Raw genomic sequence first — 144,179 nt, forward strand, 5'->3', positions numbered from 1 at the left:
ATGAGTACAATATTTCCCTACCCACACTTTTGTAAAACACGTCCGTTTACGCACAATCACATTTCATTACAGCCAGAAACGTGGAGTTCACTGCCTTCCTCCATTTAATAAAGATTGCGCATGCGATTGCAGCGCTGCCTAATTTCCAGCGGATCGCATGGTTGTAAATTTGTACCGCTATGACCGGGAGTGGTCATGCTATACTTTCGCACGCCTGAAGTCGTGAATGAGAGAGGGAAGCCAAATGGCGAGGGTGCCCCTCGCCGGCTGACTTCGGCCAGGCCAGGCAAGGCCTGGTTGGCCTGGCAACCAGTCCTTCCTCACCGTCTCCAGCCCGTCTCCTTGTTTCCTACGGCGTGTCTTGCGCGCTCTTTTGCGTCTATTTTGATGCACGACGGCGCAGCGCCGTGGTTCAGTGCGGCAGGATCGACGAGAGCACGAAGGCAGCAGCCGCCGGGTCCGCATCGCCAGTCAGCTGAAACAGCTGAGAGACTAGTGCGACGTCGCCTACGTAAAATTGCTTACGTCGATAGAAGATTGGGGCTGCTTCGGCGATACATCTGTGATCACTGGGAGACTGCGGTTTCGACCGAGGTGAGAGATCTGAGCAGTCGTCAATCGCTGCGCTGATCACTGATCGGATGACTTGATCGCGGTTGCGAATTGCCTTCAATGCCGCGTCGGCCGCGTCCCTTTCAAAGTTCAAGTCGCCTTGATTGATTGGTCCCAACCGAAGCTATTTGCCGAACGCATCGACGAGTCGCATGTAGCGATCGAGAGAATTTCATTTTAATCGGGAGAAAAATGAAAGTGATCATCGCTTCAGTCGATGTGCTGAGTCGGTGAACCGTTCCACTTTTAAGGTATGTGCAGTTGCGGAATGTTCTCGGTATTGCGCGTTTTGTGATCACAAGAACAGGTCCACGTATGGACGAACTGGAAAGAAAAAACTGCGCCGAAAAATCATTTCCGTAGCAGTAAAAAAAAAAAAAAGAGTAAAATACTCGCGGCCGCGTTTCGCTGATTGATCCCTCGTGGTAGACCCTTTCCCCCTTTCATAGACGGATATTTCTAAGTGACAGCTTTTGTTCTGCGAACGACGCAGTTTCTGTCTTTCTAGCTGTGCGATCTTCACGCATCGGTCGTAATAAACCCGGTCAGGTAGCAACACCCTCCTGGAAGCTAGCGCGTCCGTGTATCTAGGTAACGGAATTCTCCCACGCGTTTAGTATTGATTCGGACGCTCTGCAGTGAAGGTTAGTACGTTTTTTTTGTACCCGCGATCGTTGCGCAAGGGACCCATTTTTAGAGACCGCTGCGCCAAGTACACAGCTGTAACAGTACACGATGATGCATCTTGCAGCTGTAGCTCGACTAAACTTCGAAGCTGTAGTTTCAGGTTCTCCGGGATCGTATTCGGTACGTACTTGTACGTCGCGCAGGTCGAAAGGTGCCTCCGGGCCTTCACGTACACCTTTCGGAGACGAGCGAAAATTAACCCGGTGACGTAGTAGAGACGTTGTGAAGTTCACGCCAAGAACGAAGCCAAGCGCGCGCGCTCGTACACCACGCTGGTATTGCGCAATGCCGGTTGCTGCGCTTCAAAGGAGCGCGATTGTTAGCAGAACGATTTTAGAAGAAAGGAGGGTGGGGGTCACATGGCGCAGCCGCAAAGTGAGCGTTGCGAAAGCTTTTTCTTTCTTTTTCTAAACGAGCAATGTCTTTCTAGCCGTGGCAGCGTGCCCACCTTGTAATGAAGAGCTGATAAAATTGTGTGTTAATTGCATCATTGCCTTATCTTTCACACAGGTGGGTTCAATGCTGAGAGCCGGATAATGATATGGGGCTCGATGACACGCTGGTATGGTATCAGAAAAAGGTGAGCATTAAAATTTTTTTGACAAATTAAAATTAAAATGCAGCAAACGATGTATTTTAGGAGACGTTATGAAGTAGACTAAGTATATTGGAGAAAATCTCTTAACAAGACAGCTGATAAACACCTGCACGAGCTAGATATATAACAGTAATTAACTGAGCCGTTTCACTTCACTTATCGCTGTTTAACTGGCCCAGTGTACATAACCGAACTGGTTCAATCTGTCCGGAACCAGAAAAAAAAATGTATCGTAATGTGATGAACGAGCTTGCCTAATCAATTCCTTAATTTTTCACCTAGTATTTCATTGCACATTTGTAAGACAACCTGCAAGCAGTTATCTTAACTTGCAGTTTGACTAGTTAGCAGCGCATCAAACCGTTTTACCTACTGCTGCATGCTTGGATGTCTACATTTTTATTTCAAGGAATACTTTCAAGAAACTCCAGTCAAAAGAAAACGAAAATAAATTGCATTGATATTACAGATGCAGAATTCGCAAAGTGATATTTTATCTCAATTAGCTCTGAGCCCTGTCGTTAATTGTGTGAAAAGCCGATGCTAGTGTGCTCAGTTTCACTGATTCAATTCTTTTATTCTGTGCAAGAAATATGTTTGCTTCACCAAAAAAGCTTGCCCAGGAATACTGTGCGTTCGTTGTGTTCGAACCAAAGGAGTTTGCAATTGGAACAGTGACATTTCGCCGGTTGTTATATTAGTGGAGCCGTTTATGATTGAAGCTATACAGAGCCACAAAACTCTTACTATTCTCAATGAATTGTCAGATTCACTTGCTAGCTCCAGTAAACTGCTTAAACAATGAATTACTCGAGCAAGCATAAGTGCCTCACACTGTTCCCATTCCATTGTTCTCGTCACCACATGTGTGCAGAAAGTATAGATGAGCAAAGTTAACGCTGCTGTCAACGATGCAGTAGTGCCCTTTTGAATTGAACAGGTGTTCTTGACAATCGAGCATTATTTGCATTGGTACTAGTTAGACTACTACTGTCTGCAGCAGCTGTCGACCTAATTCTGTCTCAACATTCTTGTTTCAGCAAGCTTCATTTAGAGGGTTCTGCACTGTATTTGCAAACACAGTGTTTGTGACCACCATGATGACAGTCCAGAGTAGTGTGTCACTGATGCACTGCGTGTTTGTTACATTAGAGAGTTCCATTTTGACTGCAAATTTCTTACCGTTTGCGGATTATGGGGCTACCAGATTCGCGGACGGCAGTGGCAAAGCTGGTAGCAGCATCTTGTGGCATTTTGTCCAACTACGATGCATCTGAAAAATGTTTTTCGTCACTTCAGTGTTTTTGTTAATGGAAAGCCATCAGAGTAATCCAAGCTAACAGTTGTCTTGCTACCAATGCTTTGTACTAGTAGTTATGTACAACGTATTACGCACCACCGAATTAGCTTTGCGTGTTTCTGGTTTGACTTGGCATCATCGGATGTTGCCAGTAGCGTGATTGTTGCTGTATATTTCTCTGTTAAAGGACCCCTGACACCAAAATTGAAGCCTCAAGATGTTTGTGTTGTTTGATTGTGCCTGACGCTGTAGCTTTAAGCTATTTTAATTTGGTTTTAAAGTAAGTGTGAGTGCTCCTGTGAGTTGGCAGCACGTCACGACATTGCCACTGGTGTGACGTAGCTCGAGGCTCCGTGTGAAGTTCCACGAGTAAAGCAAGTATTGTCGACATCAGAGAAGATGTGCGGGGCACGCACAATCCCACGACTGGCACCCGGCGAGGACTATTGTTCGTCACCCCTCTCGCTCTGTTGTCGGGTTGCTCTCAGCGTAGTTCGTCCAGGAATGCTTTTTTCTTTTTCCTGAGAGGAGGGGGGGTGGAGGGGACATGCGCTTAGTATACCGAAGCACTCGCATAATTTCATTCTTAACCATGCGCGGGGCCCTGATTTGAAAAATGCGCTTTCAACGGCACCAAATCTTGAGGGCACGTGATCTTGTGCGCTCCCCCGCTGTGGGGTGCTAGTTTCTTATGGTATTTAGGTGGGCGTTTGGAACTGACGCAAAATTGTTCTTACTTAACGACACTAGCATTAATTATACGATGCATTAGAGCATTTACGATTTAATTTCAGGATTACCAGACACAAAGCTACAATTTACAATAAAAAAGTCACAAACAAAACTTTCACTGTCAAAGGTCCTTTAACCTAACAAACCGCAAATGATTTCCTACAGACAAACTAATACTATCTATCAACTGCATTAAAGGCCAACTGCAACTAAATTTCAGATAGCACTAAGAGCCTACCTAGTTTCAGATGGCGTCTATATGGAAAACCACCCACGCGAAAATTGACGTCCAAGATGAAGATAGAAAGCGTTAGCAAAACTAGCTGTTTTTGATACTGAAACTAATGAATATTAAACACCACCACTGCTGCTCACTGGAAGTGACGCGTAACAAGCACGTAACCAGGGCCCTTCAATAATTTTTTTACGTGATACAAAACACGACTCCTCGGCATGACTTTCGAGATAATGTTGTGCTGAAACGTCAGAAGTGACATGCCTAAACATACATAATAGTGACCATCACCACGCGCATGTGTCATCTGCGCAGCAGGAGCGTCATCAGGGGGGGGGGATGGGGCAACATCCCCCCCCCCCAGATTCCTTCCCATCCCCCATGAGCAAGCATAGGTAGTCAAAACACAAAGCATAAGTTCCCTGCCTTCCTATCCCCCGGAAGAAACTCACTTGTTGGGGGGTGCCCCTACCCCGGTAAAAAAATCCTGGCACCACCTAGAGTCTGCTGAGTGCATCTTTTGAAAGCCGCTTATGAGAAAGCCATGCCATTACCAGCCCCTTGGCCTTGCCAAGATTTCTGTGGTGTACTGCACACTCATAACAAAATAATGGAGGCACCAAAGTGAAACAAACCCCATTGACATGGGATCGAACAAAAAATTTTTTTGGAGGCGGACACCAACACATGGCCACAGTGATTCAACCCCAAGAAAAGTTTTACTAACTGCTTTATAACAAAGTTAGCCAATGTGAAATTCCGTGCAGCTTGCCTGAATGACGTATTATTTTGTTAGTGCTGGCCGAATTCCGGTTAATACATTGACCGGAATAGATCTTACGCAGCTCGAATTGCTTTCTGGTTACACCACTGTGATTTTTCACCCAGATTGGTGCGTACGACAAGGACATATGGGGCAGAAATTTAGAGCAGCGCATCCTGAGAGTAAGTCTACTTCATCATTGGTTGTCATCGTTTGTATCGCCAGCAGTGAACGTTCACGCTTTTCAGTTCACTCTATATTATGCTTACATTTATCGTTGCCGTTTATATTGCCTTTACAGGGTGTCAATGCAATACCTAAAAAAACTGCCAGGATTAAGGCAGAGCTTATCGACATTGACTTAGTTCGAGGTAGGTACCCTTATCTTTTTTCTTTCCATTTCCGATTTTTTTTAATAAGTGCACACTTCCGAGTGGCCTCAGTGAAAGCGGAGAATGTTACTTGCGGTTTCTAGGATCAGGAGCGAAAAACTTGTCAATGAAAAACTACACTGGCGAAAGGGACACGAGACTGACAAGAACGACACTTTCCTCTCAGTCCCATGTCCCTTTCATAGGTGTAGTTTTTCATCGAAAAGTTTTTCGCTCTTGATTCTAGAACTGTCACACGAACTAGCCCAATGGTTCACGCTTCTACAGCATGTTACTTGCGGTGTCACTTGACTGCACTCTAGTTGATCAACCATTAATTTGTGGCCTCAGTGTTTAAAATCTCTGCAGCACTTTTTTAACAGCGAATCTGCTTAAGCTAGCCGTAATTGGTGTGTGCGGCCTATCAGAAAAGTATCATCATGAACGGTTATGTGCCACATAATTTGGGCAGATCTCACTACTCACCACTACGGCGTGGCTTGTAATAACCCTGAAAATGAGTACAGAGAGAAAGAGAGAAAGAAAGAGAGAAACAAGCAGGGAGATGGAAGGAAAGATATAAAGAAAGAGAAAAAATTGTGCCGAAAAAATTTCATCACAAGGCAGGATTCGAACCCGCATACCCTCGATCCGAAGGCAAGCGTCCTAACCAGTCGACTATCAAGTCACGCTAGCATAGCATAGCCTTGTATAGTGTAGTGTAGCAAGTGGGTGTGGATGGGATGCGAGTGTGAGGAGGAGGGAAAGGAGGAGAAAATCCCATTACTCACCACTGGTTCACTAAGAGAGAGAGAGAAAGCTATGGAAAGAAAGAGAGAGAAAAATAGTGAGAAGTAATGCGAATAACGACATAAAAACATAGAAAGACTTGGCACCACTAGTGCGAAGTTGCCATATTAGAAAACGGGAATGGCAATGGTGGCTGCGAGAAGAGCCCGAAGTGATTGAAGCCCTGCGCCAATGACGGCATGCCCGCAGATCTATGAGAGGTGCGAACACTTGGTTCTGGAGTTTGAACATTCGTGTCATGACTAACCTAGCTAAAGCCTAGCAACAACCTAGAAGCAACCAGACTAGACTTCAGAATCGCCCAGTTTCGCTGTGTCAAGCCTTGTGCGACTTGGTGCAAGCTTTGCCAATTTTTTTTTTTTTTTTTTAGAATGACATGAGCAGAAGCAACGAAAAATTCTTGCAACAGAAAATGTCGTGGTAGCTGATGTTTCAACAAGTGGGTCTGTCCTTGTGAGGGTAGCAGCTGCGTTTTTTAGCGTTATGTCTATGTATGCTTTTCTCACTCTCTTCCAACCTCAAGAGTGGAGGAGGAGAGGAGGAAACACAGTGCAAAGTAAGGAGAAAGAAAGAAAGAAGGGGAGAAGGGGCCATTGCAGATAGAGTAGATATTGATTGGATCATGTGTTGTAACAAAAATGCCTTTATCGGGTCATTAGTGGATTATGGATCGTGACCCCTTCAGGCATGAATTGTGATCGACCGTCTGCAAATGTGTCAAATTCGCGCAGCATAATTCCGAGGCACTCAATATTGCATTCCAAGAAAGAAAATTAAGTGGTGTGTTGTTTTGTGAGAGTTTTAGTAAGTAATGTTAACTAGCATGTAATTAAATATTTGATTTTTCTGCAGTCAGTCGCGTTTCATTTTTACGTAAAAAGAGTTGAATGCATGTGCAATTTGTTTTTGGTTGTATTCTTAAAGTGGCAAGAAGTATTACTTTTGAAATGGGTCTTCGAACGCTACGTGTCGATCGAGCCGTAGAACATCGAAGTGCCTTCACTAAAGTGGTCGGCCGTAGTCATATGCAGCACATTGAGGTTAAGTCAGGACACTGACTGTGAAGGAGATTCAATTCGTCCTTTGCGCAGTGTGTCTTGCTCTTTCTTCGCCATTAGTCCAAAGAACTGACAAAAATAAGCGTCCACATATGTGGGCGCTGCGCCTCGAGGGGACGATATCAATGGCGTTCGTGTGCCGTTCGATAATACAGTCGAACCCACTTATAACAATCCCACATATAACGATCTATCGGTTATAACGACCATATTTGGGTGCACTTACGATTTTCCTATGCTAACCATTGAAGCTGCGTCCACATATAGCGAACATTTTCCAAAGCCTCCTACTTTTACAACGAACACTTCAGACACGATCGCGGTAAAAAATATAATGCACACGAAGCGAAAAAAAGTTAAAACATTCCTTCTAAAGCGTGACAGGGGCGCGCGCTCGCGCGTGCCTCGCGCCAGTTTACTTGCGACTAAGATATCCTAGATCGGCAAGCACCGCACGCAGATTTCGGAAGCTGCGAGCGAGGTCGCTCACTTTCCAGCCTTTTTATTCAGTGGCAGAATGGCAGTGAGGAAGAAAAAATAGTAGACAGCATGAAGCCTTGCGGTCAGCTTTCGCACGGTAACCTTTCCCGACGCCGTTCTCTGCAGCTACGACCGCCTGCGATGAACCAAACAATGCCTTGGAACCCAAGAAGGCATAAATGCAAAAAGTGATAACCGCGATAACTTTCCATCGCAAAAAGGTTCACTGCGTCCCGAAACTCGTCGCAAAAGGTCGTCTGTCTTTACGGTAACAGCGAAGTCTGAGGAATGCAAGAATGGGGTTTCTTTGCGTCTCGCGGCTTTCACACGACAGCGATTTAAAATATCTCATGGATGTAAGTTTGACTTACATACGATGAGATCGACTTATATCCAAATGAGATTCTAAATACTGTCACTCCACCGGTGCTGATGCTAGATGCCGTAGAACAAGCACTTACGTATGTAACATAAGATATCTTGGTGTACTGTACCTTTGTTCTTCCTGCTAAATTATTCAAGCAGTTATTTTGATCATAATTTGATTGTCACCATGAGTGCTATTTTTTCTGTCCTCCGTTTGCATCACATCAAAAGAAAGCCCGCGAAACATGACCACGCGTGATTTCCCTCGTGCGCTGCCGTACTGCAGCGCTCTCAAATCCGCTTCGAGCGCAACAAGCGACGCGTGGACCATGGCGAAATAACCGGCCGTGGCTTTATGCATCGGTTTCACAGTGCGTCAACATTTCTGACGACCGCACACGGCAAGGAAACGCCGTCGTCCTCGATATGCTGACAGTTCGCGCGCCGGTTGTTATGCTCGAAGCACGCTTCAGAGCGCTGAAGTAGGGTAGCGCACGAGCGGCGGAGTCACGTGGTTTCATTTGCTATTTCGTGCGCTTTCCTTTAAAATCGGAAAAAAAATCACCACGCAGAATGTACGTCGCCACCAAAAATTGGACCGGTCGTTTTGGAATGCCCTATACGACGTGATGGCACCCACTTGGTCGTAAATGAATATTAAAAATCATTTTTTGACTTCAGTTAATCATAATTGACCTCAGTTAATCAGCCAGTTAAGCGAAATATAAAACATTATGAGGAGCGCCACATGACGATAAGCCATACTCCATTGGTTTCATTCAGTCGCGGGTAAAGGGACACTAAAGAGAAACAATGAATCGGTTTAGATTGATAAGTTGTACTTTCAGCACTATAATGCCGTTAATTTCACCATCATAGGTGTATCAATAAAGGGGAAAATGAAGTTCCAAGTTTCATTTTTAAATTTCGCGGTATAATCTCCACGCACGACGTCATGGATTTCAATGTGTACTTATCGTATTTTGGCGCCATTGGCTCAACAAAATTTCCTCGAACTTGGTATGTTAACTCTATGGCTCCCTCAGAGGACAGTGTACTTCATTTTTACCATTTAGGAACTACGTAGGCCCAAGTAGGCGCCGTCAAAATATGTGACGTCACGGCGAATGGTGTAGAAACTTCAAGGTGGCGTCGCCACCCACTTTCTGTTTTTGCGCGATTTCTCATTTACTAAGAGTCTTTTCGCAGCAAGCATGGTGTTCCTGATATCGTGAAAGAGTAGTTTACTAATACGAGAAAAATCGTTTTGCTCTTTAGTGTCCCTTTAACCACTTTTTTAGATATTTGATTCTATAGTTACGTGAAACGAACTGTAAACGTATTCACTGTGATTTATACGGAACCGCCTTGCTATTTGACTAAAATATATTGGTTTTCTTTTTTGAGGTCACCGTAAAGTTTTTCGCTGTTGCAAATCACGAGATAGTCGGAGCAATAATTAACAATAGCAGTAGTATTCTGCAACGCTTTGTGCCACTACAATACGCCTGAGACAATTCTCGACGGCACTAGTTCTCTCAGAGAAGAAATTTCAAAAGATTGCACGTTAGTCAATATGTTGCTAACGAAAGCTTTACGCCAGCAGATAAGTAGAATATACAAATCATTGCAGTTTTAAGCCCTCAATGTAAACATGATGCGTAACGAAAAAATATCGCTACCAGCGTTGTTGCTGCATTTTGGGTGATCCGGTATTGCGAAAACCGTAATACTCTTACGGGCAAGGTTGAAGTGCACAGCAGTATTTGCGCCATCGTGCGGAGGCTTCTTATTGACGTTCTTATATTCAGATAGCAACCCGCTAGCTGGTCGGCAAGTAGAGAAGCGGCCCCCATTAGTTACAAAAGTGTCAAACAAGAACCATTGACAGCGCAGCATATAAAGAGCTCTCATGTTAACCTGAATTGTTTCGGAAGGAAACGAATATATCTTGAGCAGTAAGACAGAAATCTGGGGATATTTTCTCAAAATTAAACAAAGTTGGTCGCAGTTAAGAAAATTCCGATTAAACATTTTTGTTCATAAGCGTTTCCTGCTTCGTTATATCGATATATAAGAGCAAATTTGCAAATGTAACGAAGTATCTTAAGATACGACTGGGAAGTATCGTATCGGATACAATTATTCCGGAAGTATCTTGTATCTGTATCTCAAATACTTCTTGCCTGAGTATCTTGTATCGTATCGCGATACAATTTCAATGTATCTTTGCCCAGCCCTGGTCGATGCACTGACAGCGAGCGTATACTGCGTGTTTGACTAGGTGACAACTGAAGTGCGCCGCGCATTGTCGTGCAGGGCCGCGAGAGCATCGCGGAAACGTCGAGTGCGCATTGCTCGCAAAATGCTTGTTTTCGCCGCGTTGAACGAACAGGCTACTTGCCGCACCCGTGCACGGTCCGGAGTGAAGCAAGCACGAGGAACGTACAAACGCGCGCATACGGCATACAGCAAGCGGCCCGGCAGTGACTCCGCGAGCAGAGTAGGCGACACGCTGCACGCAACTAGGCAGGGATGATCGGCTCCACGTCGCGGTACCGCGCTTCGGTGAAACGGTGTCAGCTCATTGCAAAGGCGGTTAATTCACTCGTGAGCACGCAGCGGGCGTCGCTTCACAACGCGAAAAGGCTTAGCTTGTCACCGAAGGGGTTGTTAGCACTTTAATAAAAGTGCACAAAGAAAAAAAACGGCTTGGCCGCTAAGCGCACGTTTTTAAGGGCGAGTCCATATACAACGAACTACTGATATAACGACCACTTTTCGCGACGCTTTTGAGTTCGTTATAAACGGGTTCAACTGTATAAGCGTTCGTGTATAAAACATTAGAATGAAGAGAGTATAACAATTGAATGCTAATGAAAACTAGGTCGTTTGCAGCGAGTCGGTGATTCTCTGCTGGTCATAGCAGCCTATTATTGACGAGTGCGTCACCTAACGCCGTGATTTCATTCGTTTTAGGTTCTACATTCAAGAAGTCGAAGCCGCAAAACAGTTGGCTCGCATTAGCAACCAATGGAGTCGTCCGAGTTTTATTATTTCCTCTCTACTACAGCTGGTAAGTGTGGGCTGCTGGAGATGCTGGCATTCGGTGGAGTTCTTCGCGCTTGCAGGCATCTCAACACCATCGAGTCAAATTCGTAATAATCGTAGTTTTTTAAAAAATATTGGCTCATCTGTCTACTAAAATAAACTTAAATATTCGCTCCATCTCCCTCTCGCGTTTGTCACAATATACACGTTTGTATATCCAGTCGAACCTGCATATATCGAACCCACATTGTACATATCGAACAGTCGTAAAATCCCCTTGAATATAGTTGTGATTATAAAAACTCACAGGGTCCCTCATACACACACCTAAGACAACTGGAAGGCGAAAGCCATCTTCTTTTTCTTCTCAGTCGATGTATTGTGCCCGCGCTGCCACCCTCCGAAAGCTTTCTGCACCTAATGTGGTTTTGCATTGCCTCCAGGATCAGAGGCACTTCACCTCGTTTTGCACTGTTTCCGTGATGAGCCCACTGTTGACCAAGCTGAGATGGTTGTGATGACGTCATCGTGTGACGTCACCATGATGTCACAAATTTTGCGTATCTGTGATGTCATATGGTGACGTCACAGGTATGATCACGTGATGATGATTTTTTGCATCACCCATGTGGATGCCGAAGGGAGACGCCAACGCGGGATGCCTGTCATTTTTCACGTTTGATGAGGCATCTAAGGCTTTTGCCTTAAAATATTTCAATATATCGAATCACCTATCTAGAGAACTCTTTTGTGATTCCCTTCAGATTCGATATGCCTGTGTTCGACTGTATAAAAGCACATAGGAGAAGCTACATACTTTGCTGATGTTTTGCCCCTCTTTCTAAGAGGAGGCAAAATCCAATCTCGTGGCCAAAATGTCAGTGAACCATGGTATGATTATGTTTAATTTATAGATCACCTGGGGTTCTTTAACATGCTCCTAAATCTACGTACATTCACAGCTGTTTTTGCACTTCGCCTTCATCAAAATCTGGCTACTTTGGCCGAGAATTTAACCTTAAATTCCTTGAGCTTAACAGGGCAGCACCCTAGCCATTAAGCTACTACCCTGAGTATATAGGAAATAATTCTTTATTAAACAGGGTCGGGAGCATAGTCAGGCTATTGGCTCATTGGCCACCTGCACCTCTAGAAATTTCTGTGTGCGGTAGGATACCAAGCTTGACGACGTGATACCGACACCACGTGACAACACTTGCCAGCCCAGCTCCTATTTTGGGTCAACAGTCTGCTCCCTCGCATAAAAAAAATTATTGGCTAAGCCACTGGTCAGGAGATAAACATTATACAGCACGCTGGTACGTTCCCAATAGTACGGTAGCTTTGTGACATCTGCGGCCTATTTTTTTACGGATTAATCTCAAGTGAGATTTCATCGTTGTCGACCTTGGAATGTGCCGTCTGATATTAGTACTCTTACACCAACAGTGTGCCTGCCAAGGGTACAGCTGCACCGCAGCACACAAGGCACCTTCCATTGTGTGGCCTTGTGGTTATCTGTTATCACATACTCGACAATGAGGAATGGCGAGCACGGACACGACTTACAGCAGCGTCATGCTGTGTCGACATTGATAGCACATTCTCTCTATGCACATGAGGTGCTTATCAGAACGGAAGTGTGAAGTGGCATGTTAACTCTTCCTTTTTCTTTTTTTTTTGTGAAGACGAGATTGTGCTGTCATGCCGTGGAGACAAACTGCTGTTATAAAGAACTGCAGTATATTGTTTTCCTTGAGAGAGTTCATTGCAGGGGCAATGCCAGGATTTTTCCCCCCGGAGTGTGGATTTAGTGAGAGAGGTCCTTCGGGGGAGGAGGGGGGGGTTAGAAGGGGATGGGAGGGCGAGGGTGCCCAGGGGTCATTCTTGAAAGATGTAGCTGTAGCTGAAACACTCGTGTAATGTCGATTGAACCTCCCCTCTCTCCAGGGGTGAGGCGTATGTTAAATTTTCAAGGGGGGGGGGAGTTGTCCCCCCTCCCCATGTGTGGCCACCCCTTGATCCATGCCACTCTTAGTCCAGTGCCTCGTGGGCTCCTACGTAAATACACTGGAGTAGATCAGTCATTTTTCTCGACATCTATAGCACTGATTTGAATGCACTTTGTCCCATTTAAAAGACAATACTGCAATCCACTTACTGCAAAAAAACAAATTTCTTTCTTTTGGGCTGTTAAATTATTTCCTTTTGGCAGAAATTGCTGCAAATCGGAAAATTAAAAAAAGAGTGACGTGCCAGCTTTACAATTATAAATCTACTATGAACGGGATCACAGTTCTGCAAGCAGCTCCCATGGAGGCAACTAGAGTGAGCAAAGTTAATCTTGTTATGACTATAAATACCATATGTATACCTTTAATTTGGGTGTTAATGTTTCTGAAACTCCTGTAAACATTGCGACCATTTGGCATGACCTGTAAGCTTACTGCATGCCACTGTACAACATGGGCTGGTTGCGCACCAGTCGTAAAATGTTCATGGTAAACTTAAAGTTAATGACTAAAACATGCTGCATTACCTTTGATGCTTTAAAGAGGAACATGAACACGACCAGACTCAATTAGTCTTCTTGATTCATGCGCTGGATAGTAAGATTTTTTGATGATACAGCTCATTTTATGGCTCCTCTTGGGATCGTATCAGTGTGATCTCGCTGTACCACAGAGCCTCACCAACTGTTCGTTTTGCATGTTACAGTCGAACCTGCATGTATCGAATGCACACATAAAGTATTACATATATTGAGCAGTTGCAATATCCCCTGTTATCTATATTATCTATATATAGAACTGTTTTGTGATCCCATTCAGATTTGATATATGAAAGTTAGACTGTATTTACAAAGCTGGATCACAACTGAATGTCTTGACAAGGTTGTTTGGGCCTTGTCTACTTGCAGGTGGAAACAGCAGACGAGCACCGGCATCTGCGTGTTTCTTCTCGTCCTTTATTTTTTACAACTGGGCTCTCTCTGCCTGCACTCATCGCAAGATGATGCTCTCATCGCGGTAAGCCTACGCTTCTCTGTTTGTCTAAAGCTTGGCTACACTTTCCACTATTGCTGCAATCTGGACATGCGCCATTGGGAGTAAAAGCTTTCAACGGCACCAGTCGGAAGATAACGACAAAGACGCAACGCCCTTTGCCAAGTGCTTCAAATGCTGCTGTAAACACTGAAATTGCTACTGTAAACACACGTGCTGTTTTAAAAGGGTTTGAACTTGAGCTTATTGGCATGGCTGCATGTCGGGAAAGAGCGCGAGCAAGCGGGACAAGAAAGACAGACAGAACTTGGCGCTGGATGGCAACATGAGTGTTTATTTCGTCGGTACAAATATATGCGCTTCTTTGGAAAGGGAAATAATTAAATGAGGGAGAAAGGCGAAGTCGTATGCATGCACCCCGACTAGTCCATGAATATGCAATGTTCAAATGTGGCGATAATATAATCTCTTTGTCAATTAGTACAATTAAGTGTAGGCGCACCATCAATCTTAGATATTCCTGTGATGCACAGCAATTCCAACGCTTGTCGCTGCCTGCTTGATTAGGAGTCGACATGCACATGTTGTGGATTGACACTGTCTGTCATGGTGCGAGACAGATTGTGCTTAGTGCAGCCTGTATTATCTTCACGCGATGCTGCTATCTGGTGGGCTAAGGTCAGTGAGGTCAGTGATGGGAATTACAGAAGTTAACTTGCATTGCTGGAATTCCAATGCGACTGGTAGAAATGAAGGGGGGGGGGTAGACGCAGCAGCTATCGCTGTAGGTTTGTCAGCGGAGCATTGCACTTGTAACGCCGAGCGTGGGGGTTTGACTCCCCGCAAATCGAGTTTTGTTTTTGTCTTCTGTCGTTTCGCTCAGTATTTCTGCGCTTCAGTAATAACAAAATTGTTAATTCCTCTCGCACTTTCCTCTGGTATATGTGAAGCCACTCACAATTTTGTGAAAATCTCGAACACACTGCACGTTGCAACCACAGTCTCTACCTGTAGAGATGCCGGCAGAACTTTCTGTTGCTTGGTACGGTGCTCTTCTGTCCCTCACTGTTGTTGTGTCGCCAAACGACCTTCTTGTGGTCATAAGTCTGCAAACTCACTCATGAGTCGACTTACTCAGACTCAGATTGAGCCATGAGTCTGAGTGAGTCAGGCTGAGTAATATTTTCGTGAGTCTGAGTCCGGGTGAGTAATATTTTCAGGAATATGAGTCCAGATGAGGAAAACTTTGGTGAGCCTGAGTCCGGTGAGCCCTGAGGGCAAAATATATTTTGTGAGTGAGTGAGTCTGAGTGAGCTCCACATTTTCTTGCCGACCTATGCTTCTATATACTCTACTTCAGCATTGCTATCAGCCTTATGACGACTCACGTTTATGCTCGCATCTACTCACGCATACTTCAAAGCACTAACGGTCATACGCCACCTCAATATTTATTGATCAGAGGCGTGAGTTACAAGGAGGGTGGGATGAGGGGGTTTGACCTCCCTCCGGCAGAATCTTTCACGGGAAGTTCTTGATAAAGATATCTTGTTGGAGTAATCGCTTTCGATAAAAATGTCCTTACTGGATTGTAACTGTTCATAATCGTATTTGAAGGTACGAGATCACAAGGCGAAATAGTGATGTTAAAAGGAGCCTTGACACTATGGTCAAAAAAAGTTAATTACAGGCTAATGGACTCATGAGTCGACTCACTCAGAGTTGCTCAGACTCGGATTGAGCCGTGAGTCTGTCTGACTGTGTCCGAGTGAGCAATGTTTTGGCGAGCTTGAGTCAGAGTGAGTCCGGTTAAGCAAAATTTCAGTGTTTGTGAATCCGAGTGACTCCAGATGAGGAAAATTTTGGTGAGTCTGAGTCCAAGTGAGCCTTAAAGGCAACATATATTGCATGAGTCTGATTGAGCTCCACACCTTTTGCCGACCTATGCTCATGGCACATGTTGACCTTGAATGTGTTCTGATTGGAAGATCAAGAGAACACACACACAAAAGTTGTTTACAGGATGAAGCGCAACTTTTAACAGATTTTATTTTCCCTGCGTTGTTTCCGTATATGAGGCATGGTAAATTTGCACGCAGGAGAACACGCTAACGGAGGTGCTGACGCCCATAGCCATGATGCTGGTGTTGGGGATCATGCATGCTCAAGTTGTGGCCACATACACCACCAATGGGCAGCTGAAACCCATGCAGAGGACCAAAGCGTACGTCTCTCTTGCTGTTCTGTATTTGTTTTACAGATGCTATCTACATTAGCAAATGAATTAATTAACTACAGGTTAATCACGGTGAGCAGCCTTGCCTTCACGGTGGACTTCCTAATTCGATTCTGGTAGCGCTCACCAATTTGGTGCTTGAGTACAATAGCAAAACTCACAGGGTCCCTTCTGCAGTTGCCCAAGATGACTCGAAGGCGAAAGCCATCTTCTTTTTCTTCCCTGTCATGGACTGATCCTCCCATGCCCCCCTCCGAAAGTTTTCTGCACCTCACCTTGTTTTGTACTTCCTCCGTAATTGGCCCACATTTGACCAAGCGACGAGGTCATCTGATGACATCATCATGTGACGTCATGATAATGTCACATGGTGACATTGTCACGTGATGATTTTTTGCATCACTCGTGTTGACACCATCAACAATCAATTTTCGTGTTTGGGGAGGCACCTAAGGCACCTAATGATTGTTATTGTACTCATGCCAGCGATTCCTTCTGTGCCAGTTGTTCTCCGCCCATTCAATACTGCCCTTCATTCCCCACCACACCATTTGTTTTAAAGTGCGCGCACGACATTGATTGAACATTGCAGAAGGAAGAGGCCAAAGCGTAAAGTCCGCTCACGGAGCAACTACGAAGGAAAGTCCTCTCCCGGGACGGCGTCGGAAGACAAACCCGACAGCTTGTGGTCCGAGTTCCAAGCCAACCGGACGTCCTGCGGCTCTGCCGCCGAAAACGTGACCCATCCAGTCAGAAACTCAAGCCGAATCTCCATTGTCGGTGGATCCAACATCCAGAACAACCAGGCCGACAGAGATGGTAAGTGGGAGGCATAGGCTGTCGGCTACATCTTTCTTTCTTTATTCAAAACTGCAAACCTTTTACAGGTCCAAGCAGGGTGAGGGCATAAACAAGGAACAAACAAACAAAGCAAATATAAACGAAGTTAATACAGTTTCAAAATGTCACAATGGGGTGGAAGGCAACAACGAATCATTCCAATCTGTTACAGTGCAAGGGAAAAAAAGAAAACTTGAATAAATCTGTTGGTGTAAAATATGGTGTCATTGAATTGGGATAATGGTGGCGAGTTTATCTTGATGTTGAAGACGAAGGATAGGGTGAAGGGTTAATTGCTAGTTCTAGAGAATTTTGTGGGGTGCATGATTAGATCGGTTTCCAATTGTTTGAGCATTCAGCTGAAGAGTAATTTTAAGTTTAACATTGTGAAAGTAATTTTGCAGCCTCTCCAGCTACATTTGTTGCACCATGTACCATGTGTATGCAGTGAAAGCTCGTTAATTAGACCCTCATTAAGTTTGATGATTAGGACTCATCTTCAGATCCCGGCAGGCACGTGTGTTATTTAATGGCGTCGGACACTTGTTAATTCTGATGTACTTGGCCTAAATCCGGTTAATCTGGCGAGCCTTGAAAAGAATCACTCTTTTGCTACGAAAAAGAGCGAGATGGTGCTAGTGTTCAACCGAAACGAAGCAGCACGATCCACATCAACACGGTCATCAGTGACAACTTTACATTAATGCAAGGCAAAGGTGGTAAAGGAAGAAAACCAGTGTCTTGGTGTGCGACCTCTTCCAACATGCCAAGTGTTGAATGATATGCAACGTGGCAAGCTTCAGTGGCACAAGGTAGTCAAGCTGTGAAAGGAGTGGCAGCACTGAACATCGCTCGTGATTCTTAATTTCTTTGACAACCTGCTTGTTTACATGATAAAGGCATGCCCACTAGCTCTTCCGAACTTGTCGTGAACTTAACGAATCTGGGCTCGTTTTATGAGTTAACGAACACTACATCAAACTTTGCAAATTGTGGCAGGATGTAAAAATAAAAGAACCATCGAAAGGGGAATTGTACTGGTACCTTGAACTGCCCTCTTCATGCTGGCCAAGAAGGAGCATAATGAGAAATGCATCATAAATGCAGTAAAAGCGTAACAATGCGACTGGAAATGTGGTCGGCAAATGAAAAAGAAACGCCTTTTTGAAAGATACCAGTGAATATTTTGAGCATCCATTTTCAGTGTTCACCCTATTTGCAGACTACCGAAAATCAGCTGTGACGAAATGGTTCCGACAACATAGAGCTTCTAACTTATTATCATCTAGAGTGTCCTTGCAGTTAGCGCTTATTATAATAACCTCAACACGTAATCGGTGTGATGTGACAGTCACTCGTGATGGGCCGAGGTTTAGAAGCTCGAATCTTAATTGTTTAAAATCAGTGCATGTACGAACTGTTGTGTGTCTTTCTCATCTGAATGGCAAGGCCAGTGAGTCATGAACAAACTATTCGAGGAGAGGAGTCTGTTAGGCCATTACAGCACATACAGGTGGCGCGATAGAGTCACGGCTGGGCTAAGATTCTCTGCAGCACGACGGATGGCCCATCCGTCATGTTCCCATCATTTACATGCCCCTATATATGCACACGAAGCACAAAAATTGCAATATCATTCTGCATGTTGTGTGCTTTCCCAAATTTAATTTAATAATGTGACGAAACAAAAGTAGCCAGCAATGTGTACATGAAAACCAGTCTGGGACCCGCCTCACTCGGCACTCTCTGAAACCGGAAATGCAAATGAGTGCTATAAAACTGTCTCCAAATAATTAACCGTCGCACACTCGAGCGAACGAGGTTTCCAGCTGTGATAAGTGGGTCGTTAGCTGCTTATTGTAGCAGAAGAAACAAGATGTAAAATTTTTATGTGAGACCTTCTTCAAGGGGGAACGTGGCAATGAAAACTATCTTGGTTATTTACGAAGATAAAGTGATGAAGTTTGGCATGAAGATGTGATATGTTGGTGCTGATATCATAACTGAAATAGGTTTTGAGCTATCTGTTGTAGTTTTTGAATTACAACACTTGATAGACTCTCATTGTCATCCTAAAATTAATTAATGAATTAGACATAAGTTCATCAAGACTTTTGCATAAGCATATTCACAAGGGCCGATTCTGTGCTGTAAAGCTAGTGTTTCATTTTTTAATATTCAAATAAGCGCACAAAAAATTTTTGAAATTTATTGTACTCATTGTCTTACTAACAACTTTTACAAAAACCCAATTATAGAAATCTGTATGGCATGCAGACAAATAAGGACAGCTTTACGGCACTCACCAATGTCTCAGGATCTAAGCACAGAAAACGGAATGGTTATATCTTTATTTGTTGTGAAATGGCACAGGGATAACGGACAGCAGCTGTTCAAAAAATGAAAGCTGAGAAAATGGAGCTCAAAAAAAATAGAGCTAAAAGCTAAGAAAATGGAATTCAGAAGGAAGCTGGTTTTATTTTTCACTGGAGAAATGCAGCTTTGTGGCTATCTTGAGCTCTATTTGTCTTCTTTATGATGATGCCAATATGGTGGCACTGTGTCAAGAGAAAACTGCAGATTTGCATTTTCTAAAGTCCAATTTTATCATCGTTTTTGATGACAGCACACTAGTAAAATGCTTTTTTTTTTCAACTTCTACTGATTATTTTGGTCTAATATTTCACCATGGCGAAAACATGGTCTCAGGATTGCAAAAAAAAATAAATTGAAAAATTGAACATTTTGACCAAATTTACCATTCCCATTGCCATGTCCCCCCTTAACTGGTGGGCCTTTTGCAGAGTGCTTTTGCATGCTTTACCATCTTTGCAAGCCGATATACACAAGGCATGGTACAGACTCTAGAGGAAAAGCTGGGCCAAAAGTGTGCCAACCACAAGAACACTGCCATTACCCTACCATTGTCACTGTTGCCTTTGCAATTATTTAGATCGGCTAAAATTAGTGCTATTCAATGTTAGTAATAGTACTGACAATATTAATCAAACACGGTCATTTTGACGAATTAGAAACATGCCGACAGTGTTTAATGGTTATTTAGAAGATTTCTATGAAAGATTCAAGGCCACTTAGGCAATTTACTGTGCGCGGAACTCTCGGTGTAGGAAGATGCATTTGCAGGCACTTTTGCTACATGGTACAGTCAAACCTCGTTAATACGTACCCGCTTTAAACGTACTAACGGTTAAAACGTAGTTGCGACGAATCCCCGACCGAGTCCCATAGAGCCCAATGCATTCGCTGACCGCTTAAGCCGTAGTGGTTCGCCCTATGCCTACCGGTTAGTGCGTACCCTGCGTACTGTGATAACTTTTTTGTGCCATAAAATTTTACTGCGCCACTCAACTTCCCGACGCCAGAATGTGCCGCCAAAGGTCTTCCGCCTTTTTGAGAAGTGCGCAGATCAGTCGATCTCCGATTCTGACTTCCGCGCGATTGCGGCGACGCCTTTGCGGGTAAGCATCGGGAAGAACGAAGGCGAGGTGGCGGCCACCGACGAACGCGCCGACATGACTTATCGCCGACAACCTTATCACAATAAGTATCTTCAGCTATCTGCTCGGGCACGCGTGCGGCGCAGCGCTACTTTTTAAGCCCACTGCACGGTTTTATTAGGCGACAACCTGAACGCGCTGGGCCGCCGATCGCTGCCGCTTCGTTGTGCGCGGCCGTCTTCAAGGCTGAAGTTGAATTGATAGCGCAAATGTCCGGACAGGGACGAAGAACTTCAGCCATGTACCAACTAGCCCGACAGCAAACGCTACTAAGCCGTCATTAGGCGCGCACCGCTTTGTAGAAGCGAAAGCAGATCGCCGTTGCGTAGTTGGCGTAGCGGGTCGCGGGCGCCGAGAAACCTCGCTGCATTGACGCTATCACAGTAAACGCACGTGTACAATACAGCAAGCGTAGCGCGGTTGTAACCATACTGCACGCTTTTATTAGGCGACCACCCAACGCGCCTCCGTCCGCTGCCAGGACCGCTAGAGCATCGCGGAGTGCGCATCGCTTGCATGAAGCTCGTCATCGCTGCGTTAACCGAACAAGCTACTCGCCGCATCTGTGCACGATCTGGAGCGAAGTGGGTACGAACAACATTCCCACGATAAATGCGCGCGTGCGGCACGGCAAGCGGCCTGGTAGTGACGGCGTGAGCCGAGTAGGCGACGCGCTGCACGCAACTAGCCGGGAGACGATCAGCTCCACGCGGCCGTACCGCGTACTGGAACTGTGTGAGTTTTCGTTTAGTAGCAGATCGCGGTTAGACGCACGCACATATACCGCGGAAAGCAGACACCGTCCGTTCTGTCGCTATGTCGGTCACTGCGTTGACCGCGTATCCCGGACCCTGCAATAGTTTCGAAATGCTCTTCGGCGTCGCCACTACGCGCTATCGGGCGGTCGTGCGAGTGTGCCAGGATCTTTTCTCCACTTTGGCGAAAAGAAAGAAAAGGCTTTGCGGTGGGTACTTTAGGCAATATTTGCTGTGGCACTCTATTTATTTGCTGGCGGCGATGGCGCACGCTAGGAGATGCAAATTTGTACTTGGTGTTTAATGCGTACTACCGTTTAGTGTGTAGTTATGTCGCGTTCCCCGCAGGTACGTATTAACGAGGTTTCACTGTACCATCGTATCGACTTGAGTTCGAGATCGCAGCCGATAGCGTGTCTTCTGACCGAGTTGTGAGTCGCAGTGGGTCGTCGTCTGCCCTGTCTGTTGACGCTTACTTACAACTCTACTTCACGTGAGCTCACTTTCATTAATTACGATGAAAACTGAATACCACCATCAAGTCTAGCACACGTCTCAGGGGCGAGTAACGCTCGCACGGTGGGGTAATGGCGGCAGTGGTGTGGCACCCTTGTGGTCGGAGATTCTAATGCATGGGCCCTATGGGAAGCTTTTCCTCGCCGAGTCTGTACTAACTCTATGGCACAAAGGAAGGTGCATCTGTGCCGCACCCAGTGCAGCAACTTTCTTCAGCCGCCTGAACAAGCGTTCATTTTGCCTCCTCCCGAATAATTCTAGCTCCACAGTCTCACCATTCTCGCACAGAGCTAGTAGTCGTCATTTTGACGACGTGAGGTAACGAGTTTCTCTTCCTGTTTTTCTTGCTCGCAGTGTTTCATCACATGGAAGACCGAAAGAACTCAGACGAGGAGAGCGGCCTCGAGAGTCTCTCCAACCACAATGGTCCCGAGGAACACTATGTGCCCCAGGAAGTCCAGGACAAGCTGTCCAGCTTCATCGAGCCGAGCAGCGGCTGCGGCCACTCCGCCGTCTTGGAAGTCAACGGCCAAGCCGTGTCCCCCAAGAGAGAGCCCAGCTCTGACGATGAAGAGTTCTTCGTCGCCAGAAAGCAGCGTTCCCGGAGCCACGATAGTAAGAGATGCTCTCACTGTTTTCTCACTTTAAGGGACGCTGAGCAAAAAAATTATGTAAACTTTAATTAGTATACAGTAAAAGCTCGTTAATTCGACTCTCGTTAATTCGGAAAATCGGTTAATTCGGACACGTCATCTGGTCCCTGTAAATATACGCATCACTCTATGAGACTGGGCGCTCGTTATTTCGGACAGATTTGACCGCAAATCGGATAATTCGGCGACTTTCGGGCCGCTGGCGAGGCTCGAAAACGAAAAAAGAACAATTTGGAACAGAAGTGAAGCTCAAACGCAGCATCGCCATGGACATTGGATTGAGACTGGTTGAACGCCTTTTTTTCGCATGTGGGTTTTGTTGATTTGTTCCCGTTGGTGTGCTGCATCGTTGATCTCCGATTTATCGAGGAAAGTTTCAGTACGGCTCCTTTAGCTTGATTGTTGCTGGTGCTTTTGTGCCGACTTCTCGTGCGACCGCACTCTCCGCCGATGGCAACGCCGGCGAAGCGGCCCAAGTACGAGGCCAAGGACTTCACCACCAAAGTAGAAATTTTGCGTGCTCTGAATAACGGGCTCTCCCGACAAGAAGTGATGAAGAGTGATGAAAGGGGATCCTTCAATCGGCGGCAAGAAGCAAGGAACGAGTAACCGTACTTTTATCCCCCAACGTGACGGGAACAGAGCGCTTGCCGCTTCTCGTTATCGGAAAGGTTCAAAAGCCACGCTGCTTTAAGAACAACAATCTTCCCGTGGATTACCGTGCCAACCGAAAAGCGTGGATGACGGGTGAAACTTTTGCGGTATGCAGACATCATGCGAGCTGCTGAGCACCTTGAAGGGCTCAGAAAAATTGTGTCCGCGCGAATTTCTGCTCGAAAACACAAGCATCCGCGATTACTTTGTTAAGTAAAGGTATGTTGAAAAAACTCGTGCATTTATTGTGTTTATTTCGACCATTCGATAATTCGGACATTCGGTTAATTCGGACATTTTTTCCGGTCCCGAGAAATCCGAATTAACGAGCTTTTACTGTATTAGTTTATTTCATTGCCTGAAAGACCGCTGTAGCTGCGAGAAGGTGCTTGGTAAGACAGAAAATGCTGTAGCCACGGTGTTTAAATGCAATGTTTTTCGTTTCGGTTTTAATTTCGTTCCAGCAAAAAAAAGTTGTGTTCTGTTTCTTTTCTGGAAACGAAAAAAAAGTTCTATAACGGTTCATAACGGTTTTTATTTGTTTACAGAAAGTTGAAATTAAGGTAACAATAAAAAAGAGTACATATAAACATTAATTACAAATTCTCTGACCAGGCTGAATACTTTGCGTTAAGGAAGTGAGCATGATCTCAAAAGCAGCATGTTGTCGAGTGTAGTCTCTGACATGCAAGACTGCTGTTCTGATGAAAAAAAATTCCAGCTCCAACAATGCCCTCTCCACGCTGGCCTGTGTGATTGGCACATCAAGGTCCACTTGCGTTAATACAAACAGCTCTGGTTGCCACTCTTTTCGTTTTTCGCAAAATTTCTTACGCATCTTTACTTTGGAATTGCTGCCTGAGATACATGCTAAGGCTGTCCCCTGAGATATGCATTATGCTGACGTTGCATGACATCAGTTGTTCCGGATTGCCAACTTTTCCCTTGAACCGAAAACGGATAAAAAATATTTCGGTTTCACTCCAGAACGAAAAATAATGTTTCGGTTACGTTCTCACTCCGGCCAAAATCATCACTTTTTTGGTTTTTGTTTCGTTGCAACACACTAGCTGTAGCCCTTAAGCAAAGTCAAACTTTCATTGCAGACGGCCATCAAGGTTTCACATTTTACCATAAAATTCTGAGCAAGCGCCCCCTCCAATTTCACTGGTAATTTCAAATTTCTGCACCGTTACGGTATATGCGGCATGCTGCCTCATAATCAATCCAATGTTTAGGGCGAGTCAAGGAAGTTTAAAAAAGACTTCTGGCTTGGAAGCCCTGAGCAGCAAATGTGAAGCCAGCATTTCCAGTGGTTTACCTCAGAAACATTAATACAACATAAGAATTCAATCAACCAAAGGACCAAGCAGGATTTCGTACAAGCTACTCGACAATAGACCACATCCACACTGTCAATCAGGTGACGGAGAAATGCGCGGAATATAACCAACCCCTATATATAGCCTTCATAGATTACGAGAACGCATTTGATTCGGTTGAGATATCAGCAGTCATGCAGGCACTGCGGAATCAGGGCGTCAACGAACCATATACAAACACACTGGAACAAATCTATAGCGGCTCCACAGCCATCATAGTCTTCCATGAAGGAAGCAACAGAATCCCAATAGAGAAGGGTGTAAGGTGGGGAGACACGATCTCCCCAATGCTATTCACCGTGTGCTTACGGGAGGTTTTCAGGGCCCTAGATTGGAAAGAGTTAGGGATACGAGTTAATGGAGAGTACCTTAGTAACCTACTATTCGCTGATGACATTGCATTGATGAGTAACTCAAGGGACGAATTGCAGCTCACGGTTACTGAATTGAACAAGGTAAGTAGAAGAGTAGGTCTGAAAATTAATATGCAGAAAACTAAAGCAATGTGTAACATTCTCAGAAGAGAACAGTGCTTTGCGATAGGTAGCTAGGCATTGGAATTTGTTAACTAGTTAGGACAGGTAGTAACCACGGAGCTGAACCTTGAGACTGAAGTAACTAGAAGAATAAGGATGGGATGGAACACATTCGGCAGGCATTCTCAAATCATGAATGGTAGTGTACGACTATCACTCAAGAGGAAGGTTATATAACATCTGCATCTTAGCGGTACTTACCTACGGAGCAGAAACCTGGAGGCTTACAAAGGATGTTCAACTTAAACTGAGGACGACACAGCGAGCGATGGAAAGGAAAATGACAGGTGTACCATAAAATCCCAAGCAAGCGCCCCGTTTTCCTCCCCTTCCGCCATCTTTTTTTTTTTTTTTTTTTTGAGCTACGGAATCCTGCAGCAGCGGTTCCTAGGAACCCAAGCTCTGATAGTCTTTAGATACTATTGTATAATTTCTTAGTACTTTTAGTGTTGTGCCTTGGGGTTGCATTCTGAGTAGTCACAAATTGTCGGAACATTTGAGGAACATCTTTTCCTTCTTGTCATGACACATGAAATTTCACACGAGGATCGCCTCCAGCTCAGTAAAAACAGTAAATGCATGCGTATTCAGTGAAGCATTTCATTAGAAGCACAGGGGTGCATTCTTCTTACGAGGCTTTTCCGCCGCCGTCTTGAATTTTGGTCCGCGACCGAGCAAGGGCCCCCTCCACAAGTCTTGTCCAGTTATTTCACTGAAGGGGGGGGGGGGGCTGGCGCTTGGTTGGGATATTATGGTAACCTTAAGGGACAAAATCTATTAAGGGACAAAATTCTTAATAAAAATTTCAGTTGTTAGTAGCGCGTCATTGATGCTACTATAGTGCAAACATCTTTCGTGGTTGTCTTTTCGCGCCTTTTCAAGTACAGTATATCTCCTTTGCAGTTTGCCAGGAGGCCAGTGATGCGTGCAGCTACCCAATGCAGTGGTGCTCGGCTACGGTGCCGATCGACGGCAGCCCACACCGCTGCGGCCTCGGCAAGGAAGCGATGGGCCCTGGCCTGCTCGGCCGGACGTGCGCGGAAGACGACGAGGAAGACGAGGACAAGCTGGCGCCACAGCGGCGCCGCTCGTCTCCGCCCGACCTCCCTCCCAAGAAGATGGCAAAGCCCAGCCTGCGGAACCGTCGCATGTCGGCGAGCGTCTTCCCCGCACTGCCGACAATCAGCCTGGCCCGGTGTGACTACAACAGCTCCTGTGACTCCGACAAAGACACCACCGTCCCCAACACTCCCACCAAGGTATGTGCTGATGCCAGTAAGGGTGGGTCAAGTTATCTCCAATTCTCTTGAATCAGTCCATAATTGCACTGCCAGATTCATTATTTCTGATTACTCTTATAAGACAATTGTATCTGCTCTAAAATTTCAGTTTTGTCTTCCCTCTCTCGCTCCTCGCCGCAAGAGTGCTTGTCTAATATTATTTTTCAGGCTTTTTCATTCGCTGTCTCTAGGAAACCAAATCGCCGTCCCAGCACATCGTTTTTCTCTCCACATGATCAAAATGCTGTGTAACTGCCACGTGCCCATTCTGTTACCTATTAGCGTTAATTTTTTCTGCATGCTGCGAGAGAATGGAATGCCCTTCCTTCTGATATTGGCCACATCACCAACATTACTCATTTCAAGGCTGCCATTGAAGACCATCTTCTTTCAAGTTACGACATCTAACCTGGCCCGCCATTTTTTCTGTTTGTCCACACCTCGTGTAATGTCTTGAAGTGTGATGAGGAAATAAATAAATAAAGAAATACGTGGACTTGTTAGTAGTCAGTCATTTCTTAAGCTTCATTGAAACGTGGTAAAGGACATGGACACCAGAAAGAAACTTACGATGACACACAGCATCAACTTTCAACAAACTCTTATTTTTGTTTTTCAGCAGTATTTGTACCACTCCCCATCACGTGGCATGTGTGCTTTTCATTGAAACCAAACAACCAAAAACCTGCAAACCATCTATATCTGTGTACAATGTGAGCTCCTTGTTTAAGGGATTTGGTCATCCTGAAAAGTACCTCATGGATATATAGTATTATGTACAATTTTTTTTATAACTTTACTGTGCACTTTTTGTATAAAAATTTATGCGTAGGTAGCTGACAAATAAACTCTTGTTCCCTTATGTAATTCAGAGGTTTTGGGTTCGATTCCCACTGGTGGCAAGTTTCCTCCATTTTTATTTCAATTTGCTTCATAATTACTGCACTTCAATTAAAAACTACAAGTCCCACATACTGTATTTACACGATTCCAACTTGACGCAAATGTAGGTCGACACGGCAGTGTCGGCAAGGCGGCTTCACGGCAGTGCTTCACAATTATGCACCTTTGCGGCAACTCGCGGGTATCATTTTTTGGAAACTTTTCCGGCGATTCTTGCTGAGGGTGTGAGTTATAGTATGTGAGAAAATACGGTATATATATGTTACAGGTAGAGCTGGAGCGCTAACGTGCCGAACGAATGATGCCACAACATAACTGATTGCTCGTTTGTGCCGCCGTAACTGGTGGTACTAGTAGTTTCGATTGTAATTTGACCCCCCCAACTTCGGATTTCAAATGAGATAAAATGCGTCAGCCTACAATCGTGCAAATACAGTACTTTCCTTGGCGTCATTATCTATTGGCTTCATACAGTCAAACAAAAATGGCCATCTCGATCAGTTCGATCCCTTTTCTTTCATTCTTTATCATAATTTAGTTTTGGTGCACAGAACCACAGAATTTATTTATTTGAAAACTGCAGCCTCCTGCATCGGATATTGAATGGCCCCTGCTTTCAAACACCGACTGCAACGGCTACACCTCAAGTTCCGAAGGGCTCGACGGGGACGAGGAAGATGTTCCTGAGGATCCATTTGGGTTGGACAATGCAGAGGTGAGTGAGCTTGATCAGTCAGATTTTGACGGTGTAAGACATTAAACTTTTTTGAAATGCATAAGCATTTTTATGTTGATTCAACCAGAAAACTGTCAGCATAATAAAAAGTTGGGCAAGTTGGTTTTGACTCATGATGTAGGGAGGCACGAATAACATGGCACACAAGAAAAGATGGACACAGGACGACACGCTACTAGCAACTCTAGAGTTGTTACAGTTGCGCTACTGGCAACTCTAGCTACTAGCGCTACTAGAGTTGCTAGCAGCACATCATCCTGTGTCCATCTTTTCGCGCCTCCCTACATCATGAAGAAACTGTCGCATATGACCATCAATGCTACAAATAAATAAACGAATAAAAGAAAAGCAAGTTTTCTTTTTGGTGCTTGGGTTTGAACCCGGGCCCTCACGCTCCAAATGCGAGCGTCTTAGCAGCTACGCCATGCATCCATGCTTGCAGAATAGGAACATATGTGACTTACGTGAGTGCATTGTACTCGCGGTGCAAAACAAATGTTCCAAGGCAACGCTCTCTAAGAAGACTTCATTGAATTTTGTGAAAGTAGAATAAAAGCCACCTGCAGGACAAGATGTAAAACCGGCAAGAAAAATTGTACAGATCAGGAAAATTCTAAATTTCTGAAATTTTGATGCGAAACACGTGCTTTGGTGGTTGCGGGTGCCGTGAGGTAGCGTTTGAGATGCTGTCGAGTGCTAGAAAAAGATGAAAGACGCCTAGTCAATGGCACCCGAAAACGGTGTTCCAGGGACGTTTGCTACCTACAATAAAATGGAATGCTTCCGCGTTACTTAGACAACTCCCAAAGCAGCTTCTGCGTCAATTCTTTTGCTAACCTGCAGAGCTCGTTCTTTGTAAATGCGATGTTTGGTGCACCTTGTAACATTAACCGATCATTCTGGCACGACTCCAGCATCGTTGTAGGAATTTTAACTCATGTTCATCTTTCTCTCTATTTTTCTTTAAAGAATTCCGGTCCATTAGCTGGGGGACAGGCCAGCCTTGACAAAGGTAAGCAGCTGTGCATGTTTCAACTGCCCTCTAATCGTAAAGTCAGTGAGAAAGCTTTGATGTGTGCCGTCTGAAAAATTGGCAAGTTACCGAGCTTAGCTCTTCTCTTTCTTGTATATAATCGTGTCTAGATTGAAGCTAGTTGACATCCTCCCAGGACCTGTAGACCCCTTGGGGATGTAATCGCTTTACTGATTGGTTTATCACTAACTGTTGCTTTGAGAATGCGCAAAAAGAATTTTCGATTGATTGCATTCTACTGTTCAATGCTATGAAAAACGGGAAATGTTCTCTGCAAAGCCTTTGTCACATGAAATCTCAGCAGTGCGCCACAGAAGTGGTCCTCTGCTAACACTATTGTCTCTGTTGGCAATCTTATCGGTGCTTCATTAAACCATTCGTTAAAAGACTGATTATTAGTAGTCACGTGTAGCTCTTAAACAGACCCATAGGTAAGCGGGGTGAAGCATGTAAACACCTCGGATGTATATTTTTTGCAGTGAGCTGCACGATATGGGAAAACGGAGAGTGCAAGAAGGTCGACCTGTCTGTGATGGACATTGCATCTGCCATAGTTCACAAGGTAACCATCCAAAGCCTGTGCCATGCCTCCACCCTTGTAGCAAATTATAAACGATGTCAGTGTGTTTGGGTGGGATGGCAAATGCTTGTTCGAAAAATTTATCATCTGTGCTTAATGCAACGCGTTACAAGTTAGGTCAGCTGGAAACTACGTCGTTATTAAGGGGCCCTGCAACACTTTTTCACCCTGGTCAGAAAGCGCTCCCGATCCGTAGTCGAGGCTCCTGAGAACACGCGAGCCAAACGTTATAACGGAGCACGTGGCCTGGAGAGAGAGAGAAGAAACTTTATTAGCACTTGGCCGGCAGTTTGGTCTTGGTGGCCTCAGATGGCGGCGCTGAGTCCCTGAACTCGGGCGGCATCTTCGGCCTGCCGGACGGCCCAGAGCTGGTCGTTGAGCTCCGAGCTTCTGAGCGCCTCTGGAATTTACAATTAATTCTCAGTCAGCCAGAAGTCGCTCCCTCTTCTCTCTACAAATGATGCCATATACCCAAACTACTGCGCCATATACCCAAAGTCCACGGCCATTGGGTGATTTGAGCATCGTGAACTGCATAGTTGCAGGATGCCGCCATGTGCCCATGCACTCGCTCACGATCAGTCTGAAAGCAAGCCACAAGTTCGAAGAAAAAATTAAAAGAAAGGGCTCAGTGTCATGACACGTGCTGATGAAAACATATCATCTTGCCCCTAGTCATGCCCCTCCCTGCGTAGCTTTCAGCGCGCTCACTGGTACGAAAGGAGAGAGAAAGTACTCGGAACGTGCGTCAAATCCCTGTAACTGCTCTTGTACTTGATGGATTCTAAAAATTTTTGTCGTAGTCGATTTGTGAGACAATATGCTCTTTTAATGAAGCCATTTGACGATTACTTGGAAAAGTGTTGTAGGGCCCCTTAAAAGGGATACTAAAGGCAACTACGTATTAAGTCGACGTAGGTTGTTTAAATAGTGTTTCAGAAACCTCATAGTGCTCGATTCATATCAAAGAAACACTTAGTTTGAAAGAAAATCAGGTTTTGTTGGTCCTCATAGCGCTAGTGCAATTGAAACGGCTCGCCTCATAGAACGGCCTTCTGACGTAGCATTTGCCATGCCCGCATGTCCGGCAGCCGGTGCTGCGGCATAGCGGAGCAAGAAGCTTTAGCGGGGCACAGCCCGGGGAAAACAGAACCTGCGTCATTCACTAGGGTGATGTCAAGTTCTTTTTTGTTTCCATCTGGCAATGGAACAAAATGATCTTACTTGTCATAGGTAGTTTGAACACTTGGGATTAATTGTACTGAGGTTCTCCTACGTCATCGGGCTTGTGTTGCAGAATGTCCCACTAGTGGCGCAAATCATGTCCTACATTTGCTGTAATTTCTCGATTACTAAAGTGCTGCTGTGTATAATATTGACATTTTAGGTGTTCTCAAGCATAGACTTTTTACTCTGGCAGAAAATGTTATTAATTACCTTTCGTGTCCCTTTAACACTTTCGTGACCGCGGAAAAATCGGTTGTTTTTGGCTAGTCTAGGAAATATTTTTTTCCTGCCACAGAATATACTTGATGCTAAAGTGTAGGGTATCAAACGATAGAGGAAGAATTGGTCTTTCCAAGAGTGTTATTTTCAAACAACGGATTTATTTCGACTATAATAAAAAAATTATCAAACAAAGAAAAATGCATCAAAAAGAAAGAAAGATTCATAAAAACATCAATGCTACTCTGCAAAGGTTAAACATTTAAAAAAATCGAAATATACATTTTGAACGCAAAGCCCTCATAGAATAATAGTTGAAATATAAGCTCTGTAAGTACAAAGATTATTTACATAAATGCAAGAATATAGGCACTAGTGCCTATCATGTCACCGCGCGATGCAAGTTCTCGACGCGGTGAAACAAAGGCTGGCTGCGCATGTTTCGGGAAAAAACAATTTTTTTCTGTTCAACTTTTCTAGCATAGTTTGCAGTTCTGGTATTTTTCAATTTTCCTGTGTATTTGTTGAAATGAACAGTGTAGCCTGTTCCAAATCTGCAAAAATCCATAATTGTACCCTCATTTGACCTCTTTCTCGCTCATATACTGCCTAATACCATACTGACCTTCACATTTCACCATTTTCTCATCCACTGAAAGGTTTCGACGGGGTTAAAAAATAGCGTAGAAAAATCGTTCATGTGTTGCAATAGAGAAGACACGTGGGGAAGATTTTTGTGGGATGCGACGGTCGTCTTCTTCAGATCAGACACTCAAGAAGCCTTGAACCTTTTCCGTGGCATCACTGACGGTGGACGAAGGCCTGGAAATATGTGTCGTCGACACCAACACCAATGCAAGTGCTGGACTTGAATGATTACCATGTACACATGGAGTGAGACGAACTTGCTCATCTTCTCTTCAGTAACCTCCCTCCATGGATTCGTCCCTCTCATTGTATGTTGGCTTTTCGAAAGTATGCACCCACGCATACTTATCTGTGTGGTTGCATATCTCTCTGACGACTTCTGCGGTAAAAAACAACGCGAAGACGCCGCCGCGCAGCACACCGGAGCATTGGGTCAAAGTCCGCTCCGCGCCGTCTTCGCGAAGAGAATTGCGCTCTTTCTGCAGCCGGCGCTAAATGCTCCCGCCCGAATGAAGTTAACACCTTGCAGATAGCAGCTGTTATTTTAAGAACGCACCGGATATGTTTACATCGATGCACGGCAGCGATAAAACGACCCGAGGAAAAGACGAAACTTACCGGCGGATAGCTGCTGATGTTCCAGGGAGGTTTGACGCACTTTCGCCGTCCGTACTGAAGCCTGGCGAATCGAAGTCATCTTCCGTGTCTGTGGTGCTACCATCATCCAGAGATTCCCGCTCATATTAATCGGAATTCACCAAAATTCGCCGTTTCTGTGAAGCACCCGCGAGCGGCGTCGACGCGAAGTCTGAAGCAACGATCGCTCACCTACCCGACTGCGAACGAGCTTTAAAAATCTCCCCGCAGTGGAAAAAACAAACTCGCAAACAAAACTGATAAAAAACATGTTATTTTATGCTTTGTATTGCGTTAGCTGTCCAGAACCGCTCAGAGAGTGCCAAAACTTGATCTTGAAGTCATCGATAACATACTATCGATGGGAATAGGTGCGGTCACGAAAATGTTAAATGCAGTCAACTTCTATTAACTTTGATAGCGACGGTACTGAAAAGTTACTCTAAAATTCTGGCAGGTTGAATTAATAGGAGAGGCTTAGAGAATGTGCATACACACCACCGCTTTGTTTCATAGTGTGTGACCAGTTTTCATGATCAAGAAATGCGCTTGCAGTCACAAGGGGCATTCGCGTTGGTATATCCCGGCCACACAAGCATCTTCAATCGCAATCGAGACTAAGCTTCCTGAATTTCTTAATTGAGATTAGCTCTCTTGCACAAGCCGCAGTCTCAAAATCAGGCTTGACCAGCTTTCTGCTTCTTTGCAACTCTGGCTACTATTACAATCTCGTTAGCACCTCACGTCTTTTTCCCTTTCTTTTTTTTTTTCTATAGGTGGATTGCATGATACATAGTGGAGAGTACGTCCTGCTAGGCCTGGTGCTGACCACAGTGACCGCCACGTTGCCACTGCTGTTCAGGCTGCAAAGTTCGTCGGCCTTAGAAAACGTACAGCTGGACGCAGATGGTCTCGTGTTGGGCCTTCCATTGGAAGTGCGCAAGATCCCAGAAGTGATACAAGATGTTCTCAACCAGTCCCGGTGGAGGTGAGTATGTGTGGTTGTCACTTTCGTCTTGTGCGTGTCGTCGTACCAGTTGCACACAAAGCTTTCGTTTGCCTGCTGAAACGTTTTTTTTCTACTCTCAGCGTAACAGTGGCTTGATTCGGACTCCAAAATGTACACTTGGGAGTACTGCATGCTCAGACACCGGCTACGCAGCAATCACACGTCGCACTCTTTTGTAAACATAGCTTGTGTTCTTATCAGTCATTGTTCAAAATTTTACCGCATGCTGATAGTATTTCAACATATGAAATTCCTGTCAGCCTTTGAAATACTGCATGCTTCTCAGAGAGGAAATATTTAAATAAAGATTACAACATGATTTCGCCAAAACAGTCCGTGAGGTGCCGGAAAGAGCTGACAGTTGGGGGAATTTCAAGAACTCAGAGGGCAGCACATTTGCATTTTGGATTACGCTTGAAGAGAGCACCAGTTCTGCATTTTTCTTTAGGCAGGTTAGCAAAGACATCGCATAATTGCGAAAGGTTGTTGCCGATGTCATGCCGACGATAATGGAGGGCCTCACATGAGTAAATACAGTGGAACCCCGCTGTTACGTTCCTCACTGCTGCGTTTTCCCGGCTGTTACGTCGTTTTCCGCCGGTCCCGGCATAGCTCCCATAGGATACAATGTATTGGGAACCCCGCTGTTACGTCGTAACTGTCGGACCGTTCCCGTATGATACGTCGCGAAGTGCGCTCGGAGCCGACCGAGTGACTACGAAAGAGAGCGGCCATGGTGCATTTTCACGCAGCTTGGCCTCGTTTGACCGTAATATTAGCCGCATAAGAGGCGCAAGCAACGGAATCTTTCAATTGATGCAAACAAAAGCATGGCCTCCGAGATTCAAATTGCAAAGATGGCGTCTATGACGTAATTGCTTGCGAAAGCAAGGCCTTCGAGATTGGCATTCACTTCTGCCATCGTGTTGGCGTAGACTCATCATCATCGTTATTTGTCGGAGAACGGGAGGAGTTCGAGCTGGTTGGAGCTCGCATGGTCGTGCGTGCGGTTCGCGGTCGGACTCGCCGCGCCGGTCGTGATTGCGTGTGCTTAGTTCTTTCATGCCTACACCTGTTGGTGTTAAAAAAATCACATACGAGTGCGCCAATTTTCGTGCTGCTCGTGAGAATTGAAATAAAATTCTGTACCACTAAATATTTTGCAGTTTTTCCTGTTTTTTGGCTCTTACGTTTCCCGTCTCTTACGTTTATTTCCTACGGTCCCTTCAAAAACGTATCAGCGGGGTTCTACTGTATTGTAGTATACCTATCCCTTTGCGACACGCATTTTGATAGACTCTCTATAAATGCATGATATTTACATAATTTGATGCCAACGTTTTAGAGAACAAGTTTAAAGCAAGTGGAAGTATTATAATAAATTACAGTGTATTTTGCAGCGATTAATTGTAGTGACAACTTAACGCTTTGAGGGTCAAAGACGTACGTGTACGTCATGCCTGTATGTTTAAAACGCGTGCCTTTTCCATTTCTTTTGCTTGGCATGTGCTGCCACGCTGCGGGAATACGTGGAATTTTTTCGTTGCGCTGATATCTCTTCGTTTTTTATGCTTTACTACAGCGGTGCGCTGGCTAGTTTCGGTTTCGTTCTTCGGTCGGTTCCTGCTTGTTGCACCAGCAAAATTGATCACTTTCCGGTTTAGAATCTCTCAAAGGGTGACCATTTTGTTACTCTCTCATTTATTTCTCCCCGGGGCGCGATTACGCTTGTTTCCGTGCAGGCGCTGACTGACAAACGATGCTGCTGTGGTTGTGTTTCTTGTTTCAGGGACTCACAAAAACTCTGCTTCCGTCTCCTTGGTGATAAGACGAAGGATTGTAGGTTTGGGTCTTGTTTTCACTTTCCGGGCGCACTCACAACTGCAGTTTTCTTCAGTGCGCTCATCCGTGCAGTTTGCTTTCGCTATGGAAGTGTGTGCCGGTTTCTCTGCCACAAGTGAGTCTAGCGGCGATTCCTCTGAGTCGCCGCTCGACTGCCGCATCAGAATCCGATTCGGCAGTCCAAACAACCCAAATGATATTTTTGTCACTTTACGGTCACCCCAAAAAATTTGACAGTTTTTTCTTAAATAAATTCGTCTCAAGAATTTAATTCAGCAATAAAGAAATACATATTTTTGGGATGCATTTCGCGAAAAAAAATCGACCCTCAAAGGGATAAATAATTGTTTAAATATTGTAGTCACTTCTGGTATATTTCTTTATCAATTGAGTTCAACAATGCACTCAAATCACATGCGATAGCTAACTGCTGGCAGCGCGCATTCCTAAAAAGGTAAACAAAATACCTATTCTGAAATTCCTACCGAAACGCCCCACATCCAACGTCTCGTTAAAGCACGTTACTACCTTTACCAAAGCGATCGTTTGTAGCAAGAGATTTCAACGAGAAGTGACATAAAGGAATATTAGACAACAAAAATGCTTACTTTACCATTAGATCAGTGTTTGTAGTATCTTCTTGGCCATTAGTGCACAGAAATGGCAAAAGTAAGTCGCGTCTCCAACTGGGGATGCCTTGTTGCAAAGGGTTATACATATGCTTCCACACGTAGTCTTGCTACCAAGCTAAACAGTTATCTTTATTTTCTCTCACTTTTCACAGTGTTTCGTCCACGCTTCTGACAATCTCTCTCATCGAGCGCTTCTTTCTCGGAGCCGTGTTTTTCTTCCTGCTGTCAGTCGCTGAGAGAACCTTTAAACAGGTACGACATCCACTTTTTTGGCAGCGCCTAATTTGATGTGTTGATTTCTCGATTCTCCTGGCATGTTTGATTAGTCTCGCTTGAGCGTTCACTAGTGCAGTTTCAATGTTACTGGTTGAAATTGAATGTTCGAAACTAGGCATGTGTGAATATTTGAGTGGTTCGAATGTTCGAACGAATATTACAGTATTCGAGTTCGCTTCGGCACGAATTTAAACTGTTCTAAATGACCAAATGGACCACATGTAACCCCCCTGTGAAGGTGGTTTCACTGCAGTTTGGGAGGCTGTGCAGTGGAACCAGCTATCCAGGGGAAATATGCACTGCATGCAATTGCACTTCAAGGTATGTGCATATTACCTTCAGCTTGATTAAATATTTAAGTTTAGAAGCTTGTTATACGGGTTTATATGCGCTAAGTACAGTAAATTTAAAATGTAACTTATTTTACTGCTTATAACTTGTACCCTACTGCTATTCAAATCCTGCTACTCTTCAAAGTTGCTTCCACTTCACTTCGAACCAACAAAGTGACATTCGCACGTGCCCGGTCCCAATATTTAGAAATATTGTGTAAGTTAGCTGGGTCATGACAAAAATGTTCATTTTTCTTTAGGATATATGATATATAGTATTTTAACTAATTGATTCAAAATTATTCAACCAAATCACTATTAGCTTCGAATTTGCTTCGAACCTCAAATTTGCTATTCGCCCATTCCTACTTGGAATGCATTGTATGCATTGTAGCATTGTATATTCCAAAATGTGTGTGCACACAAGCAGTAACTCTGGAACATTCAGCTAGACACGTAAATGGCAAATTCTTGCAAATTTAGATTCGATGATCATTGGCTGTGCTTGCCACTGTTATGATTTGATTGTTGCTCGAGTTCGCCAAATAAAAAGCCAGACTCATGATGCACACTTGTAACAGCGTTTATCACTAAAGCTCTTTGTCACTAAAGCGTGACAATTTAAAAAATTAACGTTTTGAGTAATAAGCAGTCTCGCATTAAAGGGACACTAAAGTGAAACAATGAATTGGTTTAGATTGATAAATTGTATTCTGAGAAATCTAATGTAGTTAATTCCGCCATCATAGATTTATTAATAGAGGAGAAAATCGAGGTCGAAGTTTGGTTTTTAAATTTCGTACCAAAATCTCCGCGCAAGACGCCGTGGATTTTAAATTGTATTTTTAGTATTTTGGCGACATTGGTTCAGCGAAATTTTCTTAAGCTTGGTATGTGAAGTCCATGCCTCCCTCAGAGGACAATGTACTTCATTTTTACTGATTAGGAACTACGTAGGACCTAGTAGATACCATCAAAATCTATGACGTCACAGCGTTTGGTGAGGGAATTTCAAGGTGGCATTGCCACCCGCATTTTCTTTTTGCGCATTTTCTTGTTTACCAAGCATCTTTTCACAGCAAGTGCAGTGACTTTGAAATTGTGAAAGAGTAATTTACTAATAATAGAAAAATTGTTTTTTGTCTTTAGTGAAATGGCAGCGTCTGATAATTTCTGGTAAAGTTATGTAATATAACGTACAGTCGCAATACGAACTGTTTTTCCAAATCGTTCTTCCCACAAACTGTACGAGACTGAAACTTGTTACTGGAAAAATACATTTCTGTATCTGATAACCATGATTTTTATTCCCATCTGTGTTTATGATAATGTATTATTGTCCTAGCTTTGTTCGAACTTTTCTTTGCCTTTGAGAATGTTAACCTATTAGTCTGTCTCACCTTGTTTACCTTTATGTATTTATGTATTTACCTTTATGTATTTAATTGTTTATTACTGTAAAAAATATGACATGTCATACTAAAGCTGTCTCCCCTGCGATAATGCCTTCAAAGCAGCAGAGGTAGTCTGTAAATAAATATTCTGTTTGTCTTTAGAATTATTTCAAGTGACATGTTCTTTAATTAACTTGCTGTTCTTAAAGTTGTTTTGATAATGCGTTCTTCTAATAGTAATGTACAAGTGCTGATCCTGTGTCATGTTACAAATGTATGGCTTGTCTCTTTTGAGTCATCTTCAGTGATAATCTCGTCCACAAATTTGTTGTTATTAAAATTGTCCTAATACTGTGTTCTTCTAATAGTAATGTATAATGTTAACCGTGTATGACTTTGTGTAAACAAGTAATGTTTTTCTTGTGCTTTCCGTGCTATAATCTCTGAGGAGGTTGGCAGTATTCTTAAATAAATAAGTGAATAAATGAAATGAATAACGTTTCAGTAACCTAAACACTTAGCACTTGCAACTTTAGCGCACTTGCGGCTGACTGTCACTATGGTTGTAATCGTTACTTCTTTTTCTCCCCCCTCATCTTGCAGAGGTTTCTCTATGCGAAGTATTTCTGCCATCTTACTTCAGCAAGAAGGGCACTGCGTTCAGATCTCCCACATTTCCGGCTGAACAAAGTGCGCAACATAAAGACCTGGTTGTCGGTGCGCTCCTACCTCAAGGTAAAGTCGTTTGGCCGGTAACACCGTTTAACATTTGTTTCTTTTCTGTGTCCACTCGTGTAGCATCGGCATTGATGGAAGTGCTGCTCCAATTACTCCAAACTGCTCCAAAAGAGAAATGCTGCTACAGGCTGCTCCAAACTGTGATCTTTGTTAGTAACTGCTCCAAACCTGCTTCGAAACAGCACCGCAAAAATTGAGACGAGGAACTTTAATTGTGTGACCAACCTGCAAGCCCTAACGAAAACGAAAACAATCTGTATGCTATTATCCTAGTATGCTACTAGTGCGCAGCTTTATCGACAATGATTTCATTTATGCAACAGGAACTGGCGTATCAAGCATGTAGCTCTCGTTTAGCTGTACTCTTTTTTTTTTTCCTTCTAGTTGACATGTAGGCTATTTTGGTGAAATGTGAAAATGACAGCGATTGCTTTGGTGTCACACAGTTTATCAATTGCTGCTTTGGCAACAATTATATGTGGCTGTGGTTACTTCTATAATGTGGCGCTCAGCTTTGCCAGTTTGATCTTTATTTTGCCGCAAGTACTGGTATTTTAAATACAGTAGAACCTGGCTATATCGAACTCGCCAAAAAACGTTTATTAGTTCGATATATGGCATAATTCGATATAGGCCCGCTATAGGATTTGATGACACAAAGGCACATACCAATAAGAAGAGCACTTTATTAATATGGTGGCTTACTTGCGTGCCCTACTTTGGAACAAAATAGTCCTGGATTTTCTTCTGTTTCAACGACTTTGCTGCCTGCAACAGCACGCACACCTCCACGTTGTCCAACGAGTCCGAGCAGCTGAGGCCGCAACCTTCCACATTCACGCAATAGCGCCGGACCAATGCGAGTGCACTAATCACTTCGGAGGATGTAGGCAATGGGCCATCGTCAATTTCCTTATTGCTGTCGCTTTGGCTCGTGGTTGGCACGACGTCTGCAACATAGTCCTCATCTTGTAGCTTGCCCATGATGGCGACATCATCGTCCGCACTGACGAACTCGTCGAATGTCGATCCGTCGATAGCACCCAAAAACTCTGCCAGCTCGCTCCAAACTTCGGCGGAAACACCTGCGGTGTCTTCAGTGCTGTCATCGGAATTTGGGGTGTCATCACCAGGCATGCGGAAGCCGGCATGCCTAAAGCAGTTCTGGATCGTCTCCTTCGTGACATCTGCCCACGATCTACTCAACATAGAAAGAGCTCGACCCGATTTATGATTTCGAGTTTCGCGGCGAACGGCAAATTCTGCCTCTTTGCACAAGCCATGACGACAGCGTGCCAATAAAGTTCACGGAGCACCAACAGGCAACACCACCAGCACGGACCACGCTGAATGAGGACTTGAGGAAAACAGGCAGCAGCAGGCACACAAGCATAAAGAAAGAAAAAATGGCGCTCACGTGTACCGCCTCCGCGCCTCGGAGAAAGCACGACGGCCTCTGATTGGCTGTAAGTGCTGCGAGCGGGCCAGGATCATTTTTTGCAGGGGGTTGTTTGCCCGTGCACAGCCGGGTCTAAACCACTTTTTCTAGGGTGGTGCCTGCTGGTTTCCCCGCTACCGCGAGGGAAAGCCAACTTGCTGGGGCACTTTTGAGGCACATGGAGTTTGGTATATCGGTTGTCGTTGCTATTTTCGTTCGATGTAACAGTAACTTTTGCTTTATATTCTCAATGTAAATTTACCGTGTTTAAAAATTGTTCGATATACGGGATAATTTGATGTAAGCGGGTTCGATATAGTTGGGCTCGACTGTATATAGCTCATTTCACGGTGCACTCGATAACCAACCATCTTTTTAATTGTCTTTTTCTTGCAATTTAGTGATGGTTATCTGTGAAATATTTTTTGTAATAAATATTAAGATTTATAAGACACTTCAGCCATGCTTTGAACGCTAGGACTTGTACGGCACATTTTGCCATCTGCTTTTTAAGACGCCAATAGCTGCCCAAAACTAGCATTTTTCCTGCTTCAAAAACGCTAATGGCTGCTCCAAAATCTGCCCCAAAAAGTAAAAAGTTACTTCCATCACTGCATCGGGTTACATGTCAAGGGAAGAAAATGGTACAGTCGACTTTTGCTAATGCAACCCTGACATGGCAGATTGAATTTGTCACATTGTGGGTAGCATTGAACAACGGGCTGAACAAACAGGGGAACAAGCCAGTGAGTTCAATTCAATTCAAATGTTTTCAAAGTGCCCATAATTGGCCTTGGTAACGATGCAGGAGTAAAAAGAAAGTGATGCACGAAATGTTAACAAACATCAATACAAGGTATGTAAAAAAAACGAAACGAAAGAAGAAAAGATTAAAAACGGGAACAGAAATCACTCAAAAATTGCGCATGGGAGATAATGGATAATTGAGGCAGCATTTGCCGTGATTCTAGCACATTCCTAAATGTAATGCGTGCCCGCTGTTTGTGGACTGTTGAAAAATAGGATATGAAAGGGAGAGGAAAGAGAAGTTGCTGCTTGACACATGAAGTCGGCAACAGTGGAGAAAGTGCGGCCATTCATGTGGAAACGTTTGAGATGATCAAGATCCGTTCCCTCACATGTTCAGTTTCTTAAGTTTGCATAATCGCAAATGGAAAGTGCACATTTCGATAGGCAACACTGCTGCGGGTGTGTGCAAGTAGTTTAGAGAAAATGTGACTTGTGGGGGAGCTTATGTAGGCCAGGTGAGTTGAGATGTCCAGGTGAGATGTTTTGGGTACACCTGTGCAACATGTCCAAAGCAGCATGTGGCCATTTGGATGTCCATTGGGGGGTGTGTGCTTGCCAGACTCAGTATGATTAGTGTGCTGGGCTGGCAAGACATAGTTCTAATCAGTGGGCAGGGAAAATAGTCAAAGCCCACGAAATAACAAGTGTAATGAAAAATATGTCGGTGCACCATCGGTAGTAGTTTTCAATAAGGAGCGTACTTATTTGTCTAAGAATTTATGACTAACATGCATGCTTGAATATACGGGAAATCTTCGCATCGTGAAAACCTTTGTTTGCATATCATTTTTACCTGTGATGACGCATTCTGGTATACTGTACACTTGTGTATCGTTTGAATAAAATGAGCTGTTGGTCGGTACACTGTGTCACATTTTTCAATGTGCCTAAATCTGTGTCTGTATCCATAGCACCATTGTCCATTGAACCGTGCACAACGAATTAGCCAATGTTTCCATATAACTTTGTAGGAAAGTGTCTTGCATCATTTCTCATCCTCAGTTCCCGCTTGCGTCTGCAGAGCACAGTTTTCGTCAACTCGTGTGTGTTATTGATCTTTCCAGAAACATGGACCCCAGAGATCGGTGGACGTGATTGTGTCCACGGCGTTCATCATCGGTGTTTGCATCCTGTCCTTCCTCTGCGTGCAGGTGCGTTTGAAAATGTTGCATCGCAGCAGCGTATTTTGATCACGCAGAAAAATTTTGGAGCTTTGTTTTCATCAGAAGAATGTCATTCGCATACCCCATCGACTGTACCACGTGCAGTGTCTTGTCTAATCTGATCAATTATTTAATCTGGTCTTTGCACATTTTATTCTTGCTACCAGAGTGAAGTGCTAAATTGTCCATCAGTTGGCTTTTCTGTGTAGACTTTTAACTGCTGGGAAGAAAAAAAAAAACAATTTTCTTCGTGACATGCAACAAATAGTTAGCAAGGTGCACATTTCAAAATATAGATGGCTTGTGGAATAAGAGTCTTATTGGCGCTCCTCAATGATGGATTTGCTTTGGTGAGCTTCACTGTAAGGCAGTTGTGTTATGCAGTGAAACACACTTATGCTTAGGTGAATTAATCGTTTTGCCCATTAAAGTGCAGATACACCAAACAGTTTTGTGAGCCTCTTCACATTCAAAGTATCTGGTTTCGAGTGTAGCTAAGCTGGTGAACCCTGCACCACTCGCTTCGTTAATCAGCTTGTGCACATGCAAAACTAGATCAGTTACTTAGTCAGCGCGCATATCGTGTCTTTCTTTCATTCTGTGTCAGTTTATCGCTACACTCCGAAACCATGAACAACTGCCACGTCGCCATGTTTACAGCTTGCCATTTTTGCCAACGTAGTTAAAAGTTTTAAAGCGTTATTCGAAACCAGATGCGTTGTTGTCGCTTGTGTTGCATTCTTCAACATCTTGTGACGAAGCCATGGATGCTTGACGAGGTAATGTTATTTCATTTTATGCTCAACCTGTGAAATCGTCGAAGCATACCATAGCAGTAAGGGAGGTAGTACTGGTATTAGCCAGCAGTCAGTCAGTCTGTTGGGAAGGGAGACTAGGTGTTTAGATGGCATGTAGTCATGACATGGGAACTTTGGGTCTTAGATTTAGTGTACTTTGTATCATAAAGTTTCATAACAGTATGTACTCTGGAGGAAAATCGGCACTTGTGTCTGTGGGAGCTGCAAAGCATGGCACTTCAGCGCCAGTATGGGAATGATGGGTAGGTCATGGCTTTGCTTATTAAGCTTCGTTCTTTCGGCTCCGTGTGGCCTGCAGCCGCTTTGTCGCACAGAGTAGTTCAGCAAAAGTTCAGCAGTGGCACTTCACCACCTTGGACCTTTATTTCATCAGAAACAAAAGCCAAAACACAACAATAAACAAAAGAAAAGGAATTATTTAAGGGCTCGTTTTTCTTTGTGAGACACAACATATACCTGATAAAGTGTATGGGAAGACGACTGCCGTCGTAGCTCATTTGGTAGCTCAGACAGGTTATTCGAAGGTCGCAGGTTCGGTCCCTGCCGGCGGCAAGTTATCTTTTCGTCCACTTTAATTTCTTCTCATTAATATCACAATTCCTACAAAATAACATCCCCTATACTTTGCTTGGCTTTATTGTCTGTTCTCATTAAGTGTTGTGTCTAACAATAAACAAAGCCACATGCACGTTTGAAGCCGCACGCAAAGACTAGGCAAATCCATGTACTGCCCATCATTCCCATGGTGGCGGAACGATCTCAGCATTGCAGCTCCCTCTAGTAAATATTGTAGGAAGCTTTACACCTCTTGTACTACTTGGTTTCTTCTGCAGACTTATATTACGTTACATTTCTTGCATAAAAGGCCAGCTGTTAGTCAGTGTTGGTGTGTTCATTCTTTCCTGTGTCCTTGTGTTGTTTTCGTGCTGTAATACAAGATGGATGTTCTCGTGTTCCTCTCTTCCCTTCAAAACAGTGGCTTAAGGAGAACGAGCAGTTTGCCGAGCGTCTCTACTGCTGGGAGATGGTCTGCTGGAGCATGGCACTCGGCATCTTCCTCATGCGCTTCATGATCCTCGGCTCCAAAATCAACAAGAAGTACCGCAACCTCTCGGTGCTCATCACCGAACAGGTCAGGCATTCACACTCTTCGTGCACAGAAGTGATCTGTGTTGCACAACAAAGAGTCGTCCGTAACTGCGTCTCGTGAATTTCTCCCAATGTATTATGGATTTGTACTCATTGCATGTTTCTATGAATTTTGCAGTAATTCTTTTCATAGGTTATGTCTGTGGGAAGCATACTTGCCAAGTCTCCCGAATTTCAACCATTTCTTACGTTTGTACGGTTGGCAGAAAAATCTCCTGGAAATCAAAATTTCTGTGCGTGATCTGGCCACATTGACAAAAATCCAACCCAATCCAATCCAGGCTTTTTGTGAACCCATCGTGTATAGCGTTATTTAAAACAATTTGGGGTGTCAATGTGCACGTGCAGTAGAATCTCGGTTGATGTAAACGTACAGTAGTAGCTCGGTGATACGAAACCACCTGATACGAATTCGTGAAATTCCCAGCCGAATTCCACTGTGTCCAATGGGCCGAAATTCGGCTGTTCTGAACTCTTTTCCACATCGTGGCGGATGATACGAACATTGCCATGGAAACTGTCGCGCGACGGCCGAGAGCAGCATTCTCGAAGCTTCGGAAGCGTGCATGCAGCCAGCAGTGGCAGATCCGGGTACCTACTTGGGGGGGAGAGGGGGTGTGGGGAACAAAGGCTGACGTCACAGCAAAACTTCTTTGCAGACTAGTTGGTTCATACTTGAAAACTCGCCCTTACTGCGCAACCAGCAGGAAAGAAGAAGGGAGACAGGAAAGAGCGCAGAGACGTCACAGCCTCAGCAGTGCAGTTTAGGAGGGTCACGCATATTTACAGCAGCCCAGAGCAGATTATGGTGGCGCATTAGAAGCCTTCATAGGAAATGTGCGTAGGGAAGCAGAAAAGGGCGGAGAGATGAGGAGAGAGGAAGATTCTCCTTCGCCCTTTTTGGGCAGTGGTAGCTGAGGCAACCTGACAAAGGAGGTGGATGACAAGCACTGAAGGGTGGGGGGGATGACATAGGCTTTGGGGGAGGGGGGAATCGCCCCTACCCCTCTGGATCCGCCACTGGCAGCCAGTGCACACACTGTCAGAACTGTGGCTATCGTTTGCCACAACCGCTGTGGATTAAACCGTGGTCGCTCTTGAGACGATCATGCATGGCGATGGCGAAACTGACGGAACTCTGAAAGTGCACACGCGTCCAACGCTCACATGTCAAAGCGACACTGCTTTCCGCAAACGCTGTAGACAAAACCGCGGCAGATGTGATCATAAATAGCAACAAATTACGTAGTTTTGAAGGCCTGTTTGCAACCAACGCGTGCAGATTGAAAACGGAACTACCGTTTGCTGCAGCCACTGCGCACGAAACCGCGGTTGCTGCGACGCGATGATCAATAGCGACTACGAGCTCCAAAGGTATGAAGCTAACGCAGCAGTAGATTAAAGGCAACAAAGTTGCAAAAAGGGCATGAAGTGTTTCGCAGTTCCTGTCGATCTTCGCTTGTGACTATGGTGGAGCGGGCTTAGACACTTAGTTTTCAATTGGCCTCAAGCGAAGCTTTGATGTGCGCTTTTGCCGCAGCCAGCTGCGCCGTCCCTTGTTGGTTCGTTCACGTGTGTCCCAGAAAGACATATGCGAGTTCTCTCAACGGAAATAAATGTTTTGTGCACATATTATTGTTTGAAAACTGATTTTGCTAGTTCGTTGAAGATACCAAATTTCGGGCGATATGAATATTTTCGCTCCCCCTTGAGATTCGTACTGCCAAGATTCTACTGTAGTTGGGAAACCCTACCTGCTTTGTTTGTTTGGCCACTTACATCATTATAATAGCACAACATCAATGTTTACGCTTATGGACTTACGGTGCTGTTCGGGATTCCCCCTCCTACCCCCTGTTTCGGAAATCTCCCAGATTCAGATTCCTTTTACTTGGCAGGTATGGGGAAGAATTTTGTCTGAAGCATGTACAACGTGTACGACATTTTGAGACATATTGAATCTTCAGGATGATGAAACGGCATCTGAGGAAAGCTAAGTGGAGGAAGATTACTTGTACGAGTTTCTATGTCTGGCAAAATTTGCAACCGTGAAACTGCTGAAACAGTTACAGTGATGTAAAATGGTGCGTTGCTTATCATTTTCTGCTGTTTCACACTTGCCCCAACTTAGCTTGCACTGTAGATTATTGTAAAAATATGTGTATCCTACAAGGAGCATGTGCTAAGTTAGGACAAATCTAAAAAAAAAATGCCGGCTAACCTCTTCTTCCTCTTCATATTCTTGTGTTCTGTCATGTAGGGTATATCTTTATGAATCGTGATGCTCGTATAACTGCGTGGCTCTGCTAACATTGTTGACCACTTCAAATGTCTGCCTTCCTGTGATTCTCTTGTCTGGCTTAGCTCAGGTGCAAAGTGCAGATTGTGGTAAAGACAGGAAGCTCAAGTGGATTGTTGGACGTAACCTGGTGTTCTCTTAAAACTAGCCTCAACATGAAGTTCATTGCATCGCTAGGTCGAAAATAATGACCTGCTTCTCAAGAATTGCTGCCGACTGTTGCTTGCACACAGTGGCCACTTCTGCTGAAGGGTGGCACTGCCTTCGACTTCTTCAAGTTGAGGTGGAGCGTTGAGTGGAAAGACATTCTAGAATACGGTGCTTAGTCGTAATTTTTGAAATCTCGCTGCTGCGCGTTCTAAATCATAGATGTAAAGATTTGGATGCTGTAGCTACAAATCCTATATAATTGGGAATGGTCAAGGTGCATGCTGGGGCGAGCGTGAGAAGACACTTTCTTTAATTGTTTGTGTGTGTACAGTTGTCAGTAATATTAGAGAGATCGCTGAATTCTTATTTAATCAATGATTGCGTGCAATGTACTGGTATGAATGTGACGTATTGATTTTCAAGAGATACCTTTCTGCTGGAGCATTATGAACACTTTTCCACTTGCCAGCTGCGCTTAGTCTCTATGATCTTTAAAGGGAAGCTGAAGCACTTTTTAAAAAAAATGACTTTGTAGTGTGTAATCATTAGAGACCGGATTTGAAAGTTTGTGCTTATACGGACACCATTTAGCCTCAAGTTTCGCTCCCGGGTGCAGTTTGACACCGTTATTCATATTACCACACAACATTGACTGTTCGGAACTATGGGGTTCAATCTAGTCCTCTAGTTAAAGGGGTACTGACACAAAAATTTTTGCCTCGCGTTTTTTTGCTGCAATGTGTTGCTGGGGGCCTGTTAGTCATAACACGGCACATCATTTGCTGCAGCGCGCGACAGATAATGAATTACAGGCTCCTCATTACCGACCAATGTCAGTTTCGGTTTCAAAAACGACAAGCCTCCGGGTGCAACTATCACCACCTAGCGGCAGCAGCGCTCGATCACGTCAGCACACAGAAGTGTGACGCACTTCCGCGCTGTTCGCATCGTCTCCTCGCATTCGCACGCTTGCCGCGCGTGCTGCGCGATGTCATCGCCATCATCGTCCTCGTTATCGTCGTCCTCCTCATCGTCATCTCTTGGCGACAATTTTCTTGAGACACCAACAGCGCAGAGGCGAGCGCGTCAAAACAGAAATGGCGGCTACGACGTCATCATAACTTGTTGTACCGGCTACAACGGTTACGTAGGGGAAGTAGGGGGGTCACTTCGGGTCACCTCCGAAGGTGTCAATGCAACAGGTGCGGCCTATAATGCTGCATCACGCACGCGAACTTCAAAATTCATATAAAATACCTTCCAAGCTTTATTCGCTGTCGATATTTTGCAGATGGTACACGCACGTACACGGAAATCGATCCAGCAGGCTATCTCAGCCGCGAAATTTTGTGTCAGTACCCCTTTAAACCAACTCCCGGAAACAACCGCTAACAGCAGTGAAGTGGGACACGCCGGCGAGCATTCACCACCACGCTGACATGGCGCGAGCGGTTGGCGAATGCGAACCCGCGGAGAGCTGTCAGCAGAAAGGAGAGTGAAGAGCAAAAAGAAAAGAAAGAAAAATTGTAATCTCCACGCAGCTTTTGTTTTGTTTGTAATTTACTTTTGAAGGTGTTCATTACAGTAGCATAGCCAGAAACTTTTTCCGGGAGGGGGAGTTTCAACCATACTTCATATATGTTCGTACGTGCGTTTGTATGTGTGCGTGTATATATACACATACAAAACTGAAAAGTTTCGAAGGGGGTAAGGTTGAACCCCCCACCCCGCCTGGCTACGCCAGTGGTTCACTGCCAGGGGAGGAAATGAGCCCTACGCGATTCGACCGAGCCAGTTGGCGGAATCTTTCCCTTCTGGTCTTTTTGCGGTCTGGCTATCTGCTCCTGTTCTGCCCTTCTCAGTCATGCCGAGAAGACCCAGGAGTGTGTTGATTCGGCAGTGGACACTTGACTCACCCTGCAGAACACGGGAGAGGCCGTGTTCTGCGAACCGTGTGGGCCAAAGCACAATTGCACGGCTATGTTCAACTGTTGGCGTCCTTGTGCCATCTTATTAATTAAGCAATACCATTTTGGTTTTTCTGTCGTAGAAAGAGGTTGCACACATCTTCGTTTGGAAGAGTCTTTGCATTTATGTGAAAGGTTATTGTGCCTATAGTTACGATATTGGAGGCCTAGAACGATGTTTTGCCTGCCTATTTCTGGCGCCTAAAACGAGCTTTTTGAATGCCTAAAAATCCAGCCTCTAGTAATCACGGTTTGTTCCCTTCTGAATTCGATAATCGATGCGAGAGTTCTCAAAAGTGAATGCAAATACATAGTCTTTTTTGGCAATAAACAGTGCCTGCGACCGCAGGGCTTCTTGAGATGCTGGGCGAATACGGTGATGTCACGTCTTTTCCAGATCAACCTCTACCTGCACATGGAGCAAAAGCCACACAAGAAGGAAGAGTTGATGCTTGCCAACAATGTGCTTAAACTGGCTGCCGACTTACTCAAGGTGAGGCTTTTCTTTTTTCTTTAGTTGACAGGCAAGGATGGCATTCTGCTTTTTGTTAGACTGGAGGCAGTTGTCTGTGTTGTTTTGCACAACAGTACGGAGTACGTCGAAAAGCGAGCATTGCCAAAAACCAGAAGCTCAGTAAGAACAAGCAAAAGACAAGCTGATATACAGTGATGCATCAGACCATGGGAGATGAGAATCGCAAACAATAGGCCGAAGGAAGTTGGAAGTTTCTCATTCTATTTAGCTGAAAATGCAGGGAAAGGATTACATGGTTTCCCAAAAATATTACTGGCAGTCTTGCACGAAGGGAAAGGCATTGGCATTGATATCAAAGTAGGCTTGCACTCCTCGGATGATGTTCAAACCACTACACATGGGTACGACATGTTGGCTTGATGTATAATATAGCGAGGCAACTCTTGCAGTGGGGAAGGAAGGGTGCTGTGGCAGCTGTGAAACCTCTTGTAACTCTAGTGTGACCAACAGATCACTCTGGATCTGGTGATGGTGCAGGTGCAAGATGAGACTGACGAGAAACCGTCGGCATTGTGAAAAATGCTTCATGTGCCTGAACGTGCTTGTTTGCCCGAAGGAATTTTTTAAAGGGGTCTTCTATTAAACCTGTTCAGGCATGCACTTGTGGCTTATCTATTTGAGCATCAGGCTCCACTGCTAGAGGCCCCAAGCTCAAATGCAGCCATCAAAGTATTTTATTTTATTTTATTCTGTTTTATTTATTTATTCAACAATACTGCCGATCCCATTCGAGATCATTACAGGAGGAACACGTATTAGGGTATCACATACAGTCGAACCCGTTTATAACGAACTCGAAAGTGTCGCGAAAAGTGGTCGTTATATCAGTAGTTCGTTGTATATGGACTCGCCCTTAAAAACGTGCGCTTAGCGGCCAAGCCGTTTTTTTTCTTTGTGTACTTTTATTAAAGTGCTAACAACCCCTTCGGTGACAAGCTGAGCCTTTTCGCGTCGTGAAGCGACGCCCGCTGCGTGCTCACGAGTGAATTAACCGCCTTTGCAATGAGCTGACATCGTTTCACCGAAGCGCGGTACCGCGACGTGGAGCCGATCATCCCTGGCTAGTTGCGTGCAGCGCGTCGCCTACTCGTGTCGCGGAGCCACTGCCGGGCCGCTTGCTGTATGCCGTATGCGCGCGTTTGTACGTTCTTCGTGTTTGCTCCAGACCGTGCACTCCAGACCGTGCACGGGTGCGGCGACTAGCCTCTTCGTTCAACGCGGCGAAAACAGGCAATTCCCAAGCAACGCGCACTCTACTATGTCTCCGCGATGCTCTCGCGGCCCTGCACAACGATGCGCGGCGCAGTTCAGTTAGACACTACTTCAGTTGTCACCTAGTCAAACACGCATTATACGCTCGCTGTCAGTGCATCGACATTTCTCGGTGCCCGCGCCGCTCAACAGCGAGCTACTTTCGTTTCTACAAAGCGACGCGCACTTTAAAAAAAAAAAAAAAGCGGTCTCGCACGACGCGGCAGCGGCGAACTTGCGAACGGCAGCATGGCCAAGCATGGCGCGCTCGTACCGCCGTCAATCCGCAGTGTACGGCGTACGCCACACGCACAGCTGAGGTTGTCGGCTATAAGGCATAATGGCACGTTCATCGACGGCCGCCACCTCGCCTTCGTTCTTTTCTGATGCTTATCCGCGAAGGCATCGCCGCAATCGCGCGGAAGTCGTAATCACCGATCGACCGGACCAGTCTCTGCCGTCACCGAAAAGACGGACGACGTTTCGCGGCACATTGTGGCGTCGACGAGTCTAGGGACGCAGTGAACCTTTTTGCGATGGAAAGTTATCGCGGTTATCACTTCTCGCGTTCCAAGCTGCAGAGAACGGCGTCAGGAAAGGTTACCGTGCGAAATCTGACAGCAAGGCTTCATGCTGCCTACTATTTTTTTTTTTCCCTCGCTGCCATTCTGCCACTGAAGAAACGCCTGGAAGGTGAGCAACCTCGCTCGCAGCGTCCGAAATCTGCGTGCGGTGCTCGCCGATCTGGGTATCTTAATCGCAAGTAAACTGGAGCGGGGCACGCGCGAGCGCGCGCCCCTTTCACGCTTTAGAAGGCATGTCTTAACTCTTTTTCGCTTCGTATGCGCCATATTTTTGCCGCGACCGTGTCCGAAGTGTTTGTTGTAAAAGTAGGAGGCTTTCAAAAATGTTCGCTATATCTGGACGCAGCTTCAATGGTTAGCATAGGAAAATCGTAAGTGCACCCAAATATGGTCGTTATAACCGATAGATCGTTATATGTGGGATCGTGGGATCATAAAAGAGAGAATAAAACAAAAATTGAATAGTACACTGGAAATTGGTTAGTGGCTGCTGTAATAACTATACAATAGTGTCCGTAGGACAGCAGCTTGAACAAAAAATAAAAGTATTTCACGTGATTATGCGCATTTTCAGATGCGTACACATAAGCATGAAGTAATATTTATTATACAGCTTAAGCTCTTATGAACGCAGAACAGCTCATTTTGGGGCTGTAGTTATCCGCTGCTGCCACTGCCAGTGTCTGTCGTAGCTATTGTGCTCAACGAGAAAAACAAAAAAAAACAGGGTTCGAGCCAGAGTCGAACCCTGGCATTCCGCGTAGAAGCCAAGTATCCTACCACAGTGCCGCACCAGTGCTTGAAAATTCCTGGGTAAAAGATCCAATTCACACGTCCTGCTGGGCGAGGAGTCATGTCAACAGATGCATGGCAGAAGCGTGAAAACGCACCAGACATCAAACCCTGTGAATTGCGAATGGGTGGTTTAAAGCTGCCTACCCATTACAAAGAGCTCAGCCACAACTGATTGTCACCATTAGCCACAGCATCAACAAAGTGTGCGGCTGTGTAGGTGCGCATATCACCTTACGCACGTCTAGAGGGTACTTTGCTACATTGCAAAATGATCATGAATTATGGTATAGTGGGTACTTCACAAGTGTACTCGCACTAGTTGCACTAATAGAACTTACTCAAAGGCCGCTCCTCCTGCTTACGCTGTGACTGTGCTGCGTGGTCTGCACAAACCTTGCATTTTTTAATGTTTACTTATTTATTGGCTTGTATAGTATTACATGTACTATATTGATATATGGAATGTCATAGCAATGGCAAGAAGTTTGTCAAAAGTGTCCCCGTAATTTCTATCTCACTAAAATGTCACCACGGTTTGGTAATACGCAAAGGCAGACATTTTAGAAAAACAAAGATGAAGAAACAACTTGCATATGTTCTTTTCGCAGGAGCTGGAGAGTCCGTTCAAGATTTCGGGCCTCTGCGCCAACCCCTACCTGTACAACATCACCAAAGTGGTCTGCCTCTCGGCGTTCTCGGCGGCACTCACCGAGCTGTTTGGCTTCAAGCTGAAGCTGCATAAAATCAAAATCAAGTGAACGCAGGAAAAAAAAAAAGCTCCGGTTGTTAGCTAGAATGCCTCCCCACTCAGGACTAAAGATAAAAAGAGCGAGATAAGGAAGTGAGAAAGAGATAAGAAACACGAGGCTAGTGAACGATTCGCGAGGAAGTGTTCGTAGATGCTCGGCCGTCGTTGCCTCGGTTGCGAAGCACCCTGTCTCCTCCTTGTCCGAGGCGGTGTGCAGTGAGGGGGAGGGAAGAGTTCAAAGTTGTAACCTCCTCCCTCTCCTTGAGCACCAGAACACTGGTCCTATAGCTAGTTCCTTCAGGGGCAGTGACTCCCCCCCCACCCCAGCGCCCACCCCCAAAGAACTTCTTTCATTGTAGCTGCCCACCCAGAGGAAAAAGTTCTGGTGCCTTTCCCGTCCTTGACAGTCATACCGTGGCGTAACGTACAAAAGACCAAGCCTCATTCACTTTGCTAGCACGCCTTCATGTCATTTCAACATGCGTAGGCATCATGACGGTCTTTTTTTTTTGGCAAAACGCGCAGTCCTTCCTGCTTCCAGGTGCGAGCTGCAGCTACAACTCGAAACAAACCAAAGTTAGGCTTCCTCGTACATTCACGTGGGCTCTCTAAATCCTTAGGTTGTAGCTGGGTTTCCAGCAACACAAGGCATGGGAGAAAAGGCCCTCCCTGCCCAGAATGTGAAGGCTGCCGTGCCCCATGTGAAATCTCATTAGTATCCCGTAGGTGGTCCTACGCCCGCTATCGCGCGAGGAAAACTTAATGTCATTTGTACGGAACGGTATTCGCGTGTTGCGTTTCTTAGTTGACCACTACGCAAAAACATTTTAGCGTCTTTACATGAAAACGTTGTTTGCAATTGTACGAGTTTGAGGAACTTCATCATTTCGATGCATACTGACTGACCGATTCACATTTAACGTACGTTAACCAAACACGTGTACATACCTGCGATTAACGGTCATCATTAAAAGAAATACAAGGTTAGTGGAAATCATCGCAACATGTGATTATGGTTGTTCAATTTTTAGAGGTTTATTATGATTTTATTCACCACAGCGCTTTTACAGGCTTTTTATGCTGTTAGCAAGCGGTAGCACATGCTGGTGATCCGCCATATTGGCTATGCCTGCCTGGTTTTGGGTCTCGTCCTTACTTGGCGGGGATGAATATATTGCCCGGCCACGCACTAAATTAGATGAAAATGTTTTGGACGATTCATGTGAAGATCTCAAATTCCACGTTTTTAAATGTTTTGCACGAGCATTGCTATCTTTTATTTTTGGTGCGCTTGTTGCAGCGCAGTCATCGTTCTGCGCAAATGACGTTACTCTTTGCTGCGTAGCGCAGTGCCGAACCATATGCTAGCTGATGCACCAAATCTCGTTAGCGACAAGCATAATTAAACTCGCTTACAACAAAGGTGCATTGTGCTCATTGGCTGTCTCGCAGGGCAGGGAGAGTTTAGAGTGATAGCGTGTTGCGGCTCCATCAGGCGGGTCAACTCCTACTAGGCTTAGCTAAAAAAGTTCACAGTCATCGAAGCCCATTTTCTTTTGCCCATAGATGTGCAGCAAATCACACTGCGCTAACCCAGCACATGGGTCGCTCTTTTCTCCTCAATTGAAATCGATAATAACATTGCTTTGTTGCTCACGTGTCGTTGTTGCTGAAAGAGAAAAGTTGTGGTATTTTTTAAATGTGTGCAGAACACATACACGCGCCTCATTTTTCACTGCATTATTTTTCTCTTATTCAATTTTAAGGTATCTCACGGTTGGGTGCGTTTGGGAAGTGGGGGGCTGGCAGTTTCCCATTGACTTGAGATTGTTCAAGTTGAACAAGAACATCAGAAGTGGCAGTATAAATGTGGGAAGGCTGATGGTCGTGTTCCTGTTCCCGTGTTCTGGTTCTCGTTGAATAAAATGCTGTTTTGGCACAAACTCTCAATTTGTTGTGGCTGTTCACTCATTTCATTGACATCATCAGGAATTCTTACTGACAAAGCAAACACTTCAGCGGCTGTATCCCAGAAGAAAAGTAGCACACAAAATTATAACCGATTCTGGGGTACATAGTTATAAGGGTACATAGTTATTCATGGCCCTAACCCGAAATTTTGTTCGGTGGGTAGTGGGGGGGGGGGTTCAATTACCCTGTATGCATGGTAAAAACTGACAATTTTCTGGGGTACCCCACCCCCACCCGGCTGACCCAGTGATAACATTCTCTTAAAGTAGTAACACGGGAGAAAAATGTGGTGAACTGTTTCCTCCTGATTAAAAAAATTGGAGGCGACCCTCTTAGGTGTCTGGTAGTGGCACTCGCACCTTGGCGTTCGTGTGCCCGGGTTCCTTGGGTAAACTTCGTGTTTCGTCGCACTGCCAAAGCGGATCTCGGAGGCCAAATAGAAAGAAGCGTGTGGTTGATTTCTACTCTTTTAGCATTGCCATTTTTTGGGCGTGTTGGTAAACGGAACTTGAAAACATATTGAGCGCTCACAAACGGGGACATAAGGGAGACGACATTGTGTTGTGCATTGTGTTGTCTCCCTTACGTCCCTGTTGTTTGTGAGCGCTCAATATGTTTTCGAGTTCTACTCTGCCAGGTGCCGCAACGATCCCAGCTGCTCGCAAGCAAACCGTCTGCTCCTTCAATGAACTCATTCAAGTAACTGTATTTAATTATCCTGATACTTAATTGTGCCACATCTTAAGAAAACTTAAGCTGCAATATCATATGTATCCAATGTAACTCTTAACTTGAACCAGGACCGTCAATTTTGTATCAGGTTTGTTTTTTACAAGACTTTTTTTCATATTGGGAAAACCGGAAGTAAGTGTTCGACAGGAAGTGCTTAGACGGGCAACAAGAGTCGCTCGGTGCTCGTGCCACCAAAGAATGTTGTTCTTGCATAGGCCCTGGTGTAGTTCTTAAAGGTACACTAAAGGCAAATATTAAGTCGACGTTGATTGTTGAAATAGCGGTCTAGAAACCTCGTAGTGCTACTTTTATGCCAAGGAAGTGCTCATTTTGAAATAAAGTCATGTTTTAATGGTCCGCATCGCGTTAGCGCACTTCAAATCACCCGCCTGAAATCAGACTTTCATACGTCACTGCTGCCGTGCCCAACGTTGCCCGCCTTTACTGCGCGGCCGCCGACACTAGTAGCAGCCAGGGGCGTAGCCAGAAATTTTTTTCGGAGGGGGGGGTTCAACCATACTTTATGTATGCTCGTGCGTGCGTTTGTATGTGTGCGTTTATATATACACAAGCAAAACTGAAAAATTTCGGGGGGGGGGGTTGGACCCCCCAACCCCCCCCTTGGCTACGCCCCTGGTAGCAGCAGAGCGAAAGTAGCGGGACCCACAGCAGCAACAACGGCCATCGGAGCCATCGAAGCTTGCCGCAATCGCCGCAATGGATATGGACGGAGAACTTGACCACGAGACATCGGCTCGCGATGCTGGGCTCCAATTCAGCGACTTGATCCCCGATGAACGCGGTATGCTACTCAGGGCTCGTAGTGCCGGCGTCGTTGCATGCGGCATTTTGTCGAACTTTCTGTCAGAGTGACTTTCACGAGCGCGCAAAACACACGCGGCAGTACGCGATCCCGAAACTACCACTGAGACGCGACCGCGTGAGCGAAGCAAGGCGCCGGGCGAAACGCAGTTCGGCGTAAACGGAACCTTTGAAACACGCGCGCCGTTCCCCATGGCAACGCCACAGAGGTTCTTTTTTCCATGAATCAAACGGAAACGAACAAACAGCATTTTATTACGTCTTTTGATGCACGGAAGGTTCTCTATTTATAGCTGCTAGTTTGATTACTAGTGATTTATTGTAGGCAGACTCTCATACGTCATCAGGATCACTTCGAAAATGTCCCACTCGTGGCGCTCATCATGTGATACATTTAGCTTAATTTCTCGGTAAGTAGGGTACTGCTGTTGATAATATTGCCGTTTTTGAAGAATTGTCATACATTGAGCTTTCACTCTGACATAAATTGTTATTTGCCTTTAGTGTCCCTTTAAAGGGACCGACAACCGATTTTTCTCGACCCAGTTTTTTACGGCGCGACAGGAAGCTTACCCTTCGTAGCGTTTGTAGCTGCAGCGGTTTATCCTAAAGTCCCTAGATTTTTTCAGTTTATCCTAAAAGCACGTAGTTATTTTATAAGCAGTATTTTTCGATCTGAAAGGATCGAAACACGCATGAAGGCTTGCTTCAGCAACGCTGAGAATTGATAGCGATGCCGCTAGCCCTTGTGAAAGCTGTCGTTCCGCTTTCGCAGGAGTTACTATAACTATGCTTAGCCACCTTTATTTTGAGCTTTTCAACCATTTTTGAAAATAGCAAGCTGTTACAATGAGATGATGTGGCTTTATACACCTTCTCGGTATTTGCACAGCGTTGTGTGCGCAGGCAACACGTTGTGTGCGCCTGCGCCCAAGGTTGCCTGCGCCTGTGTCAAGTCAAGGCTGCCTACGCCAAGCGAAGGCAGCGCCACTTTGTTGCATACAACTAAAGCAGGCCTATATGTACATTTTTATGGAGTAGTATCTTTTTATATAAAAAATGAACAATATTTCAGTACTAACAGAGAAGTCATCGAACGCGTACACCAATCAACGTTCACACATGAAAATGGCATGTGAATTCCCAGCTGGAAATCGGGTTCCCAGCCTGGTTTTCAGCTGGAAACGTCTCTTCAGGCTGGAAATTTTCTATTCCCAGCTGGAAATTGTATTTCCAGCTGGTAATGAAAAGCATTCCAGGCTGGAAATCTTATTGACAGTATGGATATGGAAATAATTCCCAAATGGAAAGCCATTTCCAGCTTGGAAGTTTCCAGTTCCAGTTGGGAAGTTATATTTCCAGCTGGAAATTTTCCAGCTTCAATTGGGAAATAATTTGCTCAGCATGAAATTTTCCTGTTTGACCGAGGAAGTGGTATAGTTGACAAAAGGAATTCCAGCAGCCCAAAGATTGATCTGCATACAAGCGATAGCAGATTAAGTGTATAATGCAGACCATGCATTTAGACATGACTTAGAATAGTGGTTCTCAAATTGGGGTCCGCGAGGTCATTTTTCGGAATCTGCAAAAGCCAAGCTTGCAAAAAAAAAGAAAAAGAGTTTTTTGAAGGCCCACAACTTGCTCTCTCCGACGCCGCGGCTACTAGAACAGTCGAGTGGCGTGAACGCGCCTCGCCGCCTGATGCCTTCCGCGTCGACCGTAGCGGCGGCGCTGCAGTCGCTCGGTACTGAAGAAAGCGCAGAGCAAAATGAGTTTCGAAGAGAGGCTGAGGAAAATGAAGAAGAGTAGATGGGCAGAGAAGGTTTTCAGGTATTTGTATAGAAAAAGCGTTGACACGCAGTGGAGAAAAAGAACTAGGAGGCTCACCAGTAAATATACGGCTGGCAGTGCGGGCGATATGACAACAAGGAGCATTAAGCGGAAGGTCAGAGAGGCGGAGAAGACTTATTGGATGACAGCGATGGAAAAGAAGCCGGCTCTGAGTAACTACCGAAAAGGAAAAAACGAAATAAGGAGGGAAAGGTTTTATGATAATTCAAGGGGAAGCGCTTTACTGTTTGAAGCAAGGTCGGGCTGCCTGAGAACGCGTAGTTATAAAGCGAGATTCAGTAACGAAGAAGAACTATGTACATGCTGCGGGGGAACTAAGGAAACGATGGAACATGTACTGATTGAATGTGGCGATATTCACCCAGGTATACGAGTGGGCACGAGTCTACATGAAGCCTTGGGTTTTAGGGACAACAATGGAAAGCTGAACACGCCCGCGATAGAAATAAGTAAGAGACGGTTAGAGTATTGGTGGCAGAAAAGTAGAGATAAAGTACAAAAATAAATAATTGGGGGAAAAAAGGTTATTCTGCCTTAAGAGGCAGAGAGATGGACTGTGAATTTATATTTTTTGTTATAATAACATAGATTTAATCAATGTAGATAAGGCATTAGGACAACATGAAACAAGGAAGTTTTTTTTTCTTTTTTTATCCTTCGAGCCTGGTGGCAGACATGTCACCGCCCCGTTATAAAGGGGACGCTCATAGCATCCATCCATCCATCCTGAAAGCGCGCGGCGCCGCGCGCAAGAACTGCTGGGCGCTTCGGCGGCACCCGGCTAACCGGCACTATTACTGATGCGGCTTTCGTTGCGTCATTAATAAGTGTGGGACTTGTCGTCGTAAGCATTGATGAACGAAACCTGAATGCTTTTAATGGATGCTTGCTTCATAAATGCCTTTGAGAGATACTGCAAATCAGTTCTTGTAGCCGAAGTGACTGCTGGAAGGTACGCAAAATATAAAAATAAAAATGGGCTGATACCGACCGTGAAGATTAACGATCTCGGTGTAATTGAGCCGAACTCATTACTGGGCTAGTTACATTACCGACAATTAACTAGACGCCGAACGACTGCCAGAAGAAAGAGACAGCTAGAGGAAACAGAAAGGGAGTGCCTTATTCTGATTTCTTCTGTTTCAATGCTTTCTTCTGGTGGTTATTCGGCGTCTAGTTTATTCAGAGTAACTGAGCTGCTCTATTGCAATTTAACTGTGCTCAGAAAGCTGTATGCTGATATTCTGCCGAAAGCACGCCGAACATTTACCGCGCGTTGGCGAAGCTGTGTGTACGGTGTGTATCTTTACAAATGCCCTGTGTAAATGTGACTTTTTCGACATTACGAGGGCTCAAAGATATTGGAAGTCAATGGTAACTCGACCGGTACAAATAACGGTCGTCCTCAGGGGCGTTGCATTGATATTGTTATCGGCGCCGGGTGGGGATGTGAGACTGTATGCCCGTATTTGTGCGTGTAAATATATATATATATATATATATATATATATATATATATATATATATATATATATATATATATATGTGTGTGTAAAAACAATATCGCAAAGCGTATAGAGCACCACCGCCCCTCCTAGCTTGACTTTTGACACTTTACAGATAAAGCAACGAAATTATAATACAAAACATGCATCGTGAAAAAGAAGTTTCTGCAATGGCATCGATAGATTGAAAAGCAGAACTGGTTGTAGTGAATTTAGGCAGAATAACCAACGCGCTATATTTACATCTGCGAATTTTAAGATGCTTGAGATAAACCGTGATGCATGAAGTTCGTGCCTCGGAGCGCGCCTTCGGCTCGGCTCCTGCAGCTGGCTCCGCTTCCTGGTATTTTAAGCACTCAGAGGTCGCATAATGGATGCATAGTAACCGCGGAAGCGTAGGCGTGCGCAAGCAGGAGGGGGGCCGCCCCCCCTAGTCACCTAAGGGGGGGGGGCGCAAAGTCTGCCCCATACATTGACTTAATAGGGATGGGGGGGGGGGCGCTGCGACGAACATTCGCCCCCTCCCCCCCCCCTTGAAGGGGGACCCTGCACACGCTTATGCGCGGAAGCACGCTGTTGAAACAAGATAGCCTTTCGGCGTTAAAGAAACAGAGCAAAACTGGCAGCACTAAGCCGTCACTAATATAAATGTAGTGATAGAGTTATTTGTACTCAGGTTACTCATGAAACAGTCGAGCGCATTGGAGCTCATAGAAGGATCAATATGTTCTGGATATCGTAGATACTGCCGGCAGAAGAATGGTAGGCTTTCGTCGCTGGTTTTTTATTTCTTCGTAGTCACTTATAGTGTAGCGCGGCTAGAAGCTTGCAAACCGCACAGCAATCAGTGAGCAGCTAGGTGCGAAATTCGACTGTCGCCTTCTTGGGGCCGGAAGGCTCCAAGAACAGGGAATATGTCGGCGCAATTTTGGCACGCCTGCATATTCACTCGTGCACCACGGCGCGTAGCAGGCGTTGAGACACCGATTAAAGCTGAGTAATGTATTAAACGCGCTCAAAACGCGCAATATCACGCTTTCGTAGGCTGCGACGCGCGCGCGCCAAGTGCAGACCCTCTCCACAGCTTCAGTGGATGGATGGATGCTATGAGCGTCCCCTTTATAACGGGGCGGTGACATGTCTGCCACCAGGCTCGAAGGATAAAAAAAGAATTAAAAAAAATTCCTTGTTTCATGTTGGCCTAATACCTTATCTATATTGATTAAATCTATGTTATTATACCAAAACAATATAAATTCACGGTCCATCTCTCTGCCTCTTAAGGCAGAATAACCTTTTTCCCAATTATTTATTTTTGTACTTTATCTCTACTTTTCTGCCACCAATACTCTAACCGTCTCTTACTTATTTCTATCGCGGGCGTGTTCAGCTTTCCATTGTTGTCCCTAAAACCCAAGGCTTCATGTAGACTCGTGCCCACACGTATACCTGGGTGAATATCGCCACATTCAATCAGTACATGTTCCATCGTTTCCTTAGTTCCCCCGCAGCATGTACATTGTTCTTCTTCGTTACTGAATCTCGCTTTATAACTACGCGTTCTAAGGCAGCCCGACCTTGCTTCAAACAGTAAAGCGCTTCCCCTTGAATTATCATAAAACCTTTCCCTCCTTATTTCGTTTTTTCCTTTTCGGTAGTTACTCAGAGCCGGCTTCTTTTCCATCGCTGTCATCCAATAAGTCTTCTCCGCCTCTCTGACCTTCCGCTTAATGCTCCTTGTTGCCATATCGCCCGCACTGCCAGCCGTATATTTACTGGTGAGCCTCCTAGTTCTTTTTCTCCACTGCGTGTCAACGCTTTTTCTATACAAATACCTGAAAACCTTCTCTGCCCATCTACTCTTCTTCATTTTCCTCAGCCTCTCTTCGAATCTCATTTTGCTCTGCGCTTCCCTCACTTCAAAGCCTGTCCATCCCATATCACCCTTCACCGCCTCATTTGTCGTCTTCCCGTGAGCGCCCAAGGCGAGGCGGCCCACCGTCCTTTGATTTACATCCATTCCTGATTGCACCTCTGACTTCATGCACACCACTGAGTTCCCAAATGTAAGCCCCGGAACCATCACACCCTTCCACAGCCCTCGTAGCACCTCGTACCTATTGTATCCCCATAAAGCTCTGTGCTTCATAATTGCAGCATTCCTCTTTCCCTTTGCTACCGATGCTTTCTCTTGTACCTCCATATATCTATCCCCCTCATTTACCCATACTCCGAGGTACTTGTACTCGCTTACCCTCGGTATTTTTTGGCCCTGTATTAAGACCGTATGGTCTCCGTGATCATTGAATATCATCAATCCACATTTTGTTGCACTAAATCCTAGTCCTAGAGCCTCACACTCCCTTCCGCATATATCTGCCAGTCGCTGTATATCATCTTGACTGTCCGCAAATAAGACAATATCATCAGCATAAAATAGACCTGGAAGCTTCTGCTCAACCATCGCTCCGACCTGTTTGTGTGACAAATTAAATCCAATGTTGCTACCTTCTAGCGCTTTTTCCATCCTCGCCATGTACAGCATGAATAACAGCGGGGACAAAGGGCATCCCTGTCTCAGCCCCTTGCTAATTTCAACGCTGTCCTTGCTACTTATTCCTTCCCATTCTATACAAACTGTATTTTCTCGGTATATTTCTCTCAAAAGCTGTACACAGTCGTCACCTATGCCCACTTCCTTCAATATATCCCACAAAATTTCCTGATTAACGTTGTCATACGCCCCGGTGATATCTAGATAAGCTACGTATAAGGGCCTGTTTTCTATTTTAGATATTTCTATACACTGGGTAAGAACAAACAGATTATCGTCTAACCGCCTGTCGATTCGAAATCCATTCTGAAGTTCTCCCAAAATATCATTTTGTTCTACCCACGCTTCTATTTTTAATTTTACTGCCTGCATCGCCAACCTGTATAGCACCGATGTAATTGTTAGGGGTCTATACGAGCGAATGTTATCTTTTTCTCCCTTGCCTTTATAGATTAAGTTCATTCTACTTTTTCGCCAACTGTCTGGTATTTCCCTCTCCTGTAAGCACTTTTCTACGGCTTTCAGCAGTGCTTCTTTAGTGTTATGTCCGAGTTCGTTAATGAGGCTGACGGGAACCCCATCTAAGCCCGGAGTAGTGCGCTTAGGAATTTTTCCTTCGGCCTTCTTCCAATTGAAATTCTCTAGTACTACATCTTCGTCGGTTGCTCTCCTTTGCGTACTTTTACTCACCGGGGGAATCCCCTGGGGGACCTTTTTAAACGAATCGGCTGTTATCTTTCGAATGTAACCTAGCGCTTCATATCCTTCGAATTTATTTCCTCCTTCATCTACCATATGTTGTTGCATTGTGACAGACTTCCTACCCAGCGCTTTTAGGTGGCTCCAAAATATCCTAGGCGCGGCCTTCTTCTTTTCGCGAATCTCTGTCATCCAGCGTTCACTTTCACCTTTAATTTTTGCCTCGACTAATTTCTGCACAATGGATTTTTGCTCTAAATATATTTCCCATATTTGGTTAACTTCGTCCTGTGGCCGCTTCTCCTTTTTTTTGCCTGTCTGTGCTCCCGTGATGCCTGACGTCGCATCTCGATCGCTTCCCGGATTTCTTTGTTCCACCAACTTTTTGGCTTTTTCTTTCCTTTCCAACAAATAGTTTTCTTCTCTATTTCCATTTCTTTCGTGATTACATGTAGCAGCTCACTATACTTCCAGTCTTTGCCTGGTAGTTCGTCTACTTTTTCCTCGACTCTTGCGGCTATATTTGTTATTTGTTTGTCATTTAGATACGAGCTGCCAAACTTTGATTCTATGTTCTTATTTTCAGTTTTATATCCCATTTGTAATATTATGCGTTTATGATCACTACCCAAGCTGTTAATGCCTTCTTCGTCTATTCTCATGTCTCTAAGTTTGTCATATATTGCTTCTGTCATGAGACAGTAATCAATGCTCGATTGCCTGTTTCCAACTTCCCACGTGATCTTCCCCTCACACTTAGGCCCCACGTTAACTATCTCAAGACTATGTTGCTCGCAGAGATCTAGCAATAACTTACAATACGTACAATACGTACAAAGTGACAATACGTAACTTACAATACGTACAAAGTGACTACAGCGCCGCCGCTACGTTCGCCCGCCGGAGCATCACCCGAGATGCGGCGCGGCCGCTTCGTTCGTTCCACTGCCCCCTTCTAGTACACGGTACCGCGGCCATGAAAAACACCGCACTGCCGCCATGTTTGTTGGCATCTCAGTAGCTCTATTCTCGTATTATTTCTTGGTGACTCATGCATGACGTTAATGCTAAATAATAACCTACTCTGTAATATAAATACAGCGTACAAAAGTTGTATTTCTTTTTTAAGGTTAACACCAAGACAGCGGTCCAATAGACCGCATAAATCATTATGTCGCCGCAGTCAGCCACAGTTTCGTACATCACAAGGCGGCTAGTCGTGGTGATCTTGGTGATACCTGTACGTGTGTGTGCTCGGTGTTCATTAGTCTAGGGAGTTTCCTTGATGAATATCCATGCGACAGTTACATGGAATAGTTATTTTTGGTCGGGTTTATCTCTGGAAAGTGTTACGAGTGATGACCAGCATGTTCGAGCGGTTTTTATTGCTGTACTGTGCGCGATGTCTTGCATACACCAGCGTCGATCAAGGGACAGCGATTTTCTCAGCTCATGAGTGTTCCATTTGGAGGTAAGTTGCACTTATATATTTCAAGTATAAGTGAACGTTTGTCCCGAATGTTTGTGGGCTTCGTTATCACGGTGTCATGTTACCTGGCTGTGTGTAATGTTTATATATGCGCGAAGTACGCTACAGGCCGGTTTGTGTAAGCAGCCTTTGTCTCCAATAGCCCTGTGCAGTGCAATGTTTGTGCCTACTGGTGCGCATGCGTCTATGCAACAAATGCGAGTAATTACATATGTTCGAGTGCACTCATTGGACGCCTATTCAGAGTAGTTGAAGGTCGATATAAATAATCGTTACATAGCACGTGACAGTATAAACCGCAGTGCTCATCAGATCTTGCTCACCTTTGCTTTGCACTGCACTGACTTTGTATTGTAGTACTGCTTTTGAAAGCTGTATTGATGCTGTTCATGTGATTTGGTAAAACTATACTTTTGGTAGAATTGCGTTTTATGGATCATGGTGGATTTGATGTTCGCTCACTATGTATATTTTTTTTTCAGGTGGTGTACGAGGATATGAGCAAACTCATTCTATATCTCGAGATATGTTCCAACGCTTGCTACAAGCGTTCAAATAAATGCTGTTAAATTTCACCACCATGTTCTTTGACTGTGTGCAGTTCACTTGGACGAACAGGTCCTGTAGGAACCCTGCTAAGGCGCATGCGATAGCCGCGAGGTCAAATCTGGAAATTCTTCCATTTCCAGCTGGGAATGAAGGATTCCAACTGGAAATATTTGCTGGAAATATTTCCATTCCCAACTGGAAATATTTGCTGGAAATATTTCCATTCCCAGCTGGGTTATGGAACCTGGAAATTTTTCCATTTCCAGCTGGGAAAATTTCCAGCCTGGAAAGATTTCCAGGTTTCATAACCCAGCTGGCAATGGGAATCATTTTATCACGGTGGAGCCTTCGTAAGGAATGTGAAGAGAAGAAGCAAGTAGTTGTTATGCCATACTTACATGGCGTATCGCACAATCTTAAGAAGGTGGCAGTGAGAAACGCCGTCAAGCTCGTGTTTTCTGCGCCCTGCTGCGCGGTATGGGGATAGTAGGTCCAGGTGTAATACGGCGCATGTCAACAGATTCAGCAGGTGTGATACATGCATTGTCTATAGTATTCCCCTGACCTGTGGCAAAGAATATATTGGGCACTCGGGTAGGTGTGTGAACGATAGATTGCGCGAGCACGCAAATCTACTTCCTACGGGCACGGGTGGAAATCTACCGATTCACTGCAAAGTGTGCGGTTGCGCCCCTCTGTTCAGCAACGTTTCGGTGACTGGGAGGGCTAAAACACAGAGAGAACGTGAAATTTTTGAAGCGTTTCAGATTCACAAACTTGGTCAAGTGTGTGAGTGCGCCATCTGTGTTTTTGAATGACAAGGAGGTCCGGTTTCTTGACAGTGATAAGTGACAGGTTGCCTTTCAGTGATTCACGGTGTTGCTGCGCATGCTCATATCGGTTTGGTGTTCGCGTCTTCATCGAAATAAAGTCAGTTGTTAGTCCAGCATCCTACTCGTCCCTGTCTCTTTTTTCTTGGCTCAGTTTCTTCTGTTTTCTTTGGTGCTGCTGGCATTTCCTCACGAAGAACTATGTACCAACTTGCCCAACAAGCCACCCTAATGAATTCTGGGATAGAATTCGCCATGTTTAGGGCAAGGGGTGTGACTATATCCGTACGTGCGCCCGTGTAATGCGCCCGTGCGTGGGGCAAGGCGGCTGCATCGCTGCATCTCGCTGCCTCCGAAGTCTCTGCGAATGAATCCACCCGTACCTCAAGTGCTTTCAAAAGGTGGTACAACTGACTTCGGCGTCGTAATGAGTGACGTCGACCGGGTGGACGAACGATTTGACGCGGCTGCCGCGCCGCGAGGCGCACGCATAACTCCTCCAACTCAGACTTCAGTAGCCGGTAACGAGGAATATCGCTCGTCAGAGCTAAAAGCTGCTGACGGGGAGTTACGTCCACGTAACTGTAACAGCATCGTCTATGAAGAACACAACGGTGGTCGGCCTGCGAAACGAGGTGGACGCGCGAGACTGGAAGTCTCGAGCGGCCAGTGCCGCGCGCTTTTGCGTACTCTGTGTGGCATACAATAGGGGCAGCGCTGTAGAGGCTAGCGATACTTAGAAAAAAAATGCGTTTGCGCTAACAAATAGTTCAGTGTCTTTACCACCAGACTGTGATTTCGTTTTATTTTTCAGACTGAGTAATACATGGTTTGTACCCTAATTATAAACAAACTCCGTTATGCGGCTTTTAATGTGCTGTTTCACATCACCTTACGCCTATAGTTGTTTCAGTATTTCATTTGTAGCCGATGGCAATCGAGGCCTCACGCGTAGGCTCTTGCATCGGCTCATGCAACCGCGAAAACCAAAGAAAGCAGACACGCGGATTTATACATTTTGCCGACCGCTTGCACAGCTTCAACAGCGGTGCGCTTGATGTGTGAAACTGAGTGTAGTCAGGACCGCCGAGGCATCACAACAACTTGGCTGCCAGCAGCGGCCTTCTGTTTGGCAAAATACACTGTAGGTATACATGGCTTGCACGGACGTCACATCCGGGAACGACAGGACCGGAAGCCGCCATGTTTAAGAACACTTGCAGCTGTGTGGAAGCGTAGGCAGAAGCTTTGCAGCGGCGAGATCTGTTCTTCGGACGCGCCACCGCCTTGACCATGACTATTTGCGCTGTTTTCGGATGCAGAACAAGAAGTGGAACTTCTTCTTCTAAAGACAAGGCACAGCCACGCGTTAGAATGTTTAGTTTGCCCGCGATTATAACGAACCAGTGCGCGCGAACGAGGCTGTTGTCCGCAAAGCGCCGTAACGCTTGGCTGGCGCGCATTAAGCGAAGAGATTTGAAGAAAGAGAAATACATCCGTGTCTGCAGTCTTCACTTCATCACAGGTAAGGGTATTTTCGAGTTGTGTACAGGTTTAACACGTTTACTGACGTGATTACGTCGCTTTTCCAGAATGCTGCCTAGATTCACAGCGACGTAGAGACGAGCTTTTCCCCTTGAATAAACGAGTCTCCAGTTGTTAAATGTGGCCTAACGGTGCAACACATGTGAACGTGACCTTCTTCACAGGGAAACCTGCGAATTTAATGGATGACGCGAACCCCGACTGGACGCCGAGCCTACTGCTGGGCCATGGCCGTTATGACCGGACTACTGACGCAGCGTCTGCGCGTTTTCACCGCTGTGAAAAGCGACGGAAGAGCAAGCGGGATGCTGTCGCAGCGAGCACGCCGCCCACGGAGCCTGGAACATCCCTCGAACTGCCTGTCATGGACGCAGAACCAGAGCGTGATGAGCCATCTGCGGTAGATCCCATTCTGGAGTCTAAATCAGGTACAGGATCGTGTGTGCCATATTTGATGAGCGTTGTGCAGCTTAGGGCTTTCCTCTATGATAGGCAATGCTGACTCATTTCATTACTTTTTCGCAGAGGTTGAAGTGCAAACCGACCTCACGTGCCAAGATCTTCAGGCGCTACTGGAGGATTATCAGAAAGTAACCAGCGAGTTGATCACTTTGAAGAGCCAGAAACAGTCTACGGAAATGTCAGAGCTATCCCTTTGTGAAGACCCCGTGAAGGTGGCCTTTTACACAGGACTTCCGAATTTTGCAACTCTTCTGTCAGTGTTCAGCGTTGTGCAGCTGTTTGTCAAGCACACACCACAGAACTCATTAGGAAAGTTCGAGGAATTTTTGGTGTTCCTGAAGAAGCTGAAGTTGAATCTGCCATTCCAAGACCTTGCCTACCGTTTCGGTGTGTCTGAATCAACTGTAAGTCGAATATTCGACAAGTGGCTGCACGCTGCATTTACTAGACTTGGGCCTTTAATAACATGGCCCTCAAGGCATGCTATTAAGAGGACAATGCCACAGGCCTTTTTTGATTCTTTTGGAGAAAAGGTAGCTGTAGTACTCGATTGATTCGAGATCAAACTTGAACGGCCTTCATCTCTGAAGCCAAGGTGCGAGACTTGGTCTCAGTACAAGTCCAGTAATACAGCCAAGTACCTCATAGGAATATGCCCCCAAGGAACTATCACTTTTATTTCTGATGGCTGGGGAGGAAGGACTCCTGACAAGCACATTACCGAGTTCTGTGGCATTCTTGACCATTTGTCACAAGGGGACGTGGTGTTGGCTGACCGAGGCTTCGATATTGCAGACAGTGTAGGCCTGTACTGTGCAAGGCTGCACATACCTGCGTTCACTAAGGGCAAGAGGCAACTCTCAGCAGTAGATGTCGAGTCAACGAGGAAGCTTGCCAACGTTAGGATCCATATTGAGAGAGTGATTGGCCTGGTTCGGAACAAGTATGTTATAATGAAGTCTGTCCTGCCGCTAGAGTATGCGAATCGCAAACCGGGACACCGCTTCACACCACTGGACAAGATTGTTACCGTGTGCTGTGCACTGGCAAATTTCTGCCAGTCTGTCGTTCCTGCTAATCCGGAGCCATGTGGCTAAGTTTCCTACATATGCTAGTTAGTTTGCAGATAAATGGCAATACTTGCATGCATTCATTGAAATTTGTAATTCTGGCCGTTCTGACTGCATGCAGAAAATATTTTTTCATATTTACTTTTCTTTATAGCAATAAAGCTTGCCCTGCAGTCGTAATATATTGTGTGTATATGTGTATTAGATCCGTGCTGCAAGGCCTGTTGTGTATGAATTGAAGTAGTGTCTTGTGGAATGTGTTATATAGCTGTCGTAGCTAGACGTGCCACTGTAGCAAAGGCCGGCTTGCAGTAGAAGACAGGAGCATTATGACTAATCCTTGACAGGTTCCTATTAGATGGTTTTCACATGAAATAAGTGCTCAAAATATGTAGTTGAAGCAACAGTGGAATGATGAAAGTTCAATGACTAGTCTAATTTTTTGTTTTTATCGTTCCTCCAAACAGTTTGGTTGCAATTTGCTGCCAGTAAATAATTCATGAATAAATTAAATCCAGTGTGCATTAAAAGCCCTTTTTTTTGCACTTGCCTGGCAAATGAGCTAGGAACCTATCATCATTGAAAAGTTTCATCCTGTAGATTTCATGTTTACATTGTGCATTAAAAGTTGCCTTGCTTTTTGTATGCTTTGTCACCTGCTGTCGCCACCAGTTTTACAACCAATGTAGGTATTTATTTGCTCTACTTGGGCTGCAAGCTTGTGTAATAAAGTGAAATAAAGAAACTAATTTATGCTACCAAACAAATTTTATTGCATGGTTTCAAGAACAGATGCATCTATTGCACTCACCTAGGAGTAGTTCTACTTGCATTGCACTGAAATTGTAAATACAGGTACACAGAGGTAATGTCGCAGCAGTAAATGCTTCTCTGTACATAAAGAAACTAACCCATGCTACAAAACAACATTGTATGGCATGGTTTCAAAAATAGACGCATCTATCACACTCGCCTAGGAGTACTTCTACTTGCACTGCACTGAAATTGTAAATACAGGTACACATAGGTAATGTCGCAGCAGCAAGTGCTTCTCGGTACATAAAGAAACTAACCCATGCTACAAAACAACACATTGTATGGCATGGTTTCGAAAAACAATCATTCATCACAGTTACGTACGAGTACCTGCTGCTTGCATTCCACTCAAATTGAAAAGACTGGTATAAATGTAGGTAATGTTGGCTCAGCAAGTGCTTGATTTGAAACATATCTCACTCTCGTCATTCAACCTAGCAACCTATTTGGAAAATGTGCACACTACAGAAGCACCTGGTATTAAAGAAATGCAGTGACTCCTGGAAGTCAATTGCCCCCCTTCCTAGGTAACAACATTCATTACTGGCTAGAATGAACACCACACAGAACGAAATGTATCCAGTAAAGAACGAAATAATGTGGGTGCTTCGGTACGCTGAGCCTGTTAAGCGCATGACCTCTTAAAAAAGCATTCCTTGCCTAAGCAGCCAGAACTACCTTGAGAGCAGCCCGATGACATAACCACATACAGCACAATCAAACAACACAAACATCTTGAGGTGTCGGGGGTCCTTTTTGTCCAGACTAGGAAAGCAGCTGCCACAGTATGCTGAAAACCTGAACTTACGAAAGCTTAGGAAAGTGCCAGAGGCACTTTCCTAAGCTTTCTTTAGTGGGCCGCAATCTACACAAAACCAGTGTTTTTGCTTTGGGGCTCGCTTCATTCCGATGCAAGTGTAATGAAACCATTTGTATTTACAGTGTTCCCCATCACATGCCACCATTTTCCCAGTCTCTGGGCCTTGGCAGTAACAGTAGACGGGCTGTGCAGAGCTAGTGCCAGACCCTGGTGCATTTTTTCGGGTGAAAAACCCTGCAAACATTTCTGGCATGACAACATGTGTAAAAAATTGTGTTGCAGATTCCAAGATTCTCTGAAAGAATGCACTATCTTCCATTATTCGTTCAATATGAACCGAGACAGGTGTCCGCACAACAAAGTCGCAATACCTTGCACTGCACACTGCCAGTTGCGTCTGCACCTGATAATAGTAGCCATGTGTTCTCTTCAACCGAAGTCCATCGGCACTAGTCTCCAAGCAGAAATCTTTGGTTCCTATCGCAGCTTCTATGCCAGACTCTGCCACAGAGTACGGGCATTTGACTTCCACAATGCCTTCACCACAGCATGAACAGTTGACAACAGCATCTGGGGATGCAGCGAGATGAGGATGCTTTGCACTCAAACAAACACCAACTCTCTTGAGTGTCAAATTGTTGTGGCGTTGCACTACTTGTTTCCTGTATGTGGAGATGGCAGTGCCTTCATGTTTCCGTCCCCATTCTGTCGCCGCAGAAGAAAACTTGCTTTGCTCAGGGTAACATATATTTTTTAATAAACTAATTGACGGCTGGCTCAGCCTTGAGCTGCATACACACTTCTTAACAGAAGCTGTAACTCGGCCTGCCCTGTATTCAAACCACTTGGCACAATTTGACTGCTCTCTAGTTGTGGCTTCCACATGCCGCACCATCTCTTCTGTTACAACAATTTCTTTTAAAAACGCTTCACCCCGTTGCACCAGGGCAGACAAATCCTCAGAGGTGGCCTCTTCACACATAAGGCTACGGAGAAGCACAGGTTCTTTCTTTTGTGGAGGCGGAAAAAGTGCACTATATTCTTCATGCAGCATAAACAGTGCTGGCTTTACCCCTGATTTTGCTATCGCCGCAAAACACTGCTGAATCTCTGCATTCGTTGGAGCTGGGATTGGTGGTGGAGGCGGGGCTTCTTCAGCACAAGTGCTGTTCGTAATGTTGTCCATTTTCCTCTTCTTCATCTTCGCTGATGAGAAGTCAATCTCCCTTAGCCTCTTAAATTCAGCATTCCGGCTATGAGGTGGTAGCCATCCATTTTTCTTTTCTGTGCAAGTCACAGAGTCCCTCAGCCTCACAGCAGTTTCTATGGCGAAAAGTGTCGCAGCAACGTGAGAGCATGCCTCACCCACGCCTGCCATGAAAGTGCAGTGTGCTGTAGCAACAGTGCCATCTGTTTCGGCCAAAATCCACACTTTCAGAGGGGTCTCTCGTAGGCGCTGGGAATGGTTGACCTGGAATGTTGAACGAAATTTCTGTATTATTTTTTAAATGACAGCTTAGATTTACAGAGCTGGCTTGTTTGGTTCCATGCTGCCTTATAAACAAACCTACTTAAAATGTTACAGGAGCTACATAATTTTACTTGTGCATTACTCGTTTCAGGGAAGCTCAGAAGTAGCCTCCAGAAATGAGCATTCAGCTTAGGTTTTCATTTGCCAAGTTTATGAAGTTACCGACATTACGATGGCCAATGCTCACCATTTATGCATTTTTTTCCTGACCGCTGGCTTATGTTTATCAAGCTGCCGCGTGCGGCCGTCTAAGCCACGAAACCGTCGCGCACAAAAAGAAAATGAACCACGCACTGCTACACAACCGAAACGAGCACAACTGCGGTGACGCCTGAACATGGGCGTCGGCAGGAGGGTGCAAAAGGGGCATTTGCTCCTCCCAAACAACACCAACACTACCCCCACCGCGATGCAACACTGGTTTGCGCCCCTCAAGACAAAATCCTGTCGACGCCCATGCGTCTGGACAAACACGAAGTTTTACTTCGATCGTAACGTGAAAGAGCGTTGTTAACTAACCTCGCTTAGAACGACGACACGCTGCGATGGAAGCTGCTTTGCTGCTATGCTCTTCACCCATCCGCTGGTGAAGTAGTTGTGGCCGTCCAGCGACTTGTAGGCCTTCATTTGTTGCAGTGTGACGTGACTTGTTGAAAGCACCAAATAATTCACAATGTCGCCGTGCGTCACGGCAGGCAGCAGATCGACGTCCGATGCATCTTCCTTACTGATGCGCAGTTCGTAAGGGTCGATGCCATCGCACATTTCAATTTTAGCTCGGTAACGTACCCGAGTCGGTCCCACAAGTTCTTCAAAGTACGACGGGCAAAGCGCGTGCACGTTTTCTATCGCCATATCGCTCAAAATAAATCGAACGACGACGACAAGCTCCAACGCGGCGGTAAGCCACACGCGCAGCCGACTCGATATGTTCTTAAATATGGCGGTCGCTCACTTTGAAAGTCGGAAGTGACGTCACGTGCAACCCATGTATACTTACTACGGTGGCTTGGCGTCATCGCTGCCCTCGCTATCATGTCCTGACTCCATGCACCGGCTATACCAACAGACTGCGAGTTTCATTCTGACCCGTGACCCTGAACCGCGCTGCCAGCAACGTACTTCCCATTTCCCCACTAAGCTGGCGATGTCGGAATTCTACGTCGCCAGCGTCAAGTACGGAAGCCACTGCAACGCGCTTACGATGGTACCGCGTCATCCATCGCGCGGGCGAGCATTTTACATAAGAATTTACAGCATGCCTAAACGGCCTAGCGCTTCCATGCGCTGTGCGCAGATGTGTGACACGTGTGTTTGTTTACATCGGTCTGTCGCACGCAAGGAGGTTCTATTGGTCGCACTTATACCTTTCTGTTCTCGTCGCGGTAGCCTCGCATGGTGACACAACGGAACACAGCACCTTCAACCACCTTTAGCAACACGTTTCCGGCACAATTCTCAACGCGCGGGCTGACAGCCACGCTGACTAAACGTCGCGCACCGGCAATCTTAGTAGGTAGCCACCCTAGTCGCAGACAGTGTCGTCTGCTGCGGCGCCCTAAACGTGGTGGATTGGAGTAGTTCGCGTGAAGGGCGCTTGGGGCGCCCTTTTACATTTTTCGCCTTCGAGCCTGGTGGCAGACATGTCACCGCCCCGTTATAAAGGGGACGCTCATAGCATCCATCCATCCATCCATCGTAAGAGAAGAAAACTATTTGTTGGAAAGGAAAGAGAAAGCCAAAAAGTTGGTGGAACAAAGAAATCCAGGAGTCGATCGAGAAGCGACGTGAGGCATCACGGGAGCACAGACAGGCAAAAAAGGAGAAGCGGCCACAGGACGAAGCCAACCAAATATGGGAAATATATTTAGAGCAAAAATCCATTGTGCAGAAATTAGTCGAGGCAAAAATTAACGGTGAAAGTGAACGCTGGATGACAGAGATTCGCGAAAAGAAAAAGGCCGCGCTACAGTGGCTAGAAGCCATTGTAGCCGCGCCTAGGATATTTTGGAGCCACCTAAAAGCGCTGGGTAGGAAGTCTGTCACAATGCAACAACGTTTGGTAGATGAAGGAGGAAATCTGTGGCGAACTCTAAATGCGCCGCGGTGCAGCCGTGGCGCTGCCAGCGTGAGGGAGAACGACGTTCCCTTTCCTCCCTCTGCGCCGTAACAAAGGCACGAAGGAGGCGCGGAGAGGGAGAGAAGGAAAACCAGTTCGCTGAGAAATAAAGGCAGTTGGTACCGAGACTCAACAACACGCCTCGTCTCTGCGTCGCTCACGCGTACATGGGTTGATGAGTATCGTAGAACTCTGGGACAAAGTGCCTCCGGGCGCCGCGCCTCCTCCCATCTGACAACGGCACCAACAATTGGTGACCCGCAGTCCCGAACATGGAACACCACGACGCCGTCGCCAGCCCGACAGTAGCTTAGACGTGAAGCTTCCTCCCTTTTGGACCAACGACCCGGCACTTTGGTTCGTCCAAGTAGAATCGCAGTTCGCCGCCCGCCGCATCACCGCCGACCACACCAAGTACCACCACGTGGTCGCCAACATTCCACCTGCCACAGCGAGCGAGGTGCGCGACATTCTGCTTGCCCCACCAACAGAGGATGCGTATCGAGTGCTCAAAGATACGCTGATACGCCGTCTAACCCCTTCGGAGACGTAGTGCCTGCAGCAGCTGCTACGCGAGACCGAACTGGGCCACCGCCGACCCAGCCAACTGTTGCGCCACATGCAGCAACTAGCGGGCTGCACAGCAGGTCTCGACAGTCGCCTGGTACAGGAGCTTTTCCTGCAAAGACTGCCCGCAACCTTGCGGATAGGTGTCACGGCCTCCGGAGAGACGGACGTTTCCAAGATCGCCGAAGTGGCTGACCGACTCATGGCCGTCACTACGCCAGCAGTTGCCACGGTGCTCGCGGAAGCCTCGCCCTCTCCCGCCTTCTTGGAGATTCGTGCGGAAATTTCTCGCCTCGCCGACACCGTCGCGGCACTACAGTTACGCGGAAGCCAAAGCACACGGAGGAGTGCTACACAACAACAGCGGCAGCTGTGCTGGTACCACCGTAAGTTCGGTGATACTGCACGGAAATGCGTGCCGCCATGCGAGAAATCGGGAAACGCGCCGAGCCAGCACTGACGGCGACAAGTGCTACCGGCTCAGCGGAAAGTCGCCCGTCGGTCTTCTTCCTGACTGATCGCGCGAAAGGCACCCGTTTCCTGGTCGACACTGGGGCAGAAGTCAGCGTTGTGCCGGCGTCGCCAGCCGATCGCAAAGGCCCGTGTTCGTCACCGCTGCAAGCTGTAAATAACACGACGATACCGACGTACGGGCACCGCTCACTCTCGCTATACCTGGGCTTCAAGAGGACATTTCGGTGGATATTCGTGGTAGCTGACGTAAAATTTGCTATCCTGGGAGCGGACTTGTTGCGTCACTTTGGACTGCTTCTTGATGTACGCAACCGGCGTATACAGGATCCCCTCTCACAAGCAGAAGTGTGCGGAAAGCCGTCTAAGCATCCGCCCCTCAGCCCTACGCTCGTGATACCACCGGGCACCGCCCGTTTTACGGCTATCCTACGCGAGTTCCCCGAGCTGACGCGGCCGCCACAGACCGGCGGGGACGTCACACACAATGTATTTCACCACATTTCCACCACAGGGCCCCCGGTTTACGCACGCCCACGCCGCCTGTTCCCCCAGAAGCTTCAAGTAGCACGACAGGAGTTCGACCACATGCTCGAGCTCGGCATAATCCGCCCATCCGCTAGCCCTTGGGCATCTCCACTACACATGGTGCCAAAGTCTACACCAGGAGACTGGCGGCTCTGCGGGGATTATCGAGCCCTCAACCGAGCAACCGTACCCGACCGTTATCCGCTCCCTCATATTCACGACGTCACGGCCAACCTGCATGGCGCGACACTTTTCTACAAGATCGACCTCGTACGTGCCTACCATCGAATTCCCATGGCCTCAGAAGGCATCCCGAAGACGGCGATAACAACGCCATTCGGCCTGTTCGAGTTCCTCCGCATGCCTTTCGGCTTGAGAAACTCCGGACAGACATTCCAGCGCTTTATTAACGGCGTTTTGCACGGCCTCGACTTCTGTCATGCGTACCTCGACGATCTACTCATCGCAAGCAGCTCACCAGATGAACATGAGGTGCATCTGCGATCCGTGTTTCAGCGCCTGGCAGAGGATGGAATACTGGTGAACACGGACAAGTCTGAGTTTGGTGTGCACAAGCTGACGTTTCTTGGTCACGTCATCTCGAACTCCGGAATTAAACCTCATCCAGACAAGGTTAAAGCTGTCGAGCAGTTCCCACAACCCAACACTAAACGTCAGCTCCGTGAGTTCCTTGGTCTCGTGAACTACTACCGCCGTTTCATCCCCCAGTGTGCCACTATTCTACAGCCTCTCCACCTCCTGCTGTCGACACACGAAGGTGCCGCTAAGGATACCAAGGATGCCGCTAAGGAGCTATACTGGACGGAGGGCGCCCAAGCGGCCTTCCAAGAGATCAAGAGACGTCTTGCCGACGCCGCGCTTCTCACTTACCCGCAACCGGGAGTTCTGCAGTGCGTCATGGTCGACGCATCGAACGTAGCTGTGGGTGCCGCACTTCAACAACTCATCAAAGGAGTATGGCGACCAATCGCCTTCTTTTCCCGGAAACTGACATCCACCGAACAGCGGTACAGCACCTTTGGGCGCGAACTGCTGGCCGTCTACGCGACAATCCGGCACTTCCGGCATTACTTAGAAGGTACCGAATTTTTTGTCTTGACGGACCACAAGCCTCTCATGTATGGCTTGCGGTCACTGAACGCTGAGGGGGGCGCCCATACAGCCCGCGAACTGCGGCAGATGTCATACATATCTGAATTTACCACGGACATCCGCCACATCAAAGGAGTCGACAACGCTGTCGCCGATGCCCTTTCGCGCAGCCTGGTCAGCGCCATAACCTGGCCCACAGGAATAGATCTCAACAAAATGGCGGCTGCTCAACGGGATGACGACGAATTGCGCCACCTACAAGAAACGTCGACGTCACTAAACCTGCAGTGGTTACCCTTGCCAGGTACAGAAGGGCTTTGCCTGCGACACGTCTACTAGCAAGCCACGACCATTTGTGCCCGTGCACTTCCGTCGCGAGGTATTCGCATCGCTACACGAGATGTCACACCCGGGAATCCGAGCTACGCAAAAGCTCCTAACGGCATGTTTCGTATGGCCCGGCATCAACCGCGATTCCCGACAATGGACTCGTGAGTGTCTCGCATGCCAGCGCTCCAAGGTACAGCGTCACACCGTGACACCGTTGGAGACGTTTCCCGGGCCAGATGCTCGATTCGACCACATACACGTGGACATCGTCGGGCCGTTGCCACCCTGTCAGGGCCAAATGTATCTGCTAACTTGTGTTGACCGTTTCACGCGTTGGGCAGAGGCTGTTCCCATGCCAGACATCACAGCCGAAACTGTTGCCCGTGCTTTCGTCAGTCACTGGCTCTGTCGCTTTGGCGTGCCATCATCCATTACAGCCGACAGAGGAAGCCAATTCGAGTCCGCATTATTCGCCAGTCTAACAAAGCTCATCGGTGCCTCGCGCATCAGAACGACTGCCTACCATCCGATGAGTAATGGAATGGTTGAGCGATTCCACCGACAGTTGAACGCCGCACTCATGGCAAGCGAAGAACACTCCTGGGTCGAAGCACTGCCCATTGTACTCTGGGGCATACGCACTGCGTTCAAGGCGGACGTCGGCTGCAGCGCCGCAGAACTTGTCTACGGCACAACCCTGCGTCTGCCTGGCGAGTTTTTTGTGCCTGACCAACAACAAACCCACATTCCTGCTGGCGACTACGCATCTCGCCTACGTCGCATCATGACAAAACTTCGACCGACACCTCCACGACAGCCCGCAGAAAGAAGCATACATGTGAGCAGCGAACTCGAGTCGTGTAGCCACATCTTTCTGCGCAACGATGTAGTACGAAGATGACTACAAGCACCGTACGACGGACCCTTCAGAGTTCTCCGCCACGGGAGAAAAACGATTACCATCGAAAGGCATGGCCGCCAGGAAGTGGTGTCATTAGACAGAGTTAAGCCGGCACACATGGAGACCAATCAGTCCACGACAGCAACCTCCGCCCTTCCACCTGAAACCTGCCGAACAGCGCCACATCCCACACCAGCGACGGACACCCAAGTGACTGAAAAATATCACACACGCAGTGGAAGACGGACAGGTGCGCCAAATCGCCTCAACCTGTAGCCGCGTTTCATTGCGCTCGTGCTCTCACTAGCGGGGGGGGGGGGGAGTACTGTGGCGAACTCTAAATGCGCCGCGGTGCAGCCGTGGCACTGCCAGCGTGAGGGAGAACGACATTCCCTTTCCTCCCTCTGCGCAGTAACAAAGGCACGAAGGAGGCGCGGAGAGGGAGAGAAGGAAAACCAGTTCGCTGAGAAATAAAGGCAGGTGGTACCGAGACTCAACAACACGCCTCGTCTCTGCGTCGCTCACGCGTACCAACAAATCAATTGGAAGGGTATGAAGCGCTAGGTTACGTCCGAAAGATAACAGCCGATTCGTTTAAAAAGGTCGCCCAAGGGATTCCCCCGGTGAGTAAAAGTACGCAAAGGAGTGCAACCGACGAAGATGTAGTACTAGAGAATTTCAAATGGAAGAAGGCCGAAGGAAAAATTCCTAAGCGCACTACTCCGGGCTTAGATGGGGTTCCCGTCAGCCTCATTAACGAACTCGGACATAACACTAAAGAAGCAATGCTGAAAGCCGTAGAAAAGTGCTTACAGGAGAGGGAAATACCAGACAGTTGGCGAAAAAGTAGAATGAACTTAATCTATAAAGGCAGGGGAGAAAAGGATAACATTCGCTCGTATAGACCGCTAACCATTACATCGGTGCTATACAGGTTGGTGATGCAGGCAGTAAAATTAAAGATAGAAGCGTGGGTAGAACAAAATGATACTTTGGGAGAACTTCAGAATGGATTTCTAATCGACAGGCAGTTAGACGATAATCTGTTTGTTCTTACCCAGTGTATAGAAATATCGAAAATAGAAAACAGGCCCTTATACGTAGCTTGTCTAGATATCACCGGGGCGTAGGACAACGTTAATCAGGAAATTTTGTGGGATATATTGAAAGAAGTGGGCATAGGGGACGACTGTATACAGCTTTTGAGGGAAATATAACGAGAAAATACAGTTTGTATAGAATGGGAAGGAATAAGTAGCAAGGACAGCGTTGAAATTAGCAAGGGGCTGAGGCAGGGATGTCCTTTGTCCCCGCTGTTATTCATGCTGTACATGGTGAGGATGGAAAAAACGCTAGAAGGTAGCAACATTGGATTTGATTTGTCACACAAACAGGTCGGCACGATGGTTGAGCAGAAGCTTCCAGGTCTATTTTATGCTGATGATATTGTCTTATTTGCGTACAGTCAAGATGATATACAGCGACTGGCAGATATATGCGGAAGGGAATGTGAGGCTCTAGGACTAGGATTTAATGCAACAAAATGTGGATTGATGGTATTGAATGATCACGAAGACCATGCGATCATAATACAGGGCCAAAAAATACCGAGGGTAAGCGAGTACAAGTACCTCGGAGTATGGGGTAAATGAAGGGGACAGATATATGGAGGTACAAGAGAAAGCATCGGTAGCAAAGGGAAAGAGGAATGCTGTAATTACGAAGCACAGAGCTTTATGGGGATACAATAGGTACGAGGTACTTCGAGGGCTGTGGAAGGGTGTGATGGTCCCGGGCTTACATTTGGGAACTCAGTGGTGTGCATGAAGTCAGAGGTACAATCAGGAATGGATGTAAATCAAAGGACGGTGGGCCGCCTCGCGTTGGGCGCTCACGGGAAGACGACAAATGAGGCTGTAAAGGGTGATATGGGATGGACAGGCTTTGAAGTGAGGGAAGCTCAGAGCAAAATGAGATTCGAAGAGAGGCTGAGGAAAATGAAGAATAGTAGATGGGCAGAGTAGGTTTTCAGGTATTTGTATAGAAAAAGCGTTGACACGCAGTGGAGAAAAAGAGCTAGGAGGCTCACCAGTAAATACGGCTAGCAGTGAGGGCGATATGGCAACAAGGGGCATTAAGCGGAAGGTGAGAGAGGCGGAGAGGACTTATTGGATGACAGCGAGGGAAAAGAAGTCGGCTATGAGTAACTACCAAAACGAAAAGAAAACGAAATAAGGAGGGAAAGGTTTTATGATAATTCAAGGGGAAGCGCTTTACTGTTTGAAGCAAAGTCGGGCTGCCTTAGAACGCGTAGTTATAAAGCGAGATTCAGTAACGAAGAATAACAATGTACATGCTGCGGGGGAACTAGGGAAACGATGGAACATGTACTGATTGAATGTGGCGATATTCACCCAGGTATACGTCTGGGCACGAGTCTACATGAAGCCTTGGGTTTTAGGGACAATGGAAAGCTTAACACGTCTGCGATAGAAATAAGTAAGAGACGATTAGAGTATTGGTGGCAGAAAAGTAGAGATAAAGTACAAAAATAAATGATGGGGAAAAATGAGGTCATTCTGCCTTAAGAGGCAGAGAGATGGACCGTGAATTTATATTTTTTTGGTATAATAACATAGATTTAATCAATGTAGATAAGGTATCAGGCCAACGTGAAACAAGGAAGTTTTTTTTCTTCGAGCCTGGTGGTAGACATGTCACCGCCCCGTGATAAAGGGGACGCTCATAGCATCCATCCATCGATCTATTGTATGTACCAGCACGTCCAACTCGCCACTTTAACCACGGGAACACTAGGTACTTATAATGTGGAGAAGCAGTACTTGGAGTGACAGTGCTTTTATAAATGTGCGCGCACCCAAATGTCGCCACCGTGACGTGGTTGCAGAACGCGAATCGCTGGCGCGCCAATGTAAACGATGCCTTAGCCAGTCGATCGGCAGTTTCGGACACGTGAAGCAGGAAGAAGTTGCGTTAGTGATTCGCCCCTTCCGCACTCTTTCTTCGAGCAGACGTTTCGTAGGCCAGAAGAAAAAAAAGGTGGCGACGGCCTCCCGTATGATTCGCCGTGAAGTCGTAGATTTTTATGGCGTCCTACGTAACAGGGGCGACACCAGGATTTTTAACAGCGGAGTAAGCTCGGACAAGCCCCGTTAGTCGAGAGCGAATATCATCATCATCATGAACCGGCACGCGCTTTATTCGTCCTCTTCTTCACCCTCTGCTGGAAAAAAGACTTTATTCTTTCCAACATTCCATCATTTGGGACGTTGAGGGCCGGGTCAAAAAGCCTCTTCACGCGTACTTGACTAGGACCACGACCCCGTACAAAAATTGCAGGGATAGGCAAGCGCGCGTGTTCGCGCCCATAACACGTGCACCGACATGTCCGGCGTGGGATGCAATAAGTTATGGGCGAAAGAACGAGTACAGGGAGAGAGAGAGAGAGAAATAAAAAGAAAGGGAAGAAAGACGGACAAAGACGGAGAAAGAAATATATTAAAAAAAGAGATGGAAAAAACAGAGAGCAAGACAGAAAGAGAAAGAAAAATAGAATCAAAGAAAGAGGAAGAAGAGATACAAAGAGGGAGCGAGAGAGAGAGAGAGAGAGCGAAAGGGAAGAAAGAGCGTGAAAGGGAAATAAATAGAGCGAGAAATAAATAGAAGTAAAGACAGAGAGGAAGGTAGGCCATTAGTGCGAAGCTTCCTTGGTTTTTAAATGCGAAGCATTTCTTAGCGAACCTCTGGCACTTTGAGCGTTTCTATCTACGTATCTATCTATCTAGCCGCCTACATCTGGGTGCTCTCGTGATCGCCTCCTTAACTTGGTGTAGACCAAAATTAGCATGGGAGGGTAAGAGGACTTGACGAATACGACTGTGTGGTCATGACATGAATAACGTGAAAATCCTGTGGCGTGCGTCGTCAAACCCTTTCCTCCAGACACGTGTGGCACACACCCGTTTACCACCGGCCGTGGTGTACGGGTATGCGCCACAGGTGATTGACAGTCTATATCTACCCAGGAACGGCGAGAACAGACAGTGATAATTTAAATGCGAGAGCGTTAAGAAAAACCGACATCGGCACATGCACACGTGCACACTCTTCTACACATGCACACGTGTTCGTGAAACGTGCGTGCGTTCTTCATCATAAAGGACAAGTATAAGCACCTCAGCTTGCTGCTTTTGGTGTTGGTAATACCCACGTTGCCGTTGGCAGCGTTACCCAACTGTAAACAACTGGTTTATAACGCATATGCGGCTCTTCAGCATATATGTGTGGGTATAAAATTTATACAAATCTTTAGCATCATTTCGTAACGTTTCGCTCAGTAAAAAAACTAACCCACAGTCACCTTCCCGCCACATGCTTCGCATCACATCGACACCCACGGTACGTGGGATCTGCCGAATTTTTTTTCACTGAGGATGCACCCACGATAACTGAGTTCTCCGTGAGGGAGGGGTATACCGCCTAACTTTCCGGCGCTATTGGGAGAGAGGGAGGGGAGGGAGGCTGTCCTCCCCTTCCTTTATAGGATAAAGAATCTGCAACTATGGCCGCACTTGTGGCTGATGGGCTGAGCTTTCGTAAGGCCGATATTTCCCGTTCTTGTTCACCTATTCACTGTGGCTTCCAGCCACTGTGGAGGATTGGCCAAGAATTGAACGTCTTTATAAACGTTTATAAAACTTTCGAATGTTGTCGTTCATGGAGTCGAACCGTTACGAAATTGTATACGAAATTTTGGTAGTCCTATTTTTTAAGACAGTAAAGTGGAACAGAACCCTGAACTTATGGCACATACCCACATGAGGGATTAGCCAAGAACCGGGTAGTTTTAAGGAAATCCTGAAATTCTTTTACCTTTAACAAACTCCTGCAAGTTATCGACAATCTTTCCGTCGCAGTGTCTAAGGAACCAAGCCTCCAGAGAATGTAAATGGTACATCTAATCTACTCAAATCAGGCGGAATGCTGCATCTAATGTAAAAGAGCGCACTCAAACGAGTAAGATAAATTCCAGTATAACCGACACTTGGACGAGTTGATTAAGGTTCATGTTAAAGGGGTCCTGCAACACTTTATCAGCACGCTCTGCCCATCAGTCGTCGAGGCTCCTGAAAACATGGGAGACAAACACAATAGCGCAGCACGCAGCCTGGAATTTACAATTAATTCTCAAAGCCAGTTAGAAATTTTTCGCTCTTCTTTCGACAAATGATGATATAAGCCCAAATGACCGCGCCATAAACCCAAAGTCCACGGCCATTAGCTGATTTGAGCATCGTGCGCCGCATTCACTCTCGCGCGTGTGCTCGCGATCACCCTGGAAGTAAGCGGCGCGTTCGAAGAAAAAAAAGAAAGGAAGTACTCAAGGTCATGACGCGCGCTGATGAACAGACGCAGCTTCTTGGTCCTTGCCCCCTTGTCATTTTCCATTTCCCCCCTCGCGTAGCTTTCAGCGCGCTCGCTGGTACGAACTAGAGTTACTGTATATGCTACCTTTAGGTAGCAGAGTTGCGCATCTGTTTTCCAACGCCGCTAGCAACCATGCATTGCGGAGAAGCTGACGCTCGGGTCAATTTTTTTGTATTTGTCGACGCCGCCGCTGCAGCTCACTCAATTAACACTAGTTATCGACAGCCAATGTTTATCGCCGGCCTTCGACACGCCAGACATGTTTATCGGCGATCCGGTAGACATGTCGCCTGCAAAAATGGAGTGCGACTTCACCGCATAGCTGTGGTTGCTAGCCGGACCTATGCGCTACTCTGCTACCTAAAGGTAGCAATACAGTGACTCTAGTACGAACCGCTTAACGCGTGCGACACAGCCACGCAACTCCACTCGTACTCGACGGATTCTAAAAAAAGTTTTGCGGCAGTCGATTCGTGAGGCAATAAACTCCGTTAAGGAAGCCATTTGATGATTATTTGAAAAAGTGTTGCAGGGCTCCTCCAAAAGCAGCGCAGCAACACAATGACAAAGGGATATACAAAGGGACAGCACCAGTCCCGTTGTGTCTTCCCATGTCCTTGTTTTGTTTAGTTTTTGTTTTGTCGCCTAGGGAAACTGGCTCATACCCGCGAGGTGGATTGGCCACACTGTCGATTATAAAAGGAAATCAGTAAAAATATTTAAATAGGGCGAAGCTAAACGCTACGTAACGCCAAAAGAAAGAGCAGAGCAGAACGCGACGTAAATAAGTATAGCTTAGACGTCCTTTCAAAGAGACACCGGTAAAAAATTGACAAAAAGAAAACTAAACAGGAAAACATTGTTTCCTATGGCCGGTAGCACTAGCAGCGTAATCTTCCGGACGCTTCAATAAATTTGTGTAGCGCAGCCAGAATTGCACTGCTACGTGCACCAAACTGATGGGCTCCAAACGACAACATGTTTGAAGTAGTTAATGTTAAACCCTAGTGTTGCTTCGCTGTTGATATGTAGATAAATTTCGTCCTCTTCGGTGGTGCCAAGTGGAAAAGACGTATCGCCGTTACCGCGAGCTCGCGTGGAAAGAAAAGAAAGGCGACCAGTCGGCCGGCGCGAGTCGCGTGAATCAGACCCGCACCTGCTCCCGTGCCAGGCAGCCGCGTGGTCTCGCCTACCAGCTAGGCTGCGCCCTCAGGTCTTCCGAGCTCCTCCGGACCGGCCGCAAACATGGGAGACGGTGAGCCGGCGTCTCTTACCTTCCTTCCTTAGCTTCCCGGACGCTGAACGACGGCTGGCACGAAGCGCTTCGCGACTCCGTCGACGCCCGTTTAGTTAAGCCCGTAACTTTAGCGGACATCGGCTATCGTCAGGCCTAGCGGCGCCCGGTCGCGTGCGCTCACCTCGCTGTGTACTACAAAGCGGCGCAGGCTACTATCTCTGTTTCGCACCACTTTTAGGCCGTGGACGTTTACGCGATAAGAGCCCGTATTTTTTTTTGCGTAGGGCTATGGGTAGGCCTAGAGGCGCCCTGTTTGGGCTTTCACCTTATTGCGGTCGCCGTCCGCTTCAGTCCACTGCTATGTCAGAGCGCATTTATGACTTGGAAGCTACGCGTGTAGGTTACGTATTTAGCGTACGGCTGTCGTTAGGCCTAGCGGTGATCGGCTTTCACGCCATTGCGCGCGTCAGTGTAGTGCAGTCTACCCCTTAGGTCGCGCACGTTTATGCGTGATCGCCGGGTCTCGTGGAGAGCACTTCAATGCATTCAACTCAATGAGTTGCAATGCGATGCAGTACACCCTTAAACTGCGCTTTCGTCGTGTATGTTTATGCGTGTGCGGCCCGTATTCTTTAGCGCACGGCTATCGTCGGCACTCTTGATGCGCCGTGTTAGCGGTTCACCTCAATGCGCGCTGCAATACGGTGCTGTCTACCCAGTGGCGGATCCAGAAGGGGGGTGGGAGTAGCGGCGCCCCCTCCCCCCCCCAATGCTGTCGTCAGTTCGCGTGGTGCGAGGTGTTAGCCGTTTGCCCCAATACGCGCTGCAATGTGGTGCAGTCCAATCCTATATTGGACCGCGTTTAGTCTGTGTACCTTCATACGTGTAGCGTCATATTCTTTGCGCACAGCTATCGTCAGCTCGCGCGGTGCGACGTGCTAGCCGTTCACCTCAATACGTGCCGCGATGCGCTGCAGCAGGCCCGCAGCCGGCAATTTATATCTGAGAGGGAGGGGGGGCACTTGCTGAAAACCTTGACTATTTAAGAAAAACACGTATTTTATTTATTTTTGTGAGAACACCTTCATCTGACAAAATTTCAGGGGTGGGGGCGCGGGGCTAGTACTCCCCCCCCCCCCCTCGCTGCGGGCCTGCGGTGCAGTCTACCCCTTTATTAGACCGCATTTAGTCTGTGTACGTTATACGCGTAGGGCCGTATTCTTTGGGAACGGCTATCGTCAGCTCACGCGGTGAACAGTGTTCGTCGTTGACCTCAACACACCCCGCTATGCGGTGCACTGTACCAGGGGCGTAGCCAAAGGGGGGGTTGAGGGGTTCAACCCCCCCCCCCCCGAAATTTTTCAGTTTTGCTTGCGTATTTATACACGCATACATACAAACGCACGCACGAACATAAAGTATGGTTGAACCACCCCACGAAAAAAATTTCTGGCTACGCCCCTGTACTGTACCCTAAATAGACCACGTATAGGCTCTATACATTTATGCGTGTAGGAACGCGTTTTTTTTTTTGCGCGCAGCTATCGTCAGCTGTCGCAGTGAGCAGTGTTAGCCATTCACCTCAGTACACGCTGCAATGCAATGCAGTCTACACTATATTAGACCTAATTTAGGTGGTGTTCGCCTGCACGTGTAGGGCCTACCTTTTGCGCACGGCTATCATCAGCTGCAGTTTTAGATGTTCCCCTCAATACACGTTGCAATGCGTTGCAGTCTACCTCCTAAACAGACCGCGTTTAATGTGTCTACGTTCAAGCGTGTAGGGCTGTATTTTGCACACGGGTATATTCAACTGCCGCGGTGAGCAGTGTTAGTCGTTCACCTCAATAGACCCTTCAACGAGGTGCAGTCTACCCTTTATTAGACAGGTTTACGCTGTGTTCGCTTATGCGTGCGAAACCGCATTCTTTCACGCACGGCTATTGTCAGGTCTCGCGGTGAGCAGTGGTCGTCATTCACCTGAGTATGCGGCGCATTGCGATGCTGTCTACCCCTATATTAGATTACGTTTAGGCTGTGTACGTTTATACGTGTAGGGCTGTATTCTTTCGCGCACGGCTATCGTCAGCTCTCGCGGTGAGCGGTGTTCGTCGTTCGCCTCAATACACGCCGCAATGCAGTGGAAGTCTACCTATATTACACCAAGTTTAGGCTGTGTACGTTTACGCGTGTAGGCCTGTACAGTTCGCGCACGGCTATCGTCAGGTCTCGCAGTGAGCGGTGTTCGCCGTTCACCTCAATACACGCCGCAATGCGGTGCAGTCTACCCCTAAAAGACCAGGTTTAGGCTGTGTATGTTTATGCGTGTAAGGCCGTATTATTTTGCGCACGCCTATCGTCAACTCTCGCGGTAAGAAGTCTTCGTCGTTCTCATCAATACACGCCGCAATGCGGTACAGTCTACTCCTCTATGAGACCACGTTTAGGCTGTCTACGTTTACGCGTGTAGGGCTGTACACTTTTGCGCACGGTTATCGTCAGATCTCGTGGTGAGAAGTGTTCGTCATTCGCCTCAATACACGCCGCAATGCGGTGCAGTCTGCTCGTATATTCGACCACGTTTAGGCTGTCAACGTTTACGCGTGTAGGGCCGCATTCTTGCGCCCACGGCTATCAGCTCTCGCGGTGACAAGTGTTCGTTCGCCTCAATACACGCCGCAACGCGGTGCAGCATACTCCTATATTTTACCACGTTTAGGCCGTCTACGCTTACGCGTGTAGGGCTGTATACTTTTGCGCACGGCTATCATCAGCTCTCGCAGTGAGCAGTGTATGTAATTCATCTTAACACACTCCGCAATGCGCACCAGTTTACCCCTATATTAGGCCGCGTTTAGGCTGTCTACGTTTATGCGTGTAGGGCTGTATTCTTTTGCGTGCGGTATCGTCAGATCTGGCGGTGAGCAGTGTTCGAAATTCACCTCAATGCACTCCGCAATGCGCTCCAGTCTACCGCTATATTAGGCCGCGTTTAGACTGTCTACGTTTATGCGTGTAGAGCGTGTGTGGCTATCGCTAGATCTGGCGGTGAGCAGTGTTCGCACTTCGCCTCACTACACTCCGCAATGCGCTCCAGTCTACCCCTACATGAGGCCGCATTTAGGCTGTCTACGTTTATGCGTGTAGGGCTGTATTCTTTTGCGTGCGGTATCGTCAGATCTGGCGGTGAGCAGCGTTCATCTCAATACACTCCGCAGTGCGCTCCAGTCTACCGCTATATTAGGCCGCGTTTAGGCTGTGTACGTTTATGCGTGTAGGGCAGTATTTATTTCCCTGTGGCTATCGCTAGATCTGGCGGTGAGCAGTGTTCGCACTTCGCCTCACTACACTCCGCAATGCGCCCCAGTCTACCCCTATATTAGGCCGCGTTTAGGCTGTCTACGTTTATGCGTGAGGGCTGTGTTTTGCGTGCGGTATCGTCAGATCTGGCGGTGAGCAGCGTTCATCTCAATACACTCCGCAGTGCGCTCCAGTCTACCGCTATATTAGGCCGCGTTTAGGCTGTGTACGTTTATGCGTGTAGGGCTGTATTTATTTCCCTGTGGCTATCGCTAGATCTGGCGGTGAGCAGTGTTCGCACTTCGCCTCACTACACTCCGCAATGCGCCCCAGTCTACCCCTATATTAGGCCGCGTTTAGGCTGTCTACGTTTATGAGTGAGGGCTGTGTTTTGCGTGCGGTATCGTCAGATCTGGCGGTCAGCAGTGTTCGCACTTCGCCTCACTACACTCCGCAATGCGCCCCAGTCTACCCCTATATTAGGCCGCGTTTAGGCTGTCTACGTTTATGCGTGTAGGGCTGTATTCTTTTGCGTGCGGTATCGTCAGATCTGGCGGTGAGCAGTGTTCGAAATTCACCTCAATACACTCCGCAGTGCGCTCCTGTCTACCGCTATATTAGGCCGCGTTTAGGCTGTGTACGTTTATGCGTGTAGGGCTGTATTTTTTTCCCTGTGGCTATCGCTAGATCTGGCGGTGAGCAGTGTTCGCACTTCGCCTCACTACACTCCGCAATGCGCCCCAGTCTACCCCTATATTAGGCCGCGTTTAGGCTGTCGACGTTTATGCGTGAGGGCTGTATTCTTTTGCGTGCGGTATCGTGAGATCTGGCGGTCAGCAGTGTTCGAAATTCACCTCAATACACTCCGCAGTGCGCTCCAGTCTACCGCTATATTAGGCCGCGTTTAGGCTGTGTATGTTTATGCGTGTAGAACAGTATTTTTTTCCGTGTGGCTATCGCTAGATCTGGCGGTGAGCAGTGTTCGCACTTCGCCTCACTACACTCCGCAATGCGCCCCAGTCTACCCCTATATTAGGCCGCGTTTAGGCTGTCTACGTTTATGCGTGTAGGGCTGTATTCTTTTGCGTGCGGTATTGTCAGATCTGGCGGTGAGCAGTGTTCGCCGTTCACCTCAATACACGCCGCAATGCGCCCCAGTCTGCCCCTATATTAGACTGCGTTTAGGCTGTCTAGGTTATTTACGCGTGTAGAGCTGTATTTTTTCGCGCACGATTATCTTCAGCTCTCGCGGTGAGCAGTGTTCGTCGTTCGCGTCAATACACGCCGCAATGCGGTGCAGTCTACTCCTAAATTAGAACATGTTTAGGCTGTCAACGTTTACGCGCGTAGGGCTGTATTCTTGCGCGCACTGCTATCGTCAGCTCTCGCGGTGAGCGGTGTTCGCCGTTCACCTCAATACACGCCGCAACGCCGTGCAATCAACTCCTGTATTAGACCACGTTTAGGCTGTCTAGGTTTACGCGTGTAGCAGGGGCGTAGCCAGAAATTTTTTTTTGGGGGGGGGGGGAGGGTTCAACCATACTTTATGTATATTCCTGCGTGCGTTTGTATGTGCTCATGTATATATACGCAAGCAAAACTAACCCCCCCTCCCCCCCCCCCCCCCCCTGGCGGCGCCCCTGGCGTGTAGGGCTGTATTCTTTGGCGCACGGCTATCCTCGAGTATCGCGGTGAGCAGTGTTCGCCGTTTACCACAATACACGCCGCAATGTGGTGCAGTCTACTCCTATTTTAGACAACGCTTAAGTTGTGTACGTTTATCCGTGTAGGGCTGTATTTTTTCGCGCACGGCTATCTTCAGCTCTCGAGGTGAGCAGTGTTCGTCGTTTGCGTCAATACACGGCGCAATGCGGTGCAGTCTACTCCTATATTAGACAACGTTTAGGTTGTCTACGTTTACGCGTGTAGGGCTGTATTCCTTCGCGCACGGCTATCGTCAGCTCTCGTGGTGAGCGGTGTTCGTCGTTCGCCTCAATACACACCGCCATGCAGTGGCGGTCTACCTATGTTACACCAAGTTTTGTGTACGTTTACGCGTGTAGGGCTGTACACTTTGCGCACGGCTATCGTCAGGTCTCGCAGTGTGCGGTGTTCGTCATTCACCTCAATACACGCCGCAATGCGGCGCAGTCTGCTCGTATATTGGACCACGTTTAGGCTGTCAACGTTTACGCGTGTAGGGCCGCGTTTTTGCGGCCACGGCTATCGTCAGCTCTTGCGGTGAGAAGTGTTCTTCGTTCGCCTCAATACACGCCGATATACGGTGCAGTCTACTCCTACCACGTTTAGGCTGTCTACGCTTGCGCGTGTAGGGCTGTATTCTTTTGCGCACGGCTATCGTCAGGTCTCGCAGTGACCTGTGTTCGCCTTTCACTTCAATACACGCAGCAGCGCGCTGCAATCTATTCGTTTGTTTTGGCTGTCTACGTTTGCGCGTGTAGGGCTCTATTCTTTCGCGCACGGCTATCGTCAGTTCTCGTGGTGAGCAGTGTTCGTCGTTCAGCTCAATACACGCCGCAATGTGGTGCAGTCTACTCCTATATTAGACAACGCTTAGGTTGTCTACGTTTATGCGTGTAGGGCTGTATTTTTTCGCGCACGGTTATCTTCAGCTCTCGCGGTGAGCAGTGTTCGTCGTTCGCGTCAATACACGGCGCAATGCGGTGCAGTCTACTCCTATATTAGACAACGTTTAGGTTGTCTACGTTTACGCGTGTAGGGCTGTATTCTTTTGCGCACGGCTATCGTCAGGTCTCGCAGTGAGCGGTGTTCGCCGTTCACCTCAATAGACGGCGCAATGCGGTGCAGTCTGCTCGTATATTAGACCACGTTTAGGCTGTCAACGTTTACGCGTGTAGGGCCGCGTTTTTGCGGCCACGGCTATCGTCAGCTCTTGCGGTGAGAAGTGTTCTTCGTTCGCCTCAATACACGCCGGTATACGGTGCAGTCTACTCCTACCACGTTTAGGCTGTCTACGCTTGCGCGTGTAGGGCTGTATTCTTTTGCGCACGGCTATCGTCAGCTCTCGTGGTGAGCGGTGCTCGCCGTTAACCTCAATAGACGGCGCAATGCGGCGCAGTCTACTCGTATATTAGACCCCGTGACCACGTTTGGGCTGTGTAGGTTTATGCGAGTAGGGTTCTATTCTGCGCACGGCTATCGTCAGCTCTCGCAGTGAGCGGTGCTCGCCGTTCACCTCAATAGACGGCGCAATGCGGTGCAGTCTGCTCGTATATTAGACCACGTTTAGGCTGTCAACGTTTACGCGTGTAGGGCCGCGTTTTTGCGGCCACGGCTATCGTCAGCTCTTGCGGTGAGAAGTGTTCTTCGTTCGCCTCAATACACGCCGGTATACGGTGCAGTCTACTCCTACCACGTTTAGGCTGTCTACGCTTGCGCGTGTAGGGCTGTATTCTTTTGCGCACGGCTATCGTCAGCTCTCGTGGTGAGCGGTGCTCGCCGTTAACCTCAATAGACGGCGCAATGCGGCGCAGTCTACTCGTATATTAGACCCCGTGACCACGTTTGGGCTGTGTAGGTTTATGCGAGTAGGGTTCTATTCTGCGCACGGCTATCGTCAGCTCTCGCAGTGAGCGGTGCTCGCCGTTCACCTCAATAGACGGCGCAATGCGGTGCAGTCTGCTCGTATATTAGACCACGTTTAGGCTGTCAACGTTTACGCGTGTAGGGCCGCGTTTTTGCGGCCACGGCTATCGTCAGCTCTTGCGGTGAGAAGTGTTCTTCGTTCGCCTCAATACACGCCGATATACGGTGCAGTCTACTCCTACCACGTTTAGGCTGTCTACGCTTGCGCGTGTAGGGCTGTATTCTTTTGCGCACGGCTATCGTCAGCTCTCGTGGTGAGCGGTGCTCGCCGTTAACCTCAATAGACGGCGCAATGCGGCGCAGTCTACTCGTATATTAGACCCCGTGACCACGTTTGGGCTGTGTAGGTTTATGCGAGTAGGGTTCTATTCTGCGCACGGCTATCGTCAGCTCTCGCAGTGAGCGGTGCTCGCCGTTCACCTCAATAGACGCCGCAATGCGGTGCAGTCTGCTCGTATATTAGACCACGTTTAGGCTGTCAACGTTTACGCGTGTAGGGCCGCGTTTTTGCGGCCACGGCTATCGTCAGCTCTTGCGGTGAGAAGTGTTCTTCGTTCGCCTCAATACACGCCGATATACGGTGCAGTCTACTCCTACCACGTTTAGGCTGTCTACGCTTGCGCGTGTAGGGCTGTATTCTTTTGCGCACGGCTATCGTCAGCTCTCGTGGTGAGCGGTGCTCGCCGTTAACCTCAATAGACGGCGCAATGCGGCGCAGTCTACTCGTATATTAGACCCCGTGACCACGTTTGGGCTGTGTAGGTTTATGCGAGTAGGGTTCTATTCTGCGCACGGCTATCGTCAGCTCTCGCAGTGAGCGGTGCTCGCCGTTCACCTCAATAGACGGCGCAATGCGGTGCAGTCTGCTCGTATATTAGACCACGTTTAGGCTGTCAACGTTTACGCGTGTAGGGCCGCGTTTTTGCGGCCACGGCTATCGTCAGCTCTTGCGGTGAGAAGTGTTCTTCGTTCGCCTCAATACACGCCGATATACGGTGCAGTCTACTCCTACCACGTTTAGGCTGTCTACGCTTGCGCGTGTAGGGCTGTATTCTTTTGCGCACGGCTATCGTCAGCTCTCGTGGTGAGCGGTGCTCGCCGTTAACCTCAATAGACGGCGCAATGCGGCGCAGTCTACTCGTATATTAGACCCCGTGACCACGTTTGGGCTGTGTAGGTTTATGCGAGTAGGGTTCTATTCTGCGCACGGCTATCGTCAGCTCTCGCAGTGAGCGGTGCTCGCCGTTCACCTCAATAGACGGCGCAATGCGGTGCAGTCTGCTCGTATATTAGACCACGTTTAGGCTGTCAACGTTTACGCGTGTAGGGCCGCGTTTTTGCGGCCACGGCTATCGTCAGCTCTTGCGGTGAGAAGTGTTCTTCGTTCGCCTCAATACACGCCGATATACGGTGCAGTCTACTCCTACCACGTTTAGGCTGTCTACGCTTGCGCGTGTAGGGCTGTATTCTTTTGCGCACGGCTATCGTCAGCTCTCGCAGTGAGCGGTGCTCGCCGTTAACCTCAATAGACGGCGCAATGCGGCGCAGTCTACTCGTATATTAGACCCCGTGACCACGTTTGGGCTGTGTAGGTTTATGCGAGTAGGGTTCTATTCTGCGCACGGCTATCGTCAGCTCTCGCAGTGAGCGGTGCTCGCCGTTCACCTCAATAGACGCCGCAATGCGGTGCAGTCTGCTCGTATATTAGACCACGTTTAGGCTGTCAACGTTTACGCGTGTAGGGCCGCGTTTTTGCGGCCACGGCTATCGTCAGCTCTTGCGGTGAGAAGTGTTCTTCGTTCGCCTCAATACACGCCGATATACGGTGCAGTCTACTCCTACCACGTTTAGGCTGTCTACGCTTGCGCGTGTAGGGCTGTATTCTTTTGCGCACGGCTATCGTCAGCTCTCGTGGTGAGCGGTGCTCGCCGTTCACCTCAATAGACGCCGCAATGCGGTGCAGTCTGCTCGTATATTAGACCACGTTTAGGCTGTCAACGTTTACGCGTGTAGGGCCGCGTTTTTGCGGCCACGGCTATCGTCAGCTCTTGCGGTGAGAAGTGTTCTTCGTTCGCCTCAATACACGCCGATATACGGTGCAGTCTACTCCTACCACGTTTAGGCTGTCTACGCTTGCGCGTGTAGGGCTGTATTCTTTTGCGCACGGCTATCGTCAGCTCTCGTGGTGAGCGGTGCTCGCCGTTAACCTCAATAGACGGCGCAATGCGGCGCAGTCTACTCGTATATTAGACCCCGTGACCACGTTTGGGCTGTGTAGGTTTATGCGAGTAGGGTTCTATTCTGCGCACGGCTATCGTCAGGTCTCGCAGTGAGCGGTGCTCGCCGTTCACCTCAATAGACGGCGCAATGCGGTGCAGTCTGCTCGTATATTAGACCACGTTTAGGCTGTCAACGTTTACGCGTGTAGGGCCGCGTTTTTGCGGCCACGGCTATCGTCAGCTCTTGCGGTGAGAAGTGTTCTTCGTTCGCCTCAATACACGCCGATATACGGTGCAGTCTACTCCTACCACGTTTAGGCTGTCTACGCTTGCGCGTGTAGGGCTGTATTCTTTTGCGCACGGCTATCGTCAGCTCTCGTGGTGAGCGGTGCTCGCCGTTAACCTCAATAGACGGCGCAATGCGGCGCAGTCTACTCGTATATTAGACCCCGTGACCACGTTTGGGCTGTGTAGGTTTATGCGAGTAGGGTTCTATTCTGCGCACGGCTATCGTCAGCTCTCGCAGTGAGCGGTGCTCGCCGTTCACCTCAATAGACGGCGCAATGCGGTGCAGTCTGCTCGTATATTAGACCACGTTTAGGCTGTCAACGTTTACGCGTGTAGGGCCGCGTTTTTGCGGCCACGGCTATCGTCAGCTCTTGCGGTGAGAAGTGTTCTTCGTTCGCCTCAATACACGCCGATATACGGTGCAGTCTACTCCTACCACGTTTAGGCTGTCTACGCTTGCGCGTGTAGGGCTGTATTCTTTTGCGCACGGCTATCGTCAGCTCTCGTGGTGAGCGGTGCTCGCCGTTCACCTCAATAGACGGCGCAATGCGGTGCAGTCTGCTCGTATATTAGACCACGTTTAGGCTGTCAACGTTTACGCGTGTAGGGCCGCGTTTTTGCGGCCACGGCTATCGTCAGCTCTTGCGGTGAGAAGTGTTCTTCGTTCGCCTCAATACACGCCGATATACGGTGCAGTCTACTCCTACCACGTTTAGGCTGTCTACGCTTGCGCGTGTAGGGCTGTATTCTTTTGCGCACGGCTATCGTCAGCTCTCGCAGTGAGCGGTGCTCGCCGTTCACCTCAATAGACGCCGCAATGCGGTGCAGTCTGCTCGTATATTAGACCACGTTTAGGCTGTCAACGTTTACGCGTGTAGGGCCGCGTTTTTGCGGCCACGGCTATCGTCAGCTCTTGCGGTGAGAAGTGTTCTTCGTTCGCCTCAATACACGCCGATATACGGTGCAGTCTACTCCTACCACGTTTAGGCTGTCTACGCTTGCGCGTGTAGGGCTGTATTCTTTTGCGCACGGCTATCGTCAGCTCTCGCAGTGAGCGGTGCTCGCCGTTCACCTCAATAGACGCCGCAATGCGGTGCAGTCTGCTCGTATATTAGACCACGTTTAGGCTGTCAACGTTTACGCGTGTAGGGCCGCGTTTTTGCGGCCACGGCTATCGTCAGCTCTTGCGGTGAGAAGTGTTCTTCGTTCGCCTCAATACACGCCGGTATACGGTGCAGTCTACTCCTACCACGTTTAGGCTGTCTACGCTTGCGCGTGTAGGGCTGTATTCTTTTGCGCACGGCTATCGTCAGCTCTCGCAGTGAGCGGTGCTCGCCGTTCACCTCAATAGACGGCGCAATGCGGTGCAGTCTGCTCGTATATTAGACCACGTTTAGGCTGTCAACGTTTACGCGTGTAGGGCCGCGTTTTTGCGGCCACGGCTATCGTCAGCTCTTGCGGTGAGAAGTGTTCTTCGTTCGCCTCAATACACGCCGATATACGGTGCAGTCTACTCCTACCACGTTTAGGCTGTCTACGCTTGCGCGTGTAGGGCTGTATTCTTTTGCGCACGGCTATCGTCAGCTCTCGCAGTGAGCGGTGCTCGCCGTTCACCTCAATAGACGCCGCAATGCGGTGCAGTCTGCTCGTATATTAGACCACGTTTAGGCTGTCAACGTTTACGCGTGTAGGGCCGCGTTTTTGCGGCCACGGCTATCGTCAGCTCTTGCGGTGAGAAGTGTTCTTCGTTCGCCTCAATACACGCCGGTATACGGTGCAGTCTACTCCTACCACGTTTAGGCTGTCTACGCTTGCGCGTGTAGGGCTGTATTCTTTTGCGCACGGCTATCGTCAGCTCTCGCAGTGAGCGGTGCTCGCCGTTCACCTCAATAGACGGCGCAATGCGGTGCAGTCTGCTCGTATATTAGACCACGTTTAGGCTGTCAACGTTTACGCGTGTAGGGCCGCGTTTTTGCGGCCACGGCTATCGTCAGCTCTTGCGGTGAGAAGTGTTCTTCGTTCGCCTCAATACACGCCGATATACGGTGCAGTCTACTCCTACCACGTTTAGGCTGTCTACGCTTGCGCGTGTAGGGCTGTATTCTTTTGCGCACGGCTATCGTCAGCTCTCGTGGTGAGCGGTGCTCGCCGTTCACCTCAATAGACGCCGCAATGCGGTGCAGTCTGCTCGTATATTAGACCACGTTTAGGCTGTCAACGTTTACGCGTGTAGGGCCGCGTTTTTGCGGCCACGGCTATCGTCAGCTCTTGCGGTGAGAAGTGTTCTTCGTTCGCCTCAATACACGCCGATATACGGTGCAGTCTACTCCTACCACGTTTAGGCTGTCTACGCTTGCGCGTGTAGGGCTGTATTCTTTTGCGCACGGCTATCGTCAGCTCTCGCAGTGAGCGGTGCTCGCCGTTCACCTCAATAGACGGCGCAATGCGGTGCAGTCTGCTCGTATATTAGACCACGTTTAGGCTGTCAACGTTTACGCGTGTAGGGCCGCGTTTTTGCGGCCACGGCTATCGTCAGCTCTTGCGGTGAGAAGTGTTCTTCGTTCGCCTCAATACACGCCGATATACGGTGCAGTCTACTCCTACCACGTTTAGGCTGTCTACGCTTGCGCGTGTAGGGCTGTATTCTTTTGCGCACGGCTATCGTCAGCTCTCGTGGTGAGCGGTGCTCGCCGTTCACCTCAATAGACGCCGCAATGCGGTGCAGTCTGCTCGTATATTAGACCACGTTTAGGCTGTCAACGTTTACGCGTGTAGGGCCGCGTTTTTGCGGCCACGGCTATCGTCAGCTCTTGCGGTGAGAAGTGTTCTTCGTTCGCCTCAATACACGCCGATATACGGTGCAGTCTACTCCTACCACGTTTAGGCTGTCTACGCTTGCGCGTGTAGGGCTGTATTCTTTTGCGCACGGCTATCGTCAGCTCTCGCAGTGAGCGGTGCTCGCCGTTCACCTCAATAGACGGCGCAATGCGGTGCAGTCTGCTCGTATATTAGACCACGTTTAGGCTGTCAACGTTTACGCGTGTAGGGCCGCGTTTTTGCGGCCACGGCTATCGTCAGCTCTTGCGGTGAGAAGTGTTCTTCGTTCGCCTCAATACACGCCGATATACGGTGCAGTCTACTCCTACCACGTTTAGGCTGTCTACGCTTGCGCGTGTAGGGCTGTATTCTTTTGCGCACGGCTATCGTCAGCTCTCGTGGTGAGCGGTGCTCGCCGTTCACCTCAATAGACGCCGCAATGCGGTGCAGTCTGCTCGTATATTAGACCACGTTTAGGCTGTCAACGTTTACGCGTGTAGGGCCGCGTTTTTGCGGCCACGGCTATCGTCAGCTCTTGCGGTGAGAAGTGTTCTTCGTTCGCCTCAATACACGCCGATATACGGTGCAGTCTACTCCTACCACGTTTAGGCTGTCTACGCTTGCGCGTGTAGGGCTGTATTCTTTTGCGCACGGCTATCGTCAGCTCTCGCAGTGAGCGGTGCTCGCCGTTCACCTCAATAGACGCCGCAATGCGGTGCAGTCTGCTCGTATATTAGACCACGTTTAGGCTGTCAACGTTTACGCGTGTAGGGCCGCGTTTTTGCGGCCACGGCTATCGTCAGCTCTTGCGGTGAGAAGTGTTCTTCGTTCGCCTCAATACACGCCGGTATACGGTGCAGTCTACTCCTACCACGTTTAGGCTGTCTACGCTTGCGCGTGTAGGGCTGTATTCTTTTGCGCACGGCTATCGTCAGCTCTCGCAGTGAGCGGTGCTCGCCGTTCACCTCAATAGACGGCGCAATGCGGTGCAGTCTGCTCGTATATTAGACCACGTTTAGGCTGTCAACGTTTACGCGTGTAGGGCCGCGTTTTTGCGGCCACGGCTATCGTCAGCTCTTGCGGTGAGAAGTGTTCTTCGTTCGCCTCAATACACGCCGATATACGGTGCAGTCTACTCCTACCACGTTTAGGCTGTCTACGCTTGCGCGTGTAGGGCTGTATTCTTTTGCGCACGGCTATCGTCAGCTCTCGCAGTGAGCGGTGCTCGCCGTTCACCTCAATAGACGGCGCAATGCGGTGCAGTCTGCTCGTATATTAGACCACGTTTAGGCTGTCAACGTTTACGCGTGTAGGGCCGCGTTTTTGCGGCCACGGCTATCGTCAGCTCTTGCGGTGAGAAGTGTTCTTCGTTCGCCTCAATACACGCCGATATACGGTGCAGTCTACTCCTACCACGTTTAGGCTGTCTACGCTTGCGCGTGTAGGGCTGTATTCTTTTGCGCACGGCTATCGTCAGCTCTCGTGGTGAGCGGTGCTCGCCGTTCACCTCAATAGACGCCGCAATGCGGTGCAGTCTGCTCGTATATTAGACCACGTTTAGGCTGTCAACGTTTACGCGTGTAGGGCCGCGTTTTTGCGGCCACGGCTATCGTCAGCTCTTGCGGTGAGAAGTGTTCTTCGTTCGCCTCAATACACGCCGGTATACGGTGCAGTCTACTCCTACCACGTTTAGGCTGTCTACGCTTGCGCGTGTAGGGCTGTATTCTTTTGCGCACGGCTATCGTCAGCTCTCGCAGTGAGCGGTGCTCGCCGTTCACCTCAATAGACGGCGCAATGCGGTGCAGTCTGCTCGTATATTAGACCACGTTTAGGCTGTCAACGTTTACGCGTGTAGGGCTGTATTCATTCGCGCACGGCTATCGTCAGATCTGGCGGTGGGCAAAATAAACCTCAATACACTGCGCAATGCGCTCCAGTCTATCGCTATATTAGGCCGTGTTTACGCTGCGTACGTTTATGCGTGTAGTGCTGTACCGTGTGGATATCGCCAGATCTGGCGGTGAGCAGTGTTCGCAATTCGCCTCACTACACTCCGCAGTGCGCCCCAGTCTACCCCTATATTAGACCGCGTTTAGGCCGTGTACGTTTATGCGTGTAAGGCCGTATACTTTTGTGCACGCCTATCTTCAGCTCTCACCGTGAGTAGTTTTCATCGTTCACTTCAATACGCGCCGCAATTCGGAGCAGCGTACTCCTACCACTCTTAGACTGTCTAAGTGTATGCGTGTAGGGCCATATTTTTTTGCACGCGGATATAGTCAGACCTGGCGCTGAGCAGTGTTCGCAGTTCACTTCAATACACTCTGCAATGCGCTCCAATCTACCCCTATATTAGGGCTCGTTTAGGCTGTCTATGTTTACGCGTGTAGGGCTGTATTCTTCTGCGCACGGCTATCCTCAGGTCTCGCAGTGAGCCGTGTTCGCCGTTCCCCCCAATACACGCCGCAATGGCATGCGATCAACTCCCATATTAGACCACGTTTAGGCTGTCTAGGCTTACGCGTGTAGCAGGGGCGTAGCCAAAAATTTTTTTCGGGGGGGGGGAGGGTTCAACCATACTTTATGTATATTCGTGCGTGCGTTTGTATTTGCGCATGTATATATACGCAAGCAAAACTGAAAAATTTCGGAGAAGGGGGGTTTGAACACCCCCCCCCCCTCCTGGCTACGCCCCTGGCGTGTAGGGCTGTATTCTTTCGCGCACGGCTATCGTCAGCTGTCGCAGTGAGCAGTGCTCGCCGTTCACCTAAATAAACGCCGCAATGCGGTGCAGTCTACTCCTATATTAGACCACGTCTAGGCTGTCTACATTTACGCGTGTAGGGCTGTATTCTTTGGCGCACAGCTATCGTCGAGTCTCGCGGTGAGCAGTGTTCGCCGTTCACTCCAACACAAGCCGCAATGCGGTGCAGTCTACTCCTATATTAGACCACGCTGAAGCTGTCTACGTTTACGCGTGTAGGGCTGTAGACTTCTGCGCACGGCTATCGTCGAGTATCGCGGTGAGCAGTGTTCGCCGTTAACCGCAATACACGCCGCAATGCGGAGCAATCTACTCCTATATTAGACCACCTTTAGGCTCTCTACGTTTGCGCGCGTAGGGCGGTATTCTTTCGCGCACGGCTATCGTCAGCTGTCGCAGTGAGCAGTGCTCGCCGTTCACCTAAATAAACGCCGCAATGCGGTGCAGTCTACTCCTATATTAGACCACGTCTACGCTGTCTACATTTACGCGTGTAGGGCTGTATTCTTTGGCGCACAGCTATCGTCGAGTCTCGCGGTGAGCAGTGTTCGCCGTTAACCTCAATACACGCCGCAATGCGGTGCAATCTACTCCTATATTACGTTTAGGGTCTCAACGTTTGCGCGCGTAGGGCTGTATTCTTTCGCGCACGGCTATCGTCAGCTCTCGCATTGAGCAGTGCTCGCCGTTCGCCTAAATACACGCCGCAATGTACTCCAGTCTACCCCTATATTAGACAGCGTTTAGGCTGTGTACGTTTATGCGTGTAAGACCGTGATCTGTGCGTGCGGCTATCGTCAGATCGGGCGGTCAGCAGTGTTCGTAATTGACTTCAATACACTCCGCAATGCGCTCCAGTCTACCCCTATATTACACCGTCTTTAGCAGGGGCGTATCCAGAAATTTCTTTCGGGGGGGGGGGGGGGGCGGTTCAACCATACCTTATGTATGTTGGTGCGTGCGTTTGTGTGCGCGCGTGTATATATACGCAAGCAAAACTGAAAAATTTCGGAGGGGGGGGGGTTGAACCCCCAACCCCCCGGCCGCTGGCTACGGTCCTGGTGTTTAGGCTGAGTACATTCATGCGTGTAAGGCCGTATTCATTTGCGCACGCCTATTGTCAGCCTCGCCGTGACTAGTTCTCGTCGTTCGCCTCAATACGCGCCGCAATTCGGTGCAGTGAACCCCTACAGCGTTAAGGCTGCGTTCGTTTATGCGTGTAGGGCCGTATTTTTTGGCGCGCGGCTATCATCAGATCTGGCGGAAAGCAGTGTTCGCAATTCACCTCAATACTCTCCACAATCCGCTCCAGTCTACCCCTATATTAGGCCGCGTTCAGGCTGCGTACGTTTATGCGTGTAGGGCCGTATTTTTCGGCGCGCGGCTATCATCAGATCTGGCGGTGAGCAGTGTTCGCAATTCACCTCAATACTCTCCGCAATACGCTCCAGTCTACCCCTATATTAGGCCGCGTTCAGGCTGTGTACGTTTATGCGTGTAGGGCCGTATTTTTTGGCGCGCGGCTATCATCAGATCTGGCGGTGAGCAGTGTTCGCAATTCACCTCAATACTCTCCACAATCCGCTCCAGTCTACCCCTATATTAGGCCGCGTTCAGGCTGCGTACGTTTATGCGTGTAGGGCCGTATTTTTTGGCGCGCGGCTATCATCAGATCTGGCGGTGAGCAGTGTTCGCAATTCACCTCAATACTCTCCGCAATCCGCTCCAGTCTACACCTATATTAGGCCGCGTTCAGGCTGCGTACGTTTATGCGTGTAGGGCCGCATTTTTTGGCACGCGGCTATCATCAGATCTGGCGGTGAGCAGTATTCGCAATTCACCTCAATAATCTCCGCAATCCGCTCCAGTCTACCCCTATATTAGGCCGCGTTCAGGCTGCGTACGTTTATGCGTGTAGGGCCGTATTTTTTGGCGCGCGGCTATCAGATCTGGCGGTGAAGCAGTGTTCGCAATTCACATCAATACAGTCCGCAATCCGCTCCAGTCTACCCCTATATTAGGCCGCGTTTAGGCTGCGTACGTTTATGCGTGTAGGGCCGTATTTTTTGGCGCGCGGCTATCATCAGATCTGGCGGTGAGCAGTGTTCGCAATTCACCTCAATACTCTCCGCAATCCGCTCCAGGCAACCCCTATATTAGGCCGTGTTCAGGCTGCGTACGTTTATGCGTGTAGGGCCGTATTTTTTGGCGCGCGGCTATCATCAGATCTGGCGGTGAGCAGTGTTCGCAATTCACCTCAATACTCTCCGCAATCCGCTCCAGGCAACACCTATATTAGGCCGTGTTCAGGCTGCGTACGTTTATGCGTGTAGGGCCGTATTTTTCGGCGCGCGGCTATCATCAGATCTGGCGGGGAGCAGTGTTCGCAATTCACCTCAATACTCTCCGCAATCCGCTCCAGTCTACCCCTATATTAGGCCGCGTTCAGGCTGCGTACGTTTATGCGTGTAGGGCCGTATTTTTTGGCGCGCGGCTATCAGATCTGGCGGTGAAGCAGTGTTCGCAATTCACATCAATACAGTCCGCAATCCGCTCCAGTCTACCCCTATATTAGGCCGCGTTCAGGCTGCGTACGTTTATGCGTGTAGGGCCGTATTTTTTGGCGCGCGGCTATCAGATCTGGCGGTGAAGCAGTGTTCGCAGTTCACCTCAATACAGTCCGCAATCCGCTCCATTCTACCCCTATATTAGGCCGCGTTTAGGCTGTGTACGTTTATGCGTGTAGGGCTGTATTTTTTTGCGTGCGGCTAACGTCAGATCTGGCGATGAGAAGAGTTCGCAACTCACATGAATACAGTCCGCAATGCGCTCCAGTCTACCCCTATAATAGGCTGCATTCAGGCTGCGTACGTTTATGCGTCTAGAGCCGTATTTTTTTGCGTGAGGCTATCATCTGATCCGGCGCTGAGCAGTTCTCGCAGTTCCCCTCAACACAGTCCGCAATGCGCTCCAGTCTACCCCTAGATTAGGCTGCGCTTATGCTGTGTACGTTTATGCGTGTAGGGCTATCAGATCTGGCGGTGAGCAGTGTTCGCAATTCACATCAATATAGTCCGCAATCCCCTCTAGTCTACCCCTATATTAGGCGGTGTTTAGTCTGTGTACGTTTATGCGTGTAGGGCTGTATTTTTTTGCGTGCGGCTATCGTCAGATCTGGTGGTGAGCAGTGTTCGCAATTCACCTCAATACACTCCGCAATGCGCTCCATTCCACCCCTATAGTAGGCCGCGTTTAGGCTGTGTCGGTTTATGCGTGTAGGGCCGTATTATTTTGCGCGCGGCTATCGTCAGATCTGGCGGTGAGCAGTTCTCGTAATTCCCCTCAATACAGTCCGCAATGCGCTCCAGTCTACCCCTAGATTAGGCTGCGCTTATGCTGTGTATGTTTACGCGTGTGAGACCGTATTTGTTTGCGCGCGGCTATCGTCAGATCTGGCGGTGAGCAGTGTTCGCAATTTTTAGACCGCGTTTAGGCTGTGTATGTTTATGCGTGTAAGACCGTATTGTTTTGCGCACGCCCATTGTCAGCTCTCGCCGTGAGTAGTTTTCGTCGTTCACCTCAATACGCGTCGCAATTCGGTACAGTGTACCCCTACCGCGTTTAGGCTGTGTAGGGTTATGCGTGTAGGGCCGTATTTCTTTTGCGTGTGGCTATTGTCAGGTGTCGCGGTGAGCAGTGTTCTCAATTCACCTAAAGACACTCCGCAATGCTTCCCATTCTACCCCTGTATTAGGCCGAGTTTAGGCTGTGTAGGTTTATGCGTGTAGGGCCGTATTTTTTTTTGCGTGTGGCTATTGTCAGGTGTCGCGGTGAGCAGTGTTCTCAATTCACCTCAAGACACTCCGCAATGCTTCCCATTCTACCCCTGTATTAGGCCGCGTTTAGGCTGTGTAGGGTTATGCGTGTAGGGATGTATTCGTTTGCGCACGGCGATAGTAAGCTCTCGCGGTGAGCATTTTTCGGCGTTCACCTCGATAAGCACCGCAATGGAGTGGCATTCTACCCTTATATTACACCAGGTTTATGCTCTCTATGTTTACTCGTGTAGGGCCGTATTCTGCGCACGGCTATTCTCAGATCTGGCGTTGAGCAATCTTCTTCGTTCGCCTCAATACAGGCCGCAATGCGGTGCAGTCCACCCTATATAAGTCCTCATTTACGCTGTGTACGTTACGCTTGTAGGGCTGTATTATTTTGCGCACGGCTATCGTGAGGTCTCGCAGTTAGCAGTGTTCGCCGTCCACCTCAATAGACACCGCAATGCCGTGCAGTCTACTCGTATGTTAGACCACGTTTAAGCAGTGTACGTTTATGCGTGCAGGGCTGAATTCTGCGCACGGCTATTGTCAGTTCTGGCGGTTAGCGGCGTTCAAAATTCACCTCAATACACGCCGGAGTGCGGTCCAGTCTACCCCTATAGTACACCACGTATAGGCTGTGTAGGTTTGTGCGTGTAAGACTGTATTCTGTTGCGCTCGGCTATCGTCAGATCTGGCGGTGAGCAGCGTTCGAAATTCACCTCAATACACGCCGCAGTGTGGTCCAGTCTTTCCCTATACTACAACACGTTTAGGCTGTGTAGGTTTATGCGTGTAGGGACGTATTCATTTGCGCGCGGCTGTCGTCAGATCTGGCGGTGAGCAGTGTACGTCATTCACACCAATACACGCTGCAGTGGGGTGCAGTCTACCACTGTATTAGGCCGCGTTTAGGCGTGTAAGGCCGCTTTCTATTGCGCAGGGCTATTGTAAGCTCTCGCGGTGAGCAGTTTTCGGCGTTCGCCTCATTAAGATCGTGTTAAGGCTGTGTAGGCTTTTGCATGTAGGGCTGTATTCTGCGCACGACTACGTCAGATCTGGCGGTGAGTAGCGTTCGCAATTCACCTCAATACACGCCGCACTGCGGTGTAGTCTACCCCTATATTAGGCCCCGTTTAGGCTGTGTACGCGTATGCGTGCAGGACCGTAGTCTTCGGCGCACGGCTATCGTCAGTTGGCGCAGTTCGGAGTGTTAGCCATTCACTTCAATAGACGGTGCACTGCGGTGCAGTCTACCCTTTATTAAACCAGTTTACGATGTGTTCGCTTGTGTGTGCGGGGCCACATTCTTTTTATGCGCGGCTATCCTCAGCATTCGCGGTGCGCAATTTTAGCCATTCTTTTCGGTCAACGCTGCGACATGGTGCATTCTACCCTTTATTAGAAAGGTTTATGGTATGGCCACATTCTTTTGCGCACGGCTATCGTCAAGTCTCGCGGTGCGCAGTGTTAGCTGCAGAGAAGAGACCTACACCCTCGTTGTCCTGGTTGAACACTTCTTTTTCTTTTATTGCCTGCTCACGAGCAGCCGCGCCTTAGGCGCGCTTCTTCGCTTGCATTGGTGATGCATGGCGTTTCCCGCCGACGTTTTTTCGCGGTAACTTGGATTCGAGTTCTTCTCGGGGCCTCGGTTTGGTCGCTGGCGTCCAAAGGGTACAACCGTTGAGTGGCGCGACCTATTTGCTGGTCGTTTAGAAATGCGATCCTTAAGTACCTCTTGATGCCGTCCCGGCTTTTAAGCGCCTCAACCACTCTGCCGAGCTTCCATTGCAGCGCTGGCACATTGTCGTCCTTAACCATCACCAAGTCACCAACGCGTAGCTGGGACGAAGGCGATGGCGGGGGGTGATAAGCGGAGCGCGGGAGAAGGAAGTATTCCTTCTAACGTTTCCACAATCGGTGCAGAAGCTCGTCTCTGTATTTCACCCGCTTTTGCAAGCCAGATGCGGTGGATCTAGGCAAACAGTCGCCGGTCCTTGCTCTTAGCCCCACGACACGCTTGCTGGTTAAGAAGTGCGATGGCGTCAGCGCCTCTCGGTGTCCTCGCAGAGTTGCGTCAGTGGACGACCGTTGACAATCGCTTCTACCTCAGCCAACAGTGAGCAGCTCTTGAGTAGCTCAGGCTGCTTCATGCAAGGCAGCGTTTGAGCTCATCCTTAATTGTCTGGATGACACGCTCCCAGAAACCTCACCGCCACGGAGATCGTTCGGCGATGAACTTTCAGTTGATTCGGTGGGCACTTGCGTGGTCTTGGACGCTCTCGCTGAGCAGCGATCGCAGTTGTTCGGAAGAGATGCGGAATGTCCTGGCGTTATATCAGAGAAGAGAAGTAAACGTCCTGGCTTTATCTGGCGGTATCTGTACATGGAATGCCATGCCTGGAGGTAAACTGACGAAAGGCAAGGATGAGTGAGCGTGCTGTCATGTCCGATTTTAATTCTAGGTGCACCGCTCGTGTCACCACATGGGAGAAGACGGCAATATAAGGATCCGCAGGCTGTTGAAGAGAACGGTAATAAAGTGGGCCGCAAAAGTACACTCCCACGACGTCGAACAGTGAGGGTTCTGTAATGTGGTCTTTAGGTAATGGTGCCACCGGGACTGGCGCTGGAAGCAAACTTAGGCGGTGACACGGCAAGCACGACTAAAACACCTCTTTAACGGATCATATTCTCTTTAAAACCCAATATCTTGATCGGAGGTCCAGAAGGGTAACTCCGGCATGCGGAAGACGGACATGTGTGGCGGATATCGAGAGCCATCTAAACATGTGGTCACTTTGTAACAGAATTGGGTGTTTAAATTCCTCTGGTCCATCAAGTTCCTGTAGGCGGCTTCCAACTCGAAGCAACCCCGTCCTGGTCAATATCCTGCCGTAGGGTAAGAGCGCTTGAGCCTGATGGCAACGATGGCCCGCGTGACGTGCAGTGACCTCTGCTTGGAAAGCGGTTTTCTGAAAAAACTTGAGCCAGTATCGCTCCGCGTGTTTTACTTCCAGTGACGTCAGAGGCCCAGACAATTGTGGCTGCTTTCGGGAGGTGTTGCAAACAGACCTCAAGATCCAGGTGGTTGCTCTAAGAAGCCTGGAGAGTGAGCTGTAGTTGTCGAGGTCCAGTAGTGGTGTCGGTGGACGTACGGTTTTCGGTGGGACTGCGGTTGGGCACATGAACGCAAGTTCGCTGTTCAGGTCATGCACCGTCAGCGCAGAGCAAGGATTCAAAGGCCAACTGCCTTCTGGTTCGGCCAACCAAGGAGGTCAAGTCTACCACTTCATCTCTCGTGTTGGAACAGCTGCCGTTGCAGACAACCCAGCAAAAGGTTTGCTGGGTTGTCTGCGCTCACGCAGTGCCACCAAGTGTAGCCTCGAGTCAGTCTGGATATCCTGCAAACGGTTCCCTACGAAAGTGGTGAGCATTGCTAGACACCCAATATAGCGCTATTGTTGAATCCGCCTAGAAGGCGGCAACACATGGCGAGTATTCAAGCCGCTAGAGGACACGCAAGCTCTAAGCGTGGCAGAGAAATTATCTTCAGTTGTGCAAGGCGAGACTTGCTAATGAGTCGGACAGTAAAACAACCGCTGGCTAGTGGTTGTCGTACAAACACTGCGACTCCGTACGCATGAGGGCTGACGTCAGCGGACAAATGTGTTGTCGTGCGTCCATGATCTTGCGATGCCAATGCGAGGCAACGTGAGATGCGAAAGGGAGACAAAACAGGAAGTTCCGACACCCACTGCTTCCACAATTCCTGAATGTCAGGTGGAAGAGGCTCGTCCCAATCGATGCCCTGTCCCTAAAGCCGCTGGAACAGGAGTCGAGCTCTCGCTTGAAATGGAGCGCCGAAGCCTAATGGGTCGGATAGCCTGGCGAAGGCTTGCGTAGGGTTCGCTTCGTCGATGGTTGACTTGAAACGATTGCGAGTAGGGCTTGCGCAGTGATGCCATCTTATGAGCGGTCCCAAAGCACACCAAGAACCTCGGACGTAGAGCTTCTCGGTAACATTCTCCAGTGACAGGCCGTCGTTCAAGAAATGGGCGAAGAGAAGGCAGGAGTTTGAGCATCATTTTCTCAATTCCATTTCCGCATCGCAAGTCGTCCACGTAGAATGACCGTTCTAAGCGGGCGGCGATGTCTAGTTGTTTGTCTTCCTTTTTTCGACGTGGTGCTGCAATGTTGCTGACAGCAAGAACGGGCTAGAAGACGCTCCGAAAGAAACCCGGGTCACGCGCCACTCGACGATTGTCGGGACGGGATGCTCACATGTCAGTAGTTGGTCGATCCACAGGGAAAAAAATTACACCATCTCCCGCTAAAGGGGACCATGAGGCGATGCGAAGCCGGAGCACTCACGCGATCGCGTTCCGTTGGCGTTCGTTGGGCATGCTACCCACCTCGCGTCGTGGAACGCTAAGAGGAACACTACGCGCGTCGTGTCTTCCCTCTAGCCTGGCCGTTAATTCTCACAGGGCGAGCGGGGAGCGCGGTCGACAGGCGCGCGAGAGGGGGGCAGCATAGGAGAGGAGAGAGAGGGGGAGGGGACGCGCTTGCGCTGGCGTTCATCGCGGCGTTGCGCAGGAGAGAATTTCGGCATGTCGAGCCCGCATTTCAGAGGAGTCAAAATCAAACGAAGCAAGCGCTGGGCTGAACGCGCGCAGCGCTCTACCCGCGGAGAGGAGACTAGAGGAGGAGAGTTGCGCATGCGCCGCGAGAGCAGAATCGAGAACGCAGGAGAAGCGCCAGCAAGTGCTGGGAGAGAAGTGGAGAGAGTAACGTCCAGCTGTTGGAGAGAGGGAAGCAGGAGAGTTGCACATGCGTAGTGTGAGTGCGGACTACCAGGCCGCGGGACATATCCCCGAGCAAGAGATGCTTTCGCATCTAAAAGAACATGTCTCCCGATCGGATGCGTATCTGGAGAAATGCTTTCCGGATGTCCGTGGTGAGAACGAATTTTCTGCTCCTAAACTGTAGGAGCAGCTGCAGGAGTTCGGGACCCAGCTTCATGCCTTTATCGATCATGTAGTTCAAAGTCTGTTCACTGTATTCATGCGATAAGGCACAGAACACGACGCGGGCCTATGTAGTCAAGGCCCCACGTCGGACTACAGGATGATGAGGCAGGTAGTAGATGGTCTGTCCAACGGGTGCAGATGACACTACTCTCTGCATGGCCTTCCTTAAAGTACTCGCTGATGGTGGTATGGTTTTCTTGCAGAACTTCTGCGTGATGTTCCAACCACTGAAGCTGACGCTTGAGCCTGGTTTCAGCCAGTTTGGTTAGTGCAAGACGTGAAACCTGGCGTCTTAATCATGAGCGGTACTACGCAGCTTCCTGCGCTCTTGTATATTGCGCTACAAAAGTGGACGTGCGCTGGGTGCTTGCTGACGTCGTCTTCTTGTCTGTCGGTTATACCGATGGCGTCCAAGCGCCACATCTGGGTGTCCAGGTCGCACTTCAATGCACCAGTTGTCGGAACAAGCCTGGAACAATGCAGTGGCACTGGTGTTACGTGGTGACGAAGGGTGGTAGACGTTAGCGCACATTCCTTGTATGACCCAGCCAAATATGGTCTCTGCTATTGTCAAGAAACGATCGACGCGTCCGGTCAATATATTCCAGTAATGGTCTGAACCGATCAAAACGCTTATCGTGGAGTCCTGAGGTTGGTCTCCTTCAGATTCGTCAGCAAAGGCCATAATGCGGTCACACATTATTTAATACCGGTTGGATCTAAAGCGGGACCCTTTACGCTGCAGACTTCAGGCACCTCAATACGCTCAATCCGCTCAATACGGCCGCCGAGCGTGACGTTTACTCTTCGGCGCTGGTAATGTCATGGATGGTTTGGCCCACCGAAGGTAAAGACGTCCATCTCTTCATTTCCAGTGCAAGGAAGGCAAAGCTGCTGCGACAGGTTTTTACGGATAAACGTCCGTTAGCTGCCGGTGTCAAGCAGCAGTCGCACTGGCACGCGGCCAAGGTTTCCGGATGCCCACACTGGCTCTTCGGAGCATTGCTCAGACTACGAGCGCGTGCTGCTTGCAGGGACCGTTGCCGTTGTTACCTGTTGTTCTCGCTGTGTGGCCGCCTCTCGGGGTTCAGCTTCAGTCGATTGTGGACTGTGGGTCCAAATACCACACAGAGCAGAAACGTGACGTCCAGAGCATAGATCGCATTTGAGCCACGCTGAGGTTCGGCAACTGCGAGCAGTGCGAGCACGTCACGTGCCTTGGATGCCCCAAAAGGGACAGTCTGTCCAGGCCTTGAAGTGATACCTGCAGATAATGGCCGTGCTGCCTGTGCTACGGCGGAGGGTAAATAAGGCGGTGTCAAGACGTTCGTTGCTTTGGTGTTTGATGACGATCTCCCTGAAGTGGCTTTCTCACGTGACATTCCACCCCGCTCCCGACCTTCCACTCCAACTTGAATTAAGTTCAGGATTGTCTTCACTTGCTCTTCTGTTGATTGCCCCGTAGAGTCCGCGACGTCTGTGTCGGTACTCGTGCTCTTACGGTACAGAATGGCCAGCTCCTCCGGCAATAAGCCCATCGGTACTCGGTGCAAAACTACGTACTCTGCAGGCGGTATGCCAAGGCTGTCCAAACAATTGGTCTTAAACTGAATTCGCTCGTACACGTCCCGCAACCTCGATACTTGCGACAATGACTCGATCGGTTCAATGGCAAGCAGGTTGTATAGGTGGTCGACGAGGAGATCCTTCCGGCTATGCCATTCAGTGAGCACCTTGACGGCGAAGTTGTAGTTTGCTTCAGTGAGGCATATTCCTTCGATGGCCGGCTTCGCAGCGCCGGCCAAGTAAGTCTGCAAGTATTGAACTATTCGATGTCAGTGAGATAGGGGTGGGTGTGAATGGCCGCCTCGTAGTGTTTCCGGAACCCCTGCCACTCGGGGTTCTCGCCGCTGAATACCGGTAATTGAAGCTTCGGCGAGGCGACTCGCAAGCCCGGTTCTCGTGGCCTACTGTGATGGTTGAGGTTTTGAATGGTGACGTCCGAGGTATAGCTCCCATGGAATTCTGCGGAACAATCACTTGTCCCGGCGTTCCTCGACTGGTGGGCTTCGACGACGGTACGACCAACCCATGGGCGTTCAGCGCAGACCAAAGCCTGCTGACGGCTTTCACGATCTTCTCGTGGTAATTCAGAGCGCCCATAATATCCTCGTCAAACTCCTCACCGCTAAGGGCATCGGCGATTTGTTTGTCCAGTTCGGCGAGAGCGGAGCCCTTGTCGTGAAGCCCATCGATGATTCCCTGCAGGTTGGCGGAAGACGGTAGAGTGCCTTGCAGGACACCTCGCTGGCATCGGGAAAAGAGTCGGGTAGTGGCACAGCGAAGGGCGCCTCGATGCTTACGTAACTCGTTCATCCTCTGTACAGTATCAGTGCGGAGGATGTCGGCCTTTTCCCGGGTTTCGGCACCAATAATGTAGACAAAAAGACCCGACAATCGCATTGCCCTGGTTGAACACTGCCTTTTTCTTTTTTGCGCTCTCACGAGCAGCCCCGCCTTACGCCCGCTTCTTCCGCTAAGCATGGCGTTTCCCGCCAACGTTTTCCCGTGGTAAACTCAACCATTATCCATTCATCTCGACACACGTTGCAGTGACGTGCATTCTACACTATATTAGGCAGGTGTATGCCGGGCACATTTATACGTGTAGGGCCCGTATACTTTTGCTCACGGCTGTAGTCGGGGTTCGCGGTGCGCAGTGTTAGCCGTTCACCTCAATACATGTTGTAATGCGGTGCAGTCTACCCTATAGTAAGCCGGTTTAGGCCGTGGTAGCTTTTGCGTGTAGGCCTACACGTAAAAGCTTTTGCGCATGGCTATCGTCAGCTGTCGCGCTACGCAGTGTTAGTCATTCACAATACACGTTTCAATGTGGTGCAGTCTACACTATATTAGAAAGGTGTAGGCCGTGTGCATTTATGCGTGTACGGCCCGCAGGCCCATAGCCAGAAATATTTTTTCGGGGGAGGACACTCGATGAAAACCTGCCCTATTTTAGAACAGCTATTTTCAATATTTATTTTCGGTAAAACACCCGCATCCATCAAAATTTCGGGCGGGCGTGGGGGGTCTTCTAGGAACTCACCCCCCCCCCCCCGGCAGCGGGATACTTTTGCTCACAGTTGCAGTCGGGGTTTGCGGTGCGCAGTGTTAGCCGTTCACCTCAATACACGTCGCAATCCGGTACAGTAGACCGGTTTAGGCGTTGGCCGCTTATGCGTGTAGGGCCGAATACCTTTGCGCACGGATGTCATCTGTCGCGCTGCGCAGGGTTAGCCGTTCACCTCAATACACGTCGCAATGCAGTGGAGTGTACCCAATATTAGACAGGAGTAGGCTGTGTTCGCATATGCATGTGTGGCCGCATTCGTTTGCGCATGGCTATAGTCAGCTCTCGCGGCGGGCAGTGTTGGCCAATCAACATCGCAGTGCGATGCAGTCTACCCTATGGTAGACCGGTTTAAGCCTTGGCCGCTTATGCGTGTAAGGGCCGCATTCTTTTGCGCACGTCTATAGTCAGTTCTCGCGGTGCGCAGTGTTGCCCATTCGTTTTACTACACGTGGCAGTGCGGTGCAGCCTACCTTATGTTAGACAAGTTTAGGTCGTGGTTTATGCTTGTTGGGCCGTACGGCTACAGCCATGGTTCGTGCTGTTAGCCGTTCACCTCAATACACGTTCTAATGTGGTGCAGTCTATCTTATATTAGACCGAGTTCAGGCTGTGTACATTTATACGTGTACGGCTCGTGTTTTGCACGCCGCTGTCGTCAGGTCGCGTTAGCCAGTGTTAGCCATTGACCTCAATATGCTGCAATGCGGTGCAGTCTACCCCTCTAATAGAGCGCGTTTTGGCTGTGTATGCGTATGCGTGTAGGGCCGTATGCGCACGACTGTCGCCAGATCTCGCGGCGCTCAGTGTTAGCCGTTCACCCCAATACACGCTGCAACGCCGTTCAGCCTGCCGCTGCGAGCGAGTCCGGTGCTAGGCTGCCAGGGCTCCATCGCTTGAGGAACATTCTTCGGCGACTACTCACTCCTGGTATTCGGGGGTCTCGCTGAGGGCGGCTTGCCATCGCTCAGCGAGGCGCCCCGCTTCAGAGGGTCCTGTTGTTGTCTTCCTCCTTCCTGGTCTTTCTTCGCCCACCCCCATATTAGACGCCGTTTAGGGCGTGAACGTTTATGCGTGTAGGGCCGTATTCGTTTGCGCGCGCCTATCGTCGGGTCTCGCTGTTAGCAGTGTTCACCACTCATCTCAATACAGGCTGCAATGCGGTGCAGCTCACCCCTATCTATATTAGATTGCGTTCAACCGTGTACGTTTATATAGGGTTGTAATATTTGGCGCACGGTATCGTCAGCTCTCAATATGCGCAGTTTTAGCCGTTCACCTCAATACAGGCATCAATGCCGTGCATTGTACCCCTATATTAGATTGTGTTTAGGCTGTGTACGTTTATGCGTGTAGGGTCGTATTTTGCGCACGGTTATCGTCAGCTCTAGCGGTTCGCTGTGTAAGCCCTTCACATTACTGCGTACTGCAACGCGGTGCAATTTACCCATATTTCTGATGCGTTTAGGCTGTGTACGTTTGCACATGTAGGATTGGTATGATATCGCGCTGCAGTCAATCCCATATACACATTCCAACGAGGGCTCGCTGGGTGCTGCCATAACTCCCTCCCGCCTGTGCGGTTGAAAATATGCGTGATCCCTCCGAAAACACATGGCAAGGCAGCGACGTCAGCTATTGCATTCCCAATACACGCTGTGCTCCCTCTCTTTGATGGAAAGGTATGTATGAGACCTCGTTTAGATGGGACCTCGTTTAGATAAGACCTTGTTTTGCGCGCGGCTGTTGTCGGGTCTTGTGGGGCGGTGCAGTCTACCCCTATTTTCGACTGTGTTTGGGTCGTTTACGTTTACGCGCTTAAATCACGTACCTTTCGCGTACAGTCGTTGTCAGGCCTCGCGGCGCAAGGTTTATGCGTTCACCTTACGGCAGGATGCGCTGCATGGGGTCGCCTGCCCCTATCTTGCTGCGGTGATCGGCATACTAAAAGCGCAACCTGTCGGCCGAGTGTTACTTTCACACGTCTATTTTTTCTTTTCGTAATTCTTCGTGCTTTAGTCTATAATGACGTGTACGTTAGATCACTGATGTTAACCATCGCTGTCTTTTCTGAGTACCTTCGGAGGAATACCAACCCATAAAACTTAAATGCCTTTTTTGTCGCCGCGAGATTTTGGTGTTCTGGGTGTAGGTGTACGCAATCGAAATCCGTCTTGCGTAAAGCGAACGCTATTCCTTTTAGATTACTCGCGTATGTCTAATCAACTCGGATGATCGATTCGATACTGCCGCTGTGCAAATGTAACGAAATTGAGATCTTAAAGCACGGAGCAGCATGCAGAAACGAAACTTATCGGCTGATTGCCTTGCATATCTCGTTTTGTTCTCGCTACGATGCCCGGATGATCTCGTTTAAGGGTCGGTGTGTACTCGTTGAGTTCCCTGATGTCTCATTTTTGTGCCCGTATGCTCTGTTAGTTCCTGGATGACGGCGCCGGCTTTTAGCTCTATGCAGCTGACGATAGGAGCTAAATCGTGTCATATTGAAAAGAAAAAGAACTATTTACCCTAATATTGTTTGTAAGAGCTAGCCAGTCAATTAGCGTGCAGGCTGCGGCCTTGGCAAACAGCACTCCGAAAAAAAGTCCCATTCGCCAAAAGGGCGATGCAATCAAAGCAATAGCAACGAACTCGAATGTTGTACTTGTAGTAAGGCTAGCAGCTTAGGAATGTTAAACTTAGTAGGTTTTTAAGCACGTGACCTGGCGTAACTCAAGGACACGCTGGCGTAAGGAAACGCGGCCGCTATAGCGAGCGAAGGAACCTTCGTTCTGTCTATGGCTTGAACGCAAACATTGTGATGAGAACAGGATACGTACAAAGGCATAAGCAGTCTGGTGACACCTGTGAAGGTATACGGCGCGAATGACTGTGGGCGACACCGCCCGGTCGGTCAAAGCACAAGTTGCAGCCGGAGCCACTCAGACCCTCTAGAGCCCTCCATGCGCCCCTTTCCCGCGACGATAGCCGGCGCGTCTCCTCTCTCCGCTTCAGCCGCGATCGTCGGCAGCCCCCCGCACGCTTTCACCGCACATTGAACTACGACGCGTGAGACAATGTCATCAATTTGAACTTTATTCGGAACGTCAAGGCGACGGCTACGCAAAAATGCGCCTTGTGTTCGTGTAATCGCTATCGTCAACAAGCTGTGCACTCTTAAATTCGGAGCCAGAACTGAAGCTCAACGTAGCCAATGTAGCCGTGCCATCTAACCTTATTGCCAAATTAGAAGCCAAATGCAACTGAGGCCGTATTACAAGTGTTCTTATCATAGGCGCGCGCAGGGTTCCCCATAGAATGAAAAAAATAATGAAGCGATGAACCGCTTCTCACAATGGTCTGCCTTTGGATCCTGGCTTTCCGGGAGTAAATATAGGAAGTAAGCAGTTCTTGGAATGCAACGTTGGGGACCTTTGGCCTCCATTATCGTAAAAAATCCTGCGTGGTCATAACCCTGCTCTTTAAACAAAAGGGGAGGAGGGTGGCAGGTATGACTGAGTAAAAGTATGGGGCAGACTTTGCGCCCCCCTTAGGTGATTAGGGGGGGGGGGCTGGCCTCCTCCTGTTCTCCCCCCCCCCCCGTGCGCTCGCCTATGGTTATTAAGCAATAAATATCTTTTTGAATAAGCAATGACATAGAAGCATGTGTCTAATGCTTTTCTCTCTTTCTTTGCCTTCTAGCCACGGCCTCGGGTAAGTACAAATTTATTTATTCACCCTCAGAGCCAAACGCATTAAGAGGGGAGTTAACAAAAGCAAAAAAAAAAAATATTAAAAGGGCAGATCCCACGCATTCTGGGAATCTGTTTCATGCGAAGCGGTCAGCAAGTAACCGTCTATGCTGCATTTTATGGCTTTAAACCAAGCGTTACGAGGTGGATCGACGTGCTATATAAAGTAGTTTTATTGAAACGAAAGGGCGCGCTACGGTGCGATAAAGGGGATATTATTCGTTAGTATATTCCTCCTGTGCCGAACAACGCTTGAATATGGCTTGCCGAGTCATACGAGTACATATGTAATGTTCAATAGTCTTGTGAAAGCGGAGCCAACACTGGAAACACAGTTGACTTTAACCCGACATGACTATGCAATGTTTATTACCTTGTTATAAACCTAATCGCCAGCTCTGCTACCATAGTTGGCATTGGACCGATATGACGCCTGCATAGGATCCTAGTTTTCTAGTAATACCTCTCGCTCTCACATTTAAATTACCGATGTCAGTTGTCGCCGTTCCTGGGTAGATATCGGGGGCGTACCTTGTGGTGTAAGAATTTTCGACTGCGCGGCTACCGTCGGTAGATTGTCTTTTCGGCAAGCAGTGTCACGTGGTTCCCATCGCTTCTTTTCTTGATATTTTCTTGATGTTATCTTTCTGTTGCTTCGACGCGTGCCTACAAAAAGGCCCTGCGTTCGAAGTAATAAATCAGTTGTGAGTGCAGCGCTATGTGTGTGTCCTTCCTAAATGTCCTGTCTTTCTTGCGCTGGTAAATCTATCCTCATCATTAACCAACTCGCCCAAGCAGCCGTTTTAGCAGATATAAAGCGTCAATCACCTGTAGCGCATAGCCGCATACCGCGGCCCTTGGTATACAGGTATGTGCCACACGTGACTAGAGGACAGGGTTTCATGACGTTTCATGACGGGACTTTCACGTTATTCATGTCATGACCAGTCTTCTTTGGTTGGAGCAGCACACGCAGGACGAGGACGAATAAATAGGAGCACAGCACAGGCGATGACTCGCAACTAAATTTTATTGGGAGGAAACAAGCATTTATACTGATGTACTACATCACAACAAAAAGCTCCCAGGCAAGGAGATAAACTCTAGTATCTTATTGTGCAAGAACGCTGCTGCCAGCAACAAAACTTATCTATTGGTCGTCCCAGCAGGGCTTCCAGACGAAATTCTATTTGCCCGCCACGACGAACCTTCATCTGGCCACATAATCATCACCCGAACCCTCGCTAGGGTACGCAATTCATTCTACTGGCCGAAACTTGCCGCTTGCGTTAAACAATACGTTCAAGTCTGCCGCGAATGCCAGCGCCGAAAGACCCCATCTGTTAAGCCTGCGGGATTACTTAACCCTATCGAGCCACCCAGAATACTTTTCGATCAAGTCGATCAAGGACCCGTTTTCCTTGTCTTCGGGAAACAAGTGGATAATCGTCACCACAGATTATTTAACCCGCTACGCTGAAAGGAAGGCTCTTCGCAAAGGCACACCTTCTGAAGTCGCTGTTTCACAGAGAGCGTTGTACTACGCCATGGCGCTCCATCCTGCGTCATCACAGATCGAGGAACAGCGTTTACGGCAAGGCTCCTTGAGCAGGTTTTTCAGCCAAGTTGCACCACGCATCGCAAGACAACAGCCTATCACCCACAGACAAACAAATTGAGCGAAAGGCTGAACAAAATGATGACTGATATGCTGTGTATGTACATAGACGTACAGCACAAGACGTGGGATGAGGTGCTGCCTTACGTAACATTCGCGTACAATACCGCTACGCAAGAGACCAAACGCTTCACGCCGTTTCGTCTCCTATACGGTCGTGATGTCCAGACGATGTTGGATGCAATGATCCCCTGCGACATTGACAACACCGACAGTCTTGACGAAGATGCTGAGTGTTTTGTGCAACGAGCCGAGGAAGCACGCCAACTGGCCCGCGTGAACATCAAGAAACATCAAACATCAGGACATCAAGAACACCAGGACGTCGACACGTGGCGCTACAACCTCCGCCACAGACAAGTCGATTACCAACCGGGTGACCAGGTGTTAGTATGGACCCCCGTGCGCCGCAAAGGTCTTTCTGAACAGCTTCTCAGTCGGTATTTTGGCCCTTACAAAATGCTACGACGAGTGAGCAACGTCAACTACGAAGTTCTTCCGGACGGAAGCCAATCACCACGACGCCTACAGCCACGACCCGAGATTGTGCACTTGGTGCCCCGTACCACATATCGTGAGGTTTTCGTTTGTTTACCGTAAACGCTTCGTTTAGCATCGAGGCGATGCTCCTTCGGGAGGAGGGGCAATGCCACGCGCTTAATATGCCTGCGAGAAAGAGGCAGACGAAGACGCAGTAGCTCCCGCGCTAGTGCCTTTGTTTTGGCTGTGCTGTGCCGACCCCGTTTGGGACTTGGGGCCTTGTATCGCTGCCTTGTGATCGTCACCTTTGTCTTGAACGTGACAATATTTGGCAAGCACTGCATAAGTATATAAATTCTGCGTCCCTGAGCAATTAGACGTGAGGCTGACAAAGCCATTCTCTCTCGCCGCCTATTTTCAGGAATGCAGGTGCGCACCCTTCTGTAGCGACACATTCACATCATAAAGCGTAAATAGTAAGAGAAGTCCTTGAGGCTTTCCACATTCGAAGGAAAGGCGATAACTGTGTCAGCCTCCCGTCTATTTTGCTCAGTGACACAGAGTTTATGTACTTATGCAATGCTTGCAAAATGTGATACCAGTGTTTATCTGTATTTCCTTGCCTGGGGGCATTTTATGATGCAGCACATCACCAATATATAGTGCTTGTTTTTTTCCAATAAAGTATAGTTGCGAGTCAGCGCCCTTTCTCTGCTCCTATTTCTCCGTCCTCGTCCTGTGTGCGCTGCTTCAACCAAAAATGAACGCCTACCAACTCGCTGAAGTTTCCATTCTTATCCAGACAGTCGCGTTCGTCGTACCCTCGTGACCTGTCTCTACCTAGTTAAGTGACCACGAAAGCACCCATACGTAGGCGGTTAGATAAATATGTAGATAGAAACGCTCAGTGCCTTTAACAGTGGCCAGAAAATAAAAAGCGAACAATGGACAACTTTCGAAGAGTCTGGCTTTTGTAATGATAATTATTGCTTCGTTAACATCTTATTTATTACCAAACGATGCTACGTACTCAAAATGCTGTGCAGGGTAGAAAAGATTTGGAAAATGTGTTCGTTTCACAAGATATCTGATACCTACCTTGCCGTTAGAACTTGTTTAAAAAATGTACTACCGTTACGTATTTCACAAGTTTGAAACAAGTGGCATAAATTTAAACGCGCTGTTACAGTAGGAAAATTAGGCGGCTTTCGTGCCCTTTATGCTGGCAGTGTGAGCGCAGATACAAAAAATAAAAGGAGCCGAGTTATTCGGAACGAGTTCCAGGGCGGCAATTGGTTTACGTGCGTAGGATCCCACACTGAAGCAACGCTGTCAAGCATTGGCCGTGTTAAGGTTTTGTAAAGTTGAACTGAGGAACGAGCGGCGGTAAAATTGCGACGTAAATATGCAAGCGCACGGTCGACATTGTTCAAGGAGCCATGAACTAGAGGGTCTAGTGCGCGTGTACATATATGAAAAATTGACTGTAAAAGAATACTTCAGAGCAAAATGAACCCTAGAAGTTGCCGGCTATAAACACCGCCCACCGCCAGCGACGTCGTTTTTCCATGGCGTGTGTGACCTCATGTGCTGCATGGAGTCTTCAGCCACTGCAGATCGTTCAATATCAATGCCAATCTGGAGGAAGCTGAAGTAGCTCGATTGCTGATCACGGAACAAACTTGTTCGCCGGAATGCTGACGCTCGCAGAGCAAGCAGCTTGTAGCCTTACGTCACGGCTCGCAAGTGCGCCAGTGTTGCTCACGTGTTTATAAAAATATGCAATTATAAATTAAGTACTCGACCAAATGCTCTGAAATTCTGCCAGTTTGTGAACGCACAAGGATTAACCCACATAAGAGATTATGATCGAAAATTCGGAAACAGCTTAACATGCTATATAAGTGACGGGTTCTAAAGTAACACTGTTCAAGAGGTGACCGGGACTGTTCCGGGCTAAACGCATAACTTCGCACTTTCTGACAATTTAGTTCCACACACAATATTTTGCATCAGTTTGACACAGCAACTATGTAGATTGATAATTATAAGCTCGGTGTACCCGCATACACCGCGTGCGAGCCTGGGCAGGCTCACTCGTAGAACGCGAACGTTCTTTTTTTGTGTGTGTCAATGCAAGGCTGCAGCTGCAAGATCCTGTAGTCTGTTATACAACCTAGGAATAAGTACAACTTCCGCCCCATGCAAGATAGTCGTGGAAGCTGGTTTCCTTTCGAACCGGAAGTAATTTTTCTGCACTATTGTAAATACCACGCACAGTCAAGGTTGGTCTTTCCTTCCCAAAGTATGTCGTTTGTCTAAGAAGTCATGTAAGAATGTGATGAAATTTGCCATCAAGTTCAAGTTTTTCGGCTTATAACCAGCACGAACAAGTGTCTGGAATAGCGTATTTTTGCGCTTCTTTTGCCATGAAGAACATGTTTGTATGAGAACACCAACTATCTGAAACACGCAAAATGTGCTTCACGTCACGGAAATGAGCAAACGTGAGTGGATGGAACGTCTGTGTATATTCTCTCAGCTTGAGACAGTGATGACTGTGGGTGGAATTTTTTTTTTTAGGTTGTAACCGACTCGTCGGAATTCGACGACACATGACATATTCCAAGATTTGTTGACACTCTCCTGCACTTCACGTTCTCTACATGTCACGTTTTTCGGGACTTTCCGTTGCGGACGTTGTCCCGAACCGACGCACCCGAAAGTTCCTAGACTCGAATCCTCTGCACTGAAGGCCTTAAAGGGCCCCTAAAGAACCTCCGATATTTATTTTTTTTTCATATTTCAAGTAAACACTTGCGGCAAGTTCCGAATGCCGTCATGATCAGCAGTGCCGAACGCGACAACGCTACTAGCCGCGGGCGCGCCACAAATTCCAAGAAACAATCCCCTCTCCCTCTCCGGATTTTTCGGTATCCTCAGCGTGGATCGTGACGTGGCCACGCGTATTTAGTCATGTCAGCAACAAGAACCTGCTCGTCTGCTCGCAGGTACACGCGCTCGTTGCTCTCCCTCCTCGCACTAGTGCAACTCCGCTATTACGGCACCTTTTCGAAAAAAACCTCGCGTCTACATGTAGCAGACACGTGCACAACGGCAACACAACTAGTTTTCGACCTCTGGGTGGCTTAGGGTGATCTGCTCAAAACTGCATGTTCTCTCAACTTGAGGCTGTAGAGGGTCTCGTAGATTGATGAGAAAGTTGTAAACAATGTCCTCGGGCACTTCAGGTTTCCCGTGCCCTAAGGTTTCCCGCGACTTGGTGTTCGTCGTGACTTAGGTTTTCCGTGATTTGAGGTTTTCCGTGACTTCCGTGGTTCCGTAGCTTCGTGGCTGTCCTAAAGCATGGCGTTTACCGACACTTCTTTATTATATCCGAGATTATACTTCGAGGTTCCCATAGATATGTTGACATCCCCGTGACTTATATTCGAGGCACTTATATTCTCGTGGCGATTTTGTTTGTACATCTGTCTGCACATTTATTTGATAAGGTGGCATCTTTGCATGGTTTCTGAACTTAATTTGTCAGTCTAACGCTCCGTTCTGTACTAACATTTTTTTCCCGATACGTTTTAAATGCGAATGCATTTCTTAGACGGAGGTTGTCGTGCGTCCCTGGTCGGCGTGCGCACAGATCTCTCCGCGCGCGCTCCTCCTCGCCCCTAGCAACAGCTGCGCCGCGCCTAGCAACCGGAGCAGGTGGTGAGCGGCGGAGGGTAAGGGGGAGGAGGAGCGCGCGGGCGTGTGATGGCGCTCGCATCGCGGAGCAGCGGAGGGTAAGGGAGAGGAGGAGTGTACCCGGTGAGGGCGCTCGCATCGCGGAGCTCGCTCAGCGATGCGAGTACGGGAACTGATATCGCACGCCGTTGCCACGTCTCCCGTTCGAGACGCGTCTCCGTACAAGGACTTGTACACCCTTGCCTACGCCAGAGACGGAGTCTTTGTGGTGACCGTGTACCTCGCGCCCAACCTCGCTCGGGACGCCGTTGCCGCGAAGCTGGACGCGGCTATGGAAAATGTGCGTGTGCGCTCCAAACCCTCTGATCCCATTGTCTTGGTCGGCGACTTCAACGTTGACGTGCTCAAGAAGAGTAGCGAGTGGCTGGTGGAGTACACGCAGACCAATTGTCTCTCTGCCGCCTCCGACAACACGTGCCCCACTAGCATTCACGGGAGTTGCATTGATCTGGTCTTTACGCGAAACTGTGCCGCGCGTATGCTTCTCAAAGACCCTTTGACCGTGCACTTCAGCGACCACAAGGCGGGGATTGTGGCCGTCAGGTACAACGATAACACGAACAGATGCTGACGTATGAATAAATAATGCTTACGTGCACACTCTCGTCTCTCTTCATTAATTAATCGCACACTCATCGGGTGCACCCAAATGCATTCGCATTTCCTCGCGATCCCCTCCGGGGAGGTGCGGCTTTTTTACGCGTAACTCATGCCATAGAATATGCATAAAAACCAAGTAGGCCAACTCCCATCGTTACGTTTCCAGATTTTCTTGCGTTCCCTCTGTTTTAACCTCAGACTTGCTGATATTCCCCGAGACTGTCTTGCTGACATTGTTGACGTCCCTTGAAATATGACATGCTCCGAGACGAGTTTCTGCTGCACCAGAGGTTTTACGAGACCAGAGGGTCTCTGGTCTCGTCAAACCTCTGGTGCAGCAGAAACTCGTCTCGGAGCATGTTCCTAGACTTTCAGTTTTCGGACTGTACGTTTCCAGACACCTGACGTCCTCAGCGACCTTTTCCAGAGACTTGCTGACGTTCTCTGTATGTTTCACGTGATTCTGCCTTGCTAACGTTCCCCGAGGCATGACCATCACCGATATTTGAAGTTCTCCTGGCGGTATTGAGGTCTTGTTGAAAATTTCTAGGACATGAACGTACACGTCGGGCAAAGGTATGTTTCACGTGATTCTGCCTTGCTAACGTTCCCCGAGACATGACAGTCACCGATATTTGAAGTTCTCTTGGAGGTATTGAGATCTTGTTGAAAATTTCCTGTACATGAACGTACACGTCGGGCAAGTGTATGTTTCACGTGATTCTGCCTTGCTGACGTTCCCCGAGACATGACCGTCACCGATATTTGAAGTTCTCTTGGAGGTATTGAGGTCTTGTTGAAAATTTCCTGGACATGAACGTATACGTCGGGCAAGGGTGTTTCACGTGATTCTGCCTTGCTAACGTTCCCCGAGACATGACAGTCACCGATATTTGAAGTTCTCTTGGAGGTATTAAAAATTTCCTGGACATGAACGTACACGTCGGGCAAGGGTATGTTGCACGTGATTCTGCCTTGCTAACGTTGCCCGAAACATGACCGTCACCGATATTTGAAGTTATCTTGTTGAAATTTTCTGAACATGAACGTACACGTCGGGCAAGGGTATGTTTCACGTGATTCTGCCTTGCTAACGTTCCCCGAGACATGGCAGTCACCGATATTTGAAGTTCTCTTGGAGGTATTGAGGTCTTGTTGAGAATTTCCTGGACATAAACGTACACGTCGGGCAAGGGTGTTTCACGTGATTTTGCCTTGCTAACATTCCCCGAGACATGAGTCACCGATATTTGAAGTTCTCTTAAAGGTATTGAGGTCTTGTTAAAAATTTTTTGGACATGAACGTACACGTCAGGCAAGGGTATGTTTCACGTGATTCTGCCTTCCAAACGTTCCCCGAGACATAACCGTCACCGATATTTAAGTTCTCTCGGAGGCATTGAGGTCTTGTTGAAAATTTCCTGAACATGAACGTACACGTCAGGCAAGGGTATGTTTCACGTGATTCTGCCTTGCTAACGTTCTCCCGAGACATAACAGTCACCGATATTTAAAGTTCTCTTAAAGGTATTGAGGTCTTGTTGAAAATTTCCTGAACATGAACGTACACGTCGGACAATGGTATGTTTCACGTGATTCTGCCTTGCTAACGTTCCCCGAGACATGACGGTCACCGATATTTGAAGTTCTCTTAAAGGTATTGAGGTCTTGTTAAAAATTTTTTGGACATGAACGTACACGTCGGACAATGGTATGTTTCACGTGATTCTGCCTTGCTAACGTTCCCCGAGACATGACGGTCACCGATATTTGAAGTTCTCTTAAAGGTATTGAGGTCTTGTTGAAAATTTCCTGAACATGAACGTACACGTCGGACAATGGTATGTTTCACGTGATTCTGCCTTGCTAACGTTCCCCGAGACATGACGGTCACCGATATTTGAAGTTCTCTTAAAGGTATTGAGGTCTTGTTGAAAATTTCCTGAACATGAACGTACACGTCGGACAATGGTATGTTTCACGTGATTCTGCCTTGCTAACGTTCTCCCGAGACATGACAGTCACCGATATTTGAAGTTCTCTTAAAGGTATTGAGGTCTTGTTGAAAATTTCCTGAACATGAACGTACACGTCAGGCAAGGGTATGTTTCACGTGATTCTGCCTTGCTAACGTTCTCCCGAGACATGACAGTCACCGATATTTGAAGTTCTCTTAAAGGTATTGAGGTCTTGTTGAAAATTTCCTGAACATGAACGTACACGTCGGACAATGGTATGTTTCACGTGATTCTGCCTTGCTAACGTTCCCCGAGACATGACGGTCACCGATATTTGAAGTTCTCTCGGAGGTATTGAGGTCTTGTTGAAAATTTCCTGAACATGAACGTACACGTCAGGCAAGGGTATGTTTCACGTGATTCTGCCTTGCTAACGTTCTCCCGAGACATAACAGTCACCGATATTTGAAGTTCTCTTAAAGGTATGAGGTCTTGTTGAAAATTTCCTGTACATGAACGTACACGTCGGGCAAGTGTATGTTTCACGTGATTCTGCCTTGCTAACGTTCCCCGAGACATGACGGTCACCGAAATTTGAAGTTCTCTTAAAGGTATTGAGGTCTTGTTAAAAATTTTTTGGACATGACCGTACACGTCAGGCAAGGGTATGTTTCACGTGATTCTGCCTTCCAAACGTTCCCCGAGACATAACCGTCACCGATATTTAAGTTCTCTCGGAGGCATTGAGGTCTTGTTGAAAATTTCCTGAACATGAACGTACACGTCAGGCAAGGGTATGTTTCACGTGATTCTGCCTTGCTAACGTTCCCCGAGACATGACCGTCACCGATATTTGAAGTTCTCTTGGAGGTATTGAGGTCTTGTTGAAAATTTCCTGGACATGAACGTATACGTATACGTCGGGCAAGGGTGTTTCACGTGATTCTGCCTTGCTAACGTTCCCCGAGACATGACAGTCACCGATATTTGAAGTTCTCTTGGAGGTATTAAAAATTTCCTGGACATGAACGTACACGTCGGGCAAGGGTATGTTGCACGTGATTCTGCCTTGCTAACGTTCCCCGAGACATGGCAGTCACCGATATTTGAAGTTCTCTTGGAGGTATTGAGGTCTTGTTGAGAATTTCCTGGACATAAACGTACACGTCGGGCAAGGGTGTTTCACGTGATTTTGCCTTGCTAACATTCCCCGAGACATGAGTCACCGATATTTGAAGTTCTCTTAAAGGTATTGAGGTCTTGTTAAAAATTTTTTGGACATGACCGTACACGTCAGGCAAGGGTATGTTTCACGTGATTCTGCCTTGCTAACGTTCCCCAAGACATGACAGTCACCGATATTTGAAGTTCTCTTGGAGGTATTGAGGTCTTGTTGAAAATTTCCTAGACATGAACGTACACGTCAGGCAAGGGTATGTTTCACGTGATTCTGCCTTCCAAACGTTCCCCGAGACATAACCGTCACCGATATTTAAGTTCTCTCGGAGGCATTGAGGTCTTGGTGAAAATTTCCTGAACATGAACGTACACGTCAGGCAAGGGTATGTTTCACGTGATTCTGCCTTGCTAACGTTCTCCCGAGACATAACAGTCACCGATATTTGAAGTTCTCTTAAAGGTATTGAGGTCTTGTTGAAAATTTCCTGAACATGAACGTACACGTCGGACAATGGTATGTTTCACGTGATTCTGCCTTGCTAACGTTCCCCGAGACATGACGGTCACCGATATTTGAAGTTCTCTTAAAGGTATTGAGGTCTTGTTAAAAATTTTTTGGACATGACCGTACACGTCAGGCAAGGGTATGTTTCACGTGATTCTGCCTTGCTAACGTTCCCCGAGACATGACAGTCACCGATATTTGAAGTTCTCTCGGAGGTATTGAGGTCTTGTTGAAAATTTCCTGAACATGAACGTACACGTCAGGCAAGGGTATGTTTCACGTGATTCTGCCTTGCTAACGTTCTCCCGAGACATAACAGTCACCGATATTTGAAGTTCTCTTAAAGGTATTGAGGTCTTGTTGAAAATTTCCTGAACATGAACGTACACGTCGGACAATGGTATGTTTCACGTGATTCTGCCTTGCTAACGTTCCCCGAGACATGACGGTCACCGATATTTGAAGTTCTCTTAAAGGTATTGAGGTCTTGTTAAAAATTTTTTGGACATGACCGTACACGTCAGGCAAGGGTATGTTTCACGTGATTCTGCCTTCCAAACGTTCCCCGAGACATAACCGTCACCGATATTTAAGTCCTCTTAAAGGTATTGAGGTCTTGTTGAAAATTTCCTGAACATGAACGTACACGTCGGACAATGGTATGTTTCACGTGATTCTGCCTTGCTAACGTTCCCCGAGACATGACGGTCACCGATATTTGAAGTTCTCTTAAAGGTATTGTGGTCTTGTTAAAAATTTTTGGACATGACCGTACACGTCAGGCAAGGGTATGTTTCACGTGATTCTGCCTTCCAAACGTTCCCCGAGACATAACCGTCACCGATATTTAAGTTCTCTCGGAGGCATTGAGGACTTGTTGAAAATTTCCTGAACATGAACGTACACGTCAGGCAAGGGTATGTTTCACGTGATTCTGCCTTGCTAACGTTCTCCCGAGACATGACAGTCACCGATATTTGAAGTTCTCTTAAAGGTATTGAGGTCTTGTTGAAAATTTCCTGAACATGAACGTACACGTCGGACAATGGTATGTTTCACGTGATTCTGCCTTGCTAACGTTCTCCCGAGACATGACAGTCACCGATATTTGAAGTTCTCTTAAAGGTATTGAGGTCTTGTTGAAAATTTCCTGAACATTAACGTACACGTCAGGCAAGGGTATGTTTCACGTGATTCTGCCTTGCTAACGTTCTCCCGAGACATGACAGTCACCGATATTTGAAGTTCTCTTAAAGGTATTGAGGTCTTGTTGAAAATTTCCTGAACATGAACGTACACGTCGGACAATGGTATGTTTCACGTGATTCTGCCTTGCTAACGTTCCCCGAGACATGACGGTCACCGATATTTGAAGTTCTCTCGGAGGTATTGAGGTCTTGTTGAAAATTTCCTGAACATGAACGTACACGTCAGGCAAGGGTATGTTTCACGTGATTCTGCCTTGCTAACGTTCTCCCGAGACATAACAGTCACCAATATTTGAAGTTCTCTTAAAGGTATTGAGGTCTTGTTGAAAATTTCCTGTACATGAACGTACACGTCGGGCAAGTGTATGTTTCACGTGATTCTGCCTTGCTAACGTTCCCCGAGACATGACGGTCACCGATATTTGAAGTTCTCTTAAAGGTATTGAGGTCTTGTTAAAAATTTTTTGGACATGACCGTACACGTCAGGCAAGGGTATGTTTCACGTGATTCTGCCTTGCTAACGTTCCCCGAGACATGACAGTCACCGATATTTGAAGTTCTCTTGGAGGTATTAAAAATTTCCTGGACATGAACGTACACGTCGGGCAAGGGTATGTTGCACGTGATTCTGCCTTGCTAACGTTGCCCGAGACATGACCGTCACCGATATTTGAAGTTATCTTGTTGAAATTTTCTGAACATGAACGTACACGTCGGGCAAGGGTATGTTTCACGTGATTCTGCCTTGCTAACGTTCCCCGAGACATGGCAGTCACCGATATTTGAAGTTCTCTTGGAGGTATTGAGGTCTTGTTGAGAATTTCCTGGACATAAACGTACACGTCGGGCAAGGGTGTTTCACGTGATTTTACCTTGCTAACATTCCCCGAGACATGAGTCACCGATATTTGAAGTTCTCTTAAAGGTATTGAGGTCTTGTTAAAAATTTTTTGGACATGACCGTACACGTCAGGCAAGGGTATGTTTCACGTGATTCTGCCTTGCTAACGTTCCCCAAGACATGACAGTCACCGATATTTGAAGTTCTCTTGGAGGTATTGAGGTCTTGTTGAAAATTTCCTGGACATGAACGTACACGTCAGGCAAGGGTATGTTTCACGTGATTCTGCCTTCCAAACGTTCCCCGAGACATAACCGTCACCGATATTTAAGTTCTCTCGGAGGCATTGAGGTCTTGTTGAAAGTTTCCTGAACATGAACGTACACGTCAGGCAAGGGTATGTTTCACGTGATTCTGCCTTGCTAACGTTCTCCCGAGACATAACAGTCACCGATATTTGAAGTTCTCTTAAAGGTATTGAGGTCTTGTTGAAAATTTCCTGAACATGAACGTACACGTCGGACAATGGTATGTTTCACGTGATTCTGCCTTGCTAACGTTCCCCGAGACATGACGGTCACCGATATTTGAAGTTCTCTTAAAGGTATTGAGGTCTTGTTGAAAATTTCCTGAACATGAACGTACACGTCGGACAATGGTATGTTTCACGTGATTCTGCCTTGCTAACGTTCCCCGAGACATGACGGTCACCGATATTTGAAGTTCTCTTAAAGGTATTGAGGTCTTGTTGAAAATTTCCTGAACATGAACGTACACGTCGGACAATGGTATGTTTCACGTGATTCTGCCTTGCTAACGTTCTCCCGAGACATGACAGTCACCGATATTTGAAGTTCTCTTAAAGGTATTGAGGTCTTGTTGAAAATTTCCTGAACATGAACGTACACGTCAGGCAAGGGTATGTTTCACGTGATTCTGCCTTGCTAACGTTCTCCCGAGACATGACAGTCACCGATATTTGAAGTTCTCTTAAAGGTATTGAGGTCTTGTTGAAAATTTCCTGAACATGAACGTACACGTCGGACAATGGTATGTTTCACGTGATTCTGCCTTGCTAACGTTCCCCGAGACATGACGGTCACCGATATTTGAAGTTCTCTCGGAGGTATTGAGGTCTTGTTGAAAATTTCCTGAACATGAACGTACACGTCAGGCAAGGGTATGTTTCACGTGATTCTGCCTTGCTAACGTTCTCCCGAGACATAACAGTCACCGATATTTGAAGTTCTCTTAAAGGTATTGAGGTCTTGTTGAAAATTTCCTGTACATGAACGTACACGTCGGGCAAGTGTATGTTTCACGTGATTCTGCCTTGCTAACGTTCCCCGAGACATGACGGTCACCGAAATTTGAAGTTCTCTTAAAGGTATTGAGGTCTTGTTAAAAATTTTTTGGACATGACCGTACACGTCAGGCAAGGGTATGTTTCACGTGATTCTGCCTTCCAAACGTTCCCCGAGACATAACCGTCACCGATATTTAAGTTCTCTCGGAGGCATTGAGGTCTTGTTGAAAATTTCCTGAACATGAACGTACACGTCAGGCAAGGGTATGTTTCACGTGATTCTGCCTTGCTAACGTTCCCCGAGACATGACCGTCACCGATATTTGAAGTTCTCTTGGAGGTATTGTGGTCTTGTTGAAAATTTCCTGGACATGAACGTATACGTATACGTCGGGCAAGGGTGTTTCACGTGATTCTGCCTTGCTAACGTTCCCCGAGACATGACAGTCACCGATATTTGAAGTTCTCTTGGAGGTATTAAAAATTTCCTGGACATGAACGTACACGTCGGGCAAGGGTATGTTGCACGTGATTCTGCCTTGCTAACGTTCCCCGAGACATGGCAGTCACCGATATTTGAAGTTCTCTTGGAGGTATTGAGGTCTTGTTGAGAATTTCCTGGACATAAACGTACACGTCGGGCAAGGGTGTTTCACGTGATTTTGCCTTGCTAACATTCCCCGAGACATGAGTCACCGATATTTGAAGTTCTCTTAAAGGTATTGAGGTCTTGTTAAAAATTTTTTGGACATGACCGTACACGTCAGGCAAGGGTATGTTTCACGTGATTCTGCCTTGCTAACGTTCCCCAAGACATGACAGTCACCGATATTTGAAGTTCTCTTGGAGGTATTGAGGTCTTGTTGAAAATTTCCTAGACATGAACGTACACGTCAGGCAAGGGTATGTTTCACGTGATTCTGCCTTCCAAACGTTCCCCGAGACATAACCGTCACCGATATTTAAGTTCTCTCGGAGGCATTGAGGTCTTGGTGAAAATTTCCTGAACATGAACGTACACGTCAGGCAAGGGTATGTTTCACGTGATTCTGCCTTGCTAACGTTCTCCCGAGACATAACAGTCACCGATATTTGAAGTTCTCTTAAAGGTATTGAGGTCTTGTTGAAAATTTCCTGAACATGAACGTACACGTCGGACAATGGTATGTTTCACGTGATTCTGCCTTGCTAACGTTCCCCGAGACATGACGGTCACCGATATTTGAAGTTCTCTTAAAGGTACTGAGGTCTTGTTAAAAATTTTTTGGACATGACCGTACACGTCAGGCAAGGGTATGTTTCACGTGATTCTGCCTTGCTAACGTTCCCCGAGACATGACAGTCACCGATATTTGAAGTTCTCTCGGAGGTATTGAGGTCTTGTTGAAAATTTCCTGAACATGAACGTACACGTCAGGCAAGGGTATGTTTCACGTGATTCTGCCTTGCTAACGTTCTCCCGAGACATAACAGTCACCGATATTTGAAGTTCTCTTAAAGGTATTGAGGTCTTGTTGAAAATTTCCTGAACATGAACGTACACGTCGGACAATGGTATGTTTCACGTGATTCTGCCTTGCTAACGTTCCCCGAGACATGACGGTCACCGATATTTGAAGTTCTCTTAAAGGTATTGAGGTCTTGTTAAAAACCGATATTTGAAGTTCTCTTAAAGGTATTGAGGTCTTGTTGAAAATTTCCTGAACATGAACGTACACGTCGGACAATGGTATGTTTCACGTGATTCTGCCTTGCTAACGTTCCCCGAGACATGACGGTCACCGATATTTGAAGTTCTCTTAAAGGTATTGAGGTCTTGTTAAAAATTTTTTGGACATGACCGTACACGTCAGGCAAGGGTATGTTTCACGTGATTCTGCCTTCCAAACGTTCCCCGAGACATAACCGTCACCGATATTTAAGTCCTCTTAAAGGTATTGAGGTCTTGTTGAAAATTTCCTGAACATGAACGTACACGTCGGACAATGGTATGTTTCACGTGATTCTGCCTTGCTAACGTTCCCCGAGACATGACGGTCACCGATATTTGAAGTTCTCTTAAAGGTATTGTGGTCTTGTTAAAAATTTTTTGGACATGACCGTACACGTCAGGCAAGGGTATGTTTCACGTGATTCTGCCTTCCAAACGTTCCCCGAGACATAACCGTCACCGATATTTAAGTTCTCTCGGAGGCATTGAGGACTTGTTGAAAATTTCCTGAACATGAACGTACACGTCAGGCAAGGGTATGTTTCACGTGATTCTGCCTTGCTAACGTTCTCCCGAGACATGACAGTCACCGATATTTGAAGTTCTCTTAAAGGTATTGAGGTCTTGTTGAAAATTTCCTGAACATGAACGTACACGTCGGACAATGGCATGTTTCACGTGATTCTGCCTTGCTAACGTTCTCCCGAGACATGACAGTCACCGATATTTGAAGTTCTCTTAAAGGTATTGAGGTCTTGTTGAAAATTTCCTGAACATTAACGTACACGTCAGGCAAGGGTATGTTTCACGTGATTCTGCCTTGCTAACGTTCTCCCGAGACATGACAGTCACCGATATTTGAAGTTCTCTTAAAGGTATTAAGGTCTTGTTGAAAATTTCCTGAACATGAACGTACACGTCGGACAATGGTATGTTTCACGTGATTCTGCCTTGCTAACGTTCCCCGAGACATGACGGTCACCGATATTTGAAGTTCTCTCGGAGGTATTGAGGTCTTGTTGAAAATTTCCTGAACATGAACGTACACGTCAGGCAAGGGTATGTTTCACGTGATTCTGCCTTGCTAACGTTCTCCCGAGACATAACAGTCACCAATATTTGAAGTTCTCTTAAAGGTATTGAGGTCTTGTTGAAAATTTCCTGTACATGAACGTACACGTCGGGCAAGTGTATGTTTCACGTGATTCTGCCTTGCTAACGTTCCCCGAGACATGACGGTCACCGATATTTGAAGTTCTCTTAAAGGTATTGAGGTCTTGTTGAAAATTTCCTGAACATGAACGTACACGTCGGACAATGGTATGTTTCACGTGATTCTGCCTTGCTAACGTTCCCCGAGACATGACGGTCACCGATATTTGAAGTTCTCTTAAAGGTATTGAGGTCTTGTTGAAAATTTCCTGAACATGAACGTACACGTCGGACAATGGTATGTTTCACGTGATTCTGCCTTGCTAACGTTCCCCGAGACATGACGGTCACCGATATTTGAAGTTCTCTTAAAGGTATTGAGGTCTTGTTGAAAATTTCCTGAACATGAACGTACACGTCAGGCAAGGGTATGTTTCACGTGATTCTGCCTTGCTAACGTTCTCCCGAGACATGACAGTCACCGATATTTGAAGTTCTCTTAAAGGTATTGAGGTCTTGTTGAAAATTTCCTGAACATGAACGTACACGTCGGACAATGGTATGTTTCACGTGATTCTGCCTTGCTAACGTTCCCCGAGACATGACGGTCACCGATATTTGAAGTTCTCTCGGAGGTATTGAGGTCTTGTTGAAAATTTCCTGAACATGAACGTACACGTCAGGCAAGGGTATGTTTCACGTGATTCTGCCTTGCTAACGTTCTCCCGAGACATAACAGTCACCGATATTTGAAGTTCTCTTAAAGGTATTGAGGTCTTGTTGAAAATTTCCTGTACATGAACGTACACGTCGGGCAAGTGTATGTTTCACGTGATTCTGCCTTGCTAACGTTCCCCGAGACATGACGGTCACCGAAATTTGAAGTTCTCTTAAAGGTATTGAGGTCTTGTTAAAAATTTTTTGGACATGACCGTACACGTCAGGCAAGGGTATGTTTCACGTGATTCTGCCTTCCAAACGTTCCCCGAGACATAACCGTCACCGATATTTAAGTTCTCTCGGAGGCATTGAGGTCTTGTTGAAAATTTCCTGAACATGAACGTACACGTCAGGCAAGGGTATGTTTCACGTGATTCTGCCTTGCTAACGTTCCCCGAGACATGACCGTCACCGATATTTGAAGTTCTCTTGGAGGTATTGTGGTCTTGTTGAAAATTTCCTGGACATGAACGTATACGTATACGTCGGGCAAGGGTGTTTCACGTGATTCTGCCTTGCTAACGTTCCCCGAGACATGACAGTCACCGATATTTGAAGTTCTCTTGGAGGTATTAAAAATTTCCTGGACATGAACGTACACGTCGGGCAAGGGTATGTTGCACGTGATTCTGCCTTGCTAACGTTCCCCGAGACATGGCAGTCACCGATATTTGAAGTTCTCTTGGAGGTATTGAGGTCTTGTTGAGAATTTCCTGGACATAAACGTACACGTCGGGCAAGGGTGTTTCACGTGATTTTGCCTTGCTAACATTCCCCGAGACATGAGTCACCGATATTTGAAGTTCTCTTAAAGGTATTGAGGTCTTGTTAAAAATTTTTTGGACATGACCGTACACGTCAGGCAAGGGTATGTTTCACGTGATTCTGCCTTGCTAACGTTCCCCAAGACATGACAGTCACCGATATTTGAAGTTCTCTTGGAGGTATTGAGGTCTTGTTGAAAATTTCCTAGACATGAACGTACACGTCAGGCAAGGGTATGTTTCACGTGATTCTGCCTTCCAAACGTTCCCCGAGACATAACCGTCACCGATATTTAAGTTCTCTCGGAGGCATTGAGGTCTTGGTGAAAATTTCCTGAACATGAACGTACACGTCAGGCAAGGGTATGTTTCACGTGATTCTGCCTTGCTAACGTTCTCCCGAGACATAACAGTCACCGATATTTGAAGTTCTCTTAAAGGTATTGAGGTCTTGTTGAAAATTTCCTGAACATGAACGTACACGTCGGACAATGGTATGTTTCACGTGATTCTGCCTTGCTAACGTTCCCCGAGACATGACGGTCACCGATATTTGAAGTTCTCTTAAAGGTACTGAGGTCTTGTTAAAAATTTTTTGGACATGACCGTACACGTCAGGCAAGGGTATGTTTCACGTGATTCTGCCTTGCTAACGTTCCCCGAGACATGACAGTCACCGATATTTGAAGTTCTCTCGGAGGTATTGAGGTCTTGTTGAAAATTTCCTGAACATGAACGTACACGTCAGGCAAGGGTATGTTTCACGTGATTCTGCCTTGCTAACGTTCTCCCGAGACATAACAGTCACCGATATTTGAAGTTCTCTTAAAGGTATTGAGGTCTTGTTGAAAATTTCCTGAACATGAACGTACACGTCGGACAATGGTATGTTTCACGTGATTCTGCCTTGCTAACGTTCCCCGAGACATGACGGTCACCGATATTTGAAGTTCTCTTAAAGGTATTGAGGTCTTGTTAAAAACCGATATTTGAAGTTCTCTTAAAGGTATTGAGGTCTTGTTGAAAATTTCCTGAACATGAACGTACACGTCGGACAATGGTATGTTTCACGTGATTCTGCCTTGCTAACGTTCCCCGAGACATGACGGTCACCGATATTTGAAGTTCTCTTAAAGGTATTGAGGTCTTGTTAAAAATTTTTTGGACATGACCGTACACGTCAGGCAAGGGTATGTTTCACGTGATTCTGCCTTCCAAACGTTCCCCGAGACATAACCGTCACCGATATTTAAGTCCTCTTAAAGGTATTGAGGTCTTGTTGAAAATTTCCTGAACATGAACGTACACGTCGGACAATGGTATGTTTCACGTGATTCTGCCTTGCTAACGTTCCCCGAGACATGACGGTCACCGATATTTGAAGTTCTCTTAAAGGTATTGTGGTCTTGTTAAAAATTTTTTGGACATGACCGTACACGTCAGGCAAGGGTATGTTTCACGTGATTCTGCCTTCCAAACGTTCCCCGAGACATAACCGTCACCGATATTTAAGTTCTCTCGGAGGCATTGAGGACTTGTTGAAAATTTCCTGAACATGAACGTACACGTCAGGCAAGGGTATGTTTCACGTGATTCTGCCTTGCTAACGTTCTCCCGAGACATGACAGTCACCGATATTTGAAGTTCTCTTAAAGGTATTGAGGTCTTGTTGAAAATTTCCTGAACATGAACGTACACGTCGGACAATGGCATGTTTCACGTGATTCTGCCTTGCTAACGTTCTCCCGAGACATGACAGTCACCGATATTTGAAGTTCTCTTAAAGGTATTGAGGTCTTGTTGAAAATTTCCTGAACATTAACGTACACGTCAGGCAAGGGTATGTTTCACGTGATTCTGCCTTGCTAACGTTCTCCCGAGACATGACAGTCACCGATATTTGAAGTTCTCTTAAAGGTATTAAGGTCTTGTTGAAAATTTCCTGAACATGAACGTACACGTCGGACAATGGTATGTTTCACGTGATTCTGCCTTGCTAACGTTCCCCGAGACATGACGGTCACCGATATTTGAAGTTCTCTCGGAGGTATTGAGGTCTTGTTGAAAATTTCCTGAACATGAACGTACACGTCAGGCAAGGGTATGTTTCACGTGATTCTGCCTTGCTAACGTTCTCCCGAGACATAACAGTCACCAATATTTGAAGTTCTCTTAAAGGTATTGAGGTCTTGTTGAAAATTTCCTGTACATGAACGTACACGTCGGGCAAGTGTATGTTTCACGTGATTCTGCCTTGCTAACGTTCCCCGAGACATGACGGTCACCGATATTTGAAGTTCTCTTAAAGGTATTGAGGTCTTGTTAAAAATTTTTTGGACATGACCGTACACGTCAGGCAAGGGTATGTTTCACGTGATTCTGCCTTGCTAACGTTCCCCGAGACATGACAGTCACCGATATTTGAAGTTCTCTTGGAGGTATTAAAAATTTCCTGGACATGAACGTACACGTCGGGCAAGGGTATGTTGCACGTGATTCTGCCTTGCTAACGTTGCCCGAGACATGACCGTCACCGATATTTGAAGTTATCTTGTTGAAATTTTCTGAACATGAACGTACACGTCGGGCAAGGGTATGTTTCACGTGATTCTGCCTTGCTAACGTTCCCCGAGACATGGCAGTCACCGATATTTGAAGTTCTCTTGGAGGTATTGAGGTCTTGTTGAGAATTTCCTGGACATAAACGTACACGTCGGGCAAGGGTGTTTCACGTGATTTTACCTTGCTAACATTCCCCGAGACATGAGTCACCGATATTTGAAGTTCTCTTAAAGGTATTGAGGTCTTGTTAAAAATTTTTTGGACATGACCGTACACGTCAGGCAAGGGTATGTTTCACGTGATTCTGCCTTGCTAACGTTCCCCAAGACATGACAGTCACCGATATTTGAAGTTCTCTTGGAGGTATTGAGGTCTTGTTGAAAATTTCCTGGACATGAACGTACACGTCAGGCAAGGGTATGTTTCACGTGATTCTGCCTTCCAAACGTTCCCCGAGACATAACCGTCACCGATATTTAAGTTCTCTCGGAGGCATTGAGGTCTTGTTGAAAGTTTCCTGAACATGAACGTACACGTCAGGCAAGGGTATGTTTCACGTGATTCTGCCTTGCTAACGTTCTCCCGAGACATAACAGTCACCGATATTTGAAGTTCTCTTAAAGGTATTGAGGTCTTGTTGAAAATTTCCTGAACATGAACGTACACGTCGGACAATGGTATGTTTCACGTGATTCTGCCTTGCTAACGTTCCCCGAGACATGACGGTCACCGATATTTGAAGTTCTCTTAAAGGTATTGAGGTCTTGTTAAAAATTTTTTGGACATGACCGTACACGTCAGGCAAGGGTATGTTTCACGTGATTCTGCCTTGCTAACGTTCCCCGAGACATGACAGTCACCGATATTTGAAGTTCTCTCGGAGGTATTGAGGTCTTGTTGAAAATTTCCTGAACATGAACGTACACGTCAGGCAAGGGTATGTTTCACGTGATTCTGCCTTGCTAACGTTCTCCCGAGACATGACAGTCACCGATATTTGAAGTTCTCTTAAAGGTATTGAGGTCTTGTTGAAAATTTCCTGAACATGAACGTACACGTCGGACAATGGTATGTTTCACGTGATTCTGCCTTGCTAACGTTCTCCCGAGACATGACAGTCACCGATATTTGAAGTTCTCTTAAAGGTATTGAGGTCTTGTTGAAAATTTCCTGAACATGAACGTACACGTCAGGCAAGGGTATGTTTCACGTGATTCTGCCTTGCTAACGTTCTCCCGAGACATGACAGTCACCGATATTTGAAGTTCTCTTAAAGGTATTGAGGTCTTGTTGAAAATTTCCTGAACATGAACGTACACGTCGGACAATGGTATGTTTCACGTGATTCTGCCTTGCTAACGTTCCCCGAGACATGACGGTCACCGATATTTGAAGTTCTCTCGGAGGTATTGAGGTCTTGTTGAAAATTTCCTGAACATGAACGTACACGTCAGGCAAGGGTATGTTTCACGTGATTCTGCCTTGCTAACGTTCTCCCGAGACATAACAGTCACCGATATTTGAAGTTCTCTTAAAGGTATTGAGGTCTTGTTGAAAATTTCCTGTACATGAACGTACACGTCGGGCAAGTGTATGTTTCACGTGATTCTGCCTTGCTAACGTTCTCCCGAGACATGACAGTCACCGATATTTGAAGTTCTCTTAAAGGTATTGAGGTCTTGTTGAAAATTTCCTGAACATGAACGTACACGTCAGGCAAGGGTATGTTTCACGTGATTCTGCCTTGCTAACGTTCCCCGAGACATGACAGTCACCGATATTTGAAGTTCTCTTGGAGGTATTGAGATCTTGTTGAAAATTTCCTGTACATGAACGTACACGTCGGGCAAGTGTGTTTCACGTGATTCTGCCTTGCTAACGTTCCCCGAGACATGACCGTCACCGATATTTGAAGTTCTCTTGGAGGTATTGAGGTCTTGTTGAAAATTTCCTGGACATGAACGTATACGTCGGGCAAGGGTGTTTCACGTGATTCTGCCTTGCTAACGTTCCCCGAGACATGACAGTCACCGATATTTGAAGTTCTCTTGGAGGTATTAAAAATTTCCTGGACATGAACGTACACGTCGGGCAAGGGTATGTTGCACGTGATTCTGCCTTGCTAACGTTGCCCGAGACATGACCGTCACCGATATTTGAAGTTATCTTGTTGAAATTTTCTGAACATGAACGTACACGTCGGGCAAGGGTATGTTTCACGTGATTCTGCCTTGCTAACGTTCCCCGAGACATGGCAGTCACCGATATTTGAAGTTCTCTTGGAGGTATTGAGGTCTTGTTGAGAATTTCCTGGACATAAACGTACACGTCGGGCAAGGGTGTTTCACGTGATTTTGCCTTGCTAACATTCCCCGAGACATGAGTCACCGATATTTGAAGTTCTCTTAAAGGTATTGAGGTCTTGTTAAAAATTTTTTGGACATGACCGTACACGTCAGGCAAGGGTATGTTTCACGTGATTCTGCCTTGCTAACGTTCCCCAAGACATGACAGTCACCGATATTTGAAATTCTCTTGGAGGTATTGAGGTCATGTTGAAAATTTCCTGGACATGAACGTACACGTCAGGCAAGGGTATGTTTCACGTGATTCTGCCTTCCAAACGTTCCCCGAGACATAACCGCCACCGATATTTAAGTTCTCTCGGAGGCATTGAGGTCTTGTTGAAAGTTTCCTGAACATGAACGTACACGTCAGGCAAGGGTATGTTTCACGTGATTCTGCCTTGCTAACGTTCTCCCGAGACATAACAGTCACCGATATTTGAAGTTCTCTTAAAGGTATTGAGGTCTTGTTGAAAATTTCCTGAACATGAACGTACACGTCGGACAATGGTATGTTTCACGTGATTCTGCCTTGCTAACGTTCCCCGAGACATGACGGTCACCGATATTTGAAGTTCTCTTAAAGGTATTGAGGTCTTGTTAAAAATTTTTTGGACATGACCGTACACGTCAGGCAAGGGTATGTTTCACGTGATTCTGCCTTGCTAACGTTCCCCGAGACATGACAGTCACCGATATTTGAAGTTCTCTCGGAGGTATTGAGGTCTTGTTGAAAATTTCCTGAACATGAACGTACACGTCAGGCAAGGGTATGTTTCACGTGATTCTGCCTTGCTAACGTTCTCCCGAGACATAACAGTCACCGATATTTGAAGTTCTCTTAAAGGTATTGAGGTCTTGTTGAAAATTTCCTGAACATGAACGTACACGTCGGACAATGGTATGTTTCACGTGATTCTGCCTTGCTAACGTTCCCCGAGACATGACGGTCACCGATATTTGAAGTTCTCTTAAAGGTATTGAGGTCTTGTTAAAAATTTTTTGGACATGACCGTACACGTCAGGCAAGGGTATGTTTCACGTGATTCTGCCTTCCAAACGTTCCCCGAGACATAACCGTCACCGATATTTAAGTTCTCTCGGAGGCATTGAGGTCTTGTTGAAAATTTCCTGAACATGAACGTACACGTCAGGCAAGGGTATGTTTCACGTGATTCTGCCTTGCTAACGTTCTCCCGAGACATGACAGTCACCGATATTTGAAGTTCTCTTAAAGGTATTGAGGTCTTGTTGAAAATTTCCTGAACATGAACGTACACGTCGGACAATGGTATGTTTCACGTGATTCTGCCTTGCTAACGTTCCCCGAGACATGACGGTCACCGATATTTGAAGTTCTCTTAAAGGTATTGAGGTCTTGTTAAAAATTTTTTGGACATGACCGTACACGTCAGGCAAGGGTATGTTTCACGTGATTCTGCCTTGCTAACGTTCCCCGAGACATGACAGTCACCGATATTTGAAGTTCTCTCGGAGGTATTGAGGTCTTGTTGAAAATTTCCTGAACATGAACGTACACGTCAGGCAAGGGTATGTTTCACGTGATTCTGCCTTGCTAACGTTCTCCCGAGACATGACAGTCACCGATATTTGAAGTTCTCTTAAAGGTATTGAGGTCTTGTTGAAAATTTCCTGAACATGAACGTACACGTCGGACAATGGTATGTTTCACGTGATTCTGCCTTGCTAACGTTCCCCGAGACATGACGGTCACCGATATTTGAAGTTCTCTTAAAGGTATTGAGGTCTTGTTGAAAATTTCCTGAACATGAACGTACACGTCGGACAATGGTATGTTTCACGTGATTCTGCCTTGCTAACGTTCCCGAGACATGACGGTCACCGATATTTGAAGTTCTCTTAAAGGTATTGAGGTCTTGTTGAAAATTTCCTGAACATGAACGTACGTCGGACAATGGTATGTTTCACGTGATTCTGCCTTGCTAACGTTCTCCCGAGACATGACAGTCACCGATATTTGAAGTTCTCTTAAAGGTATTGAGGTCTTGTTGAAAATTTCCTGAACATGAACGTACACGTCAGGCAAGGGTATGTTTCACGTGATTCTGCCTTGCTAACGTTCTCCCGAGACATGACAGTCACCGATATTTGAAGTTCTCTTAAAGGTATTGAGGTCTTGTTGAAAATTTCCTGAACATGAACGTACACGTCGGACAATGGTATGTTTCACGTGATTCTGCCTTGCTAACGTTCCCCGAGACATGACGGTCACCGATATTTGAAGTTCTCTCGGAGGTATTGAGGTCTTGTTGAAAATTTCCTGAACATGAACGTACACGTCAGGCAAGGGTATGTTTGACGTGATTCTGCCTTGCTAACGTTCTCCCGAGACATAACAGTCACCGATATTTGAAGTTCTCTTAAAGGTATTGAGGTCTTGTTGAAAATTTCCTGAACATGAACGTACACGTCGGACAATGGTATGTTTCACGTGATTCTGCCTTGCTAACGTTCCCCGAGACATGACGGTCACCGATATTTGAAGTTCTCTCGGAGGTATTGAGGTCTTGTTGAAAATTTCCTGAACATGAACGTACACGTCAGGCAAGGGTATGTTTGACGTGATTCTGCCTTGCTAACGTTCTCCCGAGACATAACAGTCACCGATATTTGAAGTTCTCTTAAAGGTATTGAGGTCTTGTTGAAAATTTCCTGAACATGAACGTACACGTCGGACAATGGTATGTTTCACGTGATTCTGCCTTGCTAACGTTCCCCGAGACATGACGGTCACCGATATTTGAAGTTCTCTTAAAGGTATTGAGGTCTTGTTAAAAATTTTTTGGACATGACCGTACACGTCAGGCAAGGGTATGTTTCGCGTGATTCTGCCTTCCAAACGTTCCCCGAGACATAACCGTCACCGATATTTAGGTTCTCTCGGAGGCATTGAGGTCTTGTTGAAAATTTCCTGAACATGAACGTACACGTCAGGCAAGGGTATGTTTCACGTGATTCTGCCTTGCTAACGTTCTCCCGAGACATGACAGTCACCGATATTTGAAGTTCTCTTAAAGGTATTGAGGTCTTGTTGAAAATTTCCTGAACATGAACGTACACGTCGGACAATGGTATGTTTCACGTGATTCTGCCTTGCTAACGTTCCCCGAGACATTACGGTCACCGATATTTGAAGTTCTCTTAAAGGTATTGAGGTCTTGGTAAAAATTTTTTGGACATGACCGTACACGTCAGGCAAGGGTATGTTTCACGTGATTCTGCCTTGCTAACGTTCCCCGAGACATGACAGTCACCGATATTTGAAGTTCTCTCGGAGGTATTGAGGTCTTGTTGAAAATTTCCTGAACATGAACGTACACGTCGGGCAAGGGTATGTTGCACGTGATTCTGCCTTGCTAACGTTCCCCGAGACATGACGGTCACCGATATTTGAAGTTCTCACGGAGGTATTGAGGTCTTGTTAAAAATTTTCTGGACATGAACGTACACGTCGGGCAAGGGTGTTTCACGTGATTCTGCCTTGCTAACGTTCCCCGAGACATGACAGTCACCGATATTTGAAGTCCTCTCGGAGGTATTGAGGTGTTGTTGAAAATTTCCTGGACGTGAACGTACACGTCGGGCAAGAGTATGTTTCACGTGATTCTGCCTTGCTAACGTTCCCCGAGACATGACAGTCACCGATATTTGAAGTCCTCTCTGAGGTATTGCGGTCTCGTTGAAAATTTCCTGGACATGAACGTACAGGTCGCGCAGGGGTATGCGCCTCCTCGTTCTACAGAGTTGGGCGGCAGTATTTGATATGGTTATCCATTATTATCCCCCTTATGTAATGCCCCTGAGGGGCCCTTAAAGGTCAAATAAATGATGATGATTATTATTAAGGCGAAAGTATTGGTGCCTCATCAAACGCGAAAAGTGACCGTCGGCGTCGTCGGCACGAAGTGATGCATAAAAAATAATCACCATGTGATGACGTCATCATAACGTCACATGTCACCACAATTAGTGACAGCACTATAACGTTACTATGACGTCATCGCACGACGTCGTCGCTTGGTCAAAAGTGGGCCCGTCCATGAGGCAGTGCAAAACCACGTTAGGTACAGAAAGCTTTCAAGGGGGGGTGGGGCGTATCAGTGCGATGACTAAAAAAGGCGGCTTCGAGTCGTCGTTGCCGAATGCGTAAGGGACAGTGTCGACCCACCCGCCCGCTTCACCAGTTGCTGCTTGAGCGTCTGGGTGACCTCCAAGCCTGGGGTCGCATTTTCAGTTTTAAGGTACCAGAGCAGAGGCGAGCATCTTTGCTGTAGAATGAGTTAAACAATGACTGCAGCAATCGGGGCTACGCCTGCATGCATGGCTGGGAAATGCCTACATTTTCTTACTAGCTTCCATATATTAGCTCACAAAGAAACGACACTTGTGTATTCTGCATTATCGGATATAACGCTCAAATGCCTGCCCAAAGCCTCCACAGCCTACAACAACCGCGGAAGTAGCTACGTCGGTGGAGATGCATCTTGCAATGAAGTACGTGCCTGCTTTATATTGTGCCTAATTTTACGCAAAATGCTGTGATTCGATTGCTGCGACGGCCGACATTACGTAAAACTGACACGTTTCCTTTTATCCCTACAGCAGCTTCTTCGACCGGCGAATCGTCAACTGCCGGTGGTTCGGAGTCGTCTGTGGCGTAAGTATGCTTGCCTTCGCTCGTATGTGCCCATGTCCGCTTCACTCTAAAAAATAGTCCTTTGACCGCTTTCGGAGAGTTCTGACTTACCACATATATGCCTCTCTTCTCTTTGGAGATAGTCATATACGTGGCAAGTCAGGACATACTCCAACTTGCCACAGGTAGGAACCGAACCTACAACCTTCTGATAACGCGTCCGATGCTCTACCAGTTCAGCTACAGCAGCGATCGCTTTCCGTCTACTTTATTAAGTACTTATCAGGAGTGTGCGAATATTCGAAAATTTCGAATAACAAATCGAATAGCGTTCTATTCGACCCGGTACTCGAATCGAGTAGTGCATATTAGAATACCGAATATTTTTCGAATAAGCACCGATGCAAAGAAGCAAAACGTTGGAACAGAGAGGGGTAAAGTTTCTTGTTTTAATAGAAATACCAAGATGCATGCAGCCCAATGTTTTATGGAACTATCGACGCTTATGATTACAGGATAAAAGCGTTTTTGCTTAAAGCTGTAGCGTCAGCCTACTATCTTCATGATATTCATGGCGATGTCATGAATATTGTTTAATATTTATATTGCCACGTGCGTTTCTTTATCACTTTTGCTGTATTCGGTTTTCGGCCACAAAGACTGTCAGCAACGCTCAGCGCGAACCGCGCCTCATTGTTCGAGAACCTTCGCGATCATTGTAGATCGTTTTGTTAAGATTGCGCGCAAGACGCGCACACTCGAGCTTATTCTAGAATTTGCAGGACAGCCAGCGATAACGCTGGAATATTCGACGGCACATGTTTAAATGCCGACGCGCTTCACCGCTTGTCAGTTGATCGACGGTCGACGCTCTGTTCGACGCTATCAGTGTATTGCTGTAGTTTAACTTTCAGTTTCCCGGCCACAAGTTCGGCCAAATAAACAGTTTCATCTCCGACGTGCTGACTGCTGTCTTCGTCGACGTCACGACCACGTGACATCTGGTGGAGGTGCTGCTGCTTCCATGATCCGGACGCCCCCGCGAAGCGCTGACCCAAGCCCAAGCCGCGAGGAGGACGACGGCAAAGAAAACCCGGATCGTCGAACAAGCCGCAGGCAGAAGGGACTGCAGCCAGAGCACGGGCTCCTTCCCAAACAAACCAGGCAGCCCCAGGTCCCAACACCGACCGCAGCGACGATGACCGATCCCGTGCAGCCTGCGCCGATCTTACTCCGGCAGCCGAAGGAGCCACCAACCTTCCGCGGGTCGTCATTCGAAGACCCGGAAACCTGGCTCGAGACTTTCGAAAGGGTCTCAACATTCAACACCTGGGACTCCGAGGACAAGCTGCGCCACGTTTACTTTTACCTTGAAGACGCAGCAAGGACCTGGTTCGAGAATCGAGAGTCCACTCTTCGAACTTGGGACGCCTTTCGCAGCGCTTTCCTGCAGACGTTTGCAAGCGTCGTCAGAAAATAAAGGGCCGCAGCCTTGCTAGAGACGCGGGTCCAACTTCCAAATGAAAGCATTGCCATATTTGGAGAGGAAATGACCAGACTGTTCCGTCACGCTGACCCAGCCATGCCCGAGGACAAGAAAGTCAGGCTGCTCATGCGAGGGGTAAAGCGAGAGCTCTTCGCTGGGCTGATGCGGAACCCACCCTCGACAGT

At 47.4% G+C, this 144,179-nt stretch overlaps 3 protein-coding genes across 3 annotated transcripts; 2 read left to right on the top strand and 1 right to left on the bottom strand.

Annotated features, from left to right (window-relative positions):
- Positions 1–318: 318 nt before the first annotated feature.
- Positions 319–54,293, top strand: LOC119374318 (protein phtf). Its single transcript, XM_037644395.2, has 20 exons — positions 319–594; positions 1,810–1,879; positions 5,053–5,109; positions 5,229–5,298; positions 10,992–11,088; positions 13,984–14,092; positions 16,168–16,292; positions 16,897–17,123; positions 22,288–22,548; positions 26,062–26,417; positions 27,925–28,056; positions 29,047–29,089; positions 29,590–29,672; positions 33,197–33,408; positions 36,056–36,155; positions 38,509–38,640; positions 41,956–42,042; positions 43,849–44,004; positions 48,835–48,930; positions 52,211–54,293. Exons 2-20 carry the CDS (start codon positions 1,841–1,843, stop codon positions 52,358–52,360), a joined length of 2,532 nt encoding a protein of 843 aa, XP_037500323.1. The 5' UTR covers positions 319–594; positions 1,810–1,840; the 3' UTR covers positions 52,361–54,293.
- A 12,433-nt stretch (positions 54,294–66,726) lies between these two features.
- On the top strand, positions 66,727–70,364 carry LOC119375399 (uncharacterized). Its single transcript, XM_037645580.2, has 4 exons — positions 66,727–66,877; positions 67,062–67,325; positions 67,423–67,746; positions 70,348–70,364. Exons 1-4 carry the CDS (start codon positions 66,727–66,729, stop codon positions 70,362–70,364), a joined length of 756 nt encoding a protein of 251 aa, XP_037501508.2.
- Positions 70,365–70,554: 190 nt separating this feature from the next.
- On the bottom strand, positions 70,555–72,455 carry LOC119375400 (uncharacterized). The gene is made up of 3 exons (XM_049411256.1): positions 72,116–72,455; positions 70,895–71,536; positions 70,555–70,635 (listed from the first exon to the last, which is right to left on the bottom strand). The coding sequence occupies exons 1-3, from the start codon at positions 72,449–72,451 to the stop codon at positions 70,555–70,557; spliced, it is 1,059 nt and encodes a 352-aa protein (XP_049267213.1). The 5' UTR covers positions 72,452–72,455.
- Positions 72,456–144,179: the final 71,724 nt, after the last annotated feature.

This window comes from Rhipicephalus sanguineus, chromosome 11 (genome assembly GCF_013339695.2).
Source record: "Rhipicephalus sanguineus isolate Rsan-2018 chromosome 11, BIME_Rsan_1.4, whole genome shotgun sequence".
Taxonomy (NCBI): domain Eukaryota; kingdom Metazoa; phylum Arthropoda; class Arachnida; order Ixodida; family Ixodidae; genus Rhipicephalus; species Rhipicephalus sanguineus.

Bases quoted from the DNA above. Each gene is read 5' to 3' on its own strand.
- LOC119375399 (XM_037645580.2), top strand. From the start codon at position 66,727: ATGTTTAGTTTGCCCGCGATTATAACGAACCAGTGCGCGCGAACGAGG. The intron at 66,878-67,061 runs GTAAGGGTATTT...CCTTCTTCACAG, and splicing joins CAGTCTTCACTTCATCACAG to GGAAACCTGCGAATTTAATG. The intron at 67,326-67,422 runs GTACAGGATCGT...ACTTTTTCGCAG, and splicing joins CATTCTGGAGTCTAAATCAG to AGGTTGAAGTGCAAACCGAC.
- LOC119374318 (XM_037644395.2), top strand. From the start codon at position 1,841: ATGGGGCTCGATGACACGCTGGTATGGTATCAGAAAAAG. The intron at 5,299-10,991 runs GTAGGTACCCTT...CATTCGTTTTAG, and splicing joins CGACATTGACTTAGTTCGAG to GTTCTACATTCAAGAAGTCG. The intron at 16,293-16,896 runs GTACGTCTCTCT...TGAACATTGCAG, and splicing joins CCCATGCAGAGGACCAAAGC to AAGGAAGAGGCCAAAGCGTA.
- LOC119375400 (XM_049411256.1), bottom strand. From the start codon at position 72,451: ATGGCGATAGAAAACGTGCACGCGCTTTGCCCGTCGTACTTTGAAGAA. The intron at 71,537-72,115 runs GTTAGTTAACAA...TCAACATTCCAG, and splicing joins GTGTCGTCGTTCTAAGCGAG to GTCAACCATTCCCAGCGCCT. The intron at 70,636-70,894 runs GCAGGCCGAGTT...CTGCATCCCCAG, and splicing joins CCAAGTGGTTTGAATACAGG to ATGCTGTTGTCAACTGTTCA.